This window comes from Mchenga conophoros, linkage group LG18, assembly GCF_057382185.1.
Source record: "Mchenga conophoros isolate Kocher_MC1m ecotype Shallow Benthic linkage group LG18, M_conophoros_male_GT1.1, whole genome shotgun sequence".
Classification (NCBI taxonomy): Eukaryota; Metazoa; Chordata; class Actinopteri; order Cichliformes; family Cichlidae; genus Mchenga; species Mchenga conophoros.
The window spans coordinates 14,027,101-14,171,279 of NC_140543.1; the positions used below are offsets into that span (position 1 = coordinate 14,027,101).

Below are 144,179 nucleotides of genomic sequence, written 5' to 3' on the forward strand. Positions count from 1 at the left end.
ATATTCCTATTAAAACAAGGTTGCTGTGCACTTATGTCATTATAAAGTTAAACTACTGTTCTGCAGCAACTACGCAACTATTTGTTTCAAAACTGAGTTCTGATTAGACTCTGAATGTAAGCAATTCATTTGAATTTCTGTGTGTTTTAAAGACAACAGATTTGCAATTTTCACAGGTTTATCTCAGCGAATCATCTTATCATCCCAGATTGAGGTCAAACTGACAATTAAATACAATATCATCCTTAAAGACGGAATCAGCTTATTGGCATATTATTAAATTCTTGATACACCAACGTTTTTCAAGACAGAAACGTGACTCCATTCTTCTCAGCAACCATTTCCAATAAGATCGCAAGTTCATTGCGCACGGTTGTGCCGTGGTCACCAGTCACTGTTTTCCCTTGTGTGACTGCAGCATAATGCAAACATTTGAAACTTTACCAGTGCGCTAACACGATCAAGATACTGTTAAATAAAACAGTTACTAAGTTTTCTTTAGGACGGATTTAAATATTGATAATTGAACCCTCAAAAATGCTGATTTTTTTTAAATCTAAATTTTTAATCGGCACCTTACAAACAAATTAAATAACGAATTCAAAGTCTGGATAATAACAGCTGGAAGACAAAAAAATCAGAGGGAACAACAGGCAAAAAGCAAGAAACAGGAAAGCTAACAAGCTAACAGCAAGGGACATAACAGTATGAGACAACAACAGCATAGGCCTGATGCTCATACCTGCATTAGTTTACTCATAATGTTGAAATGAAATTGTGGGTTTAGTTTATTTTTCCCTTAAAACAACTATGCACATGATGATTTCTTTATTCATCATTTAACAGTTTTTAGCGCTTACAGTTATGCAGAGTCAGGCATGAAAAGGCTGCTGTTTGTGACAGGTGGGTACTGACAGACGTGTGCAGCTGCCAGCTGTCCTCTAGGCTTCACTTCTGCTAAACCTGTGTCTCTGAACTGGACCTCGTCGATGTTTGTGGCCTCATAAGCTCTCCTGTGATATTTAGTTTGTATACTTGGATTATTCCAATGAATGGTTAATATATGCAAAATCTGCACAGATTTTTCCATCTTGGATTTGAATGCAATTAAAGTCTCCCTCTACAGCCTGTTGATTCTTAGTTTCAGCAATGAAACTGAATTTAAAACAAACTATAGCTGACATTCTGTCCCCTAGGCAACCACCAATGTCCTACTGCCTACACATATTCAGTAACACTCAGAAAAATATGCTGGTAATTAGATAGTGTTAATAAATATCTTTCAGTAAGTATGAAAGTTTTCTACATGTCCTAGTTTACATTATGAAATAAGTTTTTGTGAGCGAGAATATCTTGAATGTTTAACACTTTTCGACTAAACAGTTGTCTTCTACTTTGGTTATTTTTTTTTAAACAATCATTTATTAAAACCTTTCCTTTAAAACTTGTATTTTATTTAATGTTTTTGTGAAATTCAGGTAGAGTAGCTTTTATACTGTTAATTCAGCATATACTAAAAAAAAAATAAAAGCCTGTTCTTACAATATATTTGTGAGCTTTTTATTTTGCAAAGAAATTCACAATCAGACAGACAGACTCACCAGGCTGCATGTCCTCACCTCATGTGCTTGATAACCACTTTCTCTCTCTCTCTTTGTTTCTCTTCTGTTGTTGTGAGTGTGTGTGTGTCTATGTAAGTGTTTGTGTATTTAAAACAGTTGCCTGTCTTCACCTCTGCAGTGCTGCCGTCTCCTGAAACCTTGCATGTTTAGAAAGTATGTTTTCTCCATTTTTATGTTGTTCTTGTAGTTTTTGTCCTCAGATGAGGTTTGAAGTGTCTGTATCCAGACTGCAACCACCTGTAAAAGGTAGAGGCTCACCAGGACATACACACCTCAGAAGTTCCTGTTCTTGGCACAGCCCCCCGTCCCCTGGCGCCCCCTGCGATGCCCCCCTTCTTAGGGAAACCCTCTGCAGAGGAGCCGTGAGAGCCAGGAACTTATGACTTGTGTGTGCACTCAGGCATCACTCATACCTGCTCTGTAGACAGTTCCTGTCAGAAGGAGGGGGCACAGCAGTGATGCCGGGGGGCAGAAGGTGGTGCCTCAATGCCTCTCTCATTCTGAGAGTGTAAAACAAAAAAAACAATTGTCAGTGAACATTTGATCCCCACTTGGTCACAACATATGGCAACCCCTTCCTAAGCCTGGTTCTGTCGGAGGTTTCGCCCCATTGAAAAGGAGTTTTTCCTCCCCACTGTCGCCAAGTGCTTACTCATAGGGGATTTGGGGGCTTTTTAAAAACTAACCACTGAAAAGTTCAGCGGCATCAAATTTAGGACTCACCAAATATGTAACTGGATGATTCGTGATTAAATGAGAAATCATCCATTTAAAACATATTTGCAAGTCATATTTAGTTGTATATAAATTTGATTCCAGGGACATTAAGGCCGATCACAGACTAATTTGGACAACTGGTAAAAATAAATAAATAAATAAATAAATAAAAGAAATTGGAAAAAATCAATGTGTCATTTTTTAATATAGATTTCAAATAACATACCATTTGATGTCAACATATTTTTGTTACATTTGCGGTGCTCGTCATGTTATATTCTTATGATTCTGTTCATTTTATGAGTTCATGCTTCTGCCTTGCTTAACTGGTACTTAGCTAGCTTTAGTCATGCTAGCATCAGCACAGGTAGAAACACATACACATCAGAGAATCGCACTATCTACAAATGGAAAACTACAAAAATAAAATTTAGAAAGCTTTCAGATTAGTAAACCTATCAAAAATCAAAGTTCCTATAGTGAAAACACATCATTTCATATTGTGTTCAAGTCAGTTGTTATCCAATTTTAAAACTATAAAATGTGATAAAGTGTATTTTTAGTTTACTTTGTTAATAAAGAAATTTTTTTTAGAAACACTAACGTTATATATAGCAAAATATGAAGCAATCTTCTACCTCCCGTTGACATGCAGACCTGTGGCCAACTCTACAAACCATTTAGAATTTTTTCCAGCTGAGGTGTTCAAAATAGATAACCAAACTGGTGATAGTTACAGTGTAATATGGGCAACTGACTGCCTAATATAATGTAACATCATCACAATATTTTACGAAAAAGGAACAAATGTACCTTTGTTTCCTCAGCTAAGACAGCTGGGCTGCAGTAGCTTGTGTTTATGTCGAGAGTGCCATTTGATTTAAAAGCAAGGAGCAAAAGACTCTGAGCAGCATATCAGTCAGAAACAATGCCATATATTTAAGGAACAAAGGTCAAATTCTTCATGTGTGTACATGTACTGTTGTGCACATAAACTCACAGATGTATATGACAACTCAAGTTTGTGACCAAAAATTTGTATTCTAATTTTAAAAATGGAATACCATCCATCCATCCATCCATCCATCCATCCATCCATCCATCCATCCATCCATCCATCCATCCATCCATCCATCCATCCATCCATCCAATGTTCCCTCTAATTTTTCATGTGTCATGTTTTTTTTTTTGTGCGCAACACAGATTTTCTGTGCACAGAGACTGTGCCAGGAGTGCGCAATTGCGCACGCACGCGGCTTAGAGGGAAAATTGCATCCATCTTCTTCTGCTTTATCCGGTGCCGGGTCGCGGGGGCAACAGCCTAAGCAGAGAAGCCCAGCCTCGCTCTCCCTCCCTATTCATTGTAATACATACAACAAATATGCATTACCAACTCTTAAGAAAAACAAACAAACACTGAAGTCTTAAATTCAATACCTTTTTCATGCTTTTCAACATCGTGAGAAGATGGAGATGATTTTCTTTCTACTTTCAGTTTATACAGACAGCTGCATGTTTAGCTGAGAAACATTGCAGCTGAGAAACATGCAGCTGTCTGCATGTTTCTCAACATGGAATAAAATGTTATTCCATGTTGGAATAACATTTTATTCCATGTTATTCCAACATGGAATAAAATGCTGCAAATATTTTTATAATAGCAAACTTTGGAGGCAGAGACATAAAGACTCGCACGTCACATGTTTTGAAGGTATCGTTGTTCAAAATGAAGAATAAAAAAGAAAAATACTAGAACTGATGAGTGTTGACAAAAAGGGTGCATTGTGTCTATCTTATTTTCTTATGTGGCACAAGCAACTATCCAATGTAGTTATTATGATCTATTCATTTTTTTGATGCCGCATAAATTTTAAGACCACTTATTTGTCTTGCTGTTAGATAAACCACTGACTAAACTGACCCCTAAGCCTCGAGCTCATTTTGCCCCACAGCCAATATTAAATAAATAAATAAAATATTTAGTCTAGAAACTAATGATAAACTTTTTAATAATGCAGATACATGTTATGAAAATATAGAACTTTATAACCTGAGATTTAAAAAAAGCATTTGACAAACCTGATATAACTCGTAACTCTACAAAAACCTTGGACACAATAACCTGTGAAAAACAAATGCTTAATTCATAAGGTTCTTCCTTTCAAAGAAAGATGAAAAGGAAGGTGCTAATTAAAGTTTAGGGTCAGTTAACAAAAGGTGTGTAGGGTTGCATAGGTACAGGTGTTAGATCAGCTAACCTTGCCCCACTCTCCCATCCAGAAACTTTCACTTAACTTCTTATGACACCAGTAGCGGATTTAGAAAGTTTCTATAAGACTCATCTAAAACTTCGTCCTCCACTCTCAAGCCATTTTCAAATCTGTCGGTCCAGATTTAATACCTTGACAGATATGTATGGTCCAATCCTAATAACGTTGGTAAGCCTGCTGACTTTTAATCTAGGATCCCCATGAGGTTGATATTCTGTCGTTTTACCTTTGGTAGAGACAGTCACCGAATTAGAGAACTTTAAAGCACATATTTTTGTATCTATATGCTTCATGAATTTATTACACACTTATCTCAGTACATTTCAGGAATCGCTCATGGACAGATTGATCAGTCTCAAGACCTTGTGCACTCTTATTCCAATGTTTAGCTGAGTGGTGCATGTCCAAGTAACAACCATATGATGCCATGACTCAAGGTTTCCCTAAAGAAGGTGTCATTGTGCTATACGAGTTTATGAATCCCTTCACCTGTCAGTGGTTTTAGTTATGTGGCTAATTAGTGTATTTACAACTGAAAAGATTTTTCCAGTAATTAACATTGTATAACTGGTATAATCTTTTCATTCTTCCAGTTTCTTAAACATGAGAATTGAGAGGTCTTTCCATATAATTATTTAATTGCTTCAATTATCAATGTGTAGTCAGGATTTTGTTAACTGAGAAGGATATTTTCCAATAATTTCTGAAGATTGAAGCAAAACAAAAAAAACCAGCATCTGTTGTGAGAACAATATTTAGCTCTAGCCATGTGATTAAAAATATATCCTAATGTCCTGCTAAACTCACTTTGTGCATGGAAATAAAATGACAGTGTTCAGCTCAAAGCATCAGGGAGGCACTCTTATTAACCTTTTCCAAGCTTGTACCAAAGCCTGAAGCTTTACTTCTCTGTAACCTTTCACGCCAGCCTCAAACAATTTTCAAAACAAATGGGAGTAATAAGATGAAAACAAAGGTGCAGAATGATGCTAAAATTCTCCAGTTGGCTTTAATTACAGCACCCTTGTGCATTAGTACTGATTCCTAATTGGCTTTGAGATTATTCCTCCCCTCTGTCTTTTGAAATTTTTTCATTACAGTGACCTTGAAAACTGCAGCCAATGAGAGATAAGGTGCCGAAGCATCAACAGATGGGATTTCTAATTCACTCACTTCATTTGCACCAGATCATCATTTTCACAGGTTAAGGAGGGCCATTGGCTGGGTTGCAGGTATAATTGGTTCTATCGTTGCTGGCGAGCAGCCAGTGAGTACAGTGATCAGTCATGCAACGTCTCTAATATGGACAATGCTCACTGTGAGATGAACTGAATCAATCACCGGCCTGCAGAGCTGCTGGATAAATTATGACTATAATAGGGGTCAGGATCTTTATAATACATCTGTGATTAGCCATAGTTGAGCGAAGATACTCAACTTAGAGAAAGCATTGTTTCACAGGGCTATAAGTCAAGGACGGTGCTAATGTAGGAAGTTTTATTAATTATAACTTTGGGGATGCAAGCATGAAAGGAGAAATCTGTATTTAAATTATTGCTCCATGAATAATTCCAGAACTGCAAAAACTGTCAACTGTCATCAGCTTTATGTTCTTCTATTTGTTTTACATGGTCAGAGTTGGTGTATTTCACTCTGGCTGTCATTTATCACTTTCACATAATTAAGCGTATGAAATTTCTCACACGTGTATTAATTTTATTCATTTACACTTTTAACTGAGTGTATTACAAATATCACAGTGTACACTGTGATATTATGAACCATTCCTGATTAATTCCCTGACATGCCAAACACCAGTGCTTCAGATTTAGTTTAGTTTAGCTTTGCTTTCCTTCTTTGATAAAACTTCAGAAATATTTAAAGATGTGACTCTAATGCATACTGGGTGATGAAATCAGGAAGTGCAGTAAAGCATTCAAAGGCAAAGGTAGAATAAGTCAGCAAAGGAAAAGTGGGATTGTCAAGTAGGTAAAGAACGAGGAGGTGAAGGCAAAGGAAAAGGCATATAGCGAGTTGTATTTGAGACAGGACACTAAGGAATGACAAAAGGACTTGTATTGATTGGGTAGGAAGAGGGATCAAGCTGAAAGGATGTGCAGCAGGTTAAGATGATTAAAAATTGAAATTGAAATGTACTTATGAGTGAAGAGAACATGTTACGTTTCTAGAGGTGGGCGGAGCAAAGAATCTGTCCCGGATGTGCCCGTTAGCGACGTCTAGTAAACAGGAAGTATGATACGAGAAGCGGTTAGTTCAACTGAACTCCAACGAACAATAAATTTACAACACTTTGTTAGAAAATGAAGTACGAAAGGCTTTTGGGCTCTCCCAGAAGTTGCAGTTGTTCTCTGTTGATGGCCTATAATAAGTTTGGCTCCTTTGAGGCCGCTCGGTAGTCGCTAAACTTTGGCTAGCCTGCTGGGTAACTTAGCAGGATTGTTCAGAGGATGTGTTCGTCGACTTTTTTTAGCGAGTTTTCTACGTGTTTAGCCTGATGTCGGTAGCGGTTCCTTGGTTTATTTTGTTAGTTAGCAGACTTTACGCGTAGCGGTGGGACAGCTACATGTCGTCGTTATGGCAGGCAAGGAGCTGAGTCTTATTGACAAGAACATAACAAGGTAAAGTTACCTATTCACAACTAACGTATCAAAATTTACATTACATCAGCTAATAAGGGACTACTATGTACCACTGACGAACCGATTAAGTCTGGCATGAATATTTACTTACTTCATGACGAGCTTTACGTTACAATTTTAATCTGATGATAAACGTGATATTTATAAGGAACAATAAGACCCCATACAATGTGAACTATAACTCATTGCTGTATGAGAATGACACGTGTGAATAACATATGAATAACATTTTGTTGACATCAGTACCATTCTTCAATTGTATAGATCTGATTCTAGATAAGATAAAATAAGATGATACATTCCTGCGAGTGCAGACAAAGAATGCTGTAAATAATGTTGAATTGCGAAATGAAGTAACACAAATATTTTATTTCTTTAAAGTAAAGCCTAGATAAGTTAAGCACTGTGGGGAAAAGGCCTATATAGGTTATTAGCGTCATCTACTTCATTATCTAGTGAATACAGATTTTAAAAAGACTGTATGTTAGGTGGACAAAAGCTTTACTACCAAGAATTCAATATTACTGTCTTGCAATATGCAGACAAACAAGTGCAAATAAAAAAGGGCTATGTGGTTGTCAGTTTTAAATTAGTTCTAAATTCCCATGTTCTGTATATAATTTGAACTTTCTAGTCACTGTAATAGGCACACCTTTTCATTGCAGGGTAAGATGCATTTTCTCCTAATTCATTGTGGCAATTCATTGTTAATATTTTGGTCCATATTGAAATGTTGCAGATGTACAGATCCACATCATTTCTCCAATATTCTGTTGTTCAGGTCTGGTGACCCTGTATGAACTCTATCCTCAATTTCCTCGAGCCCTGCTGGAATGTGATTGGCTGAGTAAATATTTGTGTTTAATAGCAGTAGGACAGGTGTAACTAATACAGTGACTGATGGGTGTATGACAGACTGAAAATCCAAACCCAAAAATATTTTAATAACAGAAACCTATTCTCTTAGCTGAAAAGCTGTAACCAGAGGGCTTGACTTTTCTTAATTTATTCGCCGTCAGGACTTGCCAGTTATTCTGTTTGATTTCATGTTTGATTGCTTTTTCAGTTCTCACAGTTTGTGTAAAGACTATAACTCGCGAATATGGAGAGAATAGAAGTACAAGTAGAATCATCAGTCAACTGAGAGACACTTAGGCAACAGAAACTGTATTTGCATAAATGCCATGTTTTTAGTAGTCCACAAGAGGTTGCTTATCTGGAATATTTTCTTTGTAGTAAAATATGAGAATTGTCTTTAATGTCATTGAAAACTGAATACCCTCTAAGTTTTAAACACTTGGATTGAGTTTTTAGAATTTTCAGAGGAGATTTTACATCATTTAAAGTAAACTGTTAAGCAATTGATTAAATAAATTAACAAATTTATTGTTATTGTTATAATAGTCATTAGTTGGTACACATTTACCTTCAGAACATGTACTTATTTGCACAAAGTTTTACCTTCCGCTGTGAATCTGACCTTGTTGCCCTCTTTCTAGCTTGCTAGATATTCCCCTGATACCCACTGTAGCGTCACTTAATCTGCACTGCAATCACATCCCGAGGATCGAGGGCCTGACCTCAGCTTGGCACCTGCGACACTTAGACCTTTCCTCCAATTGCATTTCTAAGATTGTGGGTCTGAGTTCCCTCACTTCCCTGAGGACTTTAAATTTATCCTGCAACTTAATCACCAAGGTTGAAGGTGAGTCTTTAGTCACCATTTAACAGAGATAATAAATGCCTCTGCTCTCTGTGAGTTCTCCAAGTAATAATTCTTTATTAGTGGATCTTGTGTTTACCCTGACATTGCTGTCACTGCTCTATGAGCTGTAAAATCACTCAGTTGTTAATGTCCTCTCCCTTCACTCCAGCACTGAATGGGCTTGTGAATTTAACGAGATTAAACTTGTCCTACAATCAGATAAATGATCTCAGCGGTGAGTTGAATTTTGCCTGAACAGTGTTTTCTTTTTCTGCATCCAAATGAGAATGCTAACAAGTGAATGATGCTTCAATGCTGTCAATTCTTCATGCCTTCATTAGGCTTGTTGTATCTCCATGGCACGGAGTACAAGCTGAAACACCTCAGTCTCCATAGCAACTACCTGGACAGCATTGATCACCTCCTGCAGTGCCTTCTGGGAATACAAGGGTTAAGAGAGGTGATTTTAAGTCAGGATGGCAGAGACAACCCTGTCTGTAGGTCACCAGGTAGGAAACCTTAACACTCATAGACAGGAGCCCTGTTCACATCTATAACAAAAAACTGGTACTTAACGATATTCAGAGGGTGAACAGTGATTGTAGAAATACAGATTTAAAATGCAGAGAGAACGGAAGCAACAAACGAGCCAGAAGCTTTGTGATATGTATTCAATATCTTATCTGAACCACAAGGCCAGCAGACACATCAGCTGATAGAGCCTGTGACCACTTCTGTATTGGAGTGCAGTTGTATCAAGCAGCTGATTGATGTGATAGCTGTACATGTTGACCTATCAGATGTGTAAATGCACTGGCCTGATGTAGGAGAACCAAACAAGAAGGCTTATGTTTGTTGGGATGGAATTTTCATTAAAACACAATGCATTGAAAACATGGTTTATCTAAAAGGGCATTAACTCAGCATTGAAAGTCATTGTACTTGTATATTTGAGCTGTTTCCCTCTGAATTCATTTGTTTCTGTTCCTTTCATTTTTAGTACGAACCTGTAGCTACACTGAATGTGTAATAACATACGCCCAGCAAGTGCAGCAATACGTTTTCACTGACATCAATGTAAATGGCTATATTAGAGCAGCGCCCTAATGGTGCGTGTGAGACTTGCTCCTCAAGCGGAAAAATATACCAGTCTTCCATATATTTATTTTTTACGCAATTTGTTCAGTCTTTTTTGCATTTAAAAAAAATGTTTGCGTGTGTGTATGTGTTTTTTAATGGAACCAGCAGTATACAGGAAATGACTTATTTTGCCAATAGGAGCTCACTGTTGCAAAGTAAATTTGTCCCTTAAGTAGTGATAAAACTGTAGTCTGTAATTCAGACTAAATTAGCTTACTCATATTGCATACATTCAGTGTCAAATTTAAAGTTTTAAATATCTACAAATGCTGTGTTGTCATTGTTGTCCAAGTGTATGTTAGTTAGCTAGATGAAACATATCTTGTGGAAGCTTTTTTAGGTGCTTTTTCAGGTGTTACAACAGTGGGGTGAGCTAGTTGAGGTTGGTCTGATCCCAGCTTGTGTCCCACAAGGAATTGTCCACAAATCAACCCTCATAATTGAAAGCCACATAGTTGCTCTCTCTGTGGTTTTGGCAGCTGATTTAATGGTCCTCCTTTTGTCAGCGGGATCACCTGCCTTTTCTTCAGCACGCATTAACTTGAAATGCTTTCAATTTCCTCATCCATATGATGTTCCCAGAGTACTATTATTTCCAGCATAATCACTTCCTTGGTGAATGTGGACACAGTGGTCACGTCTGGCTGCAGTTTTGATATTATAATCTGGACTGAGAACTTCGGCTGCTTAACCAAGGCGGTAGTTTCAGCTTAGGGGCGAGATTTCTCCCCAATTCTTATAAAGGTGATAGTCATTGGCAGATGGTTGCATCTGGTGTTTCTAAAAGCATTTACCTTGAAGACCTGGTCATGGCACCAGCAATAGTGCTTGCCTCTAAAGGCTTTTGGACAGCTATTGAAAAGATGCTCGTTGGAACACCTTCCAGAGCAAAGAGGGCAGGGAGGTGTCTCTCTGTGACGAGGTTTTCTAGAGTGGATAGGACATCAAATACACCTTGGACAAAGAAGTCCAGTCTCTCCTAACGCCTTAGGTCATTGTTTTGAGTAAGAAAAGCATCTGGCAAGCTGCTTGGTAGCTGTTCATTCTTTGTTTAAGAACATCCCAAATTCACCTTTTGTCAGGCATTTTGCATGTATCACATAATGATGTAGATGAAAGACTGGACTGTCAACAAGGTGTTTGCTAAGTAGCAAAGAATGGATATAAATTCAGAAGAATAGGGGAAGAAAAACTCCCTTTGACACTTTGCAGACATTTAACATGTACCAACAAAGTCCTATAACACACTGAAGGAATGGAAAAATCCCAGGAAACATAATGGAGGGCACTTAAATGGAATGTCAACCATCTAATCTCAGAAGTCAGTGAGAAATCATCACATCAGCTACTATGAAAGATTATTATTGTTATTATTATTATTATTGTAAGATGTTCATTTTGTAATAATACTCTGTTAGTTGTGCTTTATGGTTGTGTCTCTGTTGTGTGCTCCTGGGCAGAGTTAGGCTAACTTCAGAATTGTGCGTAGTTTTGTAAGAAGGAAGACTAGAGTGCAGATGGGACTCCAGGGGGTATGATATTTTGGCTTTATTGATGGAGATAAGCACTAATGAGGTTTCCTGTTGTGGTGAACCAAAGACTATGATGTGATGTTTACTGCAGACTGGCTGTGGTAACAAGGCCAGGGTCTCTGATGGCAGGGGTGAGAGGAGATGAAAAGATGAAAAGTTGGAATTGTAACTTTGTTCCAGGTCTTCCAGGATCGCTTCTTTGGATTACACTTTATTTTGAGCATTTCCGCATCAAATGCGAGTATGTCAGTTCGCTGAATTTGCAAAAAGCAAAAGTTTGTTGTACGTTATCCAATTACAGAAAAAAATAGGTCGATACATAAATTATATATATATATAAAAAAGATAAACAATTTAATTCATATTTTCCAACTGCAGTTGGATCAAACTTTAATAATAGCACCCAGCATATCAGCTATGAACAGCAGTTTTAGAGGATATTTTTTCCAATTTTGCAGAATAACTGATTTAAAACTCCCCCTGTAATGAAAGTCCAGTGAATATCAGTCAAACTGACAGCCGCTATTAGTAATGACTGTGATCTTTTAATCTCTTTGTTTATCTTATATTTGGCTTCTTCATTAATTGGATTGGCTGCAGTTAAATTAATGTAAAAAGCTTTTCAGTGATCCTTTGCACCCATTATCCATATCTTCCAGTTAATGATTAATTCACAGCACTAGTTGTTGAAGGCGTCTCTTTTCATGTTGTTAAATACGAGAAGGCACTCTTGCAACTCTTGCTGTCTGTATGTGTAGATATACTTGCATAAGTTGTGCTCACTACCTATTAAATAGGGTACATCAGTAGTGCATATGAAGGTGACACACAAAGGTTATTCATTCAGAATGAATTATTTGATCTTTCATGAAGGTCATATGCACCACTGATGTGACATTACTGAATAAGAGACTCATGGCAATCAGGCCTCGACAGGTTTCTCTGATACACCTGCGTTCCTATCTTACTGCAGGTTACAGGGAGATTGTTTTGCGGTCACTGCCGCAGGTCTCTGTTCTGGATGGCCTAAACCGACTGGGAAACCGATCACCTCAAAGTCTCAGTAGTCTCTGTGATATCCCCGGTCTAGAAGATTACGTGGACCTTCTACTCTCATCTGACACAAGTCACAATGAACCGGTAATTTTTTATGCTAAGCTACTATCAATTCCAGTGTAGTTCTTTTATTTGTTTAGATATACTCACCATGCTTTAGGGACTTTTGTTATTAAATCCTGTTTTATTTGACCGGAAAGTCTCTCGCCATGTGTTTGCTTTTTTGCAACTGACACAAACATAAAGTTATTTCCCAACAATTAATTTACAGCTTTCATAACGCAACAGAATGTGAGACGCATGAGAACAAGAAAGTTGTAGAACAGTTTCCACTTATTGTATGAGTGATGCTCAACTGCCTGATAGGCAGCATATCAAAATCCTGCGCTCCTGATACAAAAGAAAGAAGAACCGAGAATTTTATTGTCATACACACCACAAATAACTGTGGGTATGTTGAGCAATGAGGTTCTTACTTTTCGGGTTCACTACACACAAATAAATAAATAAAATATAATAATAGATTAATAAGCACAGAAAAAATTTAATAAATAAAGCACGTACTATTTACAGAAGAGTAGAGGGTGGTTAGTTATGCAAAAACACAAATTCCATCTATCCCATCAGCTGTCGTAGGGCAGGATGCAGTGTACAGGTCACCAGTCCATCAGAGAACAGACAGACAACCATTCACATCTTTACCTTTGTCCAATTTAAAGTCAACAATTAATGCACCTCTTTGTACCATCGGAGGAAATCGGTTCACCCGGAGAAACCTCACACAAACACTTTGTATTAACCTAAGACAAAATATCATAATTACACAGCTTTGCTAATTATGTAGGTCTGCTTCGCTGCAACGAGGAATATCATCGAGCCAAATAGATTTCCCGGTTGTCACTGAATTATTGGAACATAATGAATTTATGTATACTGGGATGATGAAAGTTTGGTTGCTTTACAATATACTACTTTGCATATTCATTGCACCAGATGGCAGTTTCTGTCTGTTTTTCTACAGGAAAACAAACTGCAGTAGAAGCCATTTTTCTTGCCGTTATTAACTCTTTTCTGTCTCTGCAATGAAGTCCTGTAAATACATTATAATTCGAAACCACACTTTTGCATTTGGAAACTCTGAAATAAAAGTGAAAGTTTCCGTTGCAGGTCAGAGGCGATGCTCCTCTCACCACACCCCGCATTGACCAGCTGCTGACCCAGTTTCGTCAGAGAGGTGCTACCTCAGAAGTAATCACAGACCCAGTCACACAACCAGAACCTCCGCGCACACAGCCGGTTCGCTCCACTGTGACTGATAAAGGAGACCCCGTTAATGAAGAGCGCATCAGGAAACTGGAGCACCAGATGTCCCAGCTCATCCAGCAGGTGTACACCTTTTTGAAGATCAATTTTTTGCGCATATGTGCCTTGTTGTTTTTTTTTCTTTTGTTTTTTGGCTTTTTTTAAAATAATGATAGTAGGAAAAGGTGGGAAAGAAAAAGTTGTACTAAATGTTAATGTAATTGATGTTCTCTTAATCTACTGCACTTTGAAGTTATTTGTTCAATATAAATTATTCATGGCGATATTCTGAAGTCATCTTTACATAAATTAATTTTTGCACATTTGGCTCTTAAATGGTGATTTATCCCCAAATAAAGTAGTGTGCAAAACTCCTAAATCACCCCTCTGCTCTTTATATTTAGCTTATAATGAGCCAGGCTTTCTTGTCATTTTTACCCCTCCCAGCTGTAAGTAGCCTATCTGTTGAACACAGTGGAGGCTCTATCATGGTTTCGGGCAGGATTTCAGCCACTGATGTTGGGGATCTTGTCCCCAAAAAAGTATATTCATATTTGACCCACCATCTGAAAAGAGTCTGATCACAGCTTCAAACTGTAAAAACTCTGTTTTTGCCTTATGTGCCATTTGTGTTAACTGATGTTGGTGTACCTATTTCCCACTTTTTTAATATTTCCTAGAAAAATATAAGGAACCGGGGGGTGACAAAAAAAACCTTTTAAGTATTTCTTTGTTATTTACCCAGAACCCTGCAGATAATAAATCCAGAAGATCTGCCCATTCTGTGGTGATGGTACGGAAAGCCAAGCGGGACACAGACCGCACTTCAGAAAGTGAATGTGACAGCGGGAAGGAAAACAGGAGGCAAACGAGAATTCCCAAATACCATGACAGCGTAACATCGTCGACAACCACCAAAGAGACCAAGAGATCAGAGAGGTGATTCTGCACCAAAAGAGATTTCTGGTGTCATGTTAGCTGCTTTGAAATGCCATCATGTTTATATTTGGACTCCCTGATTTTGTTATAGCAGCTGAGATCCAACTTAGCAAAGCCTAAAACTTGATGAACCTAAACTATGTGAAGACATTTTCAGCACTGGTGGGCACTACATCAAAATCAGAGAGTGTACCTCTAAGCAATGATAATCACATTCATACATTCACCAAACAATATGCAGCAATGGGTTTTTCCATATTGTTCATCATGCATCAACTTAATATTATCAGGTATCTTGATTAGGGAAATTCCTTTTACCTCCCACTTGAGAGGGGGTGATAAATTTTCCTCAGAGAGATGATATGTTATAGATGTTTCTCCTCTCTGTTAGAAATTACCGCCGGCAGCTCACTCGCATGATTAATGGCCACGCTTCTCTGGTCAACCCCCTCATCTTACTTCATCATCCACTAATGACATGTGCTTAAGATTCAGAAATTTAACTTAAGTAATCTCACAATAGCCCTCATCAAAAAAAGGTTACTTTGAAATATTACTTCAAAATTCAAAGTTGTTCAGACTTTGCTTCCCTATAAAACTCAGTAAATCTTCTGCTTTGACCTTTGTTTAGCCAGACATTAGCTGGAGGGTTGTTTAGAATCTATTTTACAGCCAGTTTAATACTTGTGATATGTTTTATGTGCAGCGATCAGGAGAATCATAAACGGAGGGTTTCAAAGTCTGCCGTTGGATCCAGGACGAAGGCTGGTAGCACAGGGAGTGCAGAGGCAGTGAGGCCAACAAGGAAAGGACCTTTAAGAGCAGCTAAGGCCTCAGGCGATATGAAAACCAGATCCACTGAAGAGGAGGAAACCTACAGGGTACACGATGGACGGGTCACCTAGCTGCTTCTGTTTTTATTGAGTGACTGTAAAATAGAAACGGTTCTGTCCCCATTCAAAAAGAGAGTAAATTGGTGTGTTTGCAGAAACATTTGTGTAAACAAAAAAAAAAATGCAGGAATAGAATAAATGGATAATGCTTTTAGAAGGTGACAGCAGAAATAGGACCACAGTAAACAGAAGGTTTTTCATGTTTTGCTCTTTGTTTCTGAGAGCTTTGTTTCAGTAACATTGACTTTATCTTTGTGATGTCAATAACTTCTTTGTGGTAACTTTGTTAAATTATGCGCAAAATAGAGTTCAAGCCAGTAGTCCATCATCTGTTTGGTTATTTAATTTTAGTACATTTAATGAAACTCTTGGCTTTTTGTTGTGATAAGAAAACATTCGATTCCTTTCCACAAAGAAAGTTTCTATTTTTTCAATCATTTATTCAACAAAAATATCAACAGATCCAACATTCTTCTGTCAAAGTAACAGAACAAACTTCTTGTAGGCATTTCATGTAGTTCTCTACAAGTCTCTTACATTAGTTTGCTGATATTATTTGACAACCTCCATGTAAAATTCATTCTATTGCAAGAGATTAATGATTTTTCATACTTATACTGTGTGCTTCAAATGCCCCCAACATCTGAAATGATTTAAATCTGTGCTTCTTGTTCTTTGTCTGCCATTCTTTATCCTGCTGACGGGTCCACTTTTACTTCAACGTTTGGACAAACGCTCGTCTGTTATCTTCAAGCAGAATTCACAGTTCAATCAATTCCTGCAAACTCCCCAATCCTGAGGCAACAAAGCAACACCAGTCATAATATTTCTACAGTCATAATTCACAGACTCTTTCAGGGTCTCTTCCTGAAAAACTGTGATTCATATGCATCGATAATATCTGCTGCCACTGTGGCCAAACAACTCTTTTATTTGATCTGCCCGTTCAGAGCATATTATTTTAAAAAAAAGCAGGAAAAAAAAAAAAAAGCAGTGTCATGTCCTCCATGTTTATTGGCAGATGGTAGTTGTTCTTTAATATTTTTTTGGACAGCACAGGCTTTTGTTTCTGGCACGTATCCCATGCAGTAATTTCTAATATTGGATTTATCCTCAAAGCAGATGTAACACGAGAGAAAAATGGTGGAAATATCTTTTATTCCTAACAATATTTTTTGAGGGGTACTCACTTGTTTATACAGGGGGGGTAAAAATCCTCAATGTTGCTTTCATTGTTCCTACAAAAACAACGAGATGCTTTAAATAAAACTGTAAAAAACACTTGAGCTGTAAGAATAAATTGGTATTTCAACTTAAAGAAAAAATGACTTTTTTTTTTTTTTTTTTTTAAGCGTTCAGTGTGTGTTTACTCTGGGAATTCATACTTTGTGTATGTGTTCTGCTCAGACGATTGTGGAGGAGCGTGACCAGGAACGGGAAAGACGCTGGAAAGCAGAACAAGCTGTGAGAAAGCTAACAGAGGAGCTCAAGTGCCTGCAGACCAAGGTCAGCGAGGAAAAGGACCTTCAGAGCATGGCCCTGCACACTACAGACAGGTAAGAGGGAGGCACATTTACCGTGGACGCCTCTCATCACAAACCTCCACTTGAATCTGTTAGGCAGCTCTAAAGCAGATATCATGCTGGAAAAAAAAGCGATAATTGAACTCTTCTCTGTGGATTTTAGTTGTCAGCTTCATAATGGATCCTCATCTGTTTCTACTCTCTTCATCTTTTGTATTGGCTCTCTTGAGACCAAGGCCTGCTGCGTGTCTCATTGTTCAACAATGAGTATCTATCCCACCATTAAAATGTCTCACTATCACGGTGCCATAGTCTCTTTAGAAATCATGCTCACATTTTGGCTCCATTACACCAAAAACCTTTCAAGTATGCCTGCAGTTGTCTGCGATAATAAAGCTATTTAGTATAAAGATCATTAAGCGACGCAGCCATCCTGATTATATACCTAACATTTAAATTTCCAGAGGCTTTGATTAAATATTCCTATCTCTGCTGCCACAAGGCCATTTTACTTCTGCTCTGTACGGTCTTCGCTGGCACCACATCCTGCTTAGATAAATCTGCATTATGGTTGTAATTAGAGGCCCGATGACGCGCATATGTCAGCAGTATTACACAAATCAATCTTAACTGTCACTTTCTAATGACACTGAACACGGCTGTTACTGTTGCCGTCCATGCTCAGCGAGAGACAGATTACAGTGACTCATCAAAGCACATTTTAATAGTGGACTACTGTGCGTGAGCTGCTTCTACTGTTTTATAGTTTCTTAGTTGTCCCCTGTGTGCCTCATTTCCATTTCTACTTCCATTGTCTCTCCCATGAGATAAGATTTTGACTATACTATAGCGTTAGAGTTCTTCAATTTCAAAAGCTATCACATATTTGACACTATGGAAGGACAGCCAAGGGCATCACAGAATTGGGGAGTGCTTTCTGGTACCAATTTCTATATAAAGTGAAAAGAGAAATTCAGAGTAGTACCGCGGCTTCCCTTGGACACCCTTATCGTATTTTTCTCCCCGTCCAGACTGAAAGAATTGCTGCTGAAAGAGCGATCGGGGCACTCTGAGCTGCAGGCTCGTGTTGAGGAGCTGGAGGGGAGGTGTCGATCCCTAACCCAGCAGCTGGAGCAGGCCCGCAGCTGTGAGGAGCAGCACAAAACTGCACTGCATAGACTGGAGGAAAGCGTTTCCCACGGAGAGGCGCTTAGGGCTCACCAGCAGGCTGAAGAGGTACAGATGTTCGCTTATTTCCCCTAGAACAAATCATGTTGATAAAGATAAGGTATATTCAGTCAGGCGGTGCTAATCGATGCTCGACATACAGTTTTTCTCCCATCAAAGCAAGTTTATCACACTGCTTCTGCTACATTCGATTACCTGCCGCTGAGCTCCCCTTATCGCTCTAATTTTTGATTGTAACGACGCATTAGTTCACTGATCCAGCCTGGAGTGAATACATTCAGATAGATAAAAGGATTCAGTACAGAGAGGTCATTCAGCTCTGACAGGCTGGTATAAAACATGTGCTGACCTTCCTCAGATAAAAAGGCAACAGGAACTGCAGAACAAGGCAGCAGCTCTGAAGAGAGAGTTGGACATCCAGAGAGCGTCAGTACGACAGCACAAAGACAAACTGCAGCAGCTGCATGAACTGCTGGCAGCCAGGGAACAAGAGCACAGGTACATCTAAGAAGAAGAACCCCTGCTAAATATAAAGTTCATCTTTAGATGCCATGGAAACCATTTCTGTAAAAGAGTTGCTTCTCATGAGCAGTGTGATCCTAGATAAATGCAACATTTTCTCATAAATTTTGAAATATTATAAAATGCTTAGAAATCTGGAAAAGTTTTATTATTGCTTATTTGTCATGAATCCCCCAAGGTACCCGATTGAATGCCAAGTTTCAAGGGGTTCTAATATCTAATGTTGTTTAATTTAGAAATTTGCATCTAAATTAAATATTGGATGCAAATGCAAAAAAAGATACAAATGCAAAAACAGATTACAATAAGCAGTTACATGCCTTTAGAGTTTCTGTTGACGACACAGTCTCCATTTATCCTCGTTTGCGTCATTCTTCCTACAGAAAACAACTAGAGTTGCGGTTACAACCCGGTGGGGCAGATTTTCATGATGCTGTGGCGAAGGAAGTGGCATCAGTGGAAGAAAGGCACAGCCACAGGGAGGCGGAGCTGCAGGAGAAGCTGGCAGAGGGCAGGAAACAGTACACTGCTCTGGAGGACGAGTTCCGCATGGCTCTAACCATTGAGGCTGCTCGCTTCTCTGAGGTCTGCTAAAAGATGGACCCCTGCCATCCAGATGGCCTATAATCACTGTAATGTTGCCCTGAATTTTACACTACAATCTCTGAGCAGTCCAGCTGATAAATGATTACTTTGAACACTAAAAAGTGAAATGATTGAACTTGATTTCACCCAGTTGGGAGAGACTTGGCTGATGGGTTTTTTTTTCAGCACGATGGGGAAAACTGGTATTGAATTAGGATCTTTTGCCTCTGGACAAGTAGTCTTTGATTGCCACATGGACAGAAGCTTACAAAAGGATTGGGCTCGAATCAATTCAGAATGTTCAAAAATGTAATCTCATTTTTGATTGCTACTGCTTGCACAAATTTCTGCTCTTAGTCACCCAAACTTGTGACCTTTGAGAAAAGTGTGAAAAAGCTATTGTGGGGCACGTGTTTCTGTAAAGCCATGGCTCTGAAACTGTTCTGACCGATTAAAGTGTCAGGTAATGCTCGGACCTACGCTTTGGTTAACTCCCAAGATTTCTTATTAACATTCAGTTCCACACTCTCACTTTTTTCTGTAGGTAAAGGAGGCGTGTGATCAGATGACTGCAGAGCTGATGGAACTCAAGGCAACCCTGGCCCAGTCCCAAGAGAGGGAGAGGAAATCAGGCTCTCTAGTGCAGGAGCTCACTGCTATGGTCAAAGAACAGAAGAGCCGCATCTCTGAGCTCATCAAAGCCAAGAGAGATGCTGTCACTGATCTAAAGGTGTGCAGCATTGCAGTAAGAGAGGGAGATGTGGGTGATTTTTATTCCAGCATTTCAACTGGATTTGAGTCCAGATTGCAGGATTTAAAATATTGAAATATGACTTCATGTGAGATAGCATGGGCACAGATTCATCAGTCACTGCCTTTTCAAAAACATGTTAACCCTGGTCCTGTAGGAGACTGACTACTTTGAGACATCATGAATACTGAATGGTCCAGCTGCCTTCCCATCTGCCATCCATGACAGATGGCCATTGATCATTAATACTGTCTGTCTCTCTCTGCCAGAGCCGTCTGCATTCCTTGGAAGCAGAGGTAGGACAGGACCGGCATCTTGGCCTGCAGCTAGAGTTGCTTAAGAAAGATAAGGCTAGAGTGTTGTCTCAGCTCATGGCTCAGGAGTCGGTGATAGACGGCCTCAAGGTAGAGAGGAAGATTTGGGGCCAGGAGCTCGCTCAGCAAGGTGGGAAAAATTCAGGAGAGTACTTGTTTTGCACCTTGAGTCTGCCCTGCAGTGCACAGAAAAAGCTGATAATGCAGTTTTAGCTGTTTATTGGCAATCAGTGGTGCGGGTCCTCCCTGGAGCCAATCTAATGCACTGACTTGTGCTTAACTCGTAAAATTTTGGAGATTTCCACCTTAGAGGTAATTTAAAAAGAGGCTCAATACAGTACGTGCTGATTTACATTTTTATCAGGTAAAAGTCTGCCATCTAGTGGTTATAGCCCAGATGCACAATTAGAAAACACCGGGCCAGCTTTCTTTTTTATATCCCTCTTAACGTTTGTCTTCCACATGTGTTTACATAGAGAGTTAAAGCGACATTTTGATGGGTTATTCTTTTCCAGGAGCGTCTTTGGCTCAGGACCGTGGTCGTTTAGAGGCCAGGATAGAGGTGCTGAGTGCTGAGTTGGAGGCTCAAAGGAAACAGAATGAGAAGGACAATGATACTCTTAGAATCAAAGCCAAAATCATGGACGACCAGACAGAAACCATTCGCAGACTCAAAGAGGTAGGTTGAGAACTTGTTTTACTCAAGCCAGAGGGCTCAAACTCCAAGCTAAACAACAACAAAACAAAACTTTTGTGTTTTAACCGTCATTGTTGTGCTTTGTAATCATTTATGCATTTATTCATATTATCATGCAGTTTCTCATTATCAGTCACTGCTTTGTAGTCCTTGCAGGAGCGTGATGATCAGATCCGAAGGCTGAAGGAGGAGGCAGCAAAGGCTCAGAAGAGGCTTCAAGAGCAGCTGGAGGAGGAAACAACCCAGCAGGCTGAACTGAAAGAGCGAGTGGAACATCTGAGCCTGCGCAAGGAGGAACTGAAGCAGCAGCTGGAAGACAAGGAGGCAGAGCTCGAGCAGGTCAAAAGAGTTTACAGGCAAGTACCCCAGCATAACCACAAAAAGGAAAAGGGCCTGCTTTAGGCAGAGTACTTTCTGACATTTTAGGGTAACAATTGTGTTTAAATCAAACAAGTTCCAATGTTAGTGGTGCTACTGACCCGAAGATGATCAGACATTAAAGCTTTAAGCTGTTTCTAAACCAGTATGTTTTATGCTTTGTGTCTTTCATCTTTTTAGTGAATCCACTAAGAAGTGGCAGGAGAAGGCAGACTTGCTCACTCGGCTGGAGAGCCAGGTGAAGCGTATGAAGGAGAACTTTGATTCCAGGGAGTGCTTGCTGCTGGAAGAAAGAGAAAAGGCAACAGAAGCACACAGGTATGTTAAATATCAAGTTATTCTCTCCCGGTTGTTCAGAGACTGCCCTTATCAGGGACTTTCAGTGATACTTTTGCACTGCTGCTGGTTCACTCTCTTGGGTCAGGCATGTTGAAATGCATTTTATTTGCCTTTCTTTGTGTCTAGAGTGCTGTTGTTTGGTTTCTATCATTGATTGTTGTGTGTTTGATGTTTGCCTGCCTGCTGGGAAGAACTCAGAAGAAAGATGATATATAGCTTTGTAGATTTTGCACCAGTAAGAAGTAGTTTTTAACAAAGCCCTTATGAAACTGTAATGTTATGGTACTTAAAAAGTCTCAGATGTCATATCAGGATTAGGAAAGTGTTTGAGTCTTTTCCCCATAAAGCAAGGCAAGGTGAATGCTTTTGTTGTAAATAAATGATCACATAAGGCTGCACTTCCTGTGTTAGTACTTTATACCTGTGGCCCTTCACCATCAAAAACGCAGACATGTATTTTTCCCAAGGCAGCATTTGGAGAGCATCCAAAGTACCACTCCTTACGCAACCTGTCACGTTTGTGTTGGTCTGTTCCGCAGAGCTGCACTAGAGAAATTACACTGCGTGGACGATGCTTTCCGTCGACAGCTGGAGTCCGTCCAGGCTGCCCATCAAGCTGAGCTTCTGGGACTTGCTAATGAAAAACACCAAAAGATAGAAGAGGCCAATCAGAAGGTAAAATGTGGGCAGCTTTCCCACAAATGTTTTTTTCTCCAAAGTGGAAGAAAGAAACTGGTATGTCTTGGTATGAGAAAGGGGAACGCAAGCGTTGGTTTGCCTCCTCTGTGACAGTTCAAAAATAAGGTGTAAGAGAGGCTGCAACGGAAGCATTTCGTAACAGACTTTAGTCGCTTGCTTCACTGTTGGATTCATAATTCATTATAAATTATGGGGAAGATTCAGTCACTGAAAAACTGAAATTCTTCTCATACTGTAACGGTTTGTTGTTATGCAACAGTTGATGACATTCATCACTTTTTCTGGTCAAAATGAAAGTCACTGTGACAACGTTAGATTAAAAAATAATGATGAGGAAAATGTTTTAAAGTAAAGCATGTTTTCTTTTGTCATACCTCCAGTCAAGGGGTGGGTTTTCTTCAGAGGGCTATGTTGTCTAACATAAAGTAAGTAAAGTGCTGCACTTTGATGTAAACGTGGTACACACAGCATTGAATGATAGTCCACAGATTTTTGTACACATTACAAATAAGAATGGGACCTCAGTCCAAAAACCAAGAAGTGAGCTTGTGCAACATAGTTTTGTTCTGCATTACATCTTTGAAGTAGTGCTGAATGACAATAAAGTAAATCTTGACACCCCCCCAGAAAAATATGAGTAAAAAGTGCTGTAGTGCACAGAAAAGCTTTGTTTGTGTGGCACACATTCATTTGGAGTCTTACTGAATGGTATTATTGGGGGCAATTGTGGCTCAAGAGTTGGCAGTTCATCTTGTAATCGGAAGGTTGCCGTTTCGAGCCCCGGACAGTCTCGGTCGTTGTGTCCTTGGGATGTGGCTGCAATGTAGCTTGCCATCACCAGTGTGTGAATGTGTGTGTGAATGGGTCGATCACTGAATATAGTGTAAAGCGCTTTGGGGTCCATAGGGACTAAGTAAAGCACTATACAAATACAGGCCATTTACCATTTACAGATGTATTAGACTTAATCATCTCAACATAAAATATACATAATAGATAAAATTGATACATAAAATATGCCATTTCCTTTTTTTGTTGGATTGTTTATTTGTCCTTTTAAGACACCCAGGGCTGGGTTGAGATGGTTCAGCGACCGGTTCTGGCCCTCTGGTCATATGTTGCCAATGTGTGCTCTGGTCATTGCCTGGTTTTAATTGCATTTTACCCATCAAGACATGGTTAATAAAATGCTAGTTAACATACAAATGTTTTGAAAAGCAGTTTGTGTTTCTGCTGCTGATGTTGTCTGTCTGTGCTTCTTCCTCAGGTATTTGAAGTGGAGGAGGAGATGCGGCAGCTCCTGGAGGAGACAGAAACTAACAAGAGAATCATGGAAGAGAAAATGAAACGTCTCAGCAGTGTACTAAAAGACTTTTAACAAATAACGGGGTTGTTTTTGTATTTTTGTTTTAGAATAAGTTCTATTTTAGTACTGTATTATTTATTCAATAAATTCTTCTTTGATCTTATTTTTGTTTTCTGTTTCTAACCAGAGACCACAAAAGGCTAATGAGACATAATGATTTAACAGTTTGTGGTTAGTTCAGATAGAAAGAAGCTAAATTGTGTTCTTAAATACAGAGTTACATTAAGAACAATCATAACTACTCCAGTTCCGAGTAAACACAGGAAAGCACAAAACTGACTGCTTTAATGTTATGTCACTACGTTATGCAAACCTGCAGTTTTATTTAAGGCTGAAATGGTTATTAAATTACAGCTTTGTGGTCTAACTGCTCCAAGATAGGCAGGTAAACAGAAATTAATTCAGAAGGTTTTCCTTTCATTTAAAATGAAGAAATACAACCTTAATTCCAAAAAGTTTGGGTGCTGTGATGAATGTAAACAAAAACAGAATGCAATTTTTTGCACATCTCATAAAGCCATATTGTAGTCATAATAGAAAAAATAAAATACATTAATTGTTTTAAGTGAATAGATATAATATTTTAAGAAATAAAAAAATAGGATAATTTTCAATTTGATGATTGTCACACATCTCAAAAAAGATGGGCTAGGGCCATGTTTACCACTGTGTGGCATCCGTTCTACTTTAAGCAACAGTCTGTAAATATCTGGGAACTGAGGAGATCAGTTCTTGGACTTTTGGGAGAATGGTGTTCCATTCTTGTCTGATTCTAACTGCAATGAAAGGTCTGGACTGTTGGAGGCCGGTTTGGCACATGGACACCTCTACTGTGAAGTCCTGCTGTTGTAATAGCTACAGTATTTGGTTTAGCATTGTCTTGCTGAAACATGCAAGGCCTTCCCAGAAAAAGATGTTGATGGGAGCATATACCGTAGTTTTCGGGTCATAAGCCGCTACTTTTTTCCCACACTGTGAACACTGCGACTTATACTGACGTGTGGCTAATGCATTTCTTTTTTCATGCGGCCAAAAACATTTTGCCTGGTAACAGTAGACCAATCAAAATGACAAGTAGTGTATATATACACGGTATATATTTTTATCAGTTGTTAAGAGACGTTGTAATGTTGTTTGTGCACTGTTCCGTAAAAAAACCACAAGCAACGTAATTTGTGTGTTACGATACGTACGTAGACTTAAAGGTAGCCGTGTTACAGGCGCTGTTCGAGGAAAAAAAGCATTTGCAGTATGTATTTTTGTATGTTACCATAACGTTTATGTTACCATGTTTATGTTACCTTATATTAAACGTTAAAAATCCTCACGTGTAATATTTCTGTGTAAATATCTCATATTACAGGTGAAACGCATACGGCTTAAAATCCGGTGCGGCCTGTACAAGTACAAAATTGATTTTCTTTCTACAATTAGAGCATGCGGCTTTTAATCAGGTGCGCTCTGTAGTTCGGGAATTACGGTATATTGCCCTACAACCTGTAGACCCTGCAACATAAATAGTGCATTTCCAGAGGTGCAGGCTGCCAATTTGCCATTGATGCTAATGGACCCCTATATCATCAGAGATGACAGGCATATAATATTTAATTTTGGCCTTGTCCCAGAATCTTTTGATGCTATCACATACTGTAGATGATGAGATATTCAAAGTATTCACAATTTCACGCTGATGAACAGTTTTCTGAAATTGTCATTTATAATGCAATTTGTAGTGCAGGTCTTTTTTTTTCATATTTGTGAACCTGTTCTTCCTCTGCTTATCTTTACTTCTGAGAAAATCTGCCTCTATGATACACCTCTCTTTTTATAACCAGTCACATTACTGACCTGTTGCTAGTTAATTAGTAAAATAGTCCTTTGGCCTCTCTCTCTCTCTCTCTCTCTCTTTCTCTCTCTTTTAAATCATTTTTTTTCAGGCTTTCATTGTCCCAGTGCTGTCCTTTTTGGGATATGTTGCTGCCATCCATCAAACTCAAAATAAGCTAGAACTTGTCATTATAAAACAAAATGTCTCAGTTGTGAATAACAAAACACCCCATGGGATCATGAGATTTAAAAGTCACTTCACTGTGATTTTACAGATGTCCAAACATTTTTGTAATTTGTGTTAAATAGGTGCTATATATAATCCTGTATATAGGATTAGTTGTTAGGATTAGTTGATTTTTCCCCATTTTAAAAAATAAAAATGACAAGAATGTTAAGTTACTATGACTTATCAAGTAAAGATAAAAAAAAAAAGTTAATTTGAATATAGTGTTTGGGAATTTTACCAAAATATGATAAGATATACTTAGATGGTATGAAATCCTTGTTAGGAAAGCTAAATTTAAACACGACCTATAACAAAATAATTTAAATAAGTAGAATAGCTCAATAAAATGTTATATGTTTTTTTTAATTAGTTAAAAAAATGCTAACCTATATTTTTGGCTGCTATGGGCTTCCATACTAATACTAATCGTACCGATTGGTCAGTGATGTTTGATGTGCGGGGAGGCGGGACTTAGTTGGCACGAGCTCGGCGGTGGGGGTCGACCGTGGCACGAGCCGCAAATGGGTTGCCATAGCAACAGGACCCTAACGTAACGTCCGTTCATTTAAAAACCCTTCAGGTGCTGCTATCGTCCCGTCAAGGGATCCGGCGTTATTTGCTATTTAAAGAAATTATCGTTATTCTCATTAAAACGTAGGTGGCTGAGTAAAAACAAGTAAGGGTTTCTTTTATAAAAAGAAGATGGAGTTTGAGACGACTGAGACGGCACCCTCGACATCGAGTCGCCATGAGAAAAGTTTGGGGCTCCTCACTATTAAGTTTGTCAGCCTGCTCCAAGAAGCCAAGGACGGCGTCCTTGATTTGAAAGTGGTCAGTAAAACGGAGACGACGGGTTTTGTGGGTTGTTTTGGGGGGAGCATTAAGTGGTGTTTTCCACTGACAACATTAATACAACAGATGCGAACAAAGGGCTGTCGGTCATTACGGGTCCAGTCAGGTATACTGATTTTTTTAACAGGTGGACTAGCAAGCCGCCATTACCCGGACTCCTCCTTTAAACTTCCACTGATACTCAAAAGGGTTTTTTTTTCTTCATTAAAGAAATTTTTTTTAGAGTATTTGTTGACAGAAAATTAGCTAATCATTGTATTTCATATGCTTTATCAATTTATCGTGTGTTTAATGCTAAATCAGGCCTAATTGAATTGCACTAAAATACACTTAGCAGTCTCCCTTGAAACCTACTTTTAATGAGCGACCGGGGAGATGCCAGAGTGGCACCCTGATCCCCAGTCTTTTTGCATTATGATTAAACATGGCATTATCCTGTGACCCAGTGTCACCAGGTTCATATGTCCATGGGCTATAAGATGAAATAGGAATCATCTCCTTTTAAAAGAGAAGGCTAAGACTTAACTCCTGAAATTAAGGTTTCTGCCTACCTGTCTTTATGCTCCTGAGACCTAGCAGATATCAATTGACTCCCTGTGGGATCCTGCAGTAACATATAACAATGCGGTACCCAAATCAAAATTTTTCCAGTCAGTTTTATATATGTAATTGATTTCATCTATTCAATTTCCCCACTAGCAATGTCCTTAAGTATTGGGCATCTAGTAAAATTTGTAAATGACTTTTACACTCCAGTGCTCTCCTTGGAGACTTCTGTTTCATGTTAACTGCCTGTGTCAATCTCTGATCTACTTGAAGCTTTAATTACTGCAACTGTTTATTTATTTATTTATTTATTTTTTATCATTGGTAGCATTTTCCCTCTCTTCTTGCCCGCCAAACTTGGGCAATGTTTACACAGCAGGTTACTCAGCCCTTTCCCTCCTCCCTTTGCCTCTGGTATTGTATAACTGGCTTCTTCTGCCAAGGAGTTTGATTTGTTATTTTGTGCGGCTTAATTTGCCAAATTCCCTATTTCTTGGATTCACCGATGAAGCATTTCCTGCAGAAACTTCCTGGTATCTATGATGGACCTGCAAGTGTATATCTCAAGATGCTATAAACAAACAGCTGATATGGAAATATAGATGTGATGTTGATATGTCTGTCTGAATTAACAGGCTGCAGACAGCTTGGCAGTGAAGCAGAAGAGGAGGATATATGATATCACCAATGTACTGGAAGGGGTGGGGCTAATTGAGAAGAAAAACAAGAATGTAATCCAGTGGAGGTGTGAGACAAAATGTTTACTATTTCAAAAAGTTGTTATTATTTTAATGTTCCTGTAGATTTAAAAATGCATGCAGAGTTGGTGCTTACATTAATTTAAAGATAAACACACTTTAATTGAAGATGAAGCAGATGGAGCAAATGCTGAGAAAACATCCTTATCCTGTACGTTATGTTAAGGGGTGAGAACATAGCCAGCCAAACTGAGGAGGCTTTGGAGCAGGTAAATGTCTTAAAGGCCCAAATTGCTGAGCTGGAAGCCCAAGAGAAAGAGCTGGACAACCAGAAGGCCTGGCTGGAGGAGAACATCAAACACTTGAACCACGATCCCATTGTCAACACATATCCTTTTTATGACTACATTTTTTAAATAAATGTTTTTATTTAGTTCACTTGGAGACACTGCTTTTGTGCATCTCATGTCATCGCTCTGCCTTTTCTATCATATGTTGGCAGAAGAGAAGTTCTGATTTTCTTTTTCATCTTAAGACTTTGTAAAATAACCAAATCTTAACTCATTTTTTTCATATTAAATGAGTAAAATATCTGTTAGTAGGGCTTGCTTTGTTTTGCAGTGAAATATCACCAGGTGTTTTTTTGTACTGTTTCTGCATGGTTTGTAATTCTAGTTCCCTCGAGGCCCCATTTACTCAGTTCAGAGACAACAAATCCTTCTCTGATCCTTTTAACATTGTTTGCCTATTGATCAAAGAAAACACTATAAAGCAGGGATTATAAATATAATTGCCATTGTCAAGTAGTGAAATGACATCCAGGCTAATCCCGATTTGCACAATGCTCACAGTTCTTGTTTTTCAAGTTTATTGTCTCCATTTCCTTCAAACAGTAATCCGGCTTCTTTAACACTTCTACACATATAAATTTGTGACGCATGAAGACATCTGCAGCGCTTTTAGTGAAGAAACACTTCTAGCTGTTGTGGCTCCTGCTGGGACTCAGCTGGAGGTGCCACTGCCAGAAATGGTAGTATTGCTTTGGTTGTATAGAAATGTACTGTTTTATTTGACTCTGCTTTAATGAGAACAGACGCCAGACACAGCACAGGCTTTATCTAGCAGATTTTATTACAGGTGGATAAAAGCTTGTGAGTGAGCTGCAAGATTCTCGTTACATTTGGCTTTTTATTTTGTACATAAGTGTACATATGTGTGCTCTAACATCAATCAGCTAGCCTGTAACTTTATGAGCGTCTAGATATTGCTGTGATGGTAAACAGTAAAACTGTAAAGTTGCACAGAAACTAAACAGTGCAAACCTAAAAACACTGCACATTTATCTGACAGTTTTCTGTGTTTATCACTGCAAGCATCTTATTTCATGCCCTTGTGATCATGTGATCAGTTTTAAATATTCTTAAAAAAAAGATCAACTATATAACTGCTTTATTAAATGACATACTTAATGACATGCTGCTGTTTTTAAGGGTCAGAGTGGTCAAAAGAAGTACCAGGTGAACCTGCGCAGCCACTCTGCTCCCATTCAGGTCATGCTTATCAACAGAGATTCAGATTCCAGAGTGCCTGTGGTCTTCTCTGTACCCCCCACTGATGACATCTGTCAGATGCCAACTCCACCCAGCACCCCCGCGAGCCTGCAGAGATTCCCTCTTTCAGTTTCCACTTCCAACACCAACACCACCTCTTGCTGCAGCCAGGAGTCTTTCTGCTCAGACCACCAGATGGTGCTGCCAGAACATGATGATGTGCTGACTCCGTCGGCCACCCCTCCTGACGTGCAGATGGGTAAGGATGGGCTTTAGGGCATGTGAATTTTAATGCTGTTGAAGTTCTTCAACAAAACCACCACAGAGTTTTACTGCCTGCTAAAGAGGCTGCGGTGAACACATGTGTAATAAAAATTTTGCATTTGTAGTCAAGAAAAACTTCTACAACCTGAGTCATTTGTGAAATTTAAAGTGGCCTCAGAAGAAACTTCTGACATAGTGACCAATTCAGAAGAACTAGGTTTACTTTCTGATGTTCAGTTTTCGTTGGAATAGTTTTTACTAATTATATAGTCAACCAATTTGTGGTGCTACATAAGGTTTCAGGTTTTCGGTGTCAGAGTCACACACAGGAGCAAATGTGAAAACCACTGCACTAGGGTAATAAATATTACTTTATATTGTTGTAACTTTATTGCAGTTTATTGTTTGATAACAGCATTTTGGTTATTTTGTAAATGATTTAATTGCTAGCCATATGTTTAGTGAGAGCTGTTAATTATAGATTAAATTTTCTGCTAAAAAAGAGCATTTAATACATATTTTCATTAGAAGACTTCCTATCCTTTGTTGTAGACTTGGAAGTTACTCATGTTTAGCTAGGAAAAGAAAGTTTTCAGGAAGCCATTATATGTTGTTCTGATGTCGGTCAGTTTATGTTTTGTACACCCCTTTTTTGAGGTCCTATATAAAGACTGTCGTTTCTATAAAAAAATAAAAATAAATAAATGTATCAAACATCATATATTCTTAAAAGAATGAATGTGTCCTAACACACATGATAGTGTGTTTTCTTTTAAGAAAGACACACTGTCGATGTTAAACAATGAGTGATCTACTATGAGTGATGGGTGCTTTTGCTGTTACATTTGATTTGTAAGCACTGCCCTTCATTTAACTGCTTTTAACAATGGAGTTTGCGTTCCTCTTCTTTCTGTAGTGCCAGATTGTTATGGATGTTAACTATAAATCTATAGTTATAAATCCCATGCATGTTGGCTTAAAGAAAGAAACTGATAAAATATTTTAGATATAATGTGAAGGTGGTATAAACTGGCCTCAAGTAACAGTTGCGCATGTTGTTTCTGAACTTCAGTGCCTATTTTAACAGAATAAACTGCATGTGTGGTCCTGATTTTTAACACTTTAATGTATTTAAGCCTCAGGGGGCCCCAGGCCTGTGTACTGGGAGTGCCAGTCACAAGTCTGGATAAATGGGAGGAGGATTGTGTTAGTAAGGGCATCCGGCGTGAAATCTGTGTCAGAATAAAACGTGCAGATGTGTCCTCTGTGGTGACCCCTCAGGAGCAGTCAAAAGTGCTTCCTTCTTCATTTAAGGATTTCACTTCTGGTATTTTTGATGTTCACATAGTCATGTCTGGTCATGGCCGGATGCATTGCAACACTTCTTGGCATATTACTGCAACCGGTACTGTGCAGCCTTTGCTGGCATTTATTCAAAAATAGTTCCTTAACAATACCAGAAATTACCAAATCCACACCATAACTTTCAAGGTGAAGAAAAACTTGCATTATCATTATTTTTAATGGTAAATAGAGGTAAATGTAATTCTTGTAATTCACAGTGTAAAATTCTCAATTTGCTATTTACTTTTTAGTATCTGGTTATAAAGGTGTTTGTCAGCAGCACTGGAATGCAAAATGATTGGCCTGTCAGTCTTATAAAAATATCAGAGGATCTCCTGGTTGTTTAACTGTATTGCAGGATGGCTTCAGGGAAATGTTTTGCCTACAGACACAGTCCAGACAGACTCAGCTTCCAGTAAACCACGTACGCAACATCAACATGGAAGTCATAGATGTTTTATTGTGAGGTAACGTGGAAACAAGCCTCACTTGACAGGAAGCTGCTTGTCAGTCAGTTGTCTAGTGAGTTCTGAGTCACTGAATGTGGAGCTTGTGTATTAAAATAGCTGCAATTCCAAAACGGTTGCTGCAGTACTTTTCTTAAAACCCTTTAAAGAAACCGGAAAGTCTGCACTTTAATCAGACACTGTCCACGGACAACACTGAAATTGATTATGTAAATGTGATTGATTTATTGTTTTAAAAGTATTGCTGTTTATCAGCTGACTTGGAAGTATTAGCTGTTGTAGAGTCTTGACATGCAAGAACAGCAGAACTTATTAGTTGCTACTTTCTTCTGTAATACTATACAGTGCTAATATCTTGAAACAAAAAATAAAACTGCTGTCTGTCACTATGTTCCCTCTCTTAGCAAGCTGACTTTCAGAGTTACATGAACCAGATCTAGGCCGTAAGAAAAGAATCTAAAGTCTTAGGAAAACTGTAGCGTCAGTATGCACAGTTTGACCCATTTCTTTGCAGATTTACTTCAATCTCTTGTAGCTTGTGAAAAAATGATAAACAAGGAGAGTATGAACAAAATTTTGCACAGAAAACTTGATCTTCAATAACCTCAAAGTGCTGTTACTATGGGACAGTTTCATTTTTATTTATCAGATTCTCTGGAATAACATTCTCCACCTAAATGAGTCACAAGATATCAAATTTCTCCCAATCGCAGCTACTTGACAACTTGTTTACACTGCTTAAAGGTTGCCTCACCACCTGCCTAATACTGTGGAAAAATACACTTGTGCAAAACAGCTCTGGCCCCTCTGAGTATGGTCACAGGACCGCTGAAGTTATCCTGTGGTGTCCGTCACCAGGATGCCTGCAGTGGGTCTTGTTGGCGCTCCCTTAATTTGACTTGTTTTTGTACATTTCTGTAATGCTGAGACTGGATTCCATGCAACCTGTGGGCAGCCTGTTAAGGGTTATAACAGTATTTAGGTGGGTGGTGCTTGTAACATCCACGTTGATGCCAGTTTCCCTCCATCAGAATATTGCATTGCGGTGCCATATACTTCACTGGTTTTAATGTGGCTAATCATTGCATATGTTCATGTGGCTTTATTAAAAAAAGACTTCCAGTATATCTGACAGATCGACAGCTGACAGCTCTAAGTTTTATAGAGGATGAGTCAGAGTTGCACTAAAAGTAGAAGAGTGTCAAAGCGAAACCCAGTCTGACCATCCTTCCAGAAAATAAAAAAATGAGGAATTGCCCCAACAAAATCACAAGACCTTTCACTGAATGATTTTTACTTACTCAACATTTGGAAACACTTGGATTCTGTAAAATGAAAGCTTATGGTATGTTTTGCACAGTGGTGTGTAGATGAGAAGCCAGTGCATAGGGTTGGGTGTGTTTATTTTTTTTGTACATTAAGAATGAGTTAGGTAAAAATAATTCAGATTTAAAGTGGGCCATGTATAGGATTCTTTTCAGGCATGACCTCGTGGACATTAATAAATTAACAGCCTTTTGGCATTAACTTCTTATTTACTGGACAAATGAGATTGGTGGTAATCATGTTTTTCGAACTCTTACATTAACCCTGGAGAACCCATGGGGTCAGAGCCGACCCCATTGGTTTTTGAAGGAAACCATGGGGTCAAATTTGACCCCATGGGTTCTCCAGGGTTATAGTAAACAAGTGCACATTCCAACATTTGTTGTTTTCTGCCTCCAGATAACTTAATCCTTCATTATGAGGTTAAGTGACCTTGTTTCGACTCCTCATTCTGTCTGCAGTCTATCACGGTCGACCAGTGATGGGGTTGGAGCAGCAGGAGATGGACTTGGTGGACCAGGAGTTCCAGTCTGTTCTGGATGTGAGCAGCCTACTGAAGCTCAGTGCCACTGGAGACCACATGAAGGATAACCGAGAGGGTGAGGCCCAGGGATATGAATAGAATCATAAGTCTTTTTCCTTTTTTTAATGTTTACTTCACATTTGTTTCAGTTCTGATTCAGTTGACGTTCTTAGGTCTAAGCATGCTTTTATTTAATGTTTTTTCTTTCAGTGGGAGGAAAGGAATGAATTGTTTACAGATATGCTACAAATGGTCCAGAACAGTGAACGTTTAACACCACAGTGGAATAGAAACATGTTTTTAATTTTCTTTGTAGGAGCTGTTGACCTGATTGAGGAACTCATGTCCACTGATGGTAAGCATCACAGCACCTGTTTTAACTACATTCAGTATCTACGCTTAAATATATATTGCTGCTCACCCCTCCACAGCAGTGCATTGCTTGGCTTCCATTCATCGCCCCAATTTTCTGTAATGCTGTCTAATTGGGGGCACACTTACCCCTAACTACTGGAGGTAGTCTACCTACATATAGACCTCCATAAAGTCCTATTTCAGATAAACTGAGACCCCTAACTCTGTTATAAAGCTCTCTGGTTTTACCTTTCAGACCTTAGGCATCACTATAATGTGTCCATTTTAACGACTGGAGGTCAAAGAGAAGACATTCAAATGATTAACAGATGCTCCTGAGTTAATGCTAACATCCTGATGCTTAGCAGGTTTATTATTTGACATATTTAACATCTTAATTTGGCATATTAACATTTCCCAAAAAGTTGCTTCTGTTCACCTGGGAGTAGTGTTTTCAGTGGGAGAAACATTTCATCAGTCACCCAAGTCATCCACTTCTACAGTCTAAAGAAGAAATGCTGCTCTGACAGCACAACTCTTTGGGCTTAAACTCAAAAATAAAAGTGTAAAATTACCGAAAAAGTTCTGGTAGCTCATTGTTCAAAACATTTTTGTTAATTAAGAAAAGGGAAATTTCTATAGTAGACTACGAAAAAAACAGGAATGTTAAACATGAATATAAAATGTTATTTAATTGTTTATCTATTAAAGGAGCTGTAAAACTTATGAAAATACAGATGAAAGTGTAAATGTTTGCCCTCCTTCACATTTTCCAAAGCAGTGCAGCGGGCTGGATTAATGTCTTTGTCGGGCCAATTCTGAACTCTGGGCCTTGCCTTTCACATTCTGATCTAGGTCCTAAATCATCAACAGCTGGAATGTGTGTTCAGTGTGGGTGCCATCTTTTCATTTTTGCACTGATTCCTTTCTCCAAATTCAGGTATAGACTACAGCTTCAACCTGGATGACAACGAGGGAGTGTGTGACCTGTTTGATGTGCAGATCCTGAATTACTGATGTCTGACAGTGACTCTGATGCACACTCTTACAATCTTGAGAAGCACTTTCTGCCTCTTAAAAACTGTAAAGATTTGTCCTATTTGTTAAAATTTCAGAGATGATACTTTGATATACCACTGTCATCTTACAAAAACAAAAAACAAAGACTTCACTGATGTGCACCTCACAGCTAAACATATCCAGACTCTGTCCAGCAAAAAGTGCCTGATTTAATGAACCATAAGGTATTTATAAAGCCATGAGCCACGAGGTCTCAAGTAAACAGAGAAATCCTTCACATTCCTGCTGCACTTTTGTGTCTCTGTATTTTTCCACATCCAGCGGAAAGCTTGAGTTGTTGATAACTGTTTTCCTTTGCACAGCTTATCCACTTTTGGGACTGTAACAGTGTTGTAGATAAGTTGAACTTTGCAATAACATTTCAGTATTTGCTTCTTTGATGATCCAGTTCAGGAGATGTAAGCTTTGTCTTCATGCAGTACGTCTTCATCTGTTCAGTTTCCCAGTTAAATTTCAACCACCGTTTTGTATTTATTGAATTAATGGTTTGGCTACATTTTGTTTACCTTGTTTTTGTGAAAATGTCAGAAAGTTTTCTTTTCTAAATTATTGTGATACTGCCATTTTAGGCCTCAGTTTATCCTATCATTAGTTAAATAATTGAATATTTTTACTTATTTAATTAAAAAAAAAAAGTAGTTCAGGTTTGAAACTGAAGTTAGTTGACTGCCTTAATCATAATTTAATTTAATTTGTTGCACTTTTGTTCTAAATATAGTACAAATGCAGAGTTGGTTTTTTTTTTTGTATACTTCATTTTTTATTGTAAGATATATTGTTTATGTTCTCAATAAATCAGTTTAATGAGCACAGTTGTATTTGCAAAGGAAATTCATGTAAGGAAAATGAACAAAAATCACTCGAATGCAAATTTTGAGTCTGAAACAAGTAATTGTTTTCAAAATTGTCTTGAATCACACAGAAGGTATGCAACAATTCAAATTGGATCAACCCCCTCCCCCCCCCCCCCCCCCCCCCTTTTTTTTTTTTTTTCTTTTTTGGCTCAATAAAGTGTTTTGCTCTTTTAACAGATGGATAACATTTCTCAGATGCTTTCCACATTGTGTGACCTGCAGTATACACCAATACTTGAGTTCCACCAGCTGGGATGCAGGGAAAAAAAAATACCAAAGATTAATAAATAAACCTCACATCTAATGAATAGAAAATGAATGACACAAGTAAACATTCGATAAACATTTTGTCAAATTGGAGCATTTAAAAAAAAAAAAAAGGAAAAAAGAAAAACAAGTTGCAACAGACATCAAAAACATTTGAACTATGCAGTATCCTGTTTACATCTGTCAGGGTTAATGATGCCGATGCTGGACGGTAAGGGTAACAATATCTGAATGTGTCCAGCCCTCCCTCTGTCTGCAGCTACACATTTTCTAAGGAATTTCAGCTCAGTGGTAAACCCATATGTAGTGATAAAGTACGATTACAAACTTGTCGTCATTGACTCATAAAAAAGTGTTTTTTACCCCGCTGTGCAGCCTCGGCTCTCAGTGCAGAGGAGCGAATCTGTGTGTGGAAAAATGTGTGTTTCAGATGTTCCTAGGAATTCAGGAAACAACAAATGCGGCGTTCCCACATCAAACCAAAGTCCCAGTGGATGTAGATATATCACACGATTCTGAAACACCAGCAGCGCACTACAGCAATTCTGTTGATGGTTAATGTTTGTTGGTTTTTTTTTGTTTTTGTTTTTTTAAGAGTTTTCAGGATACATCCTGAGCTGAGAAAAACAGATATTTGGCAAACATACAGAGGTTTAAAGTCTTTGCTCACCCTTTCATAGGTGCACGATATAATATCTGGTTTACAGGCTGTGCAGATTATTACATGAAATGGGTCTGGAGTTTTTATTCATGGTTGATTGTAATTAAACAAAGCACTTTTTCAACAAAGCTGAAGTTCCAGCAGGTCTGGTTTTTCTTTCCTTTGTGGGTGTTTTTAGTGTGTAATGCAGAGAGAGTTTAGTAATAAATCTTAACTGTGTGGGCAGAGTGCAAGTTTCTGGTGAAATTTCAGAGAAGCACAAGTTAACTTGAAGATCTGGATTAAAAGGATAGTTAGGTCCATAAGTATTTGGAGAATATTTTTATGTAATTTTACCTCTGTTCACCACCTCAGCAGATTTTTAAATCAAACGATAAAACGTGATTAATGTACTGACTTTATAGCTACACAGACTCCCATTTTCAGAGGTTTAGATGTAACTGGACAGTTGAGAAGCAGAATAATGGAAAACTAAACAAATATCTGCATTTGGTTCAAAGTGTTGAGCTTGTATTTGGTAACTGTCTACTGAACTCCTTATATTACGTCCTGCAAGATATTAAAAAAGGGTGAGGTAGGACATTAGGTTGAAAAAACAAACAAACAAACAAACAAACAAACAAACAAACCTGTCAAAGAGAGCATAAATCTCTAACTCTGCAATCTAGTATGTTCTTTAAAAGAAGGCCAGCTCAAAAACAAGACCTGAAAGACCACAGAAAGCAACTAAAGTGGAATATTGCAGAATTCTTTCCTTGGTTTAAAAAAACAACCAAGAACACTGGGGAGGAGGTAGACATATTATTGGCAAAGTCTACTCTCCAGATACACCCTCATGATAAATGATCAGCACAGTGTGTTTCACAAGGTGCAAACCGCTGGTTACATTCAGCAACATGAAAGACAGATTAGACTTTCCCTTTTTTTTTTTTACAAATGAAACCAAGATGAACTTTTATCAGACTGATACGACAAGAAACATATGGAGGAAGAGAGAAATGACTCGTGATATGAATCAAACCACATCATCTGTCAAACATAGTGGAGGCAGTGTTATGGCATTGGCATGGCTGCCAGTGCAACCGGGTCACTATTGTTTGATATGCCTGCTTATAGAAGTAGCTGGATGAATTATGAAGTGTACAGGCCTGTAGTCTCTGCTCAGATAGCATTTTACAGTGCACACGGAAAAAACCCAAAACATCCTGGAAAATCAACCCAAGAGTTTCTCGGGGCAGAGAGCTGGGATATTCTTAACTTGCCACTTGGTCACCTGACTTCAACTTAGAAAAGCATGCTTTTTGAATCCAAAAAAACAAGCAGCAACTGAAGTAGCTGTAGTAAGAGCCAAGTGGAGTATCTCAAGAAATGAAATGCAGCAGTTGGTGATGTCCGTGGACTTGGATTTTCATCCAGCTATTAAAAAGAATCCTTATATCTAAAATTTATTTTAAATATAAAATCAAAAAATTTCCAGATTTTGAAAACGGAGCACTGTGTATAAGAATGTCCGTAATTCTTGAAAAGTTAATGCAATACTTGAATTAGTTCTCAGTGAACCCACTGTGGTGGATGTCATTGTCACTAATGGATACTACTGTAAATAAATACATCTACTCCTGCAAAGAGTAACTACAAACTGTCTCAGCAGGTCTTTTCATAAAATATATGTGGCTGAAATGATTTTTTTTTCTCTTCAACAGAGGGCAAAAGTGACCAGCACATAAACTGTTCGCTTTGGCAGAAAAAGACTGTTTTTAGGAACAGACTGTTAAAACTAGTGGAATTTTTGAACAGTTTAATGATTTGCAAGCATTTTGCTACTGCTGCTACACCCTACATCAACAAAAGCTTTATATGCTCTCCTGCTGGACCTTGTGTGCATATATAGACACATAGACCTCGCTGACATTTTAGTCATGTCTCATATTGAGAATGAGTTTGTCTCTTGGGATGCAGTGTGGGAGTTGAATGACATTTCCATCCCCTCCTCCACATTAGTTTCTGTTGTTTTGCTTCCCCTCTTCCTTCGCTTCGCTTCAAACTTCTTGGCCACTCTCATCATGTGCATCTTAAAGGAAGACCCCACAAAGGCATAGAGGATCGGGTTCAGACAGCAGTGAGTGAGAGCCAGGCTTTCTGTCACCTGAGCCGCCTGATCAAGCACCTTACTCGCCCCGCAGTGGGTCACTAAACTGTAGACTGTATCCATTGCCCGATACACCTTAACCACGTTGTAAGGCAGCTGAGTCATCACAAACACCCCTACGACAATGAGAAGGACACGCAGAGCTTTCCACTTCTTCCCTCTGCTCTCATCAGGGAGGCCCCGGAGTGCACAGCCCACCCGCCAGTAGCAGGTCACCATGACCAGCAGAGGAAGTAGGAATCCCAACAACACCTCGACCACCTCTAGGACAGCTTTACCTCCTCGAGCCATAGATGAAGGATAGATGGTTAGACAGATATTTCTATCAGATGCCTGCCTCACTTCTGAGCGTATTAAATCAGGAAGGCCAAGGAGGAAAGCTGTCACCCAAACAGCTAAACACACCTTCCAACAGCATTTCCTGGTGAACGCCCTCTGTAGCCATCGTCTTTGGTCTCTATCCTGTGCTCTGACCAGCGATAAATAACGATCCAAGCTGATGCACGCCAGCAGCAACATGCAGCAGGTGAAATTCACTGTGTAGCAGGCGGACACGATTTTACAAACAACCTCCCCTAGCTCCCAGCCCCTTGCAGCATCAGCAGCCCAGAAAGGGAGCGTGAGGAGCAGGAGCAAGTCGGCCACAGCCAAGTGGGTCAAGAAGGCATCTGTCATGGTCTTCAGGCGTTTGTGGTAGGCGTAGACAGCCACGACTAAAACGTTTCCAGCCAGTCCCACCACCAGACACACGGTGTACATGATGGGCAGGAAGAGGGCTGCGAAAGATCGGATGTCCCCTTTCTCGCATACGGCAGGATAGTCATCATAGGTGAAGTTGTAGGTGGTGTTTTCATAGTCGTAGTCTTCCTCTGAGAATTCCATGTTGATGATATAAAACTGTCAAGGGAAATACAGATGTAAACATTCACAAAAATATACATCCCCAGAGTGATACAAACAACAAACACTTGCAGGATTTATATACGAGGCAGATTTAAATCCAGTTCTTGAGATATGACTTAACTGCAGTAATTCAGGGCAGTCATTTAGAATTTCCTTGATTATCCTCTTAGAAAAAACCCAAAAACCCTGAAACCTTAGAGATTAACCAAATGAAACTTTATTTATGTTGTAAGAGCACTGTACGTTTCATTCTCTTTCAAGCTTTTCTTTTTTCCTGTCCTCCAGTCTCTCTTGATCATTCGTAGTAAAAGCTATGACTGCATGCGTAATGGTGCATTCTCAACAAAACCAAAGAGGGCATAGTACATTTGTGCAAGTTTAAATATTGTAACATTGCTGAAAAACAGCCTAAGCATGAACCAGCTGGGGTTCTCCTGACACCACTGACAAATCAGAAATGGAGGATGCAGAGATAACGATTGGAGTGGTCTGGTTAAACTTTGCTTTTAGATAAAACACAGAGAAAATGAACTCAGTTTGGAGAAAGGTAGGCTACACTGTAACGGCTGAAAGTATGTTGCTGTAACGTGATTGGTTGCCGTGCTCCTCCTCTTTTTAAATGTTGGGGACCAATATCTGAGGGGAAAAGTTGGTTTGCTTTTTGTATGAACACACCATATTATTGTAATAATATGGTTAAGTATAGGCTGACCCACTCTCATCGAAACAATAGATATGAGTACAGTGAAATTAATCTGCAAAATGAATAATGCTTGATTATGATCAAAAAAGAAGAAAATGTCACAGGAACCCCAAATTCCAAAACCCAAGTTACAGCATGGCTAGTATGTCATATGATGTGTTTCATATTTTTAAGGTAAGGATGTCAGTAACGCTAGCACAAATTCCCAAAAGCCATACAGCTTTGGGGTTCATGATCACCTCGAATATGCATACAAGAAAACAATGAAAAAGTTTTCCTCATGAAAATTTAATCAACAACTTTAAAGGCAAGTGGCTGTTAGTGTTATAGAGAAGGGTGCAACCAGAGGACGCATTCTGCCATGGCTGTAGTTTTAAAACCGAGTGCTGTAGTTCTCATTTCTATTTTCTCTGTTTTCTTCTCAGCTTCAGTTTTTTTGTATTTTCAAGAGTTTCACTATTGCGAGAAATGCTGAATGAGAGATTGTTCTGAGGGAGTGAAGTCAGTGCAACAGAGGTCAGGATGTAAACCACAGGTGATTCATATAACCACTCCTCAAACATAAGAATACTGAACAAATTATATACCTTATTGGTTAAAAGAAGAGAGGGATTTTGTTGTAAAAATACTGAAAAGCATTTCACCGTGTCTTTAAACATTCTGCTTGAGCAACAGTCTGCACATTACTTGGCAGGGGGACTATCTTAAATCAAGAAGGAACACAAATTAGAAACTGACAAAAATAAATCAAAATTTAGTGCCACGATTCCTGTAAAGCTGCAGGCAACTATAGATCTGATGTCTGGATTTTATGTTCCCATTACAATAAAACAGTAAAATACAACACTGCTAAGCTGTAAGCAGAACTGGAGCCACATTAGGAAACATTTAGAAACTTCACGTTCCCTGGGTTTAAGAAAATACATGTAAAGAAGAAATACTGCAATCTGGAAACAGTTGTGTGATTGTGTGTTAATTATTCTGTCGTGATGCTATCAGTGGTAACATCTGGACACCATACCCTGACTTGAACTCTTCCTCCCTTTTTGTACCTTCACTTTGATAAATAAAACAAGTTCATTTAGCCTCTGTGCAGACTGATAAGTCCAAAGTGCACTAGTTTCTACCAGTGCATGTTATCAAATTTCCCTGGAGATCCTCTTGCAAAGATTACAGCACGTTAATCTCCTCTCCATTGACTTTCACAGGGGAATATTATTGTTGCCACTACATTCATTTGACAATTACATTTATAATTATCTTCAAAGTGTTCCCCTTTTTTAGACATTGATTTCGAGGTTTTTAGAGTCAAGTTCAGAGCACGAGATGCCCACATTTTTTCACTTCTACACACAAATAAATGATCAACAAATAAAGTGCAATGGCACGGGAAATATTTAGAGAACCATGTCAAACATTTGCACAGACTGACCCAATCAAGGTTGTTTGTAATATGATTTTTCCCCTTGTAAAATAAACTGTAGACACAACACTACTGGCAGTATCTTCATTACTTTTGCCTGGTTATATGGGTTTATCATGTGGAATGTTTTTCAGTTAACTGTTGGGCATTATTAAAAGGCCATTGGTTGTTTTCTGCAGAGCAACCATATTCAGAAAAGCATCCTTTCTGTATGTAGTGTCATAGTCATGGACTCTTACATTAAACGTGGCCAAAGTTCTTCATCCTAGACTATTGTCCCAACACCCAACACAGCATTCAGACCATGACTCTCACGGGTGAGAATGATCATTAGAAAGGTGGTGGATCAGCCCAAAACTACACAGGAAGAGTTGTTAATGATCTGAAGGCATTTGTGACCACAGTCACTAAAATGCCATCCGTAACAATCTATACATTAATAGATAGAAATCTTGCAGTTCCTGCAACGTCCCCCTGCTCAAGAACAGACATGTACAGGCCAGTGAACATTTAAATGATACAAGGCTTGGGAGAAAGTGCTGTGATCAGATGAAACCAAAATCAAGCATGGAGCATGGAGGTGGAAAAATATCCTGGGACTGTTTTTATGCCAAGGGTACAGGACAAATTCTTGGACAAGTACCTACTTCCCTCAGGAAAACACTGAAGATGGGTCGTGGATGGTTCTTCCAGCATGACAATGACCCAAAACATACCGCCAAGGAAACAAAGGAGCACAATATGGTCATGGACCATAAATCCCACTTAATGGTCACTATAGCTTACCCTATATATCTTACCCTATCTCTACCATCCTGTCACACCAATCTCCTGCATGTCCACCTTCACTACATCCATGAATCTTCTCTGTGGTCTTTCGCCTCGTCTTATGCTCCAAAGATATTTGCTCATCTGCCTTCACACCCACATGAACTTGGGTGAGATCCCATTTTTAATCTATAGGGTTTAATGTGATATCAGCCCACCCAATCTATAACAGCTTTAACTCTCCAGGGAAGGCTTTAGACAAGGTTTAGGAGTGCGTGTATGGGAATTTTCAACCATTCTTCCAGAAATACATTTCTCTAATTCATCCCAAAGGTGTTCTGTCAGGTTGAGGTCAGGACTCTGTGCAGGCCATTTAAGTTCTTCCACACCAAATCTGCCCAACCATGTCTTTATAGACCTTGCTTTATGCACAGGGACCATCCCCCAACTTTTCCCACAAAGTCAGAAGAATGAAACTGTCCTTTCACTGGAATCACAGGCCTCAGATAAAGTCCTGAAAAAACAACCCCCACCCCCTCCACTAAACTTTACACTTGCACAATGCAGTCAGGCAAGTAACGTTCAAACCATTTCAGTGTTGCCTCTATAACTTCATCTCAAAACTATTCAACATAAGCTGTCCCTCTGATATTTTCATTTGTAAAAAATAAATAAACAAAATGAAATAAAGCATTATCGAGAAAGACAGATACGATTTGGAGAACTACTCTGGCCAAGAGACACATCAGACATGACATCAGAGCAGTGGAAATTTTTACTCTGGCCCGATTAGTCTTAGTTTAGATCTAACTGTTTCAAGACACAAAGTTGGTTGGATGTTTGTGGATCCTGCTGTGTAGCACTGAGAAGGAACTGTGATGGTTTGAGAGGATCTTTGTGTGACAAGGTTGATTTATTGTAATTTATTCAGAATTCAAAGGAACACCTAAGTCAACAGCTTGGAACGACAAACAATCATCATCTGTTTGGAGTTTATAGTGAACATTATCTCTCCACCACAGCTGGTTATTGCTGTGGTCCACCCTCCTTGAATGTGGTTCTGCCCCAGGTTTCCTCCTCTAGAAATTGTTCTTTTTCAATGCCACCGTTGCTAACTTGAAATGAAGTTGAATCACTTGTCCTTTAACAGGACAGTGAGCAAACCACCATAACAGATGAACTGGCCTCCTTACTCCCCCAGCGTAGACCCAACAGAGATGGCTTGGGATGAGCTGGATTGTAAAGTGAAGGAAAAGCAACACGTGTTCAGCATATGTGAGAATGGCTTCAGAATAAACATCTTGAGGCAAAATTACCAAAACTAATTAAAGTAAAACTCTTATCAAAGCGTAATGTTAAGGAATGATTTATTATTTGGTGATTATATATTATATTCTGCTATTCCCTATATCTTAACATATTCTACTGTTAAATAGTCTGGTCTGTTTTTGTTGATGTTACGGTACTGGAGCAACTGTAACCCACATAATTTCCCCAGGAATTAATGAAGTATGCTGATTCTGATTCTGATTAAAGACATATGTTGGTTTACAATGAATCCATATGTGTTATTTACACAACCCCAGTTGGTCCAAGCTCACGACCATCCATAATGAGAGCCTGATTCTTGATTGAAGGTTTCTTCAAGATGTCTTGCTATGGAAAGGGACTTTTTTACACCCAGCCAACAAAGTGCTGCTCAAGGAGGAAATTGATGATCTTCTTTTTGTGCAATAATGTTCCTGTTTAATGTTTACTGAGTGCTCATTAGTTTTACTCTGCACTGTAGAAAACAGTAATAAAGGAATAATAATAACTGAGTCGATAAGTTCAAAAATTTCAGTCGTACTATGTTAAAATATAGTCATTTACATGTGAAAGTCCTACACTTAAATAAATGAGAAAAAGGCCATACTCTCACTAATACATGTTTATCTTCGTACAAGCTTGTAAAAGACCTTATCATTTCTTTTTAGTGGATCTGGTGTAGTTAAAGTATAAATGATAAAGTGAAAGTACCTCATATTACATGCTGTGCTTGAATAAATATCTGCATGTCACTCCACATTGATTCAGCAAAACAATCTAAGAACCAGTTACGATAAATCACATTTCTAATATTACTTTAAATTGTACTTGCTGCTGATTATTTTACATTCATTTGCATGTAAAGCTATTTAAATCTTTATTTTACTAAAAACTTTACTGGAATGCATGACTCAAGTAAATATCTAACTTCTTATTCAATAACTGCTTCGTTATAATGTTTCTGACTTCTTAATACCTACATTACGAAAAACTGACAAACAAACAGACTTAAATCACTCAGTAATATAAAATATTACAAAAATAAATGAATGGTGACTGCATAGCACAGGTGGAAAAAACGAACTCACAACAAACCTGTCTCTCGTGTTCACCGTAAATCTAAGCAGCCAATCAGCTTTTAAAACGAAGCTTGCATGAATACAATAGAAACATGAATATGTCTCATAGATACATAAAGGTGTTTGATATTTACTCACTGTGTCTTATTAACGATCGGTCCCGTGTGCACAGCGAGCTCGCTCCAAGCTGCTGACCGGCTTCAGACTGCTCTGAGGAGGTACGTTTGATTTGACACCAGCGCAGCGCGTGTGGGCGGGAAGTAAAAAAAACAAAAAAACAAATCAGTAGGGGAGAGTGAGGTAAGATGAGCCAGTGGGTAAGTTGAACCACCCCTTGTATCTAGGTAACTGTGTACATGTTTTGTCATGTGACCATAAATCCAGGAAGCACTCATCATTTCCATCCTGCTATATTAAAGAGGAGCACATTGGAGAAGGGGTAAGTCTGTATTACACAAAAAAATGTTTTTTGCTTGTCAAAGTAAAATTTCTGCATATCAGGTAAATTGACTGTAATATTAAAACAAACGTATCTGTGTCTAAAATGATATATTATACATGTTGGTGGGTTTCTAAAATATAATATCATCTGAAGAAGTTTTCTAAAGATTAGCCTAAATTGCTAAGCTAGCCCGTTTTTTTCAAAATGGTGGCTATGGGGCAAAGTGAGCCAAAGGCTATGGGGTAAATTGATCCAATGGTTCAACCTACCCCACCATAAGGCACTGAAATTTATTTAAGGCTCTGACTTATTAAATAGTATTTTAGTTCAGTATACTGAACCCTTTTGTTGTATTTGTCATATGTTAACTATTATAGAAAAGATATCATGCCAAGGACCTACAGACGGAAGACCAGCTGGGGCTCAACACCCCTGGAGGAGATTGAAAGGGCAGCGAGTGAAGTCAAGGGAGGAAAGTCCATAAGATCAGTGGCTAAAGAAAGACAAATTGACAGGTCAACACTCAGGAGATATATTAAAAAGAGGGACACATAGGAGGTCAAATCGGTTGGCTATAGTGGAACAGCTTCAGCAAAGAGAGTCTTCTCTGAGGAGGTGGAGAAGGAGCTAGCAGAGCATATCAAGAAGCTTGCAGAGCAGTTCCAGATTTTTACCAGACCCTGTACATGCATGTGGTTCACGAAGTGACCCCAACCATGCTCGATATGTGTCTCCCACTGATATTCTACCCTTACCCAAAAGTCAGCAGCCCAGGAAACAAACAAATCGAAAGCGTGTGAAGACACGAATCCTGACTGATACACCTGAAAAGCAGGCAATTGAGAGAGGGAGCCCATGAAGAAAGGACAAATAAACTGAAAGGCAAAAAAGAAATAATCCACAAAAAGCAAGGAATGTGGAAGAGGAAACAAACCCAGACAAAAATTGCAGTGGAAAGCAGCTCTGAGGAGAGTGATGTTCCCATCCCATTTGAAGACACTTCTGAGTACACTTCTGACACGCTGAGTTCCAGCGATGAAAGAAGTGAACCAGATGTCTCAGACCTGGTAGTTGGTGACTTTGTCATCGTAAGATTTGCATCCAAATCCAGGAGCCACCATTACATTGGCCTGGTTGACAGCTTTGCAGACAACGAAGTGAGTGCCAGATTTCTCAGAAGAATCCGAGGGATCACTAGCAGTAAGAAACCCACGTTTGTGTTCAAGGAAAATGATGAGGCATCTTTCCCACGCAAGGATGTGCTGAAGAAGCTACCTCAACCTCAACAGGCTGGAGGAACTGCAAGGAGGGAGCAACAGTTCATATTCCCCTGCAACCTTGATCATTGGAATATTGAATAGTTCTTTTGAATAAATGGTTTTGAACTGGTGGTTTGTTTAGAAACCACCAGTTTCCAGGTTTGTTCTCACAGGTTTACAACTGTTAAAATGGTTTTTTTTCACAATATGATCAGTTTTACATTTTAAAAACTACATGGTCAGTTTGCCCCAAGATGACTCAGTTTACCCACTGACTAGGTTCAATTTACCCCTAATCTGGGGCAAGTTGAGCCAAAGGAGCATTTTTTTTTAATAGGTCATTATTTTGGGCAGCGTCATCAGACATAGATTCTGATCATTACATTTGAAAGGAGACATCCTGAAATAAAGGAATATGTTATCATTCTATTTCTGTGTCATTTTTTCTCACATCCAGGGCAACATGAGTAAAAAGTGGCTCATCTTACCTCACTCTCCCCTATGTGAGTTTGATCGATTCAGATTTTTTATTTTAAAGTTTTTGTTTATCTGAAAGGGTAAGCATGTAACACCACTGCATTTATTTTATTTACCTAAACTATTTTTTTGCAATGCATGTGCAGGAGTGGATTATTGTAAGGGACAGAAACTGCCATTGTGAAGTTTCCATTTGTTTCTCCACTGCAAATTGAATAAAACTCTGTATTCATAAATACTAAAATAAAGACTCAAGCTTTGGATTTAACAGAAAGCACATGTGGAGATTTTCGGGCTGCTCAGCGGGAATACCTCGCTCCAGTATTTAAAACAGATGTATGTAGGCCCCACAGTAAAAACAAGAAAGAAGCAAAGGATTTACTCAGGGAATCTGGTTGTGCCATCTGGTGCTTTGTTTTCGGGTTTCTCTTCACGTAAATGAAAAACTCCAGCAGAAGCCGGTGGAGAAAATGCACAAAATTCTGCACAAATCAAGGAACTGAACCCTTCATGCTCAAATGCTCCCACTGATGTCCCACCAGTGCTTGGAAGAAACCTATGCACATGCCTGGAGATGACACATGCGGACACACTTGTTACTCTGCATTTGAATACTAAGCCACATCCATAACTCCAAACCCTACACTAAACTTACCCGAACACAGTTTTAACACCTTAAAAACCAACTTGCTTTGCAGCAGTTCTCATAAAGCACAAATTGTTCTAAGCATTTGGTTTAAAGCTGAAACTCATTTTCCAGCCGGATGAGTTTAACAGTAGGTTTCCTCCATATTTTGTCAGATTTAATTCAAATTTAATGTTTGTTAGCTTGCATCAAATATACTCTGCCACCCGGATACTTTGATTATATTTGGGCTGTCTCTGTGTGAAGGGAGCACCCGCTGGTTTCAAATGCATTCACATTTGCAGAAAAAATAAAGGGGACAGGATTTCAAAACAAGTTTTATGTTGCTGCAAAGTTTAACAATGTGATGAAAAACCCTTTTATGTAATGCATGTGATATAAAACAAAGAAAAAGTATTTCTGTTTCCATTTCTATCGTTTTCTGACGTTCCAACAATAATATATCACTGACGGAGTTGTTAAAGGATTTGTCTGTCATCGAGTCAGGAACTGTTCTTACCACTGGGAGGAAATCTGTCCAGTTTCAAGTCCAGCTGAATCTTGTATCCGTGCAGTTCAATTGCACTTCTGAGAAGGATGACTCAGACCGAGAGAAGTCAAGTGACAGGAGACAGAAACCAAGTCACACTAAACCATTTGTTTGTGGTGTTTATTGAGGAATTGTTTCTGTGTCTGAACATGACAGAACATGTTTAGACTGAGTCAGAGTAGACACTCTAAGAACATTTGGACAGGGAGAGTTCAAAGAAGGAGGAAGTAGACCAGTGCCACTGAGAGATGTACTGTATTTCACTGTACGCCCACGCCCACGGCGATAACAGCCTGCAGAGTGAAGAGTGAAGATTTGTTTTTCATCTATCCACATTTGGCAGAAGAACAGAGTTTTTTCTCTTCTGTTCAGCGTTCCCACTGAGGCCAGTTGGAGCTGTTCGATCAACAGGAAACCAACAGACACTCAGTTCGCTCTGATTTTATGAATGAAATTGTTTTGCATTTGTTATTTCTCTGAGTGAGCTGCTCTGTCAGTGATTATCGCAGAAAAATGACATTGTCTTTTTAATTATTACAAAGCGGCCTGCATGGGGCAAAAATTACATCATTACATCCCGCCACACCACAAAGTTGCCCTGCTAAGTTGCAAAACAGAAGATGTCCAAATTCTCAATAAACATGTCCATTAAGGCCACATCAGGCAAGTTGTTGTAACACATTTGATTGGTGTAACAAATACTAAAACTAAGGAGATTTCCTCATGTGTTTTTATTTGGTTTTAGGTTGTTTTAAGCTAGTTTTTATTTGTTCAATATTTTATTAATTTTTCTTTTTTTGCATCTTTAGTTAAATGAACTTTTTTCACATATAGTTTTAGTATTTCATTATTTAACCTTGGTTATTCAATAATCTTGGTGCTGGAGTTTCTAATAACAGTGAATTGGCAGCATATCCTTCAGGCCCTGCGACCTGGCTCTATCACATGCTCTAGAAACTCGGTGGTGATGTAGGATCTCTCTCTCTCTATGTGTGTGTGTGTGTGTAGTACATTCGACAAATAACTAGTTTTTTGTGCTTTAACTCTGGATGACTTTATTTGAAACTGAAATTCATGAAACAATAACAGTTACAGACAGAAGTCTGAAAACTTACTCTTTATTTCATCAAAACCAGTAAAATGAACAAGGCCACATTCAAAACTTGTGAACATAAACATCAAATTATAATTGTATCAGATACATTCATTTATGTAGTGCCTTAATAACCTTTTTATATTACACACATATTTCTTATATACCACTGGTCTGAGAAATATTGTGATTTTTATAGTTATAGTGTCGGTCTTCATTTCTGTTTTTCTTTTTATTTCATCATCTTCAGAAGAAACAAAGCAGGAGACTCACTGAGAAGAAGTGGAGGAATAAATACATCAGTTTGAACAATGTTAATCCATCAACCAGATAAAATAGCAACTGGAGTCATTTAATGTGTTAGTAATCGTTCCCATTGTCTTCACTTTTCATGTACTTACGCGCTAGACGTGATCACTCCTTCACTTCATTCCTTTACTGTATCAGAATTGGAGCCAGACTCCCTCTACGAGTTTTGGGTCTGTTAGGAACAAAACAAAAAATTAAAAATTAAAAATGAACCAGTCCTGCTGTGTTGATCTTCATACCAAAAATGCCACACATTTCTTCATTGTTGCTGCTGCTCAGCAGAAACTTGGACCTGATTCTTGATTTTTTTTTATTGCACTGTGTGGTTACCTGTAGGGTTGTGGCTTTATGTCTGATCCCTGCTGTGGTTTCTGTAATAAAAAGAGAAAAGGGTTTTAGGGGGAGCTGCTAGTTTCACACACCATGCAGAAGTAAAATGAATGAGATGCAGTCAAACTGCTGAGTTTTCTTTTAAACAACAGAAAGAGTAAACTGCTGATATGCTGCAAATTGTTTTGAGATGTAAATACTGAAATTATTATGATTATTCCTTAATTTATTTTACTTGTTAAACAGAAATTTGCCTTACTGTGTGGTGTCGTCGACATCCTGCTTGTGTCACGCGGCATTTTTTCAGATGTTTAACATTTGGGCTTTTCACCTTCGTGTTGTGTACAGAAGTTATCTCCTCTGTCTGGGAAAAAAGTATTCAATATTTAGACACCACATCTTCTTATTTCATTTCATTTTGATAGTTTCTGTAATAATTAATGAAAATCTAGACACAGGTTTTGTAAAGTTGTCCTCCTTACCGGTGTCGGCTGTTCAGCTGTCATCTCAGATGAGGCCGTGATGAGCAGGATCGCCTGCAGACACAAAAGGACCACCAATGTGTTTTTGTTCATGATGAGTGGCTGAAGAGTTTGATAAAGATGTGAAACACACACACACATAGGCCTTTATATACTCTTCGCCAACAAATAACTTCCATCTGAAGAGGGAAAAAAATAGGGTGTGTGTGTAGATAAAATGTAGCTTGTCCAAAAACGTGCAGCATATATGAAAGCTGTTTGAAGGGGGTTGTTTAACTTATCTTGATTTAATTTGATCACGTCATTTACTCTGTGTTTATTTACCTGATCTCTTGGTTTCCTTCCTGCAGTCCCTCCTTGGGTATTTCACAACAGTTAAAAAAAAATGTGTCACTGAACTCAGCAAAGACCAGAAATGAAACACTTAATCTTCATTATAAAAAAAGAATGAATAAACACAGGACTGTCAGAGTTTCACTTTCTATTGAAGACCTTTTTCCACAAGCAACATTCGAGAAGGAAGATTTTAAATTTCAGTCTCGTGAGGTGTTTTCTTAAGGATAACCTGGATATTTGCTTCTATATGTTCTAAACTATATGTTTTAAACAGTAGAGTTAATAATTTGGTAGCTGTTAACCACTGTGGCCTTAGTCGCATAACAAAGTGTTGCTAACATGCATAAAACCACAACATGCCCTTCACTGTAAGGGAAGTGGTGTGAGTTTAAAGCGGATTTTATCTCTGTTTTACGGTAACAAGTGATATGTTGAGATGGGGAATCTTCAGGGAAATAGTATAACGTAAAACCCAGTAGAAAATGAACATTCTTAGATGTTGTTTCGTTTATGAGTGGGTGGATGTGGGTTCATTATTGTGAAATGTGCACTTACTAAATGTTTTCGTTCCAACAGCCGACACACACTGTTGTGTCTGTTTGCCACATTACAGCTACAAGAGAAGTGCGTGTTTGTCCTGTAATTCCCCGTAAAGAAAAGGAAAACCTGCTGTTATGTAATACATGTGGACTTTTCTTTTACAACAGGGGTGTCAAACTTATTGCGGGGAGGCCAGAATCGGCCAAGCAAAGACTCCGATTACAAATCAGTTACTCCAATTTCCATTGCAACTGAGCATTACCTCAATGTGCTTGCGGTAGTCATGGTAATGCATCCAAAAGTCTGTGACATCATTTGTATGCCACACACACTCAACACAAAAAAACAGAGGATGTCGAGGTGATGGTATACCTGCTGCTCGGCCTGTTGCCCTCGTCACTGAGTGGCCGATTGGTGGCGTGCAGTCTGTGGATGTCACATTTTAAGATTGACTCAACTCTTAGAACCCAGGCCAGAAAAAAAAATCTTGTACCGTGTATTTCCATCTAATGGAAAACCCTAAAAAGTCGAGTCCAGTCGCCTTCTTTCCAAGCTCGTTAGACTAGGAATAAAATCATTATTTCAAGTGATATATTTACTGAATAGAATAATGAATGCTCTTCACGCTTTCCAGCTGTCAGTGTGATTATAACTCAGACTTGTAGCGGTTGATGTGAGTTTGACCTTTTTATGTTAAAACATATGTGTTAAACTTCATAACTAGCAGGTACTTGCAAATTATTGATCCTTGATGAAGATAGTGGGCGCTACAGTATACAAATCAATATAAATTATTTACATTGATATAAAGTTGCAGTGATGAATATTTCTTGCGATAGTCTTTAGTCCTCTGGTCTTGTTTCATCTGGTTTTCTTCTGAAAACACACACACACACACACACACACACACACACACACACACACACACACACACACACACACACACACACGCAAACAGAAAAGAGGAAAACTCATTGCAGAGGAATTAACATTGGACTGATGTTAATAAAACAGCAGCACTTTTCTTGCATGCACAGATGTTTTCTTTTTCCTCACCTGCACAACAGATGTGATCAAAATTTGATCAAAATGTGTTTCACTGTTTTTTCAGAGCTTCCTGTCAAGGGTTATGTTGTTGCCATAAACTGTAAAAAGAGATCTTTCCACAGCCTGCACTGTTTCCTGTGTGCAGGTGTTCAACATGAAGGCCGCATCATCCAGCTCGGATCTTCTTTTAGCCGACATCAGAACTTTTTTATGCAGTACACACGACCTGATATTGCACACCTGATTTGACTTGTTTCTGTTTCTTACTTACTGCATAAAGTGGTTATAAATTTAAGTCAAGTTCTTTATGACTCGGAGGGTGTAATAACTGCACATGTGACACGTGACAATTCATTTCAGTGCAAGATAACATTTTGATTTCTGAGTTTACATTCATACATAATTACCTTCACAAAAAGACAGTCCTGCACAGTATCTTAGCTCTTCTGGACAGAGATCTCAGATGTTGTTCCTGAGATCTGCTGGAGTCACTCGGCTAGCTTCAGAGTCACTGAACCAAGTGCTCCGATTCCTACTGGAACCACTGTTACCTTCACCCTCCACATCTTCTGGAGCTCTTCTCTGAGTCCTTGGTACTTCTCCAGCTTCTCATGTTCCTTTTTCCAGATGCAGCTATCATTCTGTATCGCTATGTCAGTCGCTACGGTCGTCTTCCTCTGGTTGTCCACCACTACTATGTCCAGTTGGTTAGCTATCACCAGTTTGTCCGTCTGTATCTAGAAAACCCAGAGGGTCTTAGCTGGGTCATTTTCAACCATCCTTAGAGGCGCCTCCGATTTTGACCTCGGCCCTTCTTGGCCATACTCGGGACAGATGTTTCTGTATACTGTGCCGCCACTTGGTTATGGCGTTCCATGTATGCCTTGCCTGCTTGCATCTTGCATCCTGCTGTTATGTGCTGGATTGTCTCAGGGGCATCTTTACACAGCCTGCACCTGGGGTCTTGCCTGGTGTGGTAGGCTCCAGCCTCTATGGATCTTGTACTTAGGGCTTGTTCCTGTGCTGCCATGATTAGTGCCTCTGTGTTGTCTTTGAGTCCACCTTTTTCCAGCTACTGGTAGGATTTCTGGATGCCAGCAATTTTTTTTTTTTTTAGCTACCAGTGGTACATAGCGTGCAGGGGCCTGCACGGGGCCTCAACAGGAGCAGCAGCACAGTTCTGTCCATGACATCTGGGACATGTTTCGGCGCAGCTCTGATGACATCAACATGTTTACGGAAGCGGTTGTGGGATTTATCGGGAAACTAGCGGACGACACAGCAGAAAGAACTATCATCCGAACGTTTCCCAACCAGAAGACGTGGGTGGATAAAAACATCCGCGACGCTCTGAGATCACGCACCGCTGCCTACAATGAAGGGCTTGTCTCCGGTAATATGGACCTATACAAGGCTGTGCGACTCTAGGAGCCTGTGGAAAGGACTGCGGACTATAACGGACTATAAACGACCAGCTTCTTCAATGATGAATGCAGATGCTTCACTGGCTGATGAGCTGAACACGTTTTATGCTCGCTTCGACGCCGCAGCAATTAAAACAACAAACGGCTGCGCGCGCTCGGAGTGCACCAGTGAAGAAAATGCATTCGTCATCACAGAGCATGCCGTGAGGAACACCTTCAGGAGGGTGAACACCAGGAAGGCAGCAGGACCAGATGCAATCCCTGGCCGGGTCCTTAGAGCCTGCGCTGATCAACTAGCACCGGTGTTCACGGAGATCTTCAACCTCTCCCTGGCCCAAGCTGTGGTTCCCACGTGCTTCAAACAGTCCATTATTGTCCCTGTTCCAAAGAAACAACAGCCCGCTTGCCACAATGACTACCGTCCAGTAGCACTGACTTCAATTGTGATGAAGTGTTTTGAAAGACTGATGAGAGATCACATCACTTCTTCACTTCCTGCCACCATCGACTCACTTCAGTTTGCTTACCGGACTAATCGTTCCACAGACGATGCCATATCTCACCTGCTCCACACATCCCTGAGTCACCTGGACACTGGCAGAGGGAATTATGTTAGGATGCTGTTCGTGGACTACAGTTCAGCATTCAACACAATAATTCCCTCTAAGCTTTTCACCAAGTTGACGGATCTAGGACTCAGCTCATCACTGTGTCAGTGGATCCTCAACTTCCTCACAGACAGACCCCAATCAGTGAGGGTAGGAAAACAAGTCTCCCCCTCCATCTCACTCAGCACTGACTGGAGTGCCTCAGGGCTGTGTTTTAAGCCCCCTGCTGTACTCACTGTACACTTATGACTGTGTAGCCACATCAGACACCACCTCCATTGTCAAGTTTGCTGACGACACTGCTGTTGTGGGCCTGATCTCCGACAACATCGAGACGGCCTACCTGGAGGAGATTAGGAACCTGGAGACCTGGTGCCAGGAGAATAACCTCCTCCTAAACATCAGCAAGACTAAGGAGCTGATCGTGGACTTCACTACAAAGCAGGCGAGGAATTACAAACCCCTCATCATCAGTGGCACGCCAGTGGAGAGAGTGGACAGTTTCCGATACCTGGGTGTCCACATCACTCAGGACCTGTCATGGTCCTGCCACATCAACACCCTGGTTAAGAAAGCCCGTCAGCGTCTCTTCTTCCTCAGAAGACTTAGAGACTTCCATCTGCCACTGAAGGTGCTCAAGAACTTCTACTCCTTCACCATCGAGAGCGTCCTGACGGCAAACATCTGCACCTGGTTTGGGAACAGCACCAAGCAGGACAGACGAGATCTGCAAAGGGTGGTGCGCTCGGCAGAACGCATCATTCAATCAGAGCTCCCTGACCTGCTGTCCATCTACACCAAGCGGTGCAAGTCCAAAGCTAGGAAGATTATGATGGACCTCTCCCATCCCAACAACGGACTCTTCTCACTGTTGAGGTCTGGGAAGCGCTTCCGCTCCCTTAAGGCCAAAACAGAGAGAATGAGGAGGAGCTTCTTCCCCCAGGCTATTCGGGGCCTGAACCAGGTGTAGGACTGGACTCTCCCAAACACGTCACTATAAGACTGGACTCTCACACACGTCACCACACGCACCACCACACATTTCCTATAATCCTATAATTCCTATAATTTATAATCCTTATCTTTATAATCTCTTCTGCTATTTGCATATTCTTTACTGTAAATTCCTAAGTTAATTTGTAAATTTTGTAGTAAACTGTAAATTGTAAATATTGTAAAACTTTTCTTCTGTCATTTAATGGTCGGGCATTGTACAGCTACAAGCATTTCACCCCCATGTCATACTGTGTATGGTTGTGTGTGTGTGTGACAAATAAAATTTGAATTTGATAAACTGAGGAGTGTGATACAGCTGTGAAACTCTTGAATATTTGTATTCTCCCTGCTAGCTATAATTTCAATGTGGACAGGGAGGAGGAAGTTGAGAGGCAGCATCAAAATGAAATAATAACACTGTAGTTAAACATTATACAGACCTCAAGTGCCTCCACTGCTTTGCTTTTAAAACTACGCAGAACTGTACAGGATTTACTGACCCAGCTGAGCACTTACACGATGACAGCTTTTTTAAAGTTTAATGCTTCATTGCTTTCTATTACCGTTAAAGATGATGCACAAAGATGACAATTTCTACTTCAGTCAGCTTTATTTTGCAGCACAGAATACACAAAGTGAACTGTTATGAAATCAACAGCACTTGGAGAAAGCTTATTATTTCAATGAAGAACATGAGTAAGACCATAAAACCTTTCTGCAAGTTTGAATGCTTCATGCTTTCCTTCAGTCAGGTGTGATAAGTGCAAATGTATACTGGGGATTATTGATTCTTTTAATGCAGATACATATCAGTGAAGAATATAGGGATTTCTTACATCATGCAAAGCATCACTGGTTATTGCCTTCATAATAGTACATGGAAACAACGAAAAACATTTCTTGTAACGAAGGAAGATGTAGTCGGTAAAGGTCTCAGTTTTCAGCTCTCCGGTGGGTCATCTGGTTTTCTTCTGATCACTGAGACACACACAGAAAAAAACGTATTTAACATTTGACTGGTTGTAATAGATCAGTTACTATAGCAGTTTTCCTGAGTGCATAGATGAGTTCTTCTTTGCTCACTTTTTTTTGTTTTGTGTATCGAAAAAAACATTTCAGGTTTTCTTCAGAACGGCCCGGGGAGGCATTGATGTTGTTTTACCATTCTGTAAAACCAGAGAGAGAAACAGAGTGTGATTACAACACAGCCTGCTTCCACAGGCTGCACGTGTTAGACATGAAAGCAGCGCTGCCTGAGTGAGATGTTCTTTTGGCAACATCTAAACTTCTAAATCAGTTTTTTTTTTTTTTAATCTGTAGCATGCACACAAATATACAATGCACAGTGCCTCCCATTAGACACCTCATTTCACTTGTTTATGCTACTTGCAGACATCTGTGGTAAGTTTACCTTATTACCAGGAATATTAGGGTTGGCCTGTGGCAAAACAACAACAAATAATTAATTTGTGTCATTTATATGCAAGACAATCTCTTTAATGGTGAGTTTATTATTAGATCCATTAATTTTACTGTGAATGAAAAAATAAAGAAATCTGGTCTTACTTGGCCAAGGAGGGAACATCCACCAGGCCTCGAGGAACAGGACTGTCGTTTGACTCTTTCTCTTCCCTTTCGTCTGTCATCCCTGGTTATTCCCTTCACCAACAAGAGAATGCTTTATTCACTATTGGTCTTAGAAAATTTAGGAAAAAATAATAAATAAATAAAGCATCTAATGCAACAACATGAAACATGCATTAATATGTATCCAGCAGTTCCCAAAGTTTATGACTTCTTACCACATCCAGAGATTGTTTCTGATCGTCTGGCAGTGTGGCTGCATCTGTGGAAGTGAAGGCTGTGATGAGCAGGAAAACCTGCAGACTCAAGAGGAGCAGCAGCACTTTTCTGTCCATGGTGAACTGAGGAGTGTAATGCAGTTGTGAAACACTCCAGTATTTATATAATCCCTGCTAAATAATCATTTCTACGTGGACAGAGAGGAGGGAGTTTACAATAAAGATTCTGAAATCCGATATCTGATAGAGGCAGAATCGAGGCATTTAATTTGTCCATGCACATGCACATATTTTCATAACGCTGACTCTCTTCTGACTTTTCAGCACATGCAGTTATCCACAGAAGAATGTTTTCCTAGAACTCAACTGACTAACTTGTAGAATCCCCTTTAGAAACAATAATTTGAAGTAGATGTTTGTGGGAGAATTCGCCCCACTTATCTGCGTCACAAAGTACCTCTGGACACGATACTGAACCCTGAGTTGTTCACAATGCATCCATCTGATGCATTAGGTGAGTGTCTGTGGTGCAAACACTAGTCTACTATTACTTAGAAGTTAGAGTTAAAAAGTGCGTAGGCATAGAAATGCAAGTGTCAGTGCTTGGATGAGGCTTCCAGTAGAAAGCTGGTTGAGGGCTTAACTGAGCAGAACAGTGCTATTTGTGAACATTTGCTTTTGCACAGCTCTCTAAAGTCCTGACAAATTATTTCAATTCGGTTGAGGTCTGGACTTTGTCTGGGCCTTTTGCAATTTTGGCCAACTTTAGCTGTCCCGCAGTTAGTCTCACATTTGACTCTACACTTTCTCATATATTTGAGTTCTAATCAACTCAGTAACTGATAGGTGCCCAGCTCCTGCGGCTACAAAACAAGCCCAAACCATCACCCCACCATCAACATGCTTAAACGTTGGTATGAGATCCTTGTGTTGATATTCTGTGTGTGATTTTGCCAAACACAGGGCTGTGCATGATGTCCAAATGTCTCCACTTTGGTCTTGTCTCACTAGAGGACATCGTCCCTGTGCTGCCATGTTCCTTTTAGAAAGACGCGGCTCTCTCCTGGCAGCTGTCACGATCCTGTGTTTTGCATTTAGTCTTACTCCCCTTTGTTGTTCTCTAGATCCTGTTCGCCTGTGCCCTGTTTCCCCCAGTTGTGTTTACTTCCTCTGATTACCTTGTGTGTATGTATAGTGGCGTCATTCATTATATCTTCGTCAGATAAGCTGGGTTTGTTCCTCTGTGGGTCTCATGAGGATGTTCACAGTCCCTTTTTCACTCTGGATTTTGTTTTATTTTGTTTCTATACCTGACCTAATTAAAGCTTAGTTTTGTTTCCTTGTTGTCCGTGGCTTCTGCATCTGGGCCCTTTTTGACGTAACTGTGACAGAAACCACTCCAAACAAACCAAACTGTACTTATTAGCATACATTTAAAATGTTAACTAATGTCTCTAGAGTCTGAGGCTCTTTTTTCTTTATCTGAAGTTTGTCTGCATGATTGGCCTTGCAGTGAACTTATTCAGACAGCCACGTCTGGAAAAATGATGGACTTATTATTTAGAAATGGTGTTTAATCCTTCCCAGATTGATAGGAAGCAACCGCAGCGTCTCTAGGATTATTGCTGATGTTTTTCCTCCTTGGCATTGTGTAAGACACACCTGGAAGCAGTAAGAGTGTATTTAGGTTTTTACAAGAAATATTGTAAATGGTAAACATGTAATTTTCCAGTAGCTTTTGCATAAGAAATATTGGATAATATGTTTTATATCACATCCTGGATATGACTATAAACAAGATGGAAAGTTACAGTAAGTTTAGTGAGACTAAAGTTAGAGTATTTACCACATTTTTCCTTTCCATTTTTCATTAGCTGATAATAAATAAATTAATAAACAAGGCTTCTTCTTTGTTTTGATGTTTATTAAAGACAGTTTTTAGGTAAATTGTTATCTGTGTCAATGTCTCCAAATAAATACTTAATTTTGCATGTAACAAACTATACTGAATGAAAATAAAGGTGGACTGACTCCATCTTTTGGTCATAGTACATAGATACACTAAGACAGACCACTACAGCATCTACTTAGGCCAGGGGTAGGCAACTCCAGGCCTTGAATGCCGCTGTCCTGCAGGTTTTATATGTCCTTGATCCAGCACTGCTCATTCAAATTTCTAAATGACCTCCTCAACATGTCATGAAGTTCACCAGAGGCCTGGTAATGAACTAAGCATTTGATTCAGGTGTGTTGACCCAGGGTGAGATTTAAAACCTGAATGGCACCAGCACTAGAGGCCTGGAGTTGCCTACCCCTGACTTAGGCTAATGCAAGACAAGTAAATATCAACAAATTTAACAACTCAGAGGAATGTATATGTGTATATGTGAAAGGATGTTACCTCAAAATGCTTCACTTTGTATACAATAGTTAAAAATAAAGACAGACCAACTAAAAATAAGTCAGACTGACTCTGCTTTTGTGCTCACTTGCAGACTGTTTTCTGAATCTTGATGAAAATTACACGACGCCCATGTCACGATGTCCATTTTTTAAAAATCATGTTAATCGAAAAATGTTTGTTTTCCAATTCTTCTGCCATATTTTCTTCCTTAATTTTGAAATCAAAAGTGCAGTTTTGGAGCTGGTTGTCTATTAATTTATGCATTATTACAGTATGAAACTCAAATTTTATGTACATTGCATTACATTTTGAGTGCAGTTTTTAATCTTTACATATGACATGTAGGGGTGGCACATATGACATGAGCACAGCCTCATCAATTATGTAAGCCAGTTTGGTCTGTGCTGAATATTTCTGTCATACCCTTGGTGGTCATTTATGACTGTTTCCTTGCAACACCGATTTCACCCACCAGAGGTCCTCAGTTGTTCACTCCACACTCCACCATCATTCACATGCTGATTAGTTCCCCTCACTTTATCAGTCTTGTAGTGTACATGTACCAGTTTTGTCCATCCTGTTCTTATTGATGACTTTGATCTTTGCTTGACAAAGACCCCCCCAGTCTTACTGAACACTAGTAACATATTGTGGATATGCTCTGACTGTTGGTGTTACAAAGCAAACAGATTTTCTTGTAGATAGGTTTAACATGTTACATATCAACGCTTGCAAGAATAGATTCAGGTCTTTACTGAAATATGATAAAACTGTCAAAACCAAACATGTTTACCAGCCACATGCTCTCAATCTAGACTATAGAACTGTCTCTTCTTTTCTAATCAGTCTTACACTAGCTTTTCTAAACTTCCCTCTTCATCACAAATATATAATTGCACATAGCAGATATAATTTTTTTAATATTATTAGCGCATTATCAGCTATATATTTTAAATACGACTGACTGTCATTTCATGTTTGAATGCTGTTGTGAAACTACCCACTGTGACCAGAGCAGCTGCAGAAGCAGAAGTAGTAAAGGCAATGATGAGCAGGAAAGCCTGCAGGCCTGACAGGATCAGCATCAAAGTTCTGTCCATGACCGACCCACTAAAAATAACACAAAGCCAACCTTTATGTGCTCCTAGAGCTAGTATGGAACACATTGAATGATAACAAAAATGAGGATGAGAGATAATTCACTTTAGTACTAGCAAATTAAATTTTGCCTGTGCGAGAGTTAATTTGCATGTGTGAAGATTACTACCTGTAATATAAAAACACTTTTTTATGTTGTAGCCTGTGCAGCAGTCTGCTGATCAGTGACAGGTAAGTCCTGTCCTGTCCAGGCAGCTGAGACAGAGAGGTAAGATGCTGTGCCATCATCGCACAGGTCTCATCATTTCCCCACGGCTGTCCTTCAATCACTTAACAGTCCTTCAGTGCTGTTACAACAAGGTAGCCAGTGTTAGCATTGGCTAAGGCAACTGACACTGCTTAACTTAAAAAACCCCCAAAAAACAAACAAAACAAAGCAGGAATGCAATGGGAAAAATACATTTTGGACTATTTTTTGGTTACTATATACTTACTATTAAGATTGTAGTTTATTATGTATACGTGTGTATGGATCCTATCTCCCCCTTAACCAGTGAGCCAGTCTCAATGAAATGCAACACATAAGGTGACTAATGACGTCTGTACGTTTAAAAAAAAATTTTTTTTATTAATCCCAACTGTTTTGATTTTCATATTTATCAACCACTGGTGATCTTATGCTCTGCTTTTGCATTTGTTTCACGTTGGACATTCATCGTGACATAGTATGCATGTCATGAGATACATCACACATGAACTCCCCCGTCAAATTTGGCTGGACTTCCCCCAATTTATACTTTATACTTGGCTAATAACAGCTCAGGATAAAGAAATCGTTAAAAAACATTTTCAAGAATGTTAAAAATTTTATTAAAATGAAATTAATAGCACTGTTAAGGCATTTCAATTGAATTTAAATAATGGAAGTTTAATTATATCTTCATCTCTTTCATGTTTAAAAAATAGTGCAACTTACTTTATCTCAATGGACCAGCCATTACTACAGCACAGCTAGCCTTGACTAGAAATATAACCCATCCACCAGAACCATTAAGAGTTTCTAATTACGCCAATGTGTGTGTGACTTTACCAACAATTTCATTATATAACCTTTCGCATTTAAGCTTGAGATTTCGTCCTGTTTCCAGTCATAATTCTATGTTATGGTAAGTGCTGGTACTGATGTTTGTTAATGACTTATATCAGACAGAATCTAATTATAATTTTAAAAAAGTTAACATATTTATTTTGTATGTAACATTTCCTTCCTTCTTAATCGCTTAATTCTTGGAAAGTGTCAGTTGTTTTAACAGGAAACATGTTGTGGATAAATGAAAGTTTATGCACAATTGGCCACTTCTATAAAACAATAATGAGAAAGTCATCATTACAATACTAGTGGTAACTAAGTACAAACTACAGTTGAGTTCATAAGCTTACAAACATTCATCATTTTTTAAGGATTTTTTGAACAGTTCTTTTTCAGGGTGAATGATTCGACATTTAATGTCTTTAAAAAATATTAAGTTATTTTGGGTTTTGATCCACACAGGGTCAACAGTACAAGCTCAAACATTTACATGCTCTCACTCAAATCTCCTAATAAGTGGTGCTGAAGGACGTACAAAGTCTTTTAGCTTGATAAGACACAAAGCATTTATTTGATTGCACAGAAGTTTTTTTTTTAACTATTAGACATGACCACAACATGCAAGCTGTTATCAGCATGCAAGTGATAATAATAGTTATTTGGGCAACTGAGGTGACAGCATCTTCCACATACTTTCAGGTATAGACATTATTCAAACTTACCTACAAAGTCATTGAACTATTAAACTTGTTTTGATTTTTTGATGTCATTTACAATTTTTGTTCAGTTACAGTTTAAGTTTTGTTCATGTTTGAATCTTTGGAGGCAAAGTGGAGGCATCAGGTGATCCCTTTAAAATGCTGCTGAGCTGTAAATTTTCCCTCTGCACAGGCTAATTTTATAGTAGGATAAAGTTGTACTTAAATTTGTCTTATTTCAAACAATGTGCACCTCAAACAGGCTTACACTCTTTGAGCTGGAGCCAACCTACTAATAAGTCAGAACGCTTAGTGCCTCTGATCACTCCTCACTCCTCATGCATTGGTCTCCTGAATACATTAGTGCTGGCAGTTCTAATATTTTTGTGTTACTGATGGTATTAAAGTGTAGAGGTTTAAGTTTTTTGTATAAAGGATGATTTAAACAAAGGAATTTCACATTCAGTGGTTTTTACCTCCAGTAAATGAACTACATTGAAGTACACTGGCAGTGTGACAATTGCTGTTTTTGATACTGAAACTACTAAACTAAGACTCAAGTGCTTTTAAGTGTTCCTGTTCTGGGCAACAGAAGTCTTATTTTGTAGTGTTTGCTTGTGGCCACCAGTTACTGTGTAATGTGACTGTGACTCTGCTCAAAAAAGTTTGACAGTTTCAGTGAGTGTTACAAAGAAAATAAGGTTTTTTTTTTTTGCATATAGAAAAGCTTCTTCTGTGTTTTGATGTTGCATCCTCAGTGCAAGAACAGATTGTCTGATCAAACTATTTTTTTTTAGTAAAATTTGAAAACTCTTCTTTCACTGTCTTAAAACCAAACACAGGTAAGTCAGTAAGTTACTGAATAAAATGTGCAGAAAACATGTGCAAGTTTTACAGTTGTTCAAAGTCAGTGAGTCAGGGGCTTGAAGGAGAAGCAAATATACATCTGATACATCTGATTTTCTGGCGCTGTGTTTAACACCATGTTATCATGTCTTTATTTGTCATCATTGGATAATCTTACAATTAACTACACAACTTCTTTTCAGAATATCAGTCTAATTCACGCAAATGTGCAGTGCTTTAAATATTTTATTAGTCCAGTTTATATTCAGCACATGCAGTACTTAACAAAATTATTATTACTATCCAGTGCAAGGTTCCACACAAGGTACTCACAGCTGCCCTAAATACACAATACTGGTAATTACCAAAAACACTTTTTATGTTCCTGTGGTTAATCCTCACAACATGCAATGTTTATATGTTTATGTAATATCAAAACAATTATTGTTGTTATCCACGATTCTTCAAATTCATAGTTTTACAAAAAAAATCTTAAAACAGTTAAGTGCTTTAGGATTTTTTTTTTTTAAATTAAGATGCCGAGGTTATTTATACGACGTAGTATTAGGGCCGCATTAAGAAAAACAATACTATTCATCATTTTGAGAATAATATTATAATTCTGTTTTGTTTCAAGACAATCAGCCATGGTTGCTGTACCCTCTGAGTGAAATCGTACTTCAGAATCGACTTAAGTAACAAAGAAGGAAATTATTTCTTTTTTAGCACACAAACATATTATGGTAAATGTAAAAGGATGTTGAAAAGATGGTGCAGAAAGCTGCATTCACGTAATGTGAAATGGCTAACTCATCTACACAAAGGTATAAGAAACGTGGCAGTGTGTCTTGAAACAACAAAAGTAATCTCCACATTTCGATGCTTTTCTCAAAATAGATTTTTGATTTTAATCTTGAAATTTTGACTTCATTCTCAAATTAATCAAAATATTTTATTTTCTTAATGTGGCCCTAATACTCCGCCTTATATTTACTTCCAAAATTAGTTTTAGTGGTTGAATGTTATTTGTGTTTTATTTCTGACTTCTCAGAGGAGTCCAGTGAGCTGGTTCAAATTTAGCATCTGTCTGTTTCGGTGATGTATGCGAGGTGACTGCTGCACCAACTGCAATGTTGCAACATGTTTGCAGAGAATCTGTTGTTGTGATAGTTTATATGCGTAGATTATTGAAGCACCCAGGTCAATGGAAAAATGCAGGAAGGAGTTTCTGGCCGCAGCAATCTGTGATGGGTAAATTACTGGCCCTGCAGAGAGAGAAATGAATAAATAACTGATAAAACAGTCTTTGCTCTGCTTTAGCTTTAAATATCTATGTGCTTGAAATTTAAAAAAAAAAAAATTCAATAGTGATCATAGTAACAGGACCAGCTTTTTCTTGCATGGGCTTTGCAATCCATTATTGTTTTCTGTAATAAGAAAGCTTTGGAAACAGAAGGATAATTCACAAGATGATTCAGTGTTTATCAAGTTGCTGTTCTGCAACAGCAGGAAATAAAGAAAATGTGAATAACAAAACAATTTACCAATGGTCTGCATGCTCCAGGTCTATGGGAACACCTTCTCTTCTGTGGTCTTTGCTTTGGTGGGTTGACCGTCCTTTTTGCCACCTATAATGAAATGACATGAACATTGCGTTTTTATGTAATGATGATAAATTAAAATCAACATAAAATATAGACACGTTGTTACTGTATAAAGAAATCATGGTCATGACATTTATAGATTAATATACAAAGTCCACAATGACTTTGAAAAATTGTGATCCTGTGTAAACAGTAAATAAATACAGAAGGCAATAAATTGCAAATCTCACAATCCCACATTTGATCTAATAAAACAACAGATCAAATGTTTAAACTGAGAAAATGTACTGTTTTGGTACAAGTAACGAGTTCTTAGTTACTTGTTCATTTAGTCTGTTTCCTTTTGTGTCCTGGTCTCATCTGTGTTCTTCCCACCCCATCATGTCTCCATCGCTGTCTCACTGTCTGGCTCTGTGTTGTGTTTCCTGTTTTATTTTGGTAGTCCTGGTCTCTTGTGCACTTTGCTCAGTTTTTCTTCCCCCGTCTTTTTGTCTCTGATTTGTTCCTCCTGTGTTCCCACCTGTTGCCCATCCCCTTGTTATCCTGTGTGTATTTAAATCTTCAGTCGCTCTCTGCTCATTGTCACATTGTCTCTGCTAGCTGTGTAGTCTCTCGTGTGTTCCTAGTTTGATCAGTTAGTTTCTATTGGTATTCCCTAATTGTTTATTTCTTGTTTTGTTACTAGTTTCAGAGTTTTCAGTTGTTAGTTCTTTTATTTTTGAATATTTTTACGCAGCAATAAACCTTTCTCTTTTAGCTTACAACTCTGTTTTTGAGTCCTGCTTTTGGGTCCCACCACTGCCTGCCACACAGTACGTGACAGTTGTATTTCTTGTTTCACAGTGCACTTAGTTTTCAGTTGGTGAAAGGTCTGGACTGCTGACAGGCCAGTTAGGTACCCGGACTTTGCTTTTACGTAACCGTGCTATTGCAAAGATGCAGTATGTGGCTTAGCAATGTCTTGCTGAAATATCCAAAGGACCCCCTGACAAAATATGTCATATGACTGGGAGCATCTGTTGCTCTTATGCATGTATTTATGTATATAAATTCATGCAGTAATGGCAGCTTTAGACATGTGCATGTGTTGACATGTGTCAATTCCATTGGTGCTGAGCACTGATAACAAGCCCGATGGTCCCTCCTCTTTTGTTTGGAGGATACGCCATGCATGTTTTCCAAAAAATTTCAAGTTTTGATGAATCTTTCCAAACACAAGGAATGAACTTAAGGGAGTATAAAACTGCACAAACACCTATTATGATGCTACGTTCCAATTTTGTAATGGAAAAGTAGAAATACACTCAAAATCAAACACATTTGCCAGCCACGTGATCCAGGTCTGTTGATACAAGCTAAAACAGCGAGCTTTCTCTTCTTGCATTAAGTTCCTCTCTCTACAAAATATAATATGGAATTTGTAGTAATTTCAGACAGATAATTAAAGGTATGTATCCCTACCTTTTTGATTGCTGTTGCGGATCTTTTTAACTGATCTGGACCTTTCACTACGACTTGACCAGCTGCGTCCGAAGGAAAGGCAGTGATGAGCAGAACAACCTGCAGGCACAACAGCAGCACAGTTTTGTCCATGGCTGACAAACGAAATGAACAGAAAGCTGATGCTCACTAGAACTGCTGTGGACAAAGATGTGGCAATAACAGACTGCCAGGAAACTGCAAGTCATGTCCACAACATGCAAGTCATTATCAACACGAAACTTACTTACATTAATAAGAGTGCATAAGAGGTGTGACCCAAATACATTGACAGCTGTGGTTTTACTACAGTGAAAACCACTTCTTTAATCTTGGTTTAGAAAAAAATTGAGTTGAGTTTAATTTCATTATGCTTCTTTATATTCTTCCTAGATGATAGATGGAAGACTATATTTAAAAAAAAAAAAACAACTTACAAACTTAATTATGTAGCATAAAGACTGAAGACAGGATGTAACAGCTATCCATGCTATCTCAACAATCACAAGATCTGTTTACAAGCCTTTAAATTAGTATCATAACATGTAAAAAGCCTATGAATATGCAGCCACAATCCTTTCACATCTACTTTCACAAACTTACAAGTAAACAAACTGAAGAGATCAAAGTATGCAACTGTTTCTGTACTATGAAAATGAAGGTATTGCCGCCTACTAACCAATCAGTAATCTTAAAAGCAACATCACTATTCCTGGAAGATCCATCAGACCTTTCCTTGATGACTTGCAGTAATAAATGTATATTTGCAGAGCTTTGATCTGATCTGACTGATGCTGGTGATTTGCCTGCAGTAATGACTTTCAGTACTTACTGACTGTTTAACCTGTTCATGTATTTGCCAAAGTACAGTTTGCTGTTACAACATCAACAGTTCTCTGTGGCAGTGCACAGAATTAAAGATGTACTCTGTGCAATCATTCTAACCGGGAGAAAGAACACTTCAAACAAATCATTAAAATCCCTGAAATTATTCCTGTGATGTGAATGTAAGCTTTCAACCATAGTTGATGAATAAAACTGGTGTCACAATAAGCCACATCTACAAAACAATAATGAGGAAATAGCAGTTCACGCAACAGCAATAGACAAAGCAAACAGCCATCTCTTGGCTCATATATGCTCACACAAACCCACAGTCAAAGCCACAGTTTCCATCACTTGTCACGTACTAACTATTGTAAACCTTTGGCTCAATTCTCTCCATCTCTGTGAAAAATATGATTGATGACTAATTCAGTGTTAGCTTAGTTTGTCAGAAAGTCTGGAAAACAGAAGGAAGTAGGTATTCTCTTTACCAAGGTATGAACAAAGACTGCATGCTACTAAAAACACGCGAAGAAATAACCCCAACAAATTTTTAGGTATTCAGAGAGAAATTTTCTTAGTTCATGGCTTTAAGCTAGTTTTTAGGTTGCAAGATTAAAGGTTATCTGTGTGAGAGAAATCACATCACGAGGTTTTTTTTAGTTTTTTTTGTTTAGTTTTTGAGACTTCTACATCATCAGTGTGCCAGATGTAGCAAATGTTATACAAGATAAATCTCATATATGCAATTGCATTTTGAAAAACTTTTGTTTTTCAATATTGTTCAATACCCACTCCAGGTTTTTTTTTTTAATTTGAATTTTCTGGAAAATGTTTCATGTTTTAGGCCTCAAAGTGTTAGATCAAGTCAAGCTGTGATATTAAAAAGTCTTTACTGCCGCTCTTTGGTAATATGCATGAATTTATGTAACTTGTGTATAATACTGCACAATCCACAGACTTTACGTTTCTTTCAGTTTAGAGGAGGAAATCTGATTATTTATCATCATTTTATCAGTGCCGCTTTTAAATTCTGACTTATTCTGTGCTTTACTTTTTAAAACTCGTTTGAAATTGTGTCAGATGTGTTGAGTGTTACATGACTTCTTCTGACAACCAAAACAGATTCAAGCCATTGTAATTCTGTTACTTGGTTCAGTAAGTACATCTACACAATCTTAGTGTCTAATGTCTGTGACAGTTCATTGACTGAGACAATGCAGAAGATAAATAGGCATGTAAAACTGGGTCTGATATACTTATTTCAGAATACTAGATTTGCTTTGCATTCAAAATAATTTTAAATAATATTTCTTTATTTATTAATAATGGATTGCATTTATATAGCGCTACGTATTTAAAATACAAAATATGACGTATTTATTATACAAAAATGCAAAAACTCAAGCAAAGGAAAAAAATAGAAACAAGGGAACTGCTAAACACAGAAGCGAGAACTCATGAGGAATACACAGCTTGAGTGGCAAGCACAACAGAGAACAGAGGGAGACACAGACACAGGAGGGGTTTTAGCGTAGAGTGGGCATACCTCCATAATCCTTCTGAACAGACAAGGAAGCAGGAAAATACAGGAGACTATCAAAATAAAACAGGAAGTAACGCGCACTTGCAAACACACTCAGACTAAGACGTGGGCTTGACACTGGGACTGGGGATAAACAGACATGGAGACATGACTGGATTAACAAAACAAAGAGCTGAGAATAGGACAGACATGAACAGACCCGAAATCAAGAAGTAGGAATACAAACTCGGGGGCACTGAAAAGTAACCTGCTCAGGAACTAGAACATAATTAACTGATGCAAAAAAGCGATCGAAGACCCATGACGATGATAATTATAATAGTATCCTCCAGTAATAGGGTTGAATTTTTCAAGCACTTTAGTTAGTTCAAATGTAATATGTGCAAAAAATACACAGATGGTTAAAGTTTACAGTCTCATGCTGGAAAGTCTCTTAAGTCTCAACCCTAAATAATGAAGGGCTTGAATTGCAGTAAATAACTGGACAAACTGGGGTGTTCTAAAACTTCTGACCAGTAGTGTATCCATTGATTAAAATAAGACACTGCTGATTTAAGCTCATTTTATTTATGATAGATCTAAGGTTACATACATTCCAGAACATCATCAAAATAACAGTGTATAGTTTGCTAATATTTAATCAGTAGTTTTTAACATCCGTAGCTATAGCACTTTAAGTAATGCAATTAATTTAAATTCTTGTTTTTAACAAAATTTTAAACATTTTAAGGACTAATGCAGATGGAGAATATTACATAGTTTTCTGTTATTACTTGATTTTTCTACATCACATAATTTCCCTTTATTAGTTCACTTTATTTTGCGGCATTATTTTCTTCTGCAATGAGTTTAATTCTCTTGATTAATAAAATATATTTAAATTGAAAGCTGACAAATGTTAGCAGCTTGCACCATTTACTGATATATTTGTTTGATTATATTTTACAAGCAATCAAATTGATTAAGCAGACCTCCACACAAGATATCCATATAAAATAATGTTAAAATTAATAATAGAAGCACATGTAAACAGGCTAGGCTTCCATCCTTTGCCAGTTTGAGTAGCAATTTACCACTTGCTGTTTGAATTTTGCTTATTTTTAATTGTGTCAAAATTGGTATGAATTAAAACAAAACAAAACAAAACCCCCAAATCTAATGTGGTGCTTTATTATTATATTAAAGTTTTGAACACCACACATCATACTTATACTCTCTATCCCACAGTAAAAGTGCATATATTATTTGTAAAATCAAAAATAGCTAATGTGTAGAATTATAAGTAATCAATATATGGCAAACTGGCCCTAAATTTGAAATAGACACAAGTATTGAAGAACTTTGAAAAAAGAAAAGCATGGCGGTATAGATTTTTTTTTAAAAACATAAAAAGATTTGACTTTTCATTTAAAATTATCTTTGAATCCAAACCAAATACATTTAATAATATAAAATAATCTGTTTGCCAGTGGTTTGCCACTCCCATCAATAGAATCATGAGATTATTAGCAGAATTTAGAAAAGGAAAGTTAAGAGTTACACTTTTGGGGCAAACTCCCAGTGCCCAAAGTGGTGAGAAAACTACAGTAAACATTAAACTTAATTCAGTAATGCTGAGTATTGGCTTTTTCTTATCTTTCGCATTTAAGGGTGACAACAGACTGATTTTTTTTCTGAGTAACTAAAATAGGAAGGAACACAATCTTCAAAATACAGTGAGGTCTTTGATGGTGATCAGGCGGGGGAAAGATCCTTGTACTTGTTCACCAGTCACATTCCCAGTTGGCAAAGCACTGGAAGAAAAATCACTTTTGTCAGTTTCTCAACATTATGGAAAGTTTGGTGAGAAGCATTGATGTTCATTAGTCTGTTAAAAGGAGCATTACCTTTTCATTGTAGCCCTGTTTGTTGATCCAGTCAGTGATAGTAGTTAGATGGGCATTTGTCATAACACCCTTACTTTGAAGTAGAGGAAACCATGTCTCTACCATCTCTGTGCTGTGTTTCTGAAAACTGTTTTCAAAAGATTCAAGCCTGGTTTTACTTATTGGGGTGTTCTGAAAATTCTTGGTACTATCCAGACTGTATCGTGATATCCAGTCAAGGATCATCAGCTTAAAGGTACCCACAACATTGTCTTTACTTATTGCTGAAGCTAAGAGGTCTTTGAAGGGTGGCGCTTTCGTGATGCCAAATTCTTCATGTAATTCTTTAGGCACATAAGCAGTCAGGAGTTTATGGCCATGAGAACCTACCACTTTAGAAATTTGATTTGGATTTAGTGGAGATGAGTTTGTTGCCACGTCAAGCATGGCCTCTACTAATCTGCTCTTCTGGTTAAATTTTTTGGCCTTCAATATGCTACTGACTGGTGGCTGGTGAGCTGCGTTAATGAATTGCCCAATTCCTGGATTTTTAGTTGTATTTTTTCGCAACTCTTTATAGGAGCCTACCTTTCCAACTTCTCTTTGAAGTGCCTCTTTGCTTTCATTTATCATCTCTTTTAATGCTGCTCCTAACATGTACCAGTCCCCTCCCCTGATCGTTTTAGTTAATTCTTTCCGCTTGATGAAAGGCTCCCATTGGCCTGGGTGTCTGAGAAGAGCATCGGCCTCCACAGATCGAAGACGATTTGCTTCCAAAGTGATCTCTTCTTCACTGGCTTGTGGTTTCATTCCACGTGCCAAAGCATAAAACAGACAGCTCTTGCCTTTGTTGTCTATGCTCACTGTCTGGTTGTTGATATGCACATCATAATGGCCATCGGGGTATTGGTCACTCTTTGGTCTGTAGATCAGGGTCACAGTTTGATTGGCAGGTCTAGTGTCTGGGCTCAGCTCTTGCATTTTGGTAAGTCTTCCATTGCTGTCCTCTGTTAGGATGACAACTTTAGTGCCAGCGGCTTCTGACAGGACTCTGATATCAAGGATGGTGCCTGCAGTCGTGGAGTTCTTGATCTTTTTAGCATGTGATTGTGAGTGTTGACCTGCCTCGCCTTCAACTTTTAGGTTAGAATTTGGTTTTTTTGGCATGTATGCAATGCATCTGTTGTCCTGTCCAGCTCTGAGCTTTTCCTCTGTTCTGTCAGTCTTTAAGCCCTTTCTCACATATTTACCAATAAAACCATTTGCTTGGTCTTTAACAATAGAAACAATGTGACTGGAGACCTTCTGGTGGAAAACTTCTACCAAAGCATCAGCCAATAAAGTACTGATGGTGCTGGCTAAATCCTGCTTGAAATCCTTCAGCAGTTTAATGTCTTCTGCAGACAGATCACTTACTTTTATATTCTCTGAATAATTTTGGGTTTCTTTGAATATTTTCAGCTGTTTATGAAAGTTTGAAAAGAACTTGTCTGACAGGGTGGCTACTTCACTGATGGCTTCTGTTGTCAGTGTGCCAATGTGGACACCTTGTATAACTGTCAGAATTGCTTTTATTTTTCCTTTGCTATCTGATTTAGCTTTTTCAATCACTTTGGAGAGGGATAAATTCAGTTTGTTTTGCCAGCTGAGGTCTGCATAGAATGGCTCTATTGCAATTCTGCTTAACTCTCTGAAAACGGCCAGCAGCTCTTCCTTTCTTCTCTCGTCATTCAGAAGGTCGTGAAGTTGCTTTTTGTCCTCAAGGTGTGAAAGAATAATCAGGTCTACTAATGAAGATGGAGGCTCTTTTTCCATTTTTAATTTCACTTCGTGATCAGTTCTGTCTTTCACCTTGCTTTTGATTTCTTCTAACATTGTTTTAATGATTTCCTCTTCTGCCTTTCCCAGTCCATAGGCGATTAGTTCTTCTGCAAATTTTTTAGCTGTGTATTTTACTGCATTATTCATATTTGCCTTCAAAGCAACACTGAGGCCATCTTTAGCTTGTATAGAGAGAAATTTTGGCATTGACTTAAGCTGTTTGCCAAATTTAAGTAAGGATTTACAGCATTTGAAGGCCTTTGAAATCAGCTTTCCAACTCCAAACCCAATGAGAGAGACTCCAATAGAAATGGCTTTTTCTATAGCCCATGACTTCCAGCTGAATTCTCCTGTCACCATGGCGTCAATGCCAGTGATGCAGTCTGATATTCCCTCAGTAATGAGTCCCATTCCAACTTGAGCAAATGTACCAACTGTAAATACAGTGAGCAGTGCTCCTCCAACAATCTGTAAAACTCCAAGAAAGAACACCAGCAGACCTTCCCATGAGAAACGAGGCTTTTCTTTCACAGAAAATACAAAGTTCAGACCTCGACTGCAGAGATTGTGAGCTTCTATCTGGAGATCTTCATCAGCATCTGACACCAGTTCACGAATCGTTGTTTCTTCGGCTGCTGCATTGCTTTCTTTCTTTTTTATTTCATCCAACTTTTGGATGGCCTCAGTAATGTTGTTGTCAAAGTAACTATACATTGTGGACCTGGTTGATAACTGTTTTTCCAGGCTGGTTGCATTACTGTCGGTTGAGTCTGCAGAGGACATTTTTGCAAACTGAAGGCAAACTATTTGTTCTTCAATGAGATACTTCACAGACTTCTGTGCTTCCTTTAGCTCATCTATGGCCTTAGTGAGGTAATCTGCTTTCTTTTGTTGTATAGTGCAGTATGCATGATTGTAAAATGCTACAGCTGCCCAGCTTTTATCCTCTGTCATGGCTTTTTCAAACAGTCTGGCTGCGGTATCCCACTTTCCATCACCCAGTGCAACATTTCCAAACTTGATGTAGTGATAAATGCTGGAACTTGGTGAAGTCTGACTTTCAGACTGACTTTTTGCCTTTGACAAATCAGCTTTCAGACTCTCTTGCAGTTCATTTCTTTTCAACTGATCAATTTCTTCTGATTTAGTTTGCAGCCAAATCCCCCAGAACTCATTCATGATGGCAACAACAGCTTTTTCCTCGTCTCCATCAGTGGTGTTATAAATATCTTGAAGTGTTTCACAGTATTCTGAAAAAAGGTCCTCCCGCAGTTTCATCTCAGCAACATCGTTCATTATATGATTTATCTTTTCTGCTGCAAGTCGGTCTCTTGTGCTCTTGGCTTCCTCCAGAGAGGACACTGTGCTGAAAGATGGCTGCAGGTGTTCAGTGGAAATGATTATCTGAGCAGATCCAGGTTTACCTTTGCGTGCAGTTCGTCCAAAAGCCTGGAGTTCCACTCTTGTGTTCTCAGAGAGGAAAGAGAGGATCACAAATAACCCTCCATTATTGTTCACCTCTGGGGACACTTTAATGTCTGTGCCACGGCCGGCAAGGTTTGTGGCAACAATGACATCACCAGGAAGCAGCTCCTTGTCTATTTTACTCAAACTGTCTCTGTCACTGCGGCAGTAGAGAATGATTTCACCTGGGATGCTGCTCTTCAACTCTTCGTAGATCTCGTTGGCTTTGTTGATAGTTTCACAGATCACCAACGCTGCTCTTCCATCTCTGTATGAATTTGGGGAAATCTGAGCTGTGACCACATGTTTTATTTCAGATTTCCATTCTTCAGCTGTTTTTTTCAGAGTACCTTTGACCTCAAATAACTTTTTCCTGTTGAATGTTGGTATTTTGCACACAGAGAGCTTTGGATACAGGTCCTGCAAAAACTGAATGTCTGCTTTGCTCCCCAGTGTTCCTGTTGTTCCGTATATTTTCCCCTGGTATTTCTCAAAAAAAGAAACGTTGGAAATGTAGTTTGTCACTGTTGAAATTGTGCTCAGTTTGACTTGGTGTTTAATCTCCACAAACTGCTGCAGACCATCACCCCATTTCTTATTCAGTTCAACAATACCAGTGGATCTGAAGTCCACTGGACAGACGTTGTCATTTTCTACGACATATTCACGTCCTTCTTTCAGTAACATTGCCAGAAAGGCATTCTGAACCCACACTGAGACTTTCTTCTCCACCAGATTCTTCAAGAAACCAGGAATGCTGATTTTTTCTGTATTGTTTTCACATGGGGTGTACTGAATCCTCTCAGAGATCAATTCTGCAATGGGCTTGATGAGAACTTCTTCTGACTCATAGAGAGGACAACACAATCCTTCCTCCAGCACAAGAAATGAAAGCTCTGGGATGTCCAGGTCATTATATGGACTGCACTTTCGAAGACAGAGCAGTCCTTTGTCATCTAGCGTGTAAACAGTAAAGCCGTAAGGGACATAGTCCTCAATTTCTTTGAAAAAGTCTACCATAGCATCCTGACTCACTGTTTTCAGTTTAATGAGAAGTTCATGGTTTTCACTCTTGTAGATATCGTCTGAAAATCCTTTTGGCACAATGTTAGATTCTTCAGCAATAGTTAAAATGTCCATTGGATCACTAATTTCACTGCCTTCTGTGTTCATTGAGTCATAGATGGCCTTGAAGAATGAAGCAGGAGGACCTCGTACAAATGTCTGGTGTCCTGTAGATAGGAAGCCATACTGACTGACGTGGCTCCAGATCATGGTGAGAATAATGTTCAGGTGCTGCATGGACACCATGGGGCTGGACAGGTATGTCAGCTGCACTCCCTGATCCAGCAGCAGTGAGTCCACTTCATCGATAATGATGCACTGAAAGTTACGATCAGGCCTCACATCCTTCATCTCAAATATTTGGCGAAGGTGATCAGCAGCAAAGGCTTCAATGGTTCCATAGACCACGTCCTTCTGATAGCATTCTTTCCGATCTTTATCCTCATTTTTATTTGTGTTTATGTCGACTGTAATGCCAAAGTATTTGTAAAATTCTGCCCATTCTTCAGCATCTCTTTGGCATAACACAGAGGAGCTGGACACCACATCCACCTTTTCACCTCTAAGCACACGCAGCACTGCAAGCATCGCTATGACACAAGACTTCCCTTCTCCAGTTCCCATCTCCAGGAGCTTCCCAGTGTCAGACAGGGCCAACAGGCACCAGCTTATCATCTGAGTGGTTCTGGGAAACCACTTCCTTTCTGCTTTGTGGAGGTGTACAGCATTGCATAAGATTGCAAGGATCTCCTGAAGGTCCTCTGTCTCCATGCTGTGACTCAGAGTCCTAGCGCGCTGAATATCTGCCAGTTTTTTAATTTCACCAGTTTTGATTAAGTTTGTTACATGAGTTACTATGTTGTATGATTTACTCAGTGTTTGTTTGTCAATTTCTTTCATCTGCTGTATTTCATCAAAAAGGTTGTCAGTGCTTTCAGTTTTCTCATCTTTAAGGCTCTTTTCTAGATGCTGGATCAGATTCTTAGTTGTGCATGACTCTATGAGCTCAAGGAGAGATTTATTGTTTTCATCTTTCCACTTGGAAGAAACCTGATATGTTTCCATCAAATGCAAAATCTTCATGATGGGAATACAGTCGTCGTCATTGTGGTTATCAGTTAATGCTTCAAGAAGGTTTAAGACCTCTACTGGTGACCAAAGTCTTTGTTCCCCAAGATTTGAAACCATCTTGAAGACTTCTTTGGTTTCTTTGTCTAAGTCTTGGAATTGTTCCACACAGGCAAATAAATTCTCAAAACACCATTTCCCTGCAGGATCTGTCATGTTTTTAACAGCTTCTGTTTGTTTTGTAAAACTTTTCAGGAGATTCTCAAGAAAGTTCAGAATGAAGACCTCATTAGAAAGAAATTCCTTTTTACTGATTTTCTTTGTGATTGTAATGATTTTACTGTCAGTGGTTGTATTTTTGTTTAGGGTACTGTGGAGGACCTGAAAAAGGATCTTGATAAACATATGTCTCAGTTCCACATCTTCACTGCAAATTTTAGTCATGAGGTTCTGCAAGACCTCTGCAGCAAACACCAAGGAGTCATCGTCTTTGAGTCTTGAAAGCTCCAGAGCATGCAGAGCACTGAGACTTTGTTTTTCAATAATGAATCCACGATTTAACTGTGGGTTTCCTGTTTCCATTGCCTCTATGCCACGTTGAACATAATCTGACACAAAATCATCCATTGTACCATAAACAATGTCTGCTTCATAGACATCCCGGAATGATGGGTCAGTCTTCTTCATGTTTGTGTTAAGTGAAATGTTAAGGTGCTTGTAGAAGTCAGACCACTCCTTTGTTTGCTCCTCTGAGTGAAGATCAGAGCTCAGCACAATGTCTAGTTTGTTTCCCATGCAGACTTGCATGGCTGCAAACATGGCTGTAACACATGGGTCTTCTTCCACACCAACCAGTTGTACCACTCCACTCTGCTGAGTCAGCACCAGTCCACACCACCGCACCACCTGCCTCACTGTGGGCCACCAGCCTTTTATGTTGAACACTGCTTTGCAGAGCTGACACAGACACTTCTGTATGTTGTCTGCATTCAAAGATTCACATTTAACTGAATCTTTTATAAAAGGTTCTTCCTTTGGTACATTTTCTGTATATTTCAGGACACCAGTGTTAATGTTTTTTATCATATCAATGACAGAGTCATCCAAATTGCACAACATCTTTACTTCTGCTAGAACTGCAGTTACACTGTTCTCATCGTTTCCTCTTAGAGTCTTTTGGAAATCCTGACAAAATCTCTCAGGAGCAGCAGATTCAAGGAGCTGGATTAGAGAGTGCCCACAGTCATCTATCCAGTCTGGTGGTATGTCATACACTTGTACCAAGGTAAGGATTTGAGTTATAGAATCATCATCTGCATATTTCTGTGATAGTGCTTTAAGCAGAGTGACTGCCTCCATTGTAGTCCATTGGTTCATTTGCACAAGTTTGAGGAGCATTTCAGTGGACTTTGAGTGGGCTTCTTTTCCATTTAGATCTGTGAGTGTGGATAAGAGAAGTTTTAAACACTGGATTTCCATCTTTAAAGTGAACACAGAGGCTCTTCCAACTGCACTCTGCAGTGATGATGTGAGGGTGCTCAGGAATTCAATTACAAAGAGGTTCTCAGTGGAAATCTCATATTTTGCCCATTGTTTGGCTACGAAGCCGGCATCACTATCAGATCTTCCGCTGTCATTGAAAAGGTGCATCAGGTTCAGATACAGGGCTTGAGTCAAGAGGAAAATCTCAAAAACACTGCATGCTGATTGGCTGATGGATTCCACTAGGGACTGCATATGATTGGAGACGGTGTGTAAGGAAACGTCTTCAGATATCTCCAGAGACAGAGCACAGAGCTCTGTGATGAACACCTGAGTGTGCTGCAGAGTGCTGATGGATGGAGGAGCACTGATCCACTCATCAAACAGAAGTTTGTCCAGGACTGAAAGGATCTCACTGAGCTGATCACCTGTGAGCTGAGTCAGACTGAGATTTGAAAGTGGAAGACTGCATTTCACTGAGAGGATTTCAAGAAACTCATCACTGTCACTGCCTGATTCATAGTTAGCTTCAAACTCATCCAGATGCCCTATTAGAACATCTCGCTTGGACTCAAATTCATCTGAGATCGGGCCACTCAGTTGTTTCTCAAGCTGCTCTGTAGCTCGCTGTTTAGATTCTTGTAGTCTTTGATTCAGTTTTTCTTTCTTCCTCTCCTCTTCTCTTCTCCTCTCCTCCTCTCTCCTTTGCCTCTCCTCTTCTCTTCTTCTCATTTCCTCTTGGTCTCTGATTGGCTTATTAAAGCAATAATCACACTCATATGCGTCATTGTAACCAACTGGTCTGTAGTATTGACCTCCATTAAACCTATGTACACATCGTCCATTAATGGTAGTAATTTGCTGTAAGTCAGCAAATGATTTGCATGGAGCCAGGACTGTACCACATTTGCAGCATCTAAGGCTGTTGCCCATGTTACTTTCCTTTGGTACTTCGTTCCCCATTCTTGATTATGTATTTAGCCGTGATGCTTGTTTCTGAAAAATGAAAAAGAAATTAGAATAATGTTTAACATAATAGCAGCTGTTTAAAGTTGTAACTGTTGTAAATGTAATGTGTCTAATACAACCATCAATCTGGACCACAAGTCATATATATATCCCTTGTCAAGGTTCATTTGTAGAATTTCTTGCCTTCTTAATTGGACTGGGTCCCGGTCCAATTAAGAAGGTTGTGGAGAAGTCCCATTTGACAACTATTACAATTCCTATTATGGCAAGAACCAATCATCTAAGTACAGAAAAACGACAGTCCATTATTACTTTAACCTCCTAGGACCCGAACTCTTCCACGGCATGCATTTTTAATTTCTCTTTGATATTTGGGCTGATTGGGACCCGATGAATGTACCTGATTTTTGTTTCAAAGAAAAAAAAGAGCCACATATGAGGATATTCGTTTAAAATTTTGATAGAACAGTAGCAGTATAATGTCCTCGTAAGTGGATATCAGGCCCTTGTAGAGCAAAATTTAGTATTTTGGTCTAAATAACCCAAAATGTGATGTCCACTTATGTGGACGCCAGGTCCTAGGAGGTTAAGAACTGAAGGTCAGTCAGTCTGGAAAATTGCAAAAACGTTGAATGTGTCCCCAAGTACAGTTGCAAAAACCAACAAGCGCCACGACTAAAATGGCTTGCATGAAGGCCGCTGCATGAAAGGAAATCCAAGAGTCACCTCTGCTTCTGAGGATAAATTCATCCGAGTCACCAGCTTTAACAGTATGTCAGACTAGAGTCCAGATAAATGCCACACATAGTTCTAGTAGTAGACACATCTCTACATCAACTGTTCAGAGGAGACTGCACGAGTCATGATTTTATAATCAAATAGCTGCTAAGAAACCACTACTAAAGGAAAATGACAAACAGAAGAAATGTGTCTGGGCCAAGAAACCCTACACCAGGAAATTAGACCAGTGGAAATATGTGCTTTGATCTGATGAGTCCAAATTTGAGATTTCTGTTTCCACCTACCATATCTTTGTGTGCCACAGAGAAGGTGAACAGATGGTCTCTACATGCATGTTTCCCACCGTGAAACATATAAAGGAGATGGTGGGATGGTGTGGGGTACTTTGTTGGTGACACAGTTGGGGACGTGAGCCAAACACCCCATACTCCCGCAATGCCTCCCACAGGACATTGGAGGAACAAGGTAGAATGCCTTCTACAAGTTTACAAAACAAGCAAGCCACCAAAGGACTCGAAGAAGGTCGGGTACTCTGAACCTTCATTTGGTGCATAAACGCAGACAACAGTCAGGACCCAGTCCTCGGCCCAAAAGGACAGGGAACAACCCCCCTCCCCCCCCCCCCCCCCCCCCCCCCAAAAAAAAAAAAAAAAAAAAAAATTACAGGCAGAAAGCCAAGGGGAAACTAAGAGTGTGCGTTTGTTTTTTCATCTTTGGATTATTTATTATTACTCATTAATTAGACAAAAGTATTTCTTATCCAATTACTTCAGTAATTGATGGAATAATTGAGATAATAATTAATAATACAATCGATAGCAGCAGTCCTAATTCGATTCAGTTCGATTTTATTCATATAACATCAAATAGCAACAGTAGTTGTCTCAAGATGCTATGTGTTGAAAGGTAAAGACAACACAAAAATAGAGAGAAAACCTCCAAAATCAAATGACTCACTTTGATGAATCTCTTGGTGACAGTCTTAAGGAAAAACTTCTTTTTAACAGAAAGAAGCCTCCGACAGAACCTGGCTCAGGGAGGTGCAGCCACTGCTGTGACCGGTCGGCAGTGATGGGAGGAAGACAGGAAAAAAAACATGCTGTGGAAGAGAGCCAGAGATTAACAATGGATGTTAAATGGACTAGTTCTTATGTAGTGTTTTCTACTTGATCACTTGAGTGCTTTATATAACATGCCTCATTCACCCAGACTTTATTAACAGAAAATTCCACCGCACCACCAACCTTCCAATTAGTAGATGATCTACTCTACCCACTGAGCCACAGCCACCCCAAATGACTAATGATGAAATGCAGGGTGGCACATAGTCAGTGAAAAAGATGATTGACGAAGAAATACTCACTGCATCATGGGAATTCCCCAGCTGCCTAAGCAGCATAACTAAGGGACCATTCAGAGTTACCCAATAAGTTTTTTGGACAGCGTAATAACAACGAATCACAGTAGTCCAGCCTAGAAGTAATAAATGCTTGAACTACTTTTTCAGCATCACTCCGAGAAAGGTTGTTTCTAATTTTAGAGATATTGCACAAATGCAATAAAGCATTCCTATATTTGTTTATGCTCTTTGAAGGACTTCATGTCAAGAACAGCTCCAACATTCCTCATAGTGTTACTGGAAACCATCATAATGTCATCCAGAGTAAGTATCTGGTTAGACATGTTTTTAAGATTTTTAGGGCTGAGCACAATAACTGCAGTTCTAACTAACTTTAGAAGGAAAAACATATAGGTCCTCCAGCTATTTAAATATTTAAGACATTTTTGTGCTTTAACTAATTGGTGTGTGGCATCTGACTTCATTGATGTACAGAGCTGGGTATCATCTGCATAGTAATGAAAATGTATGCTTAATCTAAAATTAGAGAATTCTGTGTTCTTAATCTAAGAATGTGAATATAGTGTGAATAGCATCAAACTGATCCATGAATTCTGCTTGGGTACTGAGGTCCAAAAGCATCCACTTAATATTAATTATGTGGACATATTACATGTGGTTAGAAATTTTCTAAACAATCAAAAAAAATGTTTCAAGAAGTTATATTTTTAAAACTCTTTTCTAAAAGCAATGAATTTCCACTTAAATGTGGTCATCTTCATGCTAATTGAATGTATTTTCTTGGTTGCATACCTCTTTGAAAAATCCTAAACCTGAATATGAGTACTCAATACGACATTTGATTTATTTTTGTGAAATAAAACCCTACAATTTTTCCATGTACCTTATACCAGTAACATATCCATGTACTTGTCACAATCTGGTACTACCAAATAAATTAACGGGACTTAGAAAATTAAGGTTGTTGTTTAATAAAAAGATGTTATTAACCATCTCATTATCTCTGAAATAAAAATACTAGTTCATGCATTTATTACTTTACAGATGGACTACTGTAAGTAATTATTATTAGGGAGTCATAAAAACTCCTTGAAAAGCCTTTAGTTGATCTAAATTATTGCAGCCACAGTACTGATAGGGATTAGATAGTGAGAGCATATTTCTCCTATACTGGCAAAATATTCATTGGATCCCTGTTTAATTCAGAATCTAATTTGCCCACAGCCTAGACTTCTGTGGCCTTCTCATGATACACTGAGTATTTCTGTTTCACTCACCAACCTCAACACTAGCATGTTTTATGTGTGTGTGTGGATTCACTGTTTATAGAAATGTTCTGTGTCTAATTGCACTTCCTTTGTCCTCTGTTTGTAATGATGTAATATATGGTAATCATGTTTTGTTCTCTTGTAATCTTTTGCATATTTCTTGTAATTTTGTACAATTTGTCTTTGTAGCACATCAAATTAACTATTTATGTGCTGCATAAATAAAGAGATTTTTACTTTGGCCCCGAGAAGTGAACCAGACTGCAACTTAACAAAACTTGCTAAAATACATACCAGGTATTTCACTTTCTTGAAATACTTGAAATACTTGTTGTTACTTCATAGCCTGAAAGGATGCTTAGAAATAAATACAATGAATAAATAAATCAAATGAAGTTTTATTAAAATAAATGTATTAATATTTTATCATAGGAATTTTTGCTATAAATATTACTATTTTTACTTCACTACTAAATTAAGTGAACACTTGATCAGTATACAGAACAGTATAACACAAAGTCATAAAAGTGCTTTGGTATCAGTTGGTCCAGTCAGTTAGCATAAACCATTGTGATTCCCTTTCACCTGATTTGGTGTAAATGAAAATGACAATAGGATCACTGGAGAGGCAACAACAGAACAACTCCCAAAAAGGATTTTACAGACCATTGCTCTCTCCTTATCCTTTCTGTCTGAGCGTTCTCTATTTTTTTCTTTTTGCTCGTGTCATGTCACTGGCATGTCACTGCTGGTAAAAGGAGATGATACCTATTCCTCAAACTGCTGAACTTTGGATCTAATGGCTGACAGTTTGACCCCTGACCTGGAACTCCTCCCTGAATGTCAATAAAGTCATTTCAAAATAGAGGTGGGCCTACCTTTTACCAATGAGCAAACTTATGATGAATATAGTCATTAAAAGAGAGGGACACTAACACTGGCCAATGAGAGAGCGGAAGAGGCCGGCTTTAAGCTGATGGAAAATGGCCTTTGTTACAATCAATTTCTTCAAACTAGACCCATTGAAATTTCTTGAGTACCTGTTCAGATGACAAAGGTGGTAAAGTCAGGGGTTGCCTTTTTTGGTTTGTTTTCGCAAAATGTATGTAAAAAATTAGTATAATCACTTCTTTATCATTTCTTTATATCTTTTGAAAGTCATTTTCTTCCCCTAGTTGGCTCTATTGTGTAGTGGCTAACACATTAGCCACAGGTGAAAGATCCCATGTTCAAGACCAGGAGGAGACGCAAAATTCTGGGAGGGTTGCTAACATTTGATTTGACACATATTTTTCCTTATTTGGTTTGGCAAAATGTGTGCCAAATCAAATATGTGGATCCATCTGCAATGGATTATGAATAGAGTAGGGGGTGGTAAAAAGTTATATATATCTTTTTCTACTCTCAGTGGCAGGGGACCAGTATGAGAACAGCCCCACCAAGACTGCAAACAGAGAAATACTGAAAGAGCATATGGGAGATGGAAGCAACGCATAACAACAATGCCCAGGGGCTAATGGATCTAAGAGTAGATCACAACAACATCTCTGAACAGACTAATAACCATCACAGTGGCAGAGATCGAAGAAAGAGTGTCAAATATGAAGGGCTGGACAGAACCAGGACCCAACATGACCCACAAAACATTCATTCATGTTTAAGAAACCAGTCTGAGATTATTTGAATTTTGTGACGTGGTGTATTTTTCTCTTGGAACCAGCCCTCAGAAGATGAGTACACGGGGTGTGAGATGGTCAGCATCAATACTCAGATAGGCTGCAATGTTTAAATAACATTCACTATTTACCAAGTGGTCTAAACAGTGCCAAAAATATGGAATTATCTGAGTCATGTTTTTCAGATTCCAGAAGATGTAACTAATCAATATAAAATATCTAGTATACTTAGTCAAACAACACTTTGTGTTAGTAAGCAAAATATTTCAAACTTATGTTTCCTTCACCTGGAGATTTAAATGGAGAGAACAGCCTTAACCACAATCTTCATATAAAGTGAAACTAGCCCAGAGATTTTATCTGTTACACTGCAGTAATGTTTCACCGCATAGCCTCGGAAAGTGAAATTTTTGGTTTGTCAGCATGATTCATTTTGCACTGAATGGCTGCACACATTGTTGAATAAAGGATGCACCCATGCATATGCCAAGCAGGGGATGTTGCTTGGTATATTCATGTTTCAACAGGAAACAAGGAGCTTTAAAAAAAACATTGACTTCAAACTTCACTTTTCAAAATGGAGTAAATTACATTAAAATTTATGTTTAGTTTTAATTAATAGTCAGTATTAAAATCTGGCGAATTTACTTTTTTTTTCTAACTAGGCCTACCCTTTTTAGTTTCATTAATATTAGCAATAGTGAGAAGTGTTATTGTTATATTTGATGTAGGCCATCCAATTAAGGTAAACGTCATGTTTTTAGTCGTCATAATCTGATGAGGAGTATTTTATTTTATTTTTTTGTTGATTTATTTTTCAGTTAATGTGGTCAGGGGCTTTGCGTGCCTCAGTCACCCTAAGAGCTAGACCAGCAGAAGCATAGCCTTCAGGTTGGACACCCAAGAAACACCCCACAGAAAAGACAACAAAAAATTAAGGTTATGATTGGACCCCAGTGACTTAAATAAAACAATTTCGAGACAGCATTACTCAATCTCAACAACTGATGAAGTTTTGAGTAGGTTTGCCAGCTAGAAAATATTTACAGAGCACGATGAAAATATAGTTACTGCTAAGTCAAGATATTCAAAGAGTCATCAATTCTGTGTATATTCAGTACTACATGGGGAAGATATAGGTTCAAATGCCTACCATTTGGGATCAAATCTGAAAGTGAAGTTTTCCAGCAGCGCAACTGTGAAACATTTGGAGGTGTTCCAAGAGTTCACATGGTAACTGGCGACATGATTATTGCTGCATCTACAAGGAAGAAAGAGAATGAGATGATACAGAAAGTAATGAACAGAGCAACAGAAGCAAATGTCAAATTTAGACAAAATACAGTACAAGATAGTGGAGTGTCAGCTACACGGAGCCACACCACGACATCAGAAGGTGTGAAGGCAGATGAAACAGATGCCTTCTTCTTGTAACAAAGTAGTATTACAGTGGATGTTGGTCATAGTAAAATGCTTGACCGAATGCATCCTGGGAGAGGCTAAAATGATGACCTCTTACATGCTGCACAATAATGTTTAATATTTAGTATTTACAGTTATATTCCCATATATCATCGTGATGTTGTTTATTCTATTGCTCTCGTTTTCTTCTGCTTGTTTTCTTTTTTCATTCTCAACAGGTGAAATTAAAAAGTATCTACTGTTATCTATTGTTAGCTAGTTTATTGTGATGGTGTTGTTTTTATTATGTTGCTCTTTGTTATTTGTTTTCTCTTCTGGTTTTTTTTATCCCCATACAGGTGATCCAGGTGTTTTGTTTGTTTTTCTTTTTTTTTGTTTTTCTTTTTTTCTTCTCCCCTTTCTCACCATCTCGTCTCCCCTCTATTTTTCTTTCTCTCCCTCTCTTTCTTTCATTCTTTCTCCCTGTCCTATCCCCCAGTCATGTCTGTCCCGTCTTTAAAAAACAAAAATAAAATAAATACACAATTATAATAAAGGTCAATCAAATGGACCAATATGGCAAGGCCATGATGATCCACTTGGTAAAGTAAATCCACTTGGCATCTTTCTTGGCCTTCAGACAACGTTTCTGATGGCTAAAGATCCAAACGGGACAGGCAAATAAAATAAAATAAAATAAATAAAATGATGACCTCATTGGGCCAACTGCTACGATAGCACCATGTAGACAAAGAGGCAGTTAAAAGACTGAACATCAGTTTATATAAAGTCACTGCACATATTCTTTATAGAATATGATGCTGGACTTACACATATGTAGTAGTAGTATTAATTACTTTTACACTGATGGGGAACAAATATAAAAATAATTATTTTTGGTCTTGATACTTTATTAAAGGTTTTCCAGCAATACAGTTTTCTGGGTTCTGTGTTGTTTTCGTGGTGTTTTATTGTTTCTTTTCCTAAAGGAAGAGTTTGAAAAGTTCCTTGACCACTTGTCATTTTCAGCTAATAGGTGGATCATCTCTGCTTGCCACCTCACAACACTGATGAACCCTATGCTTCTTTTGAACATATCTTAGTGGAATTATCTCTCAAATAGAGCGACACATAAACAGAGATTTAAGTTTAGAAAATTAAACGAATGTCCTTTGTGCAAAATGTTCACAAAAACAACAAAAACCCAAAACAATTCTCAATAAAACAGTTTTATCTCTGCTCCCTATTACACAGTAGTTGCAAAACCTGTACACAACTAGTCACAATAATATTAAGTAAATTAAAGTAAAGTAAATTAAAATCTATGTGTTTAATTTTAATAAATAGTTTAATAAATTTAAATCTACTTAACTTTGCCATTCAAAACGCAATAATCCTCAAAAGAAAAAAGAAAAACAGAAAAGCAAAAAAGGAAATGTTGCTATTAATATTTAAGAGCAGACCAACGAGAAGATTGAAGATTAAACTCAGAGAATACAAATGAGTGTTTTAGCAAGTAGTAAAACATTTCAAGTTTGTTACATTACCTTCATCTGAAGAGAGAAAAAAAGCCCAACAACATCTGTGGAAATAAAACTGGGCTTTCAGACTGTTGGCTGCCAGTGTTATAAATGTGAAAAAAGGGGCGTGTTTAAAAGGCTGTCACTGGTGTTACTTGCAATATTGTTACTTCTGCTTAAATAAAGGGTTTTAATATTTCTCTCAAGATGTTTCTTTCTTGGCCTTCAGAAAACATTTCTGATGGCTAAAGATCCAAACGGGACAGGCAAAAAAATAAAATAAAATAAAATAAAATAAATAAAATGATGACCTCGTTGGGCCAACTGCTACGATAGCACCATGTAGACGAAGAGGCAGTTAAAAGACTGAATATCAGTTTATATAAAGTCACTGCACATATTCTTTATAGAATATGATGCTGGACTTACACATATGTAGTAGTAGTATTAATTACTTTTACACTGATGGGTTTTAATATTTCTCTCAAGATGTTGTTAAAAAGTAATTCAATACAAGTACAAAGAACATTTGGTAGTTGGTCCTTTCTATGCCAATATATTAGCAATATCGAGTATTTGCACATTGTGCTAATGTGGAGTGGAAGCATATACTGTTGCCTATCACAAGCATAAAGAATGATGTCTGGGGTGATGAGATGTAGGAAGTTCAGTTTCTGGTGCTATACTTCACAAATAATTCATAATAAAACCAGCACTGCAAATGAGCAAATTATCTCCTCATGGTGTATTTATGTTTCATTTGATATTTCACTATTAGTGCCCTGATATATATGTGGCACATTTTCCTAGTTCACAAATAAAAAGCAGAGAGAATAACATTGTCCCTGCACAAGTCTCAGCTTGTCAGTGCTTGGTGCAATAAGGTATGCAAGTGTGTCACTCTAACTCTAACTGTCTTGAACAAATCCCTGCTGACTGGTGAAGACCAATTTCTTTCACACACACACACACACACACACACACACACACACACACACACACACGTATAGATAGATAGATAGATAGATAGATAGATAGATAGATAGATAGATAGATAGATAGATAGATAGATAGATAGATAGATAGATAGATAGATAGATCGCTTTTAAGTGTGTAGTGGACATCAGTATGTATAAATAACGTCATATATATTGTTATATAACCCCACCTATGGTCCCAGTAAACTGGCTTAACATAAGTCCTGTGGTCTGTATGTCTAAGGAAGTAAATGATTCTAGATCTTTGAAGGTTGATTGTAGAACACAATGGAAATGGATTTAAAGATCATCAGACACAGTGGTATATCAAAGAAATGCCAGGTGACCCACACCCAGGAACAATCTCACGGACTGGCGGTCATCAGCTCTCACAGACCTGGGAACAGGAAGATTGTCTGATATTCAGAAAGTAGACATTGGTTAGCTGACCGAGGAATATACTCAGGAACAGAAAGGTCACCTATGTATTTACACTCAGAAACAGGAAACTGGTTAACTGACCCAGGGATGTTTTCATGAACAGAAAGGTTGTGTGCTTACACAGACACGGAAACAGGAAATCGGTTTGCTGACTCAGGGACAAACTCAGAAACAGGAGGTCGGGGGAAACTAACCCTAACCCAGCTAGAGCTTGGCTGAAAAGTTTTTCACAAAGGTGTTCGGCTCACAAAGATCATTTGACTTTTGTTTCTTCGTCTTCTTCTTTTTTTATAGAAACCCCCAAAGGGTAATTTTGCTTCCCATTGAGTTTGTACACAGCAGAGAACGTGTCTCTCTGCTTTTGTGTACCTGCAGTTTGTGTGCTGATTTGACCACACATTTGAGTCCTGTTGTTGCATCAGCAACTTTTATAGAAAAATAATGAAGAAGCAACTTCAAAATGAACCATTACTTTGAGATAATTACAGTACACTACTCTCTTATTTTTACTTGCCTCACAACCGCTTTAAACATTTCCCTCAATTTCTGAGAAATTAAACATTTGTAAAAAAAAAAAAAAAAAAAAAAAAAAGGTCCTGGAAATATCAAGTAAATATGCATAAAATACAATGCACCATTTTGAGCCATAAAGATGGCTCTGGCTGTTTACTGTCTTCCCCTCATCTTTCTCCACCGTCCTATTACATTAAAGGCTAAAAAGCCCCCAAAATATTATTACAATATATTATTCTCCTGCTGAATTACTAATCAGAAATGAAATGTCTTAGACCACAGAGACCCTGAGGTAACATTGAAAAATGAAGCACATTAGACCATATTTGCCTCTATTACACAAACACAAACTTTAGTCAGGAATGTCAGGCACTTTTAGTAAACGAGCATCTGTATCAAATATAATATGTAGGTATGTTTGGTTTCTTTTATCATGTAGCCTGATGATTTTGGTAATAAAAGTATCGCCTGACAGCTCTTCCATTCATTCACAAATGCAGGGTTATGAAGTGTTTAGAGAAAATGTGAAAGAAAAAGTTCTTGCCCTGTTTGGCAAAACTGCACAGAGGACTGGAGCAAAGTAAAATAAAAGAGACCTGAGTCATCATTGTACAAATCAAACCATCACTGTTTTGTCAGACCACTGCTGATTCCACTGGCAGCTGTTCCTACTTTTCATCAAGAACCTAGAAGAAGATGCTGCTAAAATACTAAAACATGTGCGACACATGTGTGTCTCATAATTCAGAAGGTCTGCCGTGGTTCATGGATGGATGCTTGACATCCTCACAACGGCAACTACAATCTGCAGTTCTCCCCCTGCCCACTAGATGCCCTCAGTTCCCTGCTCTTTATCCATCCATTCCCTTTCCCTCAGAACCGTCTTAGTTTCTACCTTTAGCTGTTTGTGACTGACTTTATCTTTACACTATGTATCCTAACCTTCTGACTGTTTCTGATCATCATCACCTGCTTTTTACATTTTTTGTTTGCTGATTCTGCCGCAAGTCTCGTGAAATTTAGACTCATTAAACACTGTTAACAGCACGTGTTACTGAAGCGATTTAAGAATAATATCGTGACATAGTGTCTGCAAAGCATCAAGATATGACTCCAAGACTATTGTTCATTTATGACTGAACACAGTCAGAACCCAAGTTTATTGTTATAATCCATGTTCTCTCAATAAGTGATATAAACAAGCTTTCATCACTTCCACGTCGCCTTGGCAAGTGGAGAAACGCTCGGATAGACCCTAATCAGGATTTATCCTGCTTTTCTCTCAGAAACCAGGCCTGGCTGCGCAGAAACACTCCCCCCCCCTCAATCTTTCATACGAAAAAACGATGAAACAAAAAATCGCAGACTCACTGGATTATAATAAGCGTTTGGCTTCGTCTCACTGATAATTCTCTCTAGAAGTAAACGGAGTTCAGCTTTAAAGGTGTTTCTCTATTTCAGCCACAGATTCTGGTAAGTTGTTGTAATCAAACTATGACTTTATCACCTTCAGCCTGAATGAAAACCATTAACTTGCATGTTCGCATTTCTGTTCGTGTTCGTTTTTTGCGTTAAAATCGGTACTGTTTGCTTCACATTCCAGTAAAATACGTGTGATTGTGAGAGTTACGGTTATTTATTAGTTTCACGTCCGCATTCAAAAACAAAAACAAAAGTAAGCTGCAGCTTCAGGTCTGAGGGAAAGAAAAGAGATTTCTTCTACAGGAAGTGTCATTAGCTCTGATTTTTCTTGTGAATGCTGTAAGTTACGTCAGAGTACTAGATTACAAGTTTACACAAAACCCAGTGAAGTATAATTAATTATAAAAATGTATCAAAAGTGAGTAAAAGTACTTTTATTGTAATAAATTAGTCACTAGGAGTGACATGTGACATGCTGAGAATTATAAAGAAGCCTGAATGGAAAACATGTTAGCTGGATCTGGTTCACTCTCTCCAAAGAGTCTCAGCGTGTATTTTAGGAATCATGTCTTAATTAAAGACTCAAGAGAAAAAGCTCTTGTCCCTTGAACATCAGGCTCAAACATGTTTGATTAACAGAAGCTTAATGTTTGTGTTTTATAATCATACCATGTTTTTAAGTGTAAAATCACAGGCTTAGAACTAGTAACTATAACTGTAAAGTACTATAAAGTAGTGAAGTACTCCTTCTTTAGTGAATATATTTCTTTTCCTCCACCAGTTTGCACTAAACCATCCAGCTGTAAACTCAGGTATTCTGGGAACTTTGTCACTGTCAGGTGTTTTTGTTTGTATTTTGTGTATTTTATTTGGCCTGACTATTTTTTCTCTTTTCCAGATGAAAACAACAAGCTGATTGTTCAGTTGGTGAGGCTGAGACAGCTGGTGGGGTGTCAGCCATGGGTCGAAAGCTTGATCTGACAGGACTGACGGACAATGAGGCGGAGCACGTGCTGCAGGTGGTGCAGAGGGACATGAAGCTGCGCAAGACAGAGGAGGAGAGACTCAGGTGAGTTCTGACCTGTAAATCGAGCAGAAGTGGAGCTCCAGATATTTTATGTTTAGGAAGTGAACTGTACTGACTTTCCCCCCCATCCTGCTGTTTTTCTATTGCAGCTTGGTTACTCTCACTGCTCATATGAGTGTTTGAAAGTTTTGAACTTCCTTACCTCTGATGAAATCTTATTTCTTTGAGTCTTCTAGTAAATGTGAAACTGCTGAATAATCAGCTTATCACAGCGGTTTATAAAAGTACACTTTTTCTGTTCTTAGTGTTGCAAGAAACATAAACCTAGGATTTATTATTGCAGATATTCTTTTATTTTTGGTTTCAATTTGAGTAGATCTTGGCGTAGACAGAAAGAGGGATTGTGGAAATTAAAATTGTGCAGAGACCACGGAGACACAGTCCTCCAAAAATTACAAGAATTACAGTCATACTTTGCCATTTTCAGAGTCGCAACATTAATTAGACAAACCAACCTAATTTAAACATGAAGTTTATTTTAAATCCTTTGAAATAAATGACTGCTTGATGCCTAGAACTCATGAACATCACAAAATGTTGTTTCCTTCCTTGAGATGCTCTGCTGGGCCTTTACTACGGCTACCTTTAGATGCTGTTTGTTTGTGGGTTTCTCTGCATCCAGTTTTGTATTTTATTTATTAGTTGAAAAGCCTCCTCTGTTAGATTGAGATCAGGTGACTCACTTGGCCACTGGGAATGGAAACTATATCTCATTTCTTTGCTTTTGCAGTTGCAGCATTTGGCTGAATCTGTGTAGAGAGATCAGCCCTGTACACTTCAGAATTCATATTGCTTCTTCTATCCACAGTCACATCCTCAATAAGCACTAATGACCCAGTTCCACCAGTTCCAATGTCATACCATTGCCTCTACTGTGTTTGACAGATATGTCATGTTTCAGATTATAAACTATTTCTACCATGGTGATGAAAATATAAAGTATGGCTATGGAAACAAAATGAAGAACATATAAGTAAGTAAGGCACTGCATAACCAGTATACCTTTAAGGTCTTTTACACCAATTTTCTCAGGCTGCTTTTCTTCAGCACAATTTAATTCGAGGAATTTTTAGACCTTGGTGGAGATTTCCTTTCCCGCCTCTTTGCTCTGAAGTGTGTCCTAAACACAGTAGCCAGGAAGTGAAGCCTTTTTCCGCTGCAGTCAGACCAGCTTCCTCCTTCACCCCAACCTCAACATATATAGATACAAAGGCACAATAACGTGGTAAATAGATGGGTTTCATTGCTTGTAGCCTCAGCCTGAGAGTTACACAATAGTGGAAAATGATTTGCCTTTTTAACAAAAAGAGTCCTTGCTGGTCCTGGTGCTTTATTTAGAAAAACACTTACCTCTTACAGCATTACTCCACTGTTTACCAAAATGCTTTCAGTGGACTGAAAACCCATGAGAAGGACCTCACATACAAGATGAACCTAATTGTCAGGATTTCCCTTAGATTTTTATCAGCAAAAGCCCTTTTATTTGGACATCTGGCTTGATTAATTAAGTGTTTATCTGTAGTGTTTCATAATGTAACTTCACAGCTAGATTTAAAAAAATATATATATATTCTTAGGAGTATGTCTAGTGTGTGCTTATCAGCCCAGTGTGGTCTATTATAACTTCCCATAAGAACTGTTTATTGTTGTTGCTGTTATCCTCCAGTCTCACTCTGTCCACACACTGAGGACACGAGGTTTCTGCCTGTAGGTCAGACTAAGAATATGCTTTAAAAGTATTTAATATTTAATATGAAATGTTTTACTTTATAAGCCACCTACCAGATCAGTTAGCTACATTAGCTACATTCACATAAAAAAAAAGCAGATGGATTTATTTTTCAGTACCACATACTGAAGATGAAACAGGGTCCACAGAATTATCTATGAAACACCATGAAATATCTCTGCATCTCTTCAGACGCAGTCTTTGGGGACCAGCAAACAGATTTTCAACCCGTGGTCTTTTCTTTAAACTTTTAATCTATGTTTTTTCAGATTATTTTCTGGTTACAGTTTGGAGGGGAGTATCTGTAAAGTTGAGGAAACAGAGACACCAAAATATTACTGTAAGAAAAATATGCTTTAAAGAAGTGTACTTTAGTACATTAGACGGGCAGGTGGTTGTTACGTACCATACTTTAACTGAGTTATAGAAATAGTGAAAAACTAAACTATACGACTAAAATTTATGACCCTCAGCTGCATATATATTTTTGGTACATTCACCTTAACTTACTTTCCCAACTCCCAAACTCTAACCCTATTTAAGTCTCTGTGACAGTCTAGTCAGAACATAGAACATACGTCTGTGGCCTGAAAACACTGTAGAACTACAGTATCGATCCAATGTTGTGTCCATATTCAAAAATCTGTGTATTTGCTTCACTGTACCTGCATTAATGTTTAAAAAGGCCCATCATCACAATCTGAGGCCACTGAAATGACAACAGTTTCTCTGCTTGAATCATATGTGCAACTGAAAGGAGTTTTTCTGTTAAATCCCCACATGACATGACGAAAAAAGTGATTAGTTGGTGAGCTTTTTACATTCCTTAACTTCAACAAGTGTTGCTAAGCAAAGCGCTTACCACCAGCTAATCTTGTAATTGTTTAGCCGGCATGATTAGACATTGTTGACATTGTCTTAGTTCTTTAAAGACAGACATGCTTTTGCCCAAAAGTTAAGTTATTTCTTAGGTCAAAACAATAATAAATTCAATCTATACTCCAGTTTTTAACAGCTGATAAATGTGGCCGAAGATCTCCACAGCTAATCCCCTCTTTAGCAGAAGTACTTGACACAAAAGGTCACGTACTGCTTTCAGTCATCACACGTATGAGTTTAATCTGTCATGTCATTTCGATTGTTCACTTTTCTGCTTCCTCACTCCCAAACTTGTTACGTGAGCTCTCACTTCATGCATCTTGCTTTTCAATTTCTGCACCGACATCCCTGAGATGAAACCCAGGAGTGTTCATGCATCTGAAACAGCAATCAGACGGCAGAGATGAAGTTAGGAAAGGAATAGAGATGAGCGAAGAACAGGAGAACACATCTGGATGCTGTTGACTTTCTTTGTGACCTCTGCTGCATGTTTTTCTTATGAAAGGAGAAACTTCTGTGTTAAGATGTTCAGGACTGATTTGGATAACTGAAATATCACACATGTATTTTATAACTGATCTGAGATGATGTTATGTGTGATAAAAATACTCTTCTGTTTTTCTCAAGAATAACTACTTCATTAGATAATAATAGAAAAGCAAGAAAGACACAAAAAACACAAATAAATACTCCAGATGAGATTTATTTTTAAAGCAGTGTGCTGGGGATTTCTGAAGCTAAATACAGCATCTACTGATTTCACACTTACCTGGGGCTAATACTTAGTTGGACTCCTTTGTGCCCTCAGAACTGCCTCAATTCTTCATGGCATAGAGAGGCAGAAACATTCCTCAGACATTTTGGTCCATATTGACATGACAGCATCACAGTTGCTGCAGATTTGTAGGCTGCACATCCATAATGCAAATCTCCCACTCTCAATCCAGCAGAGCATCCCAAAGGTGCTCTACTGGATTGACATCTGGTGACTGTGGAGGCAAACTCACTGTTCAAGAAACTAGTTTGACATGATTTGAGTTTTGTGACATCGTGTGCGGTCATAAAGGGATCGAAAAGGGACGAAAATACGAGCACAGAAAAAAATATTAGAAGCATTCTTGGTTGTAATTAGTGGTTATTTGAGTTACTATTACTATTACTATCAGCTGAAAGCATACTGGACATTCTCCTCTGACCTCTGGCATCAATGAGGGCTTTTCACCCACAGAATTGCTGCTCACTGTTTTTCAAACCCTTGTCTGTAAATCCTTGAGAGTTTCTGAAATACTCCAACCAGCCAACAACCAGGCCACATTCAAGGACACTTAAATCACCTGTCTTCCTCATTCTGATAATCAGTTTGAACATGTTTGTACATGTCAACATCCTAAATGAACTGAATTGTATCCCAGCTATGATCAGTGACAAGTTAAATGCACATTGCAAAAAAGGTGATTTTGCAAAGCTTTTCTGAGACATGGTTCTCATAACTGAAATGACTGATCAGTAGATGAGAAAATCAGCTATAAATGAGTTTTAATGTTGCCGCATAGATGCTAACATGTAAATAAGCTGCTATTTGTCAGATGTTTTCATGCATCAGCCTAGAAGTTGATGATATATGAGAGATTAGCTGTCCTGGAATTGTGAATAGTGAAAACCTCCGTTCACCAGATACAAAAATCCTAAAACTTAAAACACAGCTGTCCCCTGCTGTTCAGAAGCAGCACAGCAGGCACATTCATTTGGTAAGATACACTGTTTACAAAGAACAACATGACCCATCTTTTTATCTTCTTATGACAAAAGATAACTGATCCCCATTCAAATCTTCAAACACAAGAAAAATAAACTAAGCTCCATTCAGACAAATGCCAGCAGACATTAGTTAGCTTATCACCAAGAAGCAGACTTTATGTGAGGATAACTGCAGCTGACACAGCCTGAGCCTCTTCTTGTTTGTTCTCTTTGAATGACCGAAGCTCAAAAGCTTCTTTCGCTGAGGGTGTGTGAGGATAAAGCTGCAGAGTGCTGCGAAACATTACTGTACATGTCTTATTAGGTCAAAAAAAAGGTCCACAGCTTTTTTTTATGTTGAGTATCATGGGATGCTTTATGTTTCAGGTATGTTTGTACATGTTTCTTCACTTTCTTGATGTTATTACCTCACAGTCTCTGTCTGAGTCTGGCTGATGCTGTTCTGTCTGGGAGGTATTTATATCATCCACTGAGCTTTAGTAATGGATGTGGTGCTGTAGTGAGGGGCATCCGAGGGAGACTGTAAAGTGTTTATGGTTTTAAAGTTACAAGTTTCATTTAAATATTTGTGGTTAAAATTTTTAAAGGACTTCTAAGTCATATAACTCTACAGAGCTGAAGTGATTAGCCAACAGAACCAAAGCTTGCTATCATAATTGTTCTTTTAAAAAAAATAAAATTCATCTTTTTCGTCATCGCTGATGTGACCTTTTACTTGTTACTATTGATTAACAGAGAAATTGACACATTTTTCTACACTAAAAATATTCATTTGTTGTCTGAGTTTTTGCTTTGAGCTTTTGTCACATATAACATCATCATCTTTTCTTTTAAAGAAACCCCTAAGTTTCCATAAATCACATTCTGTAAACGTACTTTAATAAACATTGTCACGTGCAGAATGAGGAATTTATTTTGATGCTTTGCATTTTGAATTTCACGTCATCAGAAACTGAAATGAAACCAACCTGCATACCTGCAGAAGCAGTTCCTGCCTCTCTCCTCATCTTGTCAGACTCCATCAGTTTCGAGCTGTAATAATTTATAAATGATTCAGTTATGGCTGATGCTCCTGCTGTCATGAAGTGAAAATAATGGATTTCTTTCTAGTGCCACCTACACAGTTACACTTTCTATTTGCCTCTCCTGCTTTGCCTTCATTTGTTTGACTAATTTTATATTCCATCATGTTGGAGCTCCTGTCAAATCATCTGCTTCTGTCTGTATTTCTTTGCTGGAAAGCTAATGATAAAAGAAATGAATGCTAAATTGTTACACAATTACCCGTGTTTGTTTGCTGTCACATTTACTGAATGTAACAGAAAACAAATAGCTGGCAGTTATTCAGCTCCCTGGCAGAAAGCAACCAGTCTAAAACAAATTTATAACAATGTAAATTCAGATAAATGTGATCTAGTAACACCACAAATGAAGAGAGATGTGCATACCAAGTCCAATTAATTTAGATGAGTAAATAAATAAATAAGTAATTAGATTAATGTGTTTCATTTTAATAAAACAAATAATGAATTTGCGTACAGTTTTAATTCTATTACTTCGACCAGTTTGACCAGAACAGATTTGTTCCTCACAAACGCACAGAAACAGAAACACTGTGCCAATGATGTCAAACAGCAACATTAATTTAACTCAACAACAAAAGAAGCAGACTGCTGTCTTTGTATGGCACTGAAACAGATGGTAAAATGGTAAATGGACTGGTCCTTATATAGTGATGCACTCAAAGCACTTAATGTAAGTGCTGTTTGCAGGTTGTAAATGCAGGCTGCTGTAAGTCTGTTAGTGCTTTGTGTTTGCGAAAGGATTATAAATGCAATCAAACGTGTAAAGTCGAGACGGCATGTTAAAAAAAGTCATATTGAGGCACACAATTACAAAATTACATTACATTAATTAGCATAAATTATTATTGCATTAATCTCCATGGTTTGAGCTCTTCTCACTTCTTTTGCACTTTCATCCAGATTAACCTAAAAAAAGACATCAGGGGTCTCAAATGAACCCCTTTCAGTCCAATGTTACCTGATTTTACATCTCTCTCTTCAAGCCTCAACAAGTTCTCATATATTCATGCCATCATTAACACCATAACTAGTGAAGATACTTGTTCAGTTATTAACATTAGTTAATTATCAGGACAAGCGACTGAATTCATTTGTCTTAGTGAAGATGCACTGAAGACACTGGGCTCTTTGTGTGTGTTTTAACCATGTATTTGTGGTTTAGTCACCACGGCTGTTATTTATTTAATACAGGCTTTCTGGTTAACAAGCAGCTCGATAAACATATGAAGCAGCTCCATAATTCTCACCGTATCTATTTATTTTCTGTTTACAAAATGATGAAACAACCTGACCGAATTTTTGAAACCACTTTAATTTCTGCTCCATTTTCATTAAAGGGACGCAGAGGATCAGTGTGCGTTCATCTGTGCACTCTGTGTCCTCATTCACATAATCATCCTATTTGACACAGTAAACCCTGGTCTGGTGCTTTATCCATGTGCAGGAACTTCATATGATCCCTGTGGAATACTATACTTCTTATCTTACTCACTGACACATAAGCATCTTTTTCAAACAGATTTTATACATCTCTCTCTCTCTCTCTCTCTCCCTCTCTCTCTCTCGCTCTCTCTCACACACACACACACACACACACACACACACACACACACACATACACACACACACACATTCCTAGTTTCACTATCTCTCTCCCCCCTCCTCCCCACAGCGAGCTGAAGCAGGAGCTGGACGAGGAGGGCAGTCGCTGCCTCCTGCTGTCACGGCAGAGTTGCTTCAACCAGCGCTGCTGCATCCGCTGCTGCTCGCCTTTCACCTTCCTGCTCAACCCCAAACGCCAGTGTCACGACTGCCACTACAATGTCTGCAAGGCCTGCCGGGTGTACAACAAACGGGACAAGACCTGGCTCTGCTCCGCCTGCCAGAAGAGCAGGTAAGGTCAGCGGTGGTGCCTGGAAGTGCTGTGGTGTTTATCTCTGTGTGTGTGTGTGTGTGTGTGTGTGTGTGTGTGTGTGTGTGCGATATACAAGGAGACTAAGTGAGGATGAGAGGCCGAGAGTGACGTCAAAGGTTATTAAGGTCTTACTCCACTGTTGGAGAGATGGATTTAGCACTTATTACACATAACATAGACACTAAGATACAGTGCAGGATAAAGTCTCCTTTGGCCCCAACATTTGCACTAATGCAAGATGACAGAGGTAGGGAGATGAGGTAGGGAGATGTGCAGCAACATAAAATGGATTTTCAAAGACATTTTCCCAAATTTTCCCTTTAGAGGTCTTTTCTTGAACTCAACTTGTTTTTTTAATGTTACAGAAATCCTGAAACGCTCCATTAAGCATGTGAACTTTAAATCCACACGCTCTACTTCACTTTATTTTTGTGTAATTTTATATTTTTTACAGTTTGCTCAGATTGTAAAGCCTAATGGCTAAAATCGAAAGTGTGTCATAATTAAAATTCCCTTTGTTCATGAAACGCTGACATTTCAGGAGTTGACATTTTCTTTTAAAAGGACGAGGCTGAGCTTGTTATATGTTTTTCTCATTGCTGAGGGGTACAAAGCAAAAAACTAGTTTCTATGACAAATTGAATGCTGTCTTGTAAGGCCTGCTGAAAATGCAGCAATCATGAAAAAGGTCGAGACGTGATAATCGTTCAAATGTGTGGAGAACACATTTCTAGACAGGCTCCTAATCAGAAGTGATTGCATGTAGAAGAAAAAAAATGGAGCCACTATTCTCACCTCTAAACATGCAGGTCTGACCCTCAGACTGTTGGTGTTTGAAAGTTACAGACTGTCAGATTTATGGGGTTTTAGTGGGAATGTATTTCTGCAGCCTCTAGTCAAACTCTGAAGTGACCATGTCCGGTCACGTCTGCTGCACAGAGTCCAAATTAAAAGCCTGTGATTTCTGCTAAATGATTACATTATATACTTCACAATGGCACCTTTTTAAAAGCCTTAATATATTCCAGAAACTTCAAAGACACTGTAGATGTAAATTTTAAATGTGTAAAGCAGTTGCTGGTTTAAATGCCACTCTGTATGCAGTGGATCAGGGTTGTGCTGCTGTCTGACCCAGACATTCAAAATCAATTAAGTAGATAATATGAGAATAGAGAGCCATGACATGCGCTGGTGTCAGGAATCACTGTGATAAGCTTACCTACCTGCCACCTGCCTCCAGATCATTCAATATAGCATCAGCCGTGGGGTCAACGGGGACTGCAGATATCCAGTCATGCATTAAACGATGTATTTAGGTGCTACGTTAACTTTAGTATTTGTCAGAGAACCTAAAGGTAGAACATCCAAATAGACTTAAAATAAAGAAAAAACTGCAGTGTAATAAAAATGTAATAGTGTAATAGTAGATGTACTTCTTTCTTTCCAGTGAGGCATCGTGGCCAGTAGCTGGTAGTTAAAACCTGGCTGCTTAGTCTGCACCAGGAGGCACCTTACAAAGCCTGTAGAAGTGCAGTAATGATGTGTGACATTTTATGTTTTGCATCTGCTTCCTGTCAAAGCACTCGCTGTGTACACACACTTACAACCACTCAGAAATCGGAGGGTACCTCATTAAACATAAACGTGTCATTATACAGTTAATTTAAAAGCAGCAGTGATAGGAATTTCAATCTTAAATGTACTTGAAGATAATGCAGCACGTAACTGAGCTAGACTAACAATATCATGCACACATTGGATCATATACTGGGTCTGTTTACAGCCATGTTTCATATGTTACATACAACAATTTTAGTTATAGTATGCAAGGCTATAAACAGACACTTTTCATAGAGTCAGTCACTATTTGTAAATGTTGTAGTTGAGATACATTTTCTGCACACTTACTCAGATTCTGCAGAGTAACATGTTACTTTCACATTAGTCTAATTCATGTGACCTCACTAACTGATAGGTCTACAGAAATCTTCAAATTCTTCACATTGACTTATTTAAGTAAAACACTGCTGAAATACTGTTCACAGCAGCAGTGTTCTGGGTTTGGGTACATAAACGCCCTTCTGTCTGGGGTTTGCATGACCTTACATGATTGTGTGGGTTTTCTCCAGTTAATATGATACAGTAGGTAAAACAAAGAAAACAGCACAGTGTATCTACGAGATGTGTAACATTAACAGGTTTTGTTTTGGACTGTGGGAGGAAGTCGGAGTAAACCCACGCAGACATGGGCAGAACATTCAAACTCCACACAGAAAGATCCCGGCTAGATTTGAACCCAGGACCTTTTTGCTGTGACGGTGCTAATTACTGCACCACCGGACTGCTCCCAACCGTCTTCACATTTAGATTTATTGGTGGTTCAGACTTTTCACAGTTAACCAAACAGTGATTTCATATCTACAGATTGTTTCTTAACTTTACGTCAGCAAGACTCTGCTAAGTTTGTGTGAAGTGTTTCTGTAATGCTGCCTTCTTGCTGCAGATCAGATAGTGTCACTGTGATTTGTTGGCTGTGACTTCTTACCCGTCACAAATGATAACAGCTGCTGTGTTTTTCCAACTCACTTCCAGCTTTAAAAACACTTATTTTTTAGGTAGAGTGTAAGATGAAATCAGTGCGACAATCCTGCTATTTAATCAGCGTTGTCACTGTATTACCCCCCATGACGACCCAACTTCAGTGTAAACCGGCCCGTGTGATTTCATGCTGTCTTGCAAACATCAAAGTGAGACGCTTATGTGTCTCCTGTCTACCTTTTACTAATGATTAAACATCTCCTGCTGAGTCTCTCTCAGCCTCCTGATTTATGAAGTAACTCCAGAGAAGTTTTGGCTATTGATGTGAGAGACATAGTGGAAATGAATCCGCACAGCTGCCAGCAGCTGGTTGTGTTCATCTGTGAGTCAGATGTAGATTGGCACCAGGACTGACTGATGGTTTTGCTTTTTTGTGTTTGACCTGGTTACTGAAATTCTGGTTGATTGTTGCTTGACCAAAACGTGGATAATAACAAATCTGTGGATAATAACAAATGTGAAGAAAACTACATTTCCTTCACATTTGGTAGGGTGATTAGCATAATCTATATTAATCTGTTGTATGTTTGTGTGTTTCTTTCTCAGGTTGTTGAAGACACAGTCACTGGAGTGGTTTTACACTAATGTGAAGAAACGCTTCAAGAGGTTTGGCAGCGCCAAAGTGCTGAAGACTCTTTACAGGAAGCACCTGGCAGAACACAGTGCGCTTTCAGAGCTAACAGGTAAACTACTTCTGCTGCGTTAGATGCTTAAGATTCTCAGTTAGGAAACCGTTCCCAGCTCTTACTTCACTAAAACCTCACATATGATTGGCTCGTTTCATAACAGCTTGCTGTAGGGAGAATCTACTCTGATGAGAAATTAGTGTACTCGCTCAAAGTTGTCTTGATTTTTGCTGTTTCATATCTCAAAGCAGTGGAGAACATGAACTTGGGAAGAGGGTGAAAGAGGATTAAGCTCTTGGCTTTCATCCCACATTACTCTGGCAAATCACTCAGGCTGTTGCTACACTTCAAGTCTATTAATGTTTGTTTGCTTCTTTCATATCTTCACTCAGCAGGGACTCAGTGCTGCTGTATGTGTGCAGGTTTTATGATCCACTGTTCAAAAGTGTTTACAGACGTAGATGTGAACATGACGGTGCAGTTACAAGCACAGTTTAAGTTAACTCGAATCAGTGGATCACTTTTTAATTTGTTTTCCTCTGTTTTTGGCCTCAGAATTTGTGTAATTTAAAGCTGCAGTGATCAACGTTTTTATATTTATAATCTCTGGTCTTTAATTATTGTTATTAATAGGTGTAATGTGTATTGCCGACAGTAGATGTTCTTTAATTGATGTTAGCGCAGGGCCAGTTATGGTTCTTGTCAGTTTTTTCTTTGTAATGTGTGATCCTGAAGCTTGTGTGAGATTTGTGCAGCAATGAAACATTTCCTCTAAAAACCTTTCAGCACATCTCACTGATTCGACAGCTTTGTGGTGGGCTTGAATTTCTGAGGGATGAAAGTCATGCTAGACAGAATCTTTGCACTGCATCAGCAAATCATCTGTGAACAGTGCACCTCGCGCTCCCTGATGACTAATATCAGTGTTGGGTCCAGCTGTTTTGAGACGGCAGCTCTTTAGCCCTTTACTTTTTTAGGGATGGACCTGGTTCTAGATTAGAGGAGTTTGTTCTCAGAGGAATTTGATTCGAAAGATTTTCTTTGAAAAGTTCATTATGAACTTCAAACATTGCAATATCTTTTCCTAAAAGTTTTGTTTTTACACGAGATCTTTCAGTTTTAACCTGTTTCTACTTCAGTGACAGTAAGAAAAAAAGGCTTTGAGCTTTTCTTTAATGAAAGCAAAGTCAGTGTAGAAGAAGCTTTTTGTGTCTTCACAGCTAAATGAGAAGCTGTCACACTGAAAATGTTTTGGTTCAGACACAGAGAGCTTTGAATAAATGTGTTCCTAGTGACATATGCTCAGGCATCTAGGTCTAGTCAGTGACAAAGCACCAGAGCATCTGTGAACCACTGGTTCAGAGTATGATCTGATTGAACCGACAAGGGATTTCAGAGAATTATGTGTGTTGTGTGGAGGAGAGGTCACCTGCTGCAGATGATGCAGAGCTCTGACCCTGGTGGGAGGAGGACTGATGTGGGCTGGCGTTAGGCCGTCGCTCCTCTGATGTATAGCTTTTTTTTATTCTCTGCACACGCACTCTTTAGCACTCTGTTTCTTCCGTTTTTGTACTTTAATGACAGACCGGCACTGAAAACTAAACTCTCCATCCAGTTGCAAAATGCGATCGACTCAGCGTGACTCATGATGTTACTTTGCATATGAATAATGCGTATGACATGAATAGCATCAGAACTAGCGGAGCTGACATTTGAGAACTAAATGCTGTGTGATCCTGAACCTTGTGTGAGATTTGTGCAGCAATGAAACATTTCCCCTCAAGACCTTTCAACACAGTCCACTGATTCAACAAAGCCTGGAGACATTCTCCTCTGAACAGAGACGCAAAGGAACAAAGTGGCCCTGAGGAGCAGAGGAAGTGAGGCGAACTCATATATATGATTTACTCAAGGCTTTGTATAGTACAGACATACAGGCGTTTTATTATCATCTAAACTAGTGATTACTGTTGTGATTCATCATTTGAGAATTCTGAAACTAGTTTTTTCCACGAACAGTCAAATCCTGATGATAACTATGATTATAAAATAAATACATCTACAAATCTTTACAACTGTTGTTGTAATTTTGGTGTGACATCACTTTTTTTTTTAATTGTTCAGTTTTTTAGTTTGCTGCTGTAAACATGGAGAACAAATGGCATCCTCAGTGTTAAAGATTACTTATATAAGCATACTAACAAGTCAAAAAACATTGTGGGCATAATGATGATTATTAGGATTCTGCTAGCTTTAGCATTTAGCTCTAAGTCCTGCTAGCACGTTAAAGATATCTAAGACTGTAAAATAATAGGTTAGCTTTAGTACTGATTTAATTTTCATTTTAATTCAATTTCAATTAACTTTTATTTACATAGCTCCAAATCAGCCCCAGCAAACAGATGACTACCTATGGCCAAGCACTTAGCAACAGTGGGAAGGAAAAACTCCCTTTAAACAGGAAGAAACCTGGCAGAACTGGGCTAAATCTTCCGCTAGCGGTTGAAAGTGATTAGACGAACACAGGACAAAACACACCATGGAAGAGAAATTAACAATAACTCTTTGATCAGTTAGCTGTTTAACAAATACTCTTTCAAGAAAATGATAAAAGGATGGTTTGAGATTGGCCTATAATTAGGCCAGTTGACAGCCGGGTCGAGTGATGGCTTTTTAAATGATGGTTTAATATATAATGTGTAGATTAATCATACGATTGAAAAATTAATAATGGTAGGACTTCTCTGAGCAGTTTTGCAGGAATAGGGTCTAAAAGACACGTTGATGGTTTGGAGGAAGTGTATATTGAAGTTACGTAAATATTAGTAGTACTGAAAGTAGCTGTATATAATAATGAGTCTGTAAGGTGGTTAGAAATGTTTTCTCTCTAATGGTTTCAGTTTTACTTTTGAAGGAATTCATAAATTCATTGGAAGTTGTGGTTAAAGGAATTTATTGGATTTCTGTAAGATCTAAAGGTAGAATAGATGTAGGTTAATGTTATTCAAATCAATGGAATATACTCTGCCATTCATGATACACGGGAGAAGTACTTTCTGCTGCAGAGTTCATATTCTCATGCATGCCTCTGTCAGCTCGCCTTCCCGAGAGATTCATGGCGCCTTCAGGGTTACAGTGACCTCCAGCTGCTGTTCTGGTCATACTTCTAATCGCATGCATCTGTTATGACACAGATGTCTGCAGACATACACGAGGCGTCACTAGAACAAAATCCCTTTTCCTGCAAATAAAACACAAAAAAAATCCTCAGGTTGTCTCTATTTCAGGATATTTCACATCAAGCTTGTCTCTGGAGTTTTAACCAGTGGAGTAAAGTGCTTGCTTCATTTAAAAAATCTAAACAGTTCATATTACTTAAGTGCTCTTTGGCCTTTTAAATGAATTGAAGTGACCCCGTGTACTCAGCTGTACCCTTGAACCGGGCCCTGCTGTGCACAGATCGGCTGGTAATGCCATGCATGAGGAAACTAATGCACTTATATAACCACAAATGGATGCATTGTTGCATGAATATTTAAATGATGTGAAAAGAGCTCAGAGCTTAAGAGCTGCAAGGGGAAACTATGTAGAGAGTGACTGAGTGCTCTCTACTGAGCAGTTACTGACATTAAAATCAGATTATGTATTTCAAATATCGGTCAGAGATACTGTTGATAAGTTTGTGTAGTTATATCTGTTTACACCATAGATGTATTACCAGCAAATGTAGTGAGGAAACAAGTAATCAAACCAAGCGAAAAACATGGTAGAGTGTCATTTTTATCAAAACTTACACTTAATAAATCAAAAATTAAGCTCTCATACAGGAAAGAACATCTCACTGGAGACAGCACAGCTGAGGTTTAGGTATTTGCAATGAAAACTGTTCTTGTCATAATAAAATATCAAAATTAATTCTCATAATTGCACAAATGTAGTTTCCATAACGCAATTTAAAAAATGACAGTGACCAAAAAGATGCTCCTTCATCTCTTTAATGCTTCATCTTATTTAAAGGTTATTCCCGTGATCAGGTTCCAGGATAAAAAGGTTAATCCCACGTGGAAGTCTTTTCACGTTCATGTAAACATGTGTGTGTCTGCAGAGGGCAGCGCCTATGAGGAGAGCATCTGCAATGAGGACAGCGTCTGCGGGAGCGACTCAACGTTTTACAGACAAACTGAAGGTGCAGACACATTTAATTATGACTTCACTGATGCTTGATTGTACTGTACACCTGCTGTTGTAATTACACATGCATACACTTGGACTTTCACATATCAAAAGTATGACACTTTGTGGTGGCATAAATGCTTTATTTAATGTACAAAAGTTACAGATTTTCCCCAGTTCAGCTTTCTCCCAGTAACTAGCTAAGATAAACGTTAAACTAATTAGTTTCAGTTTTTGTTTGTTAGCAATGAAGTAAAAAAAAAAAGACCTGCCATTCAAGTTTTGCTTACAGTTCTAAATGTAATTGGTTTTAGTTGTATTTCTGGTATTTGTAAAATACTGAAGTGCCAAAGTAACTTTAAGTACAGGGGTCAGTTAACTCATCAGTGAGCCCTTTGGAGCTGTGCGCCTTTAAGTCCCAGCGTAGCTCTGTTTTCCTCAATTTTTGAGGTTGGGCAAGTGCAAATTTAACAATCTGCACCACAATATTATAACATCAACTTTTATATTGAAGATAATAAAGCTGAATTTGGGTTTGCAGGGAAATATTTGCTTTCTTGCGAAGAGTATTAAGATGCACAAAGGTGGATTTTGTTAACTTAACACAGTTCAGATGATTATCTTGTGTTACTCTGCAAGAAACCAATATGTATTGTATTGCAATGTTGGCTTATTTTTTTAGCCCTTCCTGGAGCATCAGTTTTAGGCCTATTAATTTTATGTTTCTTGATTTAATCTCTTATGGAGTGAATTTAATAGCTTAAACAGAGGTGTTATGGTGCTACATGTTTTATTCATTTAGCTCCATGATAATAATGAAGTTCCAGCCAGGCCAGAAATCCAGAAATTTAATGGAAAAACGGCGCTTGGCAACTTTGTGTTTATATACTATAAGAATACAACTCGTTGGCAAACAGATTGAGTCCTGTATTGCAAAGACACCCATTGCAACTGGGTTGGTCTCATTGGTGCAGACAGACCCAGACAGCAAATATTTGCAAACCTTCACCAATATGAGAGTATTTGCAGTCGAATGTGAGAGCTTTTCCATCTTTTACCCAAATCAGTCAGTGAAATGCTCACCATTTATTTGCCATACATCAGATTTGGCTACTCGAACATTTGGCCTTTTTCTCCTGATTGGTCATCCATTTCCTGTTAAAGTGAATTTCAACAAGAAAAAGATATTTCCCAATATCCAGGTCAAACATAATCCTCTCATGATTCCACATGAATCCATATTTGTTCCCATGCTGACTTTCATGTAATGCTTTATAGCAGAAGAATTGAGTAGTTTTATGATCTTAGCTGTAATCTTTTGGCGCAGGTTCCTATTGCATCTCAAACAACCATGTCAGTCTGTTCTCTTCTGTGTCCTGCCTTGCTCTCATTTGTCATCACGCGCATAGTTCACTGCGCTAACAGGATGAGTGACGGCAAACATGAATGAAAAGCTGCTTTGGGCTGGTGGTCATGTCTCAGTCTGCAGAAACTGGGACTGAATGCAGACAGATGCATGTCTTTAAAAGTGAACTGAACTGAAAACTGCTCCTTCTTTATAAAATTTTGCAGAGTAAACAATGTAAACAATTGTTTGATCCAAAAGTCCTTCAAATAACAACAAAACACGTGATTGTTATTTTCGCATTTAGAGCACAGCATGGCGGAGACGCTCACTGTGGCCAGGCGGGTGGCAGAGGAGGCCATAGACGAGGCCATTTCCAAGGCTGAATTTGACACTTCCAATCAGGTTATTCATGTTTTTCCTCTCATACAAATAGTTGCTTATTGTTCGAACCTTTATCGACCCATACAGTCTTCTACTGGAAATGCTACATTATGTTGGAGATTATCCTCAATCTGCACTTTGATAAATAGCCTCTAGAGACCTTACATGAAGTTTCTTTTTAATCTGACTATTCTGTTTTTTTATTTTCTTTCAGTCAGATTAAGTTAAACCATCAGGATTATGCTTCAGTCCAAAACTCAGATGGTTTAATACTACAGTATAAGACAATGGCAGGGCGATTGCTATCTTTGTGTAACACTTCCAGCTCTTCAAAAATCACAGACGCTCAGAAAGATTGGCTTTTCACGATTTATTCCTGCAGAAGACATAAAACACACTCAACAGGTGTCTTCTGATGGTACCAGCAATTGTAGCTCCCTCACAGTGCAAACGCGCGCTGTCTTAACAGACTTACAATTAACCTTTTAATAAAGAAAAGGTGGAAAATAATAACTTCTCTCATTTTACACTCTGTCATACTGAGCTTGTATACAAAAGAAATCTTATGACTAATAAAATACATTTCACAATCGTATAAAACAGAATAACAGGATAACATAAGTATCACCAACTAAACATTTCCCTCTAGTGGTCAAATTAACAATAGCGCATTACATCTTCACTTGCTTGTGCTTTACAGACAAAATGGCTGTTAACAAGCTCACGTACCTGCAGAAGACATAAAACACACTCAACAGGTGTCTTCTGATGGTACCAGCAATTGTAGCTCCTACAATGTAAAACAACATCACAAAAAGCACAGAAAAACGGTAAATCCAAACACATTTCCTGCTATGCGCAGCAACCACTAGGGGGCTGACAAAGACTAACTGCCAAAGAGCATAAATACGGCAGAAACACTATTTAACAGCAACCCGCCTTTGTTTCAGTTACACAGAAACTTTCTAACATCAATATGAACCTATATACATCGACATGTACAACTTATGTAACAACATTCACACCAGAAACCATAAAAATGCCAGAGCCTTTCATTACAGGACTTACCCTCACAGTGCAAACGCGCGCTGTGAGGAGCGGAAGCCTTAGCAGCTTCTAAACGTTAGAGTGAGATCCGGTTTCTGGGTTTTCAAAATAAAATACAATAAAAAAAAAGATAAAATTCACACTTAAAATGATAATTAAGAACAGGTAAGTGCATGTTTTTCATATGTATTTAGAGGAGGCCATAGACGAGGCCATTTCCAAGGCTGAATTTGACACTTCCAATCAGGTTATTCATGTTTTTCCTCTCATACAAATAGTTGCTTATTGTTCGAACCTCTATCGACCCATACAGTCTTCTACTGGAAATGCTACATTATGTTGGAGATTATCCTCAATCTGCACTTTGATAAATAGCCTTTAAAGACCTTACATGAAGTTTCTTTTTAATCTGAGATAAGATAAGATAGAACTTTATTAATCCCTCGGGTGGGTTCCTCTGGGAAATTCGATAATACTATTCTGTTTTTTTATTTTCTTTCAGTCAGATTAAGTTAAATCATCAGGATTATGCTTCAGTCCAAAACTCAGATGGTTTAATACTACAGTATAAGACAATGGCAGGGCGATTGCTATCTTTGCTCATAGCTGTATGTAAAATGTGGCCACTCCATGAAATAACCCGAGGAGGTCATGATGTGAATCCTCGATCTGAATGCTTTTGCTGATGTGTTTTGGCTGAGTGACCCTTGTATGGTTATAACTTGTCAATCACAAGGAGGGACTGCCATGAAACCGCATTCTTTTCTTTTCTAACTTGAATCATAATTTAAAAAATTGTATTCAGTAAGCCTTGAACCCAGTATGTACGACCATAAAGCCATGAGGTTGGGTCGTTAAAGAGGTCATAGCTGAAAGGACATTTTTCCTAAATTTCTTTGTTTCAACCATAGTCAGCACCCCCTGTTGGTCTTTTGAAAGAATGCAGGTTGAAAGTATTTTCTTAAACAAAGTTCATCTAATATCTGCATACCTTTTTAACTCAACTGAAAACGATTTGCTCATTCACATGAAACCCCAGTAACATGCTAGCCTTTAAAATGTTATACTTTTTCATATAGGGGGAATTATTTTGGTTTAATTCATCACTTGACCTTTCTAACTTAGATTTCTGATGCTGCATCTTTAAAAACACAGTTATGTTAGAAAAGATTTACTTCTTACTAATCTCTCAAAGTATGCTAAAGCTTTTGGATGTAGCACAGCAAACATGTATATGTAGTGTATATTCAGAGGAGTAATCAGCTTAGAGTGTTTGTTTGCGGCGATGAATAGCTTTTTTATTTGTGTTTACAACAGGAGAAGCAGAATGAAGCACGCTATCTGCGGGAGCACAGAGGAGAGCTCATTGAGGAACTGGCCAAAACCATTGTGCAAAAAGTAAAAAACATAAGAACAATAATTTAGCATGTGAAGGCCTCTTCAAACCTTCCAGTATTAGAAAGGAGTTAATTATTTAATTTTATTTATTTTTTCATCTGCAGAGTACTGAGCTGTTTGCAGCACTAATCCTAGTCTCTGTTTATGTAAGATCATTAGTAGGAGAAAGACTTTGGCTGAGATGAGAGCAGAATATGATCAAGACTTGGCCCTTGAACGCAACACTGACCTTCATCATCAACATCAGTCCCCCTCTGATCAAGCGTCCAGCTCACAGAAACATCAACCAAGCCTCTGGGTAAAAATAAATAAATCAGAAACACGTTTTGTGATCCAATAACTTTACCTTTGTGAATAATTGGTGGGAAATAACTCAAGTAATGTATTTGTATTTATTCTTAATGAGTAAACCAGTTTGCTTAGAAGACGTTAAAGCTCCAGGAGCACATGTAGTATGAAGAACAAGTTACATTTAAAAATCTCTTTTGTTGGTACCACCCAGGCTGTGTTTTTTAAAAAAAAGAATATTTGGTACTTAGAGTCTGTTCTGTGATGATCCTGATGAAGGCCATGGGCCAAAATGAGTTAGTCAAGTAAAAAGGTTGTTCTTCATATGATAAATGTTGCTGGACCTTTAGGTTCTTCTTCACACGCACATCAGAAGCAGCTGAACAGTAAGTCATCAGTTCTTCTTTCACTGAAACAAAGGATGACATGATCATTTCTGTTTCCACATGCTGACCTCTGCTGGTTGAACTATTCAACAAGGAACCTTTATATTATCATCAGTTTATAGAAATAAAAGATCAATTCAAATATCACCAAATTATTTTTTTCTAATTTTGCAATGACTTTTATCTTTTTCCCCAGAGGTCACAATCTGCTTTCTCACTGTTGGACAATGACCTTCCGGGCCTTATAGAAGACTCCCCGCAGACATTACAGAAGGAAGGAGCTGGGTCGGCTTGGAAGAGTGTAGACCGGCTGGATAACGCTGGTAAGATCCTCAAAAACTCAACAAGTATGTTAAACTCACAGTTGTAAATTGGATTATTTTATGTATATTTTTCTCCTCACACTGTTTATGATTGAATGTATTACCATAAAAAGTTGGAACAGGTTCATTACATATGATATACACAACATGCGTGCTCCTGTAACTGGAACAACATGATTTAAGTGACAGGTAAACAATGCTACAGTCTCCCAATTTTAAGGAAAACGGTCCACATTTGCATCAGCATTTAATGCTTTTTTTCATACTTTATCTCTTTTCAAAGTTTTCATACAAACTGGCTTCATATCCAAATTTTCTCTGCCTTGTTGGGGAACTGCTAGCTGTAATGTCACGCTCTCAGTTCTAGTTAAAGGTGTGGTAGGTAATACTTGTGTGGGTGTTTTTGTTGCATCGTTATATGCCTCGTTTGGCACACTGCTCCCTGCTTCTCTGCGTGATATCTGCATCCTTGTGTGTGTATGTGCATGTCTGTGTAAATGCGTCTATGCGTCGGTGTGTCCGCAGTGCTGAAGAGCCCTGATGGGAACTGGATTGCCCTGCAGAGCGCCCAGCTGTCTCGTCCCAGCCTACTCACTAAAAGGAAGAGCCTGGTCTACAGCGCTTTGGAGAGGGAGTCCGGAGTGGTGTCAGCCTACGAAGGTCTGGGCTCAGACAACGAAAGCAGACCAGAGCCTGACAGCTCCTGGGGTGCCGTCCTCAAGGAGATCCACAGGAAGATGACGGACTCTAACTTTCACCTGCCTGACGCCGGCGACAGCATCCCATCGCCACTAACGGGCGAGCGAGGCAGCCAAGATGGTCTGTTTTCAGACTCTGAGGGGAACTGGAAGCCTAAAAAACCTCTCATGGCTCTCTTAAAGCGGAAGGTGCCGGCAGAGATCATCAGACCTTCGTCATCCCACAGGACAAACATCATCGATGTGAACTTTAACCTGGAGGGAGCAGGAGGGAATCAGGGAGAGACGAAGGTGACAAAAATGAGGAAGTCACGGAAGAGGAGAAAGAGTAAAAAAGAAAAGGTGGCTTCTTCTCCTGTGTCGGTAAGAAAGAAATACAGATGAAAGGACACTGGACTATCCAGCTGAGTCATTCAAGGACCTTTAAACATGCAAAGCTGCCAGCTTTTGCTCTGAAACTTGTCTAATTTCTGCAGTTGTTTGCATGGAGCTATGACGATAAAGAAATGAGATGATTACTCAGTTAACTGATAAATCAATCAGTCAAGTCTCTGTTTTTCAAGACAACAAACCCACTTCACAAATAATAGCAATGGTAAATATAATAAATTTATATTTTCTAAGTCAAACACTCTTTCTGTTTGCAGGATTTAAATCAAAATGACAACGTCCCACCACATCCTTCTGATGATGTGACCTCTGACACTCTGACGTCTGAAGCCACCACCCCTGAACCGTTTGACTCTGAGGGTAACATCACTGTAAATAAATCCAATCCAGTGGACGAGGAGCTTCAGTTAAGTCTGCAGCAGCAAGCGGCACGAGTTTCTGACTCGACCACAAGAAATGAAAAGCTTGATGAAGACGGAGATGATGGACAGACGAAGAAAAGGACTCAAGAAAGTACGGATGTAGAGGAGGAAGATGAGAGGCTGTGGAAAATGGAGATCGATTTGGATGAAAGGAGAATGGAGGATGAGGAAGAGAAAGAAATGGATGAAGAGATGAAATACAGATTTTACAGGCTTGTTGCACAGTCCAGACTCTCATACTTTTCGTCTACTGAAGATAACCTCGACAGAAGTGAAGGAGAGTGGGAAAGAGAGAACGATGAAGATATGGAGGAGGAAGATAAAGAGCAAGATGAGAAAAAGCCAAAAGGACTGACTTACAAAATATGTCAGTTGGAAAAACAAGTCAGAGCTTCACAGTTCTCATCCACAGAGGACGAGCTGGACAAAGTTGGCATAGAAGAAAAGGAAAAGGGAGAGGAAGAGGACGAGGACGAGGAGGAGCTGGTGGTGAAAGTGTGTAGATTAGTTAATCAAGTCAGTGCCTCCGAGTTTTCATCTACAGAGGACGAGTTGGACAGAGTGAGCAGAGAAGGAGACGAGACGATGGACGAAGAGTCTCTGTGGAAACTGCCAGCAGAGGAAGCAGCACAGCTACGCGATTTGGTCAGTTTAGTGAGGGCTTCTCAGTTTTCTTCCACTGAGGATGAGCTGGATAGAATTGGAGAGAATGAGGGAGAAATGGAGGAGGAGATGAAACAAGGAGAAACTGAGAACAGCATTGAGATGGAAGAGCTTTGGGAGAGAGCAGATAGGGAGAGGACAGAGTCCATTGGAGACCTGGACGTGAACATGTTTGAGTTAATGGCTGATACTGAGAAAACAATGAGAGAGGGCAGGGATGGAAAAGTAATACATGAGGATGCTTTTTACAATCAGATGCAAGTCGAGGCTGTCCAGCATGAGGAAAATGAGAGAGCGGAAAATAAAGATTGCACGGTGGAGAGGGTAACAGTGGATGAAACAATAGCCAAGGGGCACTTAGGCGCTGAAAAAGTAGAAGTTTTCAAAGGAAATGAGAGTGAAAACGACTCAGAGAAAAGACAAGAGATTAACTTAAAAACAGGGGTGGAAGCACAGGGAAGCGACTTACAGCAAAAGAATTGGCTTGAGGCAAAGTGGCCCGACCAAGACAGAGAAGACAAGTTTCAGAAAGAAAGCAAAGAAAGCGAGAAAAAGAGGCAATCTTTAGAGGACAGCGATGAAGAATTCGACAGAATAATCAGCAGTATGTTGTTAATGACTTTGGGCGACATGGACGTAGAACCAATAATGGATAATGTCGGAGGAAGAAACAAAGAGCTAAAGGATGAAGATGAAAGCAGTGATCAAGGAGGAGAGAAAGGAGAAAAGGTTGGACAAAGCACAGACGCTTCAGAGGAGACGGGACATCTTTCAAAGGAGTCTCAAAGTCAAAGAGGCCACCAGAGGTCTGAGTCAGAGGTGAGAAAACATCCCGAGGAAAATAGAAGTGAGGAAACTGAAGGAGATATTTCTGCAAAACGGGAGAACACAGACAAGGCAGGCAGAGATGTAAATGAGCAGAAAGAAAGTGAAAAAAGTTTGGTTAAAGAAAAACCTGCAGCTTTGACATTTACCAAGACATTTGAGACAAGTGAAGCTACCCTGATGTGTGAAAGAACAGAAGAGGACACGGAGGAAAAAGAGGATGGAAGAGAAAGTCTGGCAGCAGAGCGGCAAGCACTGGAGACATGGGGAGATACTGCAGACATGGAGAAGACAGACATGAAGGAAGTCAAAGACAAAAGTGCAGACATCATGGAAGAAAGCAGCACTTTGTCTCTGCCCGAGGGTTTACTGTCAGCAGAGGAGATTCAGAATGTAAGCACTCAAGCTGTGAGACAATTTCAGAAGCTTTTTTCTGACACTTATTTCCTACTAACACTCTGCTGGGTAAAGTGAGCCTATGCACCTTAGAACAAAACAAACACACACATGCACATTTCACCAGTTACAAATGAAAAGGTCAGTTCATAAGAAATAAAACACAGGATTCATTATTTCTATCAGTGCTACAAGATTACACATAATCCTGCATCAGACATAGTCTGTCCCAATAACCAGATTTATTAAAGACCCTCCAAAGAATGTATAATCGTGCTAATGAGTCTGCATGGTGTGTTTTATTTGCCAGAGGGTCCCTGATTAATTCCTGGCTGGCCAAACCTTTATTCTATTTTCTGTCTGCCGTAAAGAAAACAAACGTTTGTGTAAACCTGCTTTACATAACTTCCTGCTTCATCGCTGTTTTCCTCTCACTTCCTAAAAGTTTTCCGTTCATTTGAGCTCAAGTGTTTATATTCAGTCCAACAGGCCTGTGCTAAAATTTCATTTACAAACTTTGCCCCCTTTAAGAGTTTGATTACAGAAGAAGTCTTGATTTGTGTTATTACAGCTTATAGTGCTTCCTGCTGTATTGGACTAGATTATAATAACATAATAAAACAATACTGACGATGCGAAATGCAGAGTTTATGATAGAGCTGTAAGAGCCGACACCCCAGTAGAGCTCTCTACGAGTTTAGGTTCTCCTGTGTCTCCTTTACTTGCAATATATCACTTTAAAGTCCAGTGCAAACTCCCTAAAAATCATTTGTTTTGAACGCAACTAACTTCTGTCTGATGCTTCTTTCTCCTCTGTGTGCTTCGTTTCCTCCTGCGCTGTGTGAGCTGTAGGGTAGAGACATGGAGCTTTACAAAACAATAGAGTTTATGTCGACTCTGTTGGAGCAGGTGAGAATGAACTTTGTTTTGGTTGAAGACGGGTACTCAGATTAGTTTTTGTTTTTTAATATTTTTCCATGTTTGTCATGCATAACTTATTTTTCAATATGTCATCAATGTTACACCCCCCAAAAAAGAAAATCCATAATATTAATGATTTACTAGCTTTTATAGCTGATTACCATCCACTGTGACTGAAGTCCCTCCTCCTGAAATGCATTTGAATTCATTCATGCATCTGGATGTTTTTATTTTGAACTTTATTTAGAGCAGTAAGTGGAGTGGCACTGCATTTCATTAATCTGAGTCCAGGCTAACGTAAGAGCGTTAATATCCCAGTATGACCTAAAAAAAACATCAGGATGTGGAGGAAATTCAAACTGCAAGCTTTAAAATCCTTCACACTGAATTCCTATATTTTGGTCACCTGGGTATGAACAGTTGTTCTATTGCACTCTTACTTGTTTTTCTAATTTAAATGAAAATAAAGGTATCCTTAATCACACTGCCAGGAGATGTCAGTATTTAGAGTAACACCCGTCTCTGTTTGTGTGCTGTAGAGATACTCAGCCGTGTCCCTGCGCAGCATCACTACTGAGATGCTGAAGGTGCTGAACGCCACTGAAGACCTGCTGCAGGGTGTGGAGGGAGGAGAAAACACCCCACCCCCATCCACCTCCCTGCCCCCCAACACTGACCCCAAAAAACTGGACCAGCAGTTCTCCAGACTGGAGGAAAACGTGAGTTCAGTTTAAAGATATTCTACATCACATGTAGCACGGTTAGCTCTTGTTTTGAAGATGCAGCATTTTAATTTAGGCTTTAAAAGGATCCGCTAAGTATAATTAAATATTACCATAAATCTTTCAACAAACATTAAAAAGAAACAAAGCCAACTGAATAATAAGTTACTTTGGCTGCTTCCTTTTTCCCTTACATTTACCCTGCTTCAATTTCTCTCTCAATAACTCAGTGACGTGACAGCTTGTTTTAATAGTTTCACTTTATTCACTAGATTTTCAATTGCTATTGAGATAATTTATTAAAATCATTATTTTTAATAATTTTCAGTTGAGTCCATCAAATAATTAACACATAAAAATTGTGGTTAATGTAGCTGTTATTCCATCATGCATTGTTTTTGTTTTTTGTTTTATTTTGTTTCACACATGGTACAGCAGTAATTCATTTCCTATACACAACCTTTCTTTCAATTAAAGTAACATGAAAAGGAGCAGGAAGAAGAATAAATTCTGATTGACACTTGCCCCCTATCTGTGATAATACAAGTAGGCACTTACAGCCAAAAATACACTCTGACACTATTCTGCACACAACACAACACAACACAACAAACAGAACAATATACTCAACAATGAGCAATACCACTAAATATCAAACTAAAAGGATCATTCTTTCTACAATTTCTGTTATTTTCAGCTTCTTCATATCGGTTTATCATTTTATTCTTATAGCAGATTTTAAATTGAGAAACATTTGTACAACCCTTAAAATGATCATGGAGAGAATTCCAGTTTCTTATGCCTATGACTGTTGGACACATTTGGCTTTGTGTGGTTCAAGCAAACCGGTGCTTAAAATAAAACTTCCTTCTGCTGTCCCCATTTTCTGAACACAATACAAATAAACTTTGTAACTTAAGAGGTAGTGTTTTATTTTTTGCCCTAAACATAATAATTAATGTCTGTAATTTCACTATATCGTCTAGTTTTAATAATTTAGATTTTATAAACAAATTATTAGTGTGTTCTCTATATTTAACATTATGCATAATTCAAAGCGCTCTCTTCTGTAATAAGTATAATGGTTTCATATTAGTCACATATGTATTCCCCCATACTTCAACACAATAACTCAGATAGGGTAGAAATAATGAAGAATATAATATTCGCATTGCCTTGTAATCTAATATATACCTAACATTACCCAGGATATAAATACTTTTAGCCAACTTTTTATTTTTAACATGTTGTTTAATTTTTTTTTAACATCCTGTTAAAGTTTATAACCAAAAACCTTTATGATTATCTAACTGTTCAATAATATAATAATGTGGAACTAGTGAAACTTGTTTTTCATTACTACAGTTATAATTATAGTTATAAATGAGCACATAAATGAGCAAATATGGCCTAATGACATTATTGTGAAGATGAGTATTAAACAAAATCGTCTGCAAAAATGTGTTAAAATGCAGCAAAATCTCCAAAATAAGTGCTTATTTCACTTATCCTTGTTCCATCACTGCAAGCTGCTATTTCCTGTTTTGTGCAATTTTAGTAGTTTTAGAGAAATAAAGTTCAAACGAACGCAGGTTTCAAAAACACTTAAACTTGATTTTTTTTAAAATGTGCTGCAGGTGTACGTGGCAGCAGGATCAGTGTACAGTCTGGAGGCTGAGCTGAGTGACCTGGAGGAGTGTGCCCGGGGAATCTGCAGCTCCACGTCTGACATGGAGTTGTCCTTCCTGGAGGAGCAGGTGGCAGCAGCAGCTGCCAAGGTACAACAATCTGAACTGCAGGTAGGTCGTGGTTGGATTTCTAGTAAAATATGTAAATAGAAGGAGAGATTTTGATTGACAGATATTTGGACGGTATTTCCTTTAAAAAAAGACATAAAAACATAAAAATTACACCAACAGATTAAAATGAAAAACAATTCAAATATTGAACAGTGCTGTTTTGTTTGTTAAAAACACAAAATCATTTTAATCCTTTCTCTGCGTCTGCTGTAGATCTGTGACATCTCAGCAAGGATCGCTGCTCTGAAGAATGCCGGTCTCAATGTGGACACACAGTCGCGCTTGATCAAGAGCAGGACTATTCCAGTTATGGTACAGTATCTGTTTACACTAACACACTGCAGTGAGTCCATCAGAACAGGAAGTCAAACTTTGCACGTGCACACAAAACTATTTCTCACATGCATCTCCCTGCAGCCCGTCACCCTTGACTCCTCGAGACAGATGAGAAGGCGATTACCTGCACCCCCCGTGAAAGGTGGAGAAACACTGTCCTTCTTCAAACAGTAGAGTTTGAAATACTTTATTTCACTTCATATGGTTTATGTAAAAACAAACAAAGACATGAAGTGTTTTAGTTATTCATAATGAACTTATATTTATGATGTAATATGTGACTTGTTAGTTTTTATTGACCCAATATCAGCTAAATGCAAAATTACAGCATTTACGTAGAGTATTTTCTAGGAGTACTGCAGTGATATCCCTTTATTTTGTAACTTTTCATCTTCCCTGTTTTCCAAATCATATTCTTTTTATTTCACTGCATCATGCAGCTGCTTTTAGACAATATTCAAATTTATGTCCAGTACAGGACATATTTTTTCTTCATGAATTTGATATTTGACCCTCCCCCAGGAGCATAGCTGTGCAGATGGTTTCTTGCTTGGATACTGCAAAATGTTAGTGGTTGTAGCAGGATTTCCACTTGTTTTGGGGCATCATGGACTTTACATTCATTGCATACTAAATAATATGTATTAATTATACATTATATAAGTTTTGCAATTCATTACGTGTCGTGCCAGGAAAAGCATAGGTGAAGCAATAATTGCTACTCAGTTTGTGTCAGTGACACTGAATCAAATGGGGAGGGGGGTTAGGGATTAGGGGTCCGGGTTAGGTACACCTGAAGGTCTTTTTATGTGTATTTTTCTATTCAAAATATTTTTGTAAAACAGGCCAATTTATGTATGCAGTTGCTCTTTTATAGCAGTACCTGGGTTACAAATTAATGTGTCTTTCTCCTCATTTTCTTTCATTCTGCTTTAGAGTACAAAGACAAATAAGTCACCGGTCTGTAGTACCTCCAACACATCAGTGCCTTGACCTTGCTACACTGCAGCCTACAGGCCAGTCTTAAACAATCCATCTAGACACCATTTGCCTTAATTTAATTTTAAACTACTCACGCCTCAAATCATATACCATAAGACTTTAGTACTGTATGTGTAATATGAGATGTACAAATAATGCAGGAAATAGTTGATTTGCATCATTCTATCAGATGCATCCAGCAGATTTCTATCAGCACTGATCACTGTTAAAAAAAATCAATCATTCACTTTTTAATTCCCCAAACAATGAAACAGCAATCTGAAATGATTAAACATCAGGTGTAAAAAAGTCTTAATGTTTTATTTAGAAAATGTTTCAGTCTTCATTTCACTGCTGTTACTGGATAAAACCTGCGATTTACACTGTACATTATATAGAAAATACAGTGATTACATTTACACAGGAGCAGTTATAGCATGTTAGAGAAATGTTGTGATACTGCTTTATGTCTACAGTTAATATAAATTTAAACAACTTACAATGTATACCTGTATTTTATTTAAGTGTGTATGTTGAAGTGTACATATCTGCAAAGCAATCAGTAAATGTTGTTTTCTGCCTTTTAAATATAGAAAATAAAGAGAAATAAGCCAAAGTTGCTGCAGTGTGCAAATGTTACACAGGGCTGAAAACACTGTGCATCCTGTTTTCCACCTCAGGTGGATGTGGGTGTAACGGTGAGGAATTTAGTCTGTAATTTTGAGATGAGGAAATGACACTCAAATATGACATTCCTCTTTGTGAAGGTGTGGGAAGGACAGCTGTGGAAAATAAAGGCCGTCTTTGAGAGGTGGTTTAAACCATTCAGCAGCATCATCTCGCGCTCTCTGTGGAGCTGTGGTAAAAATGAGCGGATGACCTGAGCAGCGTAAACTCATTATTTTGTCCTTTATGCTTCATAAAAGTGCTGTGGCTGGCCAAATGGATACAAACAGGAGGTAAAACTGGTGCATAAACATAATCGTAACACTTTCCTCATAGAGGTTTGGTGTTTTTGTGTTTCTGTGTACTCAGCTGTTGTCCTTAAAGTGCAACAGCTAAATACAAATAAACTGTAGCATCTGAAAAAGGAAGAAGACGTCCATCGAGAACCAGATCTTTCCCAAAGGATGGTGGGATTTGTAGTTTTGGTCAGGAGCTCTCTGAACTTAGGAAGCGCTCCCTCTGATCAGGAATGACGAATCCTTCTTTCTGTTCGCTCTCTCGTCTGTCGGAAATCACAAAACACTTTTTGGGATCGATGACCACGATGCTGTCTCGGTCCTGACCAGGAGCTTCCACCTCGGCGTAGGAAGGACGACCCGAGCCTCGCCTGAACTTTAGGATTGGCCAGTGGGTTGGGCGTCGCTGTGGGGTTGGTGGAGGGGGGGCACAATTAGCAGACAGTTCAAGGAAAAAAAACTATTAAAAATAGTGCCCATTCTATTATCCCCCCATTTCCTGCAGTCATTACAGTCCAACAACAAGCACTCATGAAGATCACATAAACATTCATCACATTTCACCTAAAGCAAACATAATGCTCCACTTTAGAAGTGTTCATTTCTGCCCATTTTTATCAGACTGACTTCTATTTAGATGTATTTAATGTATGTAAAGTCCATGTGTAGTCCATATTTCACTGAATATTATAACAACTGATGGAAGAATTTTTGGCTGAGCTCTCACAACAAATGTCGAGTAAAATAAGAGCCAAACAATAAAAAGTTAAAGTTCACTTCAAGTATTTTTCTCAATGGGAAATATTTCCACGTTGCTAAAACAGTTCATTTCAATTCAGTTCAATTTTGTTTATATAGCACCAAATAAAAGATATGTATTATTTAATTTTATATAATTACACTGTTTGGAATATGATTGCATGTTTTTGTACATGAGTGTAAAACATACTCAGTAATGTACTTGTAGGTTCAATAGGAAGTAAAAACAAGGTGACTCATTGGTGCTGATTCACTTCTCCAAACACACTGAAATAACTGATGAGTAACGTCTGCAAATGTCGAGCAATGTCTGGACATTAATTTAAAATCATGTTTTAAAGGGAAGTTTGAGTAACTAGTTTCATAGTAAATGTGAGTAGTTTCCTCCAAATTAAATCTAACCAAATGTTTACTGTGTTAGGTTTGCTTCTGATAATTTATTAAAATTCACTGTATTTCCAGTTTAATTTTAAAGAGGGGGGAATTAAAAGGATCTAGGAACTCGTGATTTTGCATAAATATAATGTTGGCAAGTGTAGGTTCAAATAAATTAAGCCGTACTACTAGTGCCCTTGGCTGATTTTAGGTTGACGCACCTCCATGAAGAAGAGGCTGGCGCTGGACGTGGGGTGGTTATACACGTAGATGTATGTAAAGATGGCTGCTGCCAGCAGGACCATCACTACGAGGACTCCCACCAGCAGACGCATCGGCGATGCCTCATAGGTGTCTGTGTTCTCCCCCTCTCCTGCTGTACACAGAGAGTGGTCAGATTCAGCTCATAGACTTAAATGTAAATGCTTCTGCAGTCACGTTAACTTTTCATTTTTCTCGACATAAAAAATTTACCAACTTTGAACAATATCAGGTTCATTAAGTTGCGACATTGTGTGAATTGGTGCTTTTTCACACGAAACCCAACAGGAGGCCTGCCTCAGACACAGTCTCACTATGGGGAAACACTGTGTTTGACTAAGGCGGAGGTACTGCTTGGGTAGAGCGCAGAGGAAGCAAGACTCAACACACACTCGCTGGATGTGAATTTGTTAAGGAAATTACATGCACTATTCTCACACGGGTGCAGTTTAACATCACACACTTTGGACTAAGGAGCTGGAAAGCAGAGACCGTTTCAGGTCCAATAGAACTGCACGAGGCACTTTCATTCAACTGTGAGTGACTTACGTGCATCACTGATGTGAAAAGCAGTCTCTGCACCATCTAGAAAAGAAAAAACAAAGACTTTTAAATGCACACAGTACATGACATGCTGTGACATGACTTTAAAAAATATTTTGGTTAAATTTCACAAGTGGCGGTTTCTGAGCAATCTGTAAACTTCATTTTCTCTTCCTAAGCTTTCACTTCAGTGGACTTGACTTAAAACGTAGTCTGCAGAAGAAAGAAAAAAGTGATAATCAACAAATTTTTTTGGGTTGAGTCGGATATTGAGTCTTTCTCACTCTGCTAGAGTGATGAACGTATATCACGCCATCCTTCAGCACACTGAGGACATCATGCAGTATTTAACATGGCGCTGTATATGCTCAGCTATGAGCTAACAGGGGGCTGGGAAATAGCTGGCCACTTGACCCCCACCCTGTCAGATGTTCCACAACACACCAAGCATGGATACTGTGCAACAACAACAAACATTCATTCATGGGGTCGTAATGATGGCTGCGCTGCAGAGGTGCACAAAGAGCGACAGAGTGATCTCAGATGATTCAGCATTCAAGATGATTTATTTTAATGTTAACAATCAAAAGGATTCCATTAAAGGCATCCACGCTCCTCTATGTTAGTAGAAACTGACATTTGTTTATAAGGCAAACAAAATAAAAGTGTAATCAAGGCAAAGAAATTATTTCAATTAGATTTCAAAACCGTTTTTTTTATTCTTATTGATTCTCTGATTAGAGTCAAGTGAAAACATGTGCATGAGGAGTGTGATCAGACAAGCAGTCACAACAAACTATGAGTACTATTAAAGCAGATAAAAAAGCTTTGTGAGTTTACCACCTGCAGATTTGTTGGTGGGACGCTGCGGATGTGATTTTGTTTCTCTGCTGATGCTGCTGTGTGTTGAGGGAATGGTGAAAGTGGGAGTCTCGGGGGTGGAGGTCATGCCAGATGTCCTCTGCTGCCCTGCAGACACAGTAACTGGAGGGGTTCGGTGTCTCCCGTGATGTGATGTGGCATTTGTGACTTCATTCATCCGGGGACATCGCAGATTCTGCCTCTGGGAAACAAAAGTGTGTTCAGACTGACGCTAATGGTGCTAAGCTCTAATGTGGTCAATCTTTATGGAGAAAAGCAGAAGAACCTCCTCTGGACAGCCGAGGTCAACCCAGTCCTGCCGTTTACGATCAAAACCACTGGAACATCTGAGAAAGAATGAAATGACTGCTGTTACATTTTCACTCTGTGAGAGCACAACCCGCTTTATTCATGGAGATGAATGTTTCCAAAACCAGATTTAAGTTATCCACCTTAATGCTGGCAGCTGATGATTTATTTTTAAATTAAAATTAAAATGATTTATTGGAGATGTGGATAATAATCACAAAATATTTAAACCACCATGAGTGATGCTTAAAAACCTTTTTCATTGTCACAAATCACTAAATGTATTACAATTATTTATTTAAAAGATAAGTTTATTAGACTCTTCAGTGCTTGACAGGAGATTCGGCTGCATATTCCTGCTAACTGCAGTGAACTTTGTATATTCATCTCTTAAGGTCGCTAGGCCAGATTCGGGTAGTTGGGGTTGCTGACTATCCCGCAGGCTTCCTGTTGACTGTACTGTATGTGAATGACATGCGAATGACTCTGCGAGCCTGCTCTGTTTACTCACAGTGACAGGATATGAGACAGTCTCAGGAAGCACCGCCTATGAATCAAGTTTACTGAGTGTGAGTGAGTGAGCGTATCCCTGCACGCGCAACCGCAACTGACTGAGAGCTGAACTGAACAAACTTTGGGCAACAACAAAAAACTCTCATGGATAAACTGTGAGGTTGAATAGGCTGCATGTACAAAATACTTCAAATTCATTATTATTAAAATGAGAGATAATGCAGTTATTATATTTTCATATTTATCCACAGTGAGAAATGCCTCAGTTTCACACTGGAAAAAAAAACTTACTGTAACTGCCTTCAACTAAAAATATTCTCTAATTTTAATGGATCCACATTAGACCATGAAACATTTTCTATTCCTAAAATAGTGGCAAAGTCACTGGTCTCTTTGATCTCTTTGACTGCTTTTCCACGTTACCTTCGTAGCTTACTGCACCAGCTGCAGTTAAAGCCAATCTGAGAAGTGACACATGGGCCACAGCTGGAGAACTGCAGACACGCTGAGAAGACAGACAAAGAGAGTGAGGAGGAAGAAACTGCTTTGCCTTCTGCAGATAAAACAGCATAATAGTAGAATATCCTGTAGCACAAAGATTATACATTCTTTGAATACTGACTGGTTCAAATGGTATTAAAAATAGGAATAACCTACTAGGGAGAGGAAGCATCTCCACCGCTATTAAACGGGAGATTTTGGACACTGGAATGTCGACTTTGTGATACTCATAGATGGTTCTCCGACGAACATCTGACGCATGTCGGATAGAAAATAAAGATGTCACATATAAGCTGCTAATAATTAAAGAAAGTATTTTGATGAAATTTTAACAGGACAAATTTTCAACTTACTGGGAATCTGCTCTAGCTCACGAAGCACCATAAACGCATCGGACAAGCCCACTTTGACAGGATGATTCTCAGAGCTGATGTCGCTGATGCTAATAGGAATCTATGAGGTAAAAACTGCATGAATAAATTTACTTTGTTTTAAAAGATGGACACAAAAGAGAGAAGAAAAGCCACCTCTTTGTAGGCAAAGACAATCCGCCCGTCACTGTGCAGAACGGCCTGGAAGGTGAAAGCTCCCACGCTGATGTTGTCCTGGAGGTGAAGGTGGTTCCACTGAACCACCAATGCTGTGCCTAATGGATGGACATGGGCACACACAATACTGTAATGTTTTGTACGCATGTTTGCACGTTCCCTGCCAACCTTATGCAGCACATGTTAGGGCGTCTATTCAGTAAAAATATTTAGTCTAGTAAATAAATAAGATCAACAGTTCCCACCGTTATCGAAGTAAAACACAGATGAGTTTTTCGACAGGCTCGGGTCGAAATTCGCCATCAGAGGAGCGACGTACTGAGTGGCTGTGAGCATCCGATGGATTATGTCTCCAGTGTAAATAAAACCTGGTAGGAAAAGATGTGCAGCTGTTAGCATCAGTAACTTATTATACATTATAATCAGTTGACGCTGACAGCTGTCATGTAAATTGCTTGTAGACACAGTCATTAATTTAACTTACGGTATGTACTTTGTTCCTGTCAATGCAACGGTCAGATCTTTGACTCACTAAAGCTCAGGCATTGATACTGCCCCAATAAAACTTCAAAATATGCAAGTAACAATTATTTATTACCATTTAATAAACTAATATATTTATTAAGTAGGTGGAATTCCAACTAACAAAAGTGTGTTTATTCTTAGATTTGAAGAAGGTGATGGGATTTCCTGACACGTGCAGCTTTGGGCTCACAACCTCCACAGAAACAACACTGAGTGTAGTTAAAGACTCACCTCCAGTTGCAACTGTGATTTCTTTGAGTAAATGGCCGTAAAAAGGAAAGTCAAAGGAAAGATTCACTCTCTGGAAGCACAGAAACATAAAGCAGGAAATTAGGTAAAAGAAAGTTGTTGTTTTTTTGTCTTTATTTAGGAAGAAGATGAAACTATAAAACTAATATGAAAGGTGTACAAGACAGTCTGGACATCATACCTGGAAAATAAACCACTTCACTCCCCACAAATTTGAAATGTTCCTATTTTAGTTATTTCTTCACAGACTGATCTCTTACCTCAGCTTGTCGGTGAGTTCTGGGCAGGAAGCCACGGACCTTTTGCTGATCCGCCTCCATTTTACTGATGTTGACCCACAGCTCTTTACCAGCTGCATCTCCAGGAGCATAGATTTTAGATGTGTAGTAGACATTATTCATATCCTACAACAGCAGATATTTATTATATATGTTATTATATGTTCTTATCACATCTTTGCATGTACCCTTTTTTAAACACTAAATCAGTAGTACAGTAATATTTATATTACATTAACTCTATCTGCTGTTGAATGTCTTTGCAGCAGAATAACCTTACTACGATCTGTGTAGAATTACTGGGCTCATCCTCCATCATTACATTTGGATCTGACTCCTCTGACTGGTGTTGGTTTCTGTAGTGGCCTCGTTTATCTGCAGTCCTGTCAGGGGCCTCGGACCTGGGCCTAGATGCCCACCTCCGTTCTCTGGGCTGGTGGTTCACAGAGATTATATGTAACCTCTGCTCTGGAGGAGACGGCTCCTGCATGTTGGCAGGGTAGACTCCTAAGAAGTAACAGAGGAGAGCAAAGAAAATAGGTTGGTTAGATTAGAATTTTTAATGAGACAACAACAATGTAGCCAAATAAAAAAATTATGCATTTGTTGTATGAAGCATTTTATAGGGCTTTATATGTATCTTATCATAAATCAATTTATTATAAACCAGTGCTTTTAGTTCTGTCTTTTTGTTGTTTTTGTTGTTGTTTTGCTTTGTTTGGGGTTTTTTTGCAATTTTCTCTTTTATTCTGATATAAAAAAACTTTTAAAAATCTATACTTATAAAAGACAAAGGGGTTATAATCAAACATCATAACAAATCTAATTAAACATCTATTGACTGAAGAGTCCAGTGAACAGATTTAGTGGATTTAGCAGATGTAGTAGATAAAGCAAAATCTGACAATATAATATTCAGCAGATCACTAACTTACTGTAACTTGAGCGCTTACAAAAATACCAAACTGACAAAGTTTTAAATAAAATCGAAAATATTAAATGTACCTCTCAAATATGATCTCTTGAGGCTTTTCATTTACTTCTCTCCATTTTAAGGTACTGATTTGTTTTCCAAATCAGTAAACAAACAAACACATAATTTAAAATGAAAAATTTTGTTTTCTAATTACAATTTCGCTTTTCTAATTAACTCTGTAAAGTCTGATCTGATTGAACCTTCAAACAAATTTAAAAAAAGAAATGAAATGAGTATTAATTTGTATTACTTCTCTACATCCGTCATTTTTTCCAAATGTATTCCTAAAAAATGTGTTTGTGCAACGTATTAATTGTTTTCAATAACAACAAAAATTGACTGACAATGCTGAAAAACTCACAAAAACCTGTGTATCACAGTAGCCATTAAATAATTAAGAACATCAATTGTATTTTAACACGACGTGCTGTCATAAACTTTACATCCACAAAGTTTATAATATCAGTTTCTTATATGAACCCTTTCAGAAAGTTCTGGCTTTTCTTACGTCACTTCAGAGGGTGTGGTTTGTGTGCTAAATTGCATTATGTCGTATTGAGCACATTTCCAAGAACAAAATATGACTATTTTATTTAAGCATTTTTAACAGTAGCACAAACCAAATCCTGTAAAACAACACCTTGCCAAAAACAGTCTGTATGCTGTGAGGCTGCTGTATTAGAGTGCATCAGCTTTACTGAAACACCGCAAACTAAAAAGCTTAAACAGATTAAAAGATTATTTTAACAGCATTAAAATAATCTTTGATTATTAGATATTAAAGAGATTAGATATGGACAATACGATGTCTAAAACGTAAAGCAAACTCGCTCTTTTACATGTCCGGCTGGATGTAAACAGTTCCTCAGTGGGTGCCATGTGGCAAACATGTGGTCACTCTTCCCTTCCAGTGACAACAGTGTCCTAACTTTTCCTTTCACAGCGGACAGTGAAGGCATGCTTCACATTCTTCACACCAGGAGCTCCAGGACCTGGCGTGTGAGGCCAGACATCAGTGGGTGATGTGTCCATGAATCTGTCACACGGTAACTGTCGGGGCTCAAAACACGCCACAGCAAATGCCAATAGGTGCTTCCACGCAAGATGTGTTAGATTTTCTTACAGACGTGAACTCTATTACACAAAGCAGCAGCAACAAAACAGCGTGGTTAAACATTTCATTAGTTTGCCGTCTTAAAATAATAAATAAATAAATCACTGCTTTCAAAGCAGGAGGTTAAATTTGTGATTTGGCACTAAAATAACTGAAAGGCCATCGGGCTGTCAGTACTATGGTAAGAAATATGGACACTGTAAGCATATTCAGAAAAGGTTACACTTCATGACAGCCAACCCATTATTAGCCTAATGACAACAAATAAATGTTAAAAAGGAAAAAGTGATTTAAAAATTGTCTAAATAAAATTAATAATATAATTAACACTTAATTCACGATGTGGGTCTGTGCTTTTTGTAGCTGGTGTCAATTACATTTTTATGACTCACCGTAGGCAGATTTTAGCCTCATGAAGCTGATTTCAAGCTGGAGAACAAAGACCAGACATCTGACGAGATAAACCGTCTTTGTCGTCGCCATCCTTCCTGTAGCTCCAGTTTCTGAGCGCAGAGAAACTCATTAATTATCCCGAACAGATTCTTCACTCTTTCACTGATGGCAGTTATCTATTTAAAAAGACAAATGCAGTCCAGTGTTTTGAAGAGAAAAGAAAGGAGAAAAAAAAGCAGACGAAGCAAAGTTAGATATTTATGTATCCTCATGTGATGTTGATGTCCAACTCCATCGGTGTTCATCATCAGCAAGCCTTCTCTGCATCAGTTCAGTCTGCAACAAAGTCAAACGCTGCAGGAAACGTTGCATTCAGGCCCTGTCGTATTGATCAGCATCTTCAACGTCATTTCATTGATTTAATTTAATTTCTTTTTTATTTGTCTGAATTTTATTTGAATAAATCAAAATGTTTTTGAAAAAGAATCTGTGCATCTCAACCAGTATACTGCATTGGCCTAAGGTACTGACAGAAAACTTGGGCTTAGGCTACTAACTATATCATTCCTGTGACTGTTTTAACCTGTGATGTGCACAGTGCACAATTCTGCAATTACAATGTTTGACAAATACATAAAAATCCATGCATGCATGAGTATTATAAGGTAACCAAAAGCACCAAAATTAAGACTAAAGTGTCCCACATCATAATCGTCTTGCAGATATAAAGAGCAAAAGAAATCACACACACTGCCAGGATGTATCTTAACTCAATCATACACTCAAATTTCTAACTGTTAGAAGACGTTATGAGAGTTTGCTCTTTTTTCACCTGCACCTACATTCACATTAATAACAACCTGAGTATCCTCTGTCTATCTCACTCTTCTATCCAAAGAATGTTGAATGCAAAAACCTGCACCTACAAATGGAGAGATGCCAAACTGTGTTTCTGGTAACAGTGACATTACAGATCTATCTTATCTTAATCTGCATTGAAGTTTCACGATTACGGGGAACAAGTGAATGCACCAGGTCATCCACGCAGCTCCAACCTTTCCCGTTGGATGGCGCACGATTGTGCAACTGAGAAAAGGACAAAGCAACCCACTCGTGGGACTAGTATGAGTTATGCATTTATTTGAGTATGCTGATTCATTACCGCTTATTTCACTAATAATATGCCACATATTAGAACAAACAAAATGCCTAAATTTCTGTGATATTACAGGTTGAATATTTAGATAAAATCAGAATGTAATGACATACAAATCTCATAAGTCCATATCTTTTCAGAAACCTAAAGAAGATATAAAATATATTGAATGTTTGATTTTCCACATCCGTGGAAGTGATTTGAACTTGTGGAAATGTGGAATTGATTTGAATACCTGAAAACAATGATTTTGATGTGTGAGACAATACTTTTTTCAATATTTTGCAACGGTCTATGAACACAGTTCATCGCACCATCCATAAATGCAGGTTATCATGTTTTAGTTTTAGAGTAACATGCTCACAATGACTATGTTAAAATGTGTATTGCATCTATTACAGCACACAATGAGTCCTACTGAACTGGCCTGCATGCTTGCAGTCCAAACTTGGGACTGTCCAAAGTGGAAACATTGAATGAAATGAAAAATACAACACAGAAGACCCAGGACTGTTGAACAAGTAGCAGGAGGAGGAGTCAGCGGCCTGGTCAGGGTCTGGGATGCTGGGCCTCCCTGCTGCTGTAGGACCAGGGGCGGTCTGCTTGTCTTCACCACAGGGCCAAGGGCAACATCTCCTGGGTCTGGGGGTGGATTGCCCCTCTGGGGGTGATGGTACCTGGACCTGGGGGTATAGAGTATGTTTGGGGAGTGTGAGTGTGTCTACAGTGTTCATTTCTGTTTGTCTCCACATTGGGCGAATGCTGACTATTTGTATATGTGTGCATGAGGGTGGGAATGCATGTTTGTGTCTGCGTGCACATAGGTGTATACACGGTGCTCACAGACTTACGTGCTGCTCAGTAACATTCAATATTGATTATTTACTGTTACTTATACTTATCTAGGTTGTTGCTGTGGTCTCCCTACTCTGTTGTTCTGTTTTTGCTTGTTTTCCTTCCCCCCGTTCCAGTAGATGATCCAGCAGATTTTTAGTGTCTTTTCTCACCGTCCCTCTCACCTCTGTTTTTCTTTCCTTCTTGTTTTCTTGAACTTCTCTTGTCTATGTCTTTCCCTTTCCTATCCCCCAGTCATGTCTGTTCCATTTGTAGTAACTCTAAAGTTTAAATAAATAAATAAATAACAATAATAAAGATAAATCAAGTGGACCAGTATGACAAAGCCATAACAATCCACTTGGAAAAATAAATCCATTGGGCTTTTTTGTTGGTCTTCAGAAAATAATTCTGATTGCTACAGTGCCGAACAGGACAGGCAACAAGAAAGCCTACAGTTGATTTTTGGCCTGTCTTGACTATCTTCCTATAATCAGCTAAGTCTTATCTTGTTCCCTCCCTGGATCTATAGTGGTTGTGAGGGTAGTCAACTAAAAAAATTGCACTCTTTACATTCTCCAGTTTTCAACCTTCATTTCTCAACACATGGTAGTTGGGAGTTATTTTAGTTCAACATTAAATTAATTTTGAAAGGAACATTAAGCTTAACAGTTCATTATTTTCTTCATTTCTTTTATATATTCATAAATGTCATGGGAAAAACACTTAAATATGCAACAAAAAAAAAGAGAGAGAAAATTCTTACTAAACTGCATAGCAACTGAAAAGAAAACTTCTTTATTTAGAACAGACAAAAAGAACTGACTTTCATAGAACACAGCGTAACATTTCAAAAGCACACAGATTAAATTTAGAGTGTAATAGTCTCACCCGATGACATTGTAAAACATGGAAATGCATGTCTGACGGTGTTCCAGTAGAGGCAACATTACTGTGGTATTTAAATTCATCACCGAGAAATGTGCTGGCTTCCTCAAAATGCATTGCTTACCTCACGCCACATAGCCACTAATTCAACATACAGTAAAGCTACAATGTTTGTTGTTTGTGTTCATAATGGTTTCATTTTAGGAAAAACAGGCCATTGCTATTATTTTTTGTCATCAAGGTTGGTTCTGTTTAAATAAAGAAAATGACCCTGCATGATAAGTTCAGAGACAGGGTATCAGATGAAACAGTCCTAGTAGGCATAATGTCTAGGGAGAATTTAGCTTCACTTCATATCGACATTGTGGCACTGAATGTTTTCTCTGTCTAAACTTCTAGAGGTTGGTAATGTAGGAATATTGTAATATTTTACTTATTTACATGGTTTTCTTTGCTAAACTGTGCTAGACCAGAAATGGAAAAAAATCTGCTACTCTTTTTTTAAATGAGGAAAAACAACACCGCAACAACTCAGCTCAGCACTGAACTTTGAGTAAAGGGTATGAACACCCCCCTAAAATGTGGTAACCTGTGCTGGATACATAACCTAGTTGGGAATAGTTTATTTTATAAGTTTCTAAGTATTGATTTAAAAATGGCTGTAGGTGCCACGTGATTACAGATTTTTTTGTTGTTGTTGTATATAGCTTCTCTAACTTAGGAATAAAGCATACCTATACTCTCTGAATGAAGCCCAGCTGTAACATTAAATATTATATACTGATACTGATTTAATGAAGCAGAAAATGTGTAAATGTTCTTATGTTTCTAATCTGCTGCTATATAATATTAATGTATTGCCCACAAACGAAAGTGATTTTGATGTTTCCTTTATAGATTTAAACTTTAATGCTTAAATGTATTCAGAGTTTCAGAGCACAGATTGTCTGACAAATAGAAAGCAGCACAGATAGCACAAATAGTGTTGAAAGTATTAGCTTGAATTGTTTATTTTAGTCTTATTTGCAGCCAAGTTGCATTTTGCTGTCATATTTTTTTTTAATGATGATGATGATGTCTCCAGTTTGGAATAGGTAGCGCTCATGAGGATAATTTTGTGCAGAAGAAGAGTCACATGATCCACAAAGTGCCCCTTTTTGTGAGTGAGTGTAACCGGTGTGTTTCTGGGTTGTGTGTGATCCTGACGATAAAAGGTAAAAGAAAGAAAGACCTCCAAATAAATAGCTTGCCCACTCCAGCTCCTCTCCCACAGGGGAATTGTAGAAAAGGGCTGGCATTTATTTTTTACATTAAACATAAAGTATGAATTTACACGAAACATATTTGACATAAGATTAAAAAAACAACAACACGAAATCCGACATACCTGACAATAAAAGGTAAAAGAAAGAAAGACCTCCAAATAAATAGCTTGCCCACTCCAGCTCCTATAACCAAATACAAACAGCGGGGAAGAGGGTTAGCTCAACCCACCACAACTTCCAAGCTAGCAAGAATTATCTATTCATGCTAGCATTCACGTTTCCTAGAACACATATGTGGCACACACATACTACACATTTATAGCATCTAACAAAAAACAGGCATAATGATGACAATAATTGAACTAAAATTGCAATCAGAAACATCTGGGTGGCTAAATTATAGCCACCCAGATGGCTAAATTATATGTGTGTTTTACAGTTTTGGAAAGAAATGACACCCACCTCTCCCACAGGGGAATTATAGAAAAGGGGAGAGGCAAAAGGGGTACATTTAGGGTTGCCAACCGTCCCTTAAAATACGGAATCGTCCCGTATTTAGAAACAAAAGTACACGTCCCGTATTGAGCTAATAAGGGACGCACTTTGTCCCATAATACAGTGAGAATCAAAAGTAGTCTATAAATGTTTATGGAATTAACGCTTTGTTTGAAAACATAATTCCCAGCCCCTCTCCTGCTTTGTGACCAATGAGCTGACAGCACACTTATGACAATTCGAGTATCCGGTTGTTCAGTGATGACGCGACGAATCCTACTTCCGGGTCTAAAGTAGTCTGCGTTTAATATGGCTTTTGTGTTGTTAACATGTTTAATGTTATGTATTTTCTTCTATTTGATCTCAAAAAGCTCCTAAAACAGTCAGTGATCCCTGTTGACCTCCCTCGGCTTTTATTACCGCTAATCATTTATTTAAGCTCAGTTTTTAAAACCTTAGGATGTAACTACAGCCCAGCCCATGCAGCAGTATATGAATGACTAACCTCGTATTGTGGATGGATTATCTCAGTTGTTCTCCTGGCTGAAGTTTGGTCCTTTTACAGCATCCTGCCATGCGATTACATTTGTTTCTGACCACCGAGAACACTCACGTTAACTTTTATCGAGTGGAAAAAAAAGTTAGCTTGTTTATATTATGCTAACATAGCTATGTCGCTAGCGGTCACGTAGCACATCATTATATACCAGCTAGCCCAACTTCAGTAACCCTACAAACGTCACTGCTGTTTAGTTTTCTGTCTTCATTTATGCTGGAAGTGATAACAGAGCTGTACGTTTTAATTTGTTTCCAAAACCCCGCAGTCAGGACATGCTATATTGTATTTAGATAGAAGCTAGCGAGCTAACTCCCTGCTAACTTCTAACTCCGTTAAATGTCATAAATTCCGTTTTCATGGATGCCTGGATGTTAAACTCAATTGTTACACCTGGTAGAGCAGAACGCTGATCATTTTATTAAAGATGAAAGACTTTAGACAGTTTTTCAACTCTCAGTAATGCCACAGTGATCGTTTGATATATGGACCTGCAGCGGAGTTTAGACCCAGACACGGCTAGTGACGTCAGACTGAACAACCGGATAACAATTCAGATTACCGCTCATCTCATTGGTCGAGGAAAGGTCGCTTACAGAGAAAATACCGGAAGACAACAGATGACCACAACAAGAAGCATGGCCAACAGGGAAACAAACGCCGACACTGCGGTGCAAGTCTCGGATGACAGTACACCTAAAGCTGGGCAGACACTGTGCGATTTTTTCAGTCGCGTTATTCAGCTCCTGCTCAAACTGCACGATTGACTCGCAGGGATTAGAAGTTGGTAGGTCACGTGCAGGGTCTCACACTATTCCGCCCGATGCTCTGATGCGACCTGAGTGCTCACACTGTGCCTCCATAAAATGAAGGTTATAACAGAAAATCTGTCGCTCGCTCTCTCTGTCTTTCACTCACACAGACACACCACCACCATCAACTTTGCTAAATTGCTAATGAAAAACACTGATCAGGCAGCTGTGATTGAGCAGCAGTGTAAATCCAACTATTTTCACGGTTGTTGTGGTCATGATAATTTTTGTGATGCCACATCGAAAAGGCTCGGATGAGCTTTCCAAAGTTCTACAAGTTGTGCCTCCATCACTTGTGTCCAGATCACACGCTGCACAGCCGTGCTGCTCCGTCTTTTTCACCGACGTTTACGTGTTTGCGCGCGAGCAGTGTGAGCGCCTGTGGCGACACCCTCACGAGCGATTGATAATCGGGAGCTGGTCGTGAGGTGTTAATCGCTTCTCGTCACCCCACGTATACTACACGATGCACGATGAAGGCCAAAATCGGTTCGATCACTCAAAAATCGGCTCAAAATGGGCCAAAAACCGCACAGTGTGAGCCCAGCGTTAGAGCAGCAATGTTTGTTCCCCTCAGAGAAAGGGAAAAATGGGAAAAGGAAAACACCTGGCTGGAAAAAGTTAATATGGGCATGTGCAGTGAATATCAGCGCTATGTGGCCAGAAGTGTGATAATATAACTTATTTTGTGTAATAAACAACTGCAAGGATAGATGATTACAACAAATAGATGACTAATACATAAAAGTAATACATAGATGAATAATGATGATGAGTTATGATGCGTAATCATGGGAACAAGCGGGTTTACAAACAGGAGCAGCTGATTAGCATTAGAAAAGCTGAAATAATACCTCAACTGAAGCCAATTGTACTAAATGCACTAAATGTGCACTGTTACAAGAATATTTTTCTTTCTATTGTTTTCTATTATTTTAAGTTAAGCAGGACAGAGTTCTTTTAAAGAAAGATTTACTTATATTCTCAAAAGTTAAGCATGACAGGCTTCTGTTTAAGAAAGAGACCTGTTTTATCGTGTTAATGTTGTCATTTTGAGCTAAAAATAAATGGCTAAATGATCATTTGTTTCACATGTGTTCATATCACAAAGAATAGAATATGCATCTACTTAAATCAACTTCAAGTCAAATGGTTAAAAAAATAATTTCACACACAAAAAAAGAGCTAGAAAAGTCACCACACTGGGAAGGGTGAAGACAACTGGGTCGCCCGGCCCTGGCCACGAGGTGTCCCTTATTTATTTTTCAGGGAGTTGGCAACCCTAGGTACACTGTATTTATAGGGTTGCACCAAAGAAGAAGAACAATGAGGAGGGGCCCTAACTGATAATGAACATAACTACAGGCTTGGAGGTCCTAACAGTCAGGTATTAATAACACGTTTTGTGTAATTATAACAAGATGTGATTTATGACCCTGTTACATTTGCACAGAATCACAAGTAGAAAGTCTAACAGAAAAGGCTGATATGCATCCATACCTGTTATCTCTGACGGGTATCTGTTCATCTCTCTTTTAGGTTTTGTTAAGGCAGCTAACTAAAAGAAAGGCTGGCTTTGTTGAACTTTCTTCGTGTTGCCCCTCAAGTGTTTTTTTGACTTTGTTATTCTTAAGCGCCATTAAGCTACAATAAAGGTCAACATTTGCTTATCTCAAGTTTGACTGTGCAGACTTCCTTTGGATTCAAATGCATTTGTTTTTGCTGACTCAATAACCCCCAATGACTTGCTTTATGTGTTATTCGTAGGTCTAATAGATTAACATCAGAACAAGGTGTCATACAATTGTGCTTAAACACATTTCATTTGAAATGGTCCATTTTGAGAGTCAGGTCAACACTGTCTGACTTTCATTCCTTTTACTTAAATTTACATTATATTTTTCTTGACTAATGTTGAAGGCATAACACATAAATAAGATATCCTGATATCCTGGAGAAATATTTAAAGATCTTAAAATATGAAATGTTTGTGCACTGAAGTTTAATACTGGCTACGCATGGTTTGCCTTACAAATAGTACAACACAACAACATTAAAAAAAATGAAACAAAAAGCAAAATACAAACTGGAGCTTTCAAAATGATAACCTTTAAAGTTTCAACACAGCTCTTGTCAGATTTTATAGGTTATATTATTTTCTGATGTCTGGTACGACTGATGCAGGATGCTTGTAGACAGTTATTTGTCAGTAAAAAGTATGACAAACAATGTTAAAAAAAATGTGTGCTTTCCTTTAAGGCAGTGCTCTGACTAACTTAAAAAGAGGAACTATAAGTTTACTTAAGAACATCAAAACCTTTCCAGCACAGGAAATTGATGGCTGATGCTTGGGGTAAGTTGATCAGTATTTGCTGTGCCTCTTCTCCTAATTTGGTGCTTTATTACTCTCTGTGTTTTACAGATCATACAAAAACTAAAATATAAAAAAAGAAATTCCCATAAAGAAAATTGCTTAGTTAATGTGTTTAATTACATTTTAAAAATCTAGTTTTGTGTTTGTGTTTTATAGAAACTTGACAATGGAAAGCAACTACACAACTGAAGAAGAACATTATCTATGTGAGGTTAACTTTCCAACCTTTACTGGCACTTTGTTCATATTGATCTTCATCATCAGTGTCATAGGCAACGGTCTCCTCTTATGTGTCCTTTTCATCTACGAGAACCTGAAAAGTATCACAAATATTTTCATCCTGAACCTGGTCTGCTCTGATTTGATCTTCACCATCACACTTCCATTCTGGGCTGTTGATTATCTACACCACTGGGTCTTTGGAGACCTTTCCTGCAAATTCATAACTGCTGCATTCTTTGTTGGTCTGTACAGCAGTGTCATTCTGCTGACTGCGATGACAGTGGATCGTTTCATTACTGTGGTGCTGCACAACCAGCTGAACAAACTAGATAGAAAGAAGTACGCAATTGGTGCTTGTGTAGCTGCCTGGGTCATCAGCATCTCTGCATCCCTGAGGGAAGCTGTGATCACAAAGGTGGGAAACTGGGAGAATTATACCTATTGTGAGACATCTGAAGACAACCTCGGGCAACACCTCCAAGTGTCGCTGCTATTCTTCCTCCCATTTGCCATTGTTATTTTCTGCTATTCTGCCATCCTCAAGAAGGTTTTACAAGCTTTAAACAGAAAGAAGCACAGGACTGTAGCTGTGCTGTTGTGTATTGTTGCAGCATTTTTCATTTGCTGGGGGCCATACCATATTATGTTTTTAATCAATTCTCTCTATACACCCAAAGGTTGTAAAACACAGGAACGGTTGGCTATCACGTCTCGTATTTGTGAAATGCTTGCCTATTCTCATTGCTGCATGAACCCTCTGCTGTATATGATCTCACAGAAGTTGCGAAAGCATCTGTTGAATCTTTTGCACTGTGAAAATGTGTGCAGGAAGAACAGGGAGAGAGACACTGGCCGGAACACAACTATTAGCCAGAAAGTTGTTTTCACAGAACAAAGTACTGCTGTCAACGAGGACCTGCATGACTATCCATTAAACAATCTGTCTTAAATTTACATATTGATTTAATTTGTAAATGCTTTTACATAATATCTATTTTTCAGTTTTTCATTGAGCCAGCTAAGAAAACAACAACATATGTGCATTTCACTGCATTCCTTTGCATTCACACTGTTTTGTGTAAAAAAAATAAACTGTTGCTGAAGTTCAGTGAAGCCGTTTTCACTTCTCTCTTCTAACAAAATTCTGTATAATGCCATGGCAGGCCGAACTGACAAAAAATGCACTGACAGCACTACTTTATGGTGTCACTACTGTGAAGTGTAAGGGCCAGATTTGGCCAGTGGTAAATTTTGAAATGATGCACTCCCAGCAATGTGCCAATGTGAGAAGAGTGTTATACTAACAATGGACATTTTTTAAACACATATTTCTGTCACGGTCCGGGGCAGCGGCCGTGTGAAGAGTGGAAAGGAGGACTCAAATGCAGCACTTACTCAGATGTGAAGGCGATTTATTGACAATATCAAACATAAAGCGGAGATGGCAAAACAGAACTAAGGATGAACTAAACTGGGTGAAACTACACAAAGGAGTGGCAAACCTGAACATGAAGGGAGAACAGCAGGGAGAGCACGCAGGGGATTTCACAGGGTATGAACACAGACGACGCGACGAGGAGCAGAGGAAATCACACACTATAAATACACAAAGAGACACTGGGAAACCACACACAGGTGGGGGAAACAGCTGGACCTGATTAACCTGACGAGACAGGGGAACACTAACACCAGGGACCAACAGAGGGAGCACAAACCCAGAACCCAGTGTCTAAAATCCCAAACACAAACCATCCCAAAACAGCCATGAATAATAATGAAAGTAATAACAATAAAGAACATAAACATAAAGTCACTGAGTCATGGTCGCAGGACCATGACAGTACCCCCCCCTCAAGGGCTGGCCCCCGACAGCCACAGAAACACACCACCAGATCCGGGCGGGCGGCAGGGGGCCCAGGACGGAGGGACCGGGCCAAGACCAAAGACGGAGGCCCCAGAGTCCCAAACAAATGTTCACAAAAAAAAAAAAAAAAAAAAAACTCACAGGGGAGCAGAGTCCAAAACACAGTTCAGGTGGCCGGCCAGGGGCCCGATAACACAGGAGGCCGGGATGGGACAGTTCAGGAGGCCGGCCACGAAGAAGACCGTGGAGGCGCACAAAAGGTTCAGGAGGCCGGCCGTGCGGAAGGCAACGGCGGCCGCTCAGGCGAAGAGGGTCCGGGGGCCGGCCGTGCGGAAGGCAACGGCGGCCGCTCAGGTGACGGCGTCCGGCCAGTAGCCTAGCCAGCGGTCCAAAAAACGGCCGTTTAGCTCCAGACCCAAACGAGGCTGGGCCAGGCGAGGCTGAGGGCACGGAAGCCGGGACCACAGCAGGCGGAGACGGTGATGCAGACACGGAGGCTGGACCAGACGATGATGCAGACACGGAGGCTGGACCAGACGAGGATGCAGACACGGAGGCTGGACCAGGCGAGGCTGATGAGGACGCTGAAGCTGAGGCTGGACCAGGCGAGGCTGATGAGGACGCTGAAGCTGAGGCTGGACCAGGCGAAGCTGATGAGGACGCTGAAGCTGGACCTTAAACATAATCCATATTTACTGGCCAAAAGGCATAATTTCTCATCTGAAAGGGCTCCTCATCAATACATAAATTATTTTGATTAGGTTAAGAAAACATTTCAGTGATAGAGAAATAAATATGATTTTGACCACATCTCAAATCCATGAAATTACTTTAATTTGCTGTATTATTAGCAGGTGTTTCCCCAAGAATATGTCAATTATTAGGGGGGGAAAAGACGCTAAACTGCACCCTTGGAAGCGATGGTCAGGGGTGGTTTAAACTTCTTCTGTGCCTAGAGCCTCATTCTCAGTTTGTGCCAGGGTGACCAGTCCTCTAATGTGGTCGGCTGCTCGTTGTGTCTTCTTCTCTGGGACTCTAGCTCTTTGGCCATGGGCGCCCCTCCGTCCTTCTCCTGTTGCGATGGATGCACAGATATCGCTGAGATGTGTACTCTTGTACTCTTGGGGGCTGTGGATGGCCTGGATCTCCTGGATCTAGTTCTGTCTGCCTCTGGGGGCGTTGTTGTGGCTTTCCACCCTTATTATGAAGTACTTTCAGCTTTAGACATTGTCATACTATAATATATAATATTATATTTAATGTAACAACTGAAATAACATAAATAGAAATGCATAAATAAAAGAGATAAAAGAAACACATCAACAAGAGGAGGAAAAGCAGAATATGTTGGGCACAACAGTGCATTCAGATCATAATTCTGATTGCAAAAGTCATCAGACATGGCAGGAATAAAAAGAAAAAAAGGCTAAATGTCTCTTATGTTACATGATATAATGTAATAATCCTAAATCTTAATAAGAGGTTTTTAGTCTCATTCTGCCACTAAAATTAAATTATCTGGAGATGTATGAATTTGAAATAAAAATCCCACCTTTTGAGCAAGAACAGAATAACTGGTTATATTTAGAGCTGAGGAGTCCTCACAGAGCTGGCAGTGTTTGGAAACAGTTCATGCTTCCAACTTTCTCTACTTCAGACTCCTTAAACAAGACCAGTCTTTTAAGGTTAGATCTGAAAGAAGAATATGCATATGCAAAATGAAACATGTAGACAAAACAAAAAGCCACAGCTTTGTGTTTGACACTCAGTTCAAACATTCCTGGCAGGTAACAGATTTAATCTCTGAGTTACAATGTAGTTTCACTTCATATGGATGCTGTAGTGCAGACTGCTTTCTCCATCTAAAACTCCACATGAAGGTAATGCAACAACTTTGACATTTTTTATTTAATAAAAAAAATATTTAATTACCTTAATTAGACTAGACTAGAAACTGGAAAAAAAAAAGTTTGACTCTATTTTCATTACAAATTTAATTAATCAACTCTTAATTCTCACTAAACTTAAAGATAAAGGGGCCCCCAGTACAATATTTGCCTTGTTGTGTGTGTTTATTTTGCTGAGCAAACAGCTGTTTGGGGAACAGCTGTTGGTATTATATTTACACAATATCGCGAAAACACAAAGGAGCATTCAGAGGACTTTGAGGAGCTGAGGTGTTTCACTTTTTTCACAAAAATATAAAAAGAACTAGTGTCTTTTTATGTCAGTGTATAAACTGTAAATGTTCGTATACTTTTTTTAGTCTGTGAAGAATCATTAAATTCATGTTTAACTTCTGATTAATTAAAAGTAATTTAGAAAGCTACCTTTACCTAATCATGAGTATCACACAGTCACGGCAGCTTAAAAACGTTTCGGTTTTCATTGAACTTAGAACTTAAAAATGTTGAAAGAAGATTATTCTTCATAATAATAAGATTATTATTAGAAACAAGGATGCATCTTCCGTCCACTTTCTTCAGGACTACAGTTAACTTAATTGCCACTTGGGGATAAATGATGTCTTTCTGATTCTGATATTACTCAAAGGTGATTTTATGGATTTTTCTGTTTAACAAATATGTGCAGATCAGTAGCTGTGTAACAATGGACATAGATCATATGTAATTTTTTTGCAATCTGATGCAAATTATTGTATGATTTGAATTATAAATGAAAGTATATTTTAATATTGATTGGTCAATTGTAATCAGTAAAGAAGAATGGACTCTACTTGAAAAGTGAATTTTATGTATATTACCAGCTCTTTAATTTCTGTGAGATGAAGAAAATGAAGGAAAATGTATGCAAATCTGTGAATTTTGACCTAACAATGCATGAAGCCACTCGTTGAATTTCAGTTTGAGTTTTAATCCACACAACTTAATAATCTTAGACTATCTGCCCTTTATTTGAGTGCTTCTACATTAACTTTACATTCTGAGTAATGAAAAAACATCAAGATAAATCAAGATACAAGTAAAGAGTAAGAATTGCAAGTGTACACTATTATGAAGTAAACATACTTTAAAATTCAAAAGATAACCAACCAAAATAAAAAAGACTGGCTGGGCAGGTAAACTTTGTTGTCCATATTAAATCATTTTCATTTATTTAATGGTACCAGATTTTTAACACTGAGTGATTTTGTCACTACTATTGTATCATAAAAAGCAACAGGAAAAGGTCATGTTTCATCTCAGTGAAAACAGGCCATTCCTATTATTTTGTGCAGTCAAGGTTAGGTCTTCAAGAATTTGACCAATGAAAATAACCCGGATAACACTGTGTTCTACTGTATTGTCTAATACAACATGTGACAAGTGCAATCAGTCTGTGCAAACAGTAGCATCCTAACAAAACAATCTACATCCTGAGATCTAGTAAAACAGGTAAAACATTCCTGGTATGGAGATATAATCTCTTGGCTAAGTTTAGTTTCACTTCATATGGACATTGTTGCACAGACAGTTTTTGCCAATTAAACTTCCAGAGGAAGGTAATCCAATCCAATCCATCTTTATTTATAAAGCATTTTAAAATACAAAGCACAGGACGAAAGTGCTGTACCTTAAATAAGTTAAGAACAATAGAATAAAACAAAACAGTAAAAAATAAAACACATAATACATCAGAATTAAAACAGCCCTATATTTAAAAAAATAAGATAAAATAGCATAAATTAAACTAAAACATCTGAAATAAAACTAGAACAAAAAACCAACATCTCACAAGGAGTCAAAGGCCAGGGTGAAGATATGGGTTTTCAGGAGTGATTTAAGAACAGAAACCTGTCTCATCTCTAAAGGCAGATCGCTCCACATAATGTAATGTAATAAGAATGAATTGCTCTTCCTGTTTCACCTAAGCAGATAAGCTCAGACCTCCCTCTCCACAGCTATCTCCTGGCTTGTAACAGGCCAGACACCCCATACTCCTAAAGAACATCCCAGAGAGAACTTCGAGGGACACGGTCAAATGCTATCTCCCAGTCAAGAAAAAAAATGGGTAAACTCCTATGCTCCCTCAAATGTCCTCAAGAAGATAAAGAGCTGGTCCGGGACAAAAACCGCATTGTTCCTCCTACATCCAAGGTTCGAATAACGGATGGACTCTCCACAGACTTTCCAGGGGAGCATTTTTGAATAAAGAAAATAACACAGACACCCTGTCTTAATTTATTCAACATACAAGGAGTACAGTCATTCTGTGTTAAATGGCATCCATCTACATCTCCAGATGAAGGAAACATGTAAACATGTAACTGTTTTACTTACTAACACAAAGTTTTGTGCTATACTAGACAATTTATATTGATTACTTAAGTTTAGGTCTTCAGGAAACATAATTGAGATAATGCCATATTTTTGGGACTGTTTAGACCACTTGGTATGTAGTGAGAATTGTTTAAACTCGCAGGCTATCTGGGTTAAGGTTAGGGTTCGCTAGTTCGGTACTGCTTCTTGTAACTGTTTAACTTATAGCTAAGTATGTCAAGGATCACTACTGCTGTGGTGTACATCAACTGGTTACTGCATTCACACCTTCACATACTCTTGGTATACAAAAAATTCCCCTGGTCACCAGTTAAGCTTAGTGGGTGAGCAGGCGACCATATGCCGTATGGCTCGAGAGCAGTAGGCCCAGGTCGAGTCTGATCTGTGGAATTGTTGCATGTCTTCCCACTTCACTCTTTCCCCGTTTTCCTGTCAATCTACACTGTATCTATCCAATAAAAGCTTTTTAGCTTTTATTGGATAGATACAGTGATGTCAGATGTTGTTCCTGGGATCTGCTGGACACACTCGTCTAGCTTGGAGGTCACTGCACCGAATGCTTCGATTACCACTGGGACCACTGCTGCCTTTACCCTCCATATCTTCGCGAGCTCTTCTCTGAGCCCTTGGTACTTCTCCAGCTTCTTGTGTTCCTTCTTCCATGTTGCTGTTTTTCTATGCACACATAGAAAAAACATATTTGATTTCGCACACATTTTGCCAAATTCAAAATTGCACCACCTTTGTCATTTCAAC

At 38.6% G+C, this 144,179-nt stretch overlaps 8 protein-coding genes and 3 long non-coding RNA genes across 15 annotated transcripts in view; 5 read left to right on the forward strand and 6 right to left on the reverse strand.

Annotated features, from left to right (window-relative positions):
• The first annotated feature begins 6,831 nt into the window (after window positions 1–6,831).
• lrrcc1 (leucine rich repeat and coiled-coil centrosomal protein 1) lies at window positions 6,832–25,470 on the forward strand. Its single transcript, XM_085254980.1, has 19 exons — window positions 6,832–7,248; window positions 8,769–8,974; window positions 9,144–9,209; window positions 9,316–9,483; window positions 12,620–12,786; window positions 13,870–14,088; window positions 14,750–14,943; window positions 15,650–15,824; window positions 17,244–17,392; window positions 18,391–18,595; window positions 18,906–19,045; window positions 19,453–19,654; window positions 20,199–20,384; window positions 20,675–20,849; window positions 21,235–21,398; window positions 21,564–21,772; window positions 21,975–22,112; window positions 22,673–22,808; window positions 24,100–25,470. The coding sequence occupies exons 1-19, from the start codon at window positions 7,205–7,207 to the stop codon at window positions 24,208–24,210; spliced, it is 3,054 nt and encodes a 1,017-aa protein (XP_085111106.1). The 5' UTR covers window positions 6,832–7,204; the 3' UTR covers window positions 24,211–25,470.
• Window positions 25,471–26,730: 1,260 nt separating this feature from the next.
• On the forward strand, window positions 26,731–37,008 carry e2f5 (E2F transcription factor 5). 2 transcript variants are annotated; one of them, XM_085254036.1, is made up of 9 exons: window positions 26,731–27,085; window positions 28,288–28,397; window positions 28,577–28,734; window positions 29,268–29,380; window positions 29,841–30,159; window positions 31,867–31,975; window positions 33,763–33,900; window positions 34,141–34,179; window positions 35,119–37,008. In XM_085254036.1, exons 1-7 carry the CDS (start codon window positions 26,957–26,959, stop codon window positions 33,890–33,892), a joined length of 1,068 nt encoding a protein of 355 aa, XP_085110162.1. In that variant the 5' UTR covers window positions 26,731–26,956; the 3' UTR covers window positions 33,893–33,900; window positions 34,141–34,179; window positions 35,119–37,008. The 2 variants fall into 2 exon arrangements, with proteins under 2 accessions (XP_085110162.1, XP_085110161.1); XM_085254035.1 differs by lacking the exon at window positions 31,867–31,975 and having other exon boundaries at window positions 26,740–27,085.
• Window positions 37,009–38,826: 1,818 nt separating this feature from the next.
• Window positions 38,827–45,619, reverse strand: ackr4a (atypical chemokine receptor 4a). The gene is made up of 2 exons (XM_085254034.1): window positions 45,512–45,619; window positions 38,827–40,086 (listed from the first exon to the last, which is right to left on the reverse strand). Exon 2 carries the CDS (start codon window positions 40,069–40,071, stop codon window positions 38,965–38,967), a length of 1,107 nt encoding a protein of 368 aa, XP_085110160.1. The 5' UTR covers window positions 40,072–40,086; window positions 45,512–45,619; the 3' UTR covers window positions 38,827–38,964.
• Window positions 45,620–49,765: 4,146 nt separating this feature from the next.
• On the reverse strand, window positions 49,766–51,048 carry LOC146553385 (uncharacterized). The gene is made up of 5 exons (XR_014889642.1): window positions 50,941–51,048; window positions 50,718–50,822; window positions 50,459–50,499; window positions 50,221–50,300; window positions 49,766–50,091 (listed from the first exon to the last, which is right to left on the reverse strand). It is a non-coding gene; the product is annotated as an uncharacterized LOC146553385 (long non-coding RNA).
• Window positions 51,049–56,482: 5,434 nt separating this feature from the next.
• LOC146553386 (uncharacterized) lies at window positions 56,483–57,820 on the reverse strand. The gene is made up of 5 exons (XR_014889538.1): window positions 57,694–57,820; window positions 57,458–57,550; window positions 57,303–57,329; window positions 56,975–57,057; window positions 56,483–56,869 (listed from the first exon to the last, which is right to left on the reverse strand). It is a non-coding gene; the product is annotated as an uncharacterized LOC146553386 (long non-coding RNA).
• A 6,172-nt stretch (window positions 57,821–63,992) lies between these two features.
• Window positions 63,993–67,347, reverse strand: LOC146553387 (uncharacterized). The gene is made up of 3 exons (XR_014889613.1): window positions 66,895–67,347; window positions 65,374–65,457; window positions 63,993–65,094 (listed from the first exon to the last, which is right to left on the reverse strand). It is a non-coding gene; the product is annotated as an uncharacterized LOC146553387 (long non-coding RNA).
• A 2,498-nt stretch (window positions 67,348–69,845) lies between these two features.
• Window positions 69,846–79,011, reverse strand: LOC146553388 (uncharacterized). Its single transcript, XM_085255717.1, has 2 exons — window positions 71,170–79,011; window positions 69,846–71,076 (listed from the first exon to the last, which is right to left on the reverse strand). The coding sequence occupies exons 1-2, from the start codon at window positions 79,009–79,011 to the stop codon at window positions 71,047–71,049; spliced, it is 7,872 nt and encodes a 2,623-aa protein (XP_085111843.1). The 3' UTR covers window positions 69,846–71,046.
• Window positions 79,012–90,232: 11,221 nt separating this feature from the next.
• On the forward strand, window positions 90,233–120,127 carry myripa (myosin VIIA and Rab interacting protein a). 4 transcript variants are annotated; one of them, XM_085253458.1, is made up of 17 exons: window positions 90,233–90,387; window positions 91,235–91,405; window positions 98,547–98,768; window positions 101,934–102,070; window positions 106,119–106,199; window positions 107,839–107,936; window positions 110,280–110,360; window positions 110,512–110,658; window positions 111,231–111,357; window positions 111,883–112,418; window positions 112,703–114,748; window positions 115,604–115,660; window positions 116,212–116,391; window positions 118,032–118,193; window positions 118,407–118,505; window positions 118,611–118,671; window positions 119,466–120,127. In XM_085253458.1, exons 2-17 carry the CDS (start codon window positions 91,296–91,298, stop codon window positions 119,480–119,482), a joined length of 4,161 nt encoding a protein of 1,386 aa, XP_085109584.1. In that variant the 5' UTR covers window positions 90,233–90,387; window positions 91,235–91,295; the 3' UTR covers window positions 119,483–120,127. The 4 variants fall into 4 exon arrangements, with proteins under 4 accessions (XP_085109584.1, XP_085109583.1, XP_085109585.1 ...); XM_085253457.1 differs by having other exon boundaries at window positions 118,611–120,127; XM_085253459.1 differs by lacking the exon at window positions 115,604–115,660 and having other exon boundaries at window positions 118,611–120,127.
• plxdc2a (plexin domain containing 2a) lies at window positions 120,120–128,927 on the reverse strand. The gene is made up of 14 exons (XM_085253461.1): window positions 128,677–128,927; window positions 126,475–126,701; window positions 126,177–126,320; window positions 125,899–125,968; window positions 125,388–125,510; window positions 125,122–125,240; window positions 124,948–125,047; window positions 124,751–124,846; window positions 124,517–124,598; window positions 123,558–123,618; window positions 123,254–123,473; window positions 122,417–122,452; window positions 121,828–121,982; window positions 120,120–120,878 (listed from the first exon to the last, which is right to left on the reverse strand). Exons 1-14 carry the CDS (start codon window positions 128,765–128,767, stop codon window positions 120,663–120,665), a joined length of 1,740 nt encoding a protein of 579 aa, XP_085109587.1. The 5' UTR covers window positions 128,768–128,927; the 3' UTR covers window positions 120,120–120,662.
• Window positions 128,928–137,223: 8,296 nt separating this feature from the next.
• Window positions 137,224–138,228, forward strand: LOC146553391 (chemokine XC receptor 1-like). The gene has a single exon (XM_085254846.1). The coding sequence runs from the start codon at window positions 137,224–137,226 to the stop codon at window positions 138,226–138,228; it is 1,005 nt and encodes a 334-aa protein (XP_085110972.1).
• Window positions 138,229–139,718: 1,490 nt separating this feature from the next.
• The window catches only part of LOC146553392 (uncharacterized), a 10,109-nt gene continuing 5,648 nt past the window's right edge, over window positions 139,719–144,179 (forward strand). Inside the window, exons 1-2 of the mRNA XM_085255121.1 lie at window positions 139,719–139,849; window positions 140,183–140,351. Coding sequence (XP_085111247.1) covers window positions 139,719–139,849; window positions 140,183–140,351 — 300 coding nt within the window. The remainder of the gene's footprint in view (window positions 139,850–140,182; window positions 140,352–144,179) is intronic.

Bases quoted from the DNA above. Each gene is read 5' to 3' on its own strand.
- lrrcc1 (XM_085254980.1), top strand. From the start codon at position 7,205: ATGGCAGGCAAGGAGCTGAGTCTTATTGACAAGAACATAACAAG. The intron at 14,089-14,749 runs GTGTACACCTTT...TTATTTACCCAG, and splicing joins TGTCCCAGCTCATCCAGCAG to AACCCTGCAGATAATAAATC. The intron at 20,385-20,674 runs GTGTGCAGCATT...TCTCTCTGCCAG, and splicing joins ATGCTGTCACTGATCTAAAG to AGCCGTCTGCATTCCTTGGA.
- e2f5 (XM_085254035.1), top strand. From the start codon at position 26,957: ATGGAGTTTGAGACGACTGAGACGGCACCCTCGACATCGAGTCGCCAT. The intron at 28,398-28,576 runs GTGTGAGACAAA...CGTTATGTTAAG, and splicing joins AAGAATGTAATCCAGTGGAG to GGGTGAGAACATAGCCAGCC. The intron at 33,901-34,140 runs GTGAGGCCCAGG...TTTTCTTTGTAG, and splicing joins CATGAAGGATAACCGAGAGG to GAGCTGTTGACCTGATTGAG.
- ackr4a (XM_085254034.1), bottom strand. From the start codon at position 40,071: ATGGAATTCTCAGAGGAAGACTACGACTATGAAAACACCACCTACAAC.
- LOC146553388 (XM_085255717.1), bottom strand. From the start codon at position 79,011: ATGGGGAACGAAGTACCAAAGGAAAGTAACATGGGCAACAGCCTTAGA. The intron at 71,077-71,169 runs GTAATGCTCCTT...TTTTTCTTCCAG, and splicing joins AACAGGGCTACAATGAAAAG to TGCTTTGCCAACTGGGAATG.
- myripa (XM_085253457.1), top strand. From the start codon at position 91,296: ATGGGTCGAAAGCTTGATCTGACAGGACTGACGGACAATGAGGCGGAG. The intron at 106,200-107,838 runs GTGCAGACACAT...TTTCGCATTTAG, and splicing joins GTTTTACAGACAAACTGAAG to AGCACAGCATGGCGGAGACG. The intron at 114,749-115,603 runs GTAAGCACTCAA...TGTGAGCTGTAG, and splicing joins CAGCAGAGGAGATTCAGAAT to GGTAGAGACATGGAGCTTTA.
- plxdc2a (XM_085253461.1), bottom strand. From the start codon at position 128,767: ATGGCGACGACAAAGACGGTTTATCTCGTCAGATGTCTGGTCTTTGTT. The intron at 125,241-125,387 runs GTGGGAACTGTT...TCCATCCATTAG, and splicing joins TGTGTTTTACTTCGATAACG to GCACAGCATTGGTGGTTCAG. The intron at 121,983-122,416 runs GTAAGTCACTCA...CTCTGTGTACAG, and splicing joins TTTTCACATCAGTGATGCAC to CAGGAGAGGGGGAGAACACA.
- LOC146553391 (XM_085254846.1), top strand. From the start codon at position 137,224: ATGGAAAGCAACTACACAACTGAAGAAGAACATTATCTATGTGAGGTT.